This window comes from Pteronotus mesoamericanus, unplaced genomic scaffold (assembly GCF_021234165.1).
Source record: "Pteronotus mesoamericanus isolate MK-2021 breed Mesoamerican mustached bat unplaced genomic scaffold, CSHL_Meso_final contig_246, whole genome shotgun sequence".
Classification (NCBI taxonomy): Eukaryota; Metazoa; Chordata; class Mammalia; order Chiroptera; family Mormoopidae; genus Pteronotus; species Pteronotus mesoamericanus.
The window spans coordinates 8709073-8853251 of NW_026555104.1; the positions used below are offsets into that span (position 1 = coordinate 8709073).

Here is a 144179-nt window from a genome sequence, read left to right on the forward strand (position 1 = left end):
TCAAGGGCAGTTACATTTGCAAAACAATGTTTTAGGAGGAAAACGTTAAAGATATAGGACTTCGGTCTATCTTAAGATAAAGTACGGGTTGTTATACAGTTCATTCTCAAATATTCATTCAGTGAAATGAATATACATAGGCTAGATGGAAGGAGTAAATAAGGAAAAAGCATATGGCATTAGTCTAGGCATAATATAATGCAGGGGTGTTCAACCCGTGGCCCGTGGACCACATGAGGCCCAGGATGGCTATGAATATAGCCCAACACAAGATCATAAATTTACTTAAAACTTTTTTTTTGCTCATCAGTTTTTGTTAGTGTTTGTGTGTTTGATGTGAGGCCCAAGACAACTTTTCTTCTTCCAGTGTGGCCCAGAGATGCCAAAAGGTTGGACACCTCTGTTAGAGGCTTGAATTAGGGTGTTGGTCTTTACGGAGGTTTGACAGTGAAAGCAGGGGAGACAATAAGCAAATAGTTCAAGGGAATAGGAGAATTTAGGCACAGATTGAGTCAGTAAAAAACCACTATTTATTCAATATTCTTGAACCTAGTATGTTCTCTGTGCTCTCTAAAGCTAATTAAATAGAATTGATCCTACTCTAGAGGGCTTTACTATATGAAATTAAAAAAAAAAAACATTAAAAGGAAAACTTCCATGATGCCAAGACACTGATTTTACTCTTATTAAACTTTATTTTCTCTAGCTACTAATGATGGGAGGCAAAAAAAGAAAAAAAATGCATGTAATATAGCCATACTATACAAAAACAACAACACACACACACAAAGTGAAGGAAATCTTGTGGAATCACTCCCCCAGTCTTGAAATTTTGAAAACATTCTTTTTAAATTTAGACCACAAATTCCTAAAGAGTAAATACTATGGCTGATAACAGAGAGGAAGACAGCACAAAGGAAGGTTGATCTGGAGGTGGCAGTGACAGAAACCAGCAGGCCATCAGGCAGGATTTTACAGAGCTGGGTTTGTTTCTTTTGTTTTGTTGTTTAATCTTTGCGGCATCACATAGGTTTAGAATTGGTTTTTTAAGTGTAACTAGAGATGAGATGATTCAGGGGCACAGACTCCTAATAAGATAAGAAACAAACAAAGCAACTTGCTAATTTGTTTATTCCTGATCACATATAATTGCTGAGAAAATTGTAGCAGCTTGAATATCAATTGTAATCAGAGACTTATTTGGTAAACATGGATTTTAGTCCAGAATAATTTGGTCATCTGGTCAGCAACAGCTTTCTCTCTCTTCTCTCCGACTTCTTTTCAGAAAGCTCCTAACTGTATTGGGCATATACTGATAATTTTTTTACTCTCTGACTCCCCTTTTTGCACACTTTAACTATTACCACATCACACACACTTGAAAATCAACCAGCTGCAATTAAATAAGTCTTAGGATCTAGTTTTTGAATAATAATTAATACAAAGAAATACTGTCCTGCAATCAAAAATAATTAAGAGATTATCCTAATCTTGATATGTGTCTCTTAAAAATTTTATATTAAAGCTATATTTTTTTAATTTTGAAAACTAAAATTTATGGAAATCTCAAACTTCTATATTGCAAATACAGTGCAACTGTTATCCCCCCAAAATAAACCATTTGAGAGTAAATTGACAACATTCTACAAGTACATTCCATGAATCTACAATGTAACAATCAAAAACAGGATTTAACATTGATACTTTATCATCAAATCCTCAGAACCCATTCAAGTTTAATCAATTGTTCAATGATGCCCTTTATAGCAAATGGATCCAGTCCAGAATTGCACTGTGTTGTCATATGTCCTGATAGTCTCCAATTCAAAAATCATAGAAACTTTTTAATATTATCTTCTCCACTCCCCTTTTTAAAAATTCCCCATTAGTGATCTAATGTTTCTCCCTTATAATTTCTCATCCAATAGAAGTCTCCAGATACCCAGCTTCCTCTTTCCCATCTATCACTTCAGTCATTTCTCTCAATTCTGTACCACAGAAGCTTGGGAGCCAGGGTGAAGACAACCTGTAGGTGAGGAATATAAGGGCCAAAGCAGAAAATATATAAATGTTAATATATTTTGTCTTTGTCAGTCTTCCTTGATTCTACCTCAATGGCCTTTTTATTCATTCAGTATATTCCTAAATATCTTTAGTATGCATTTATATCTTTTACATAGGTCAATTACATCGTGAGTTTCTCTTTGTGCCCTCTTTTATTTTGTATCTTTTAGGATACCTTCAGGTTTCAAGTTACAGAAAACTCAACTCAAGCCTCCTTAAACCATAAAGAGGATTCATTGGCTAATACAGTAGATATTTACAAAGTGCCTGGCTACCGCATCTTCAGGATAAAGCCAATTTTCCATTTTCTCCAGAAGAGCTTCTCTTTTCTAAACTTTCCTAGTTCTAAGTGTCACTTACTTAGCACAAAACAATGTGGTAGAAAGACCTTTAGTTTGGTCTAGGGAAACTGGGATTTAGCCTCTAGTACAGATTCTTTGCATAATCTTGATTAAATCATGTTTTGTCTCTGTTCCATGGCTGAGGCAACTTTCAGCTCTAACATCTTTGGCCAGAGGTCAGCAAACTATGGCCCAGAGCCAAATCTGACATACCTCCTTTTTTTTTTTAAATTTAAATATTTTATTTATTTATTTTTAGAGAGCAGGGAAGGGAAGGAGAAAGGAGAGAAACATGATGTGAGAAAGAAATATCAATCCATTGCTTCTCCTATGCTCCCTGACCAACCAAGGACTGGACAGGCAGCCGAGATATGTGCCCTGACCAGGAATCAAACTGGAGACCCTAGGCCTTCTGGGAGGACGCCCACCCTAGTGAGCGTTGGTCAGGGCTCCTGCTTTTGTATGTCCCCTGAATTTAGAATTGTTTTTACTTTTTCTAAATAGTCGATAAAACTTGCAAGGAATATTTTGTGACACGTGAAAATTATGTGAAATTCAATTTGTGTCCATAAAGTTTTTTTAAACCATGAACTTTTATTTACACACGGTCACGCCCATTTATACAGGATGTTGCAAGAGACCTTACATCCCTACCTGACCCTTGCAGGAAAAGTTTCCTAACATCTGCCTTGGACTTGTGCCTGGACTGCTGTACCTGCCCTGCCGCTGGTCAACGTTTAAGGCCCATCTTGGCTCCTTCATTAGACTACGAGCTTCTGGGTAACCTGGACGTGGTACCTGGTTCAGAGTAACCTCCTATAATACCAGCCGCTGCTGAGATTCTTATTGAGTAGGGAGGTCGGACAATGACGATTTAAGAGCTTTCTGGGTTGAAATCCCCACGGCTTGACAACGTTGATTGCTCACTCAGTCCCACAGTGTCCTCCTCTGAGAAACAGAGATACGAGGAGGCCAGAATGACATAAGACGTGGGAAGCACTTCGTAAGGTGTTATTGGTTACTATTAACCTTTCCCTGCCCTACTGCAAGCGAACCGGGAGGAGCTGCAGTGGGCCGGAGCGCCCGGCGGTGCTAGGATCCAGATGCCGAATTAGCGAAGCGCGCGGCTGTCAATCAAGGCCGCCCGGGGCGGGGCAGGGCGGCGCTTCCGCCTGAGCTGGGCCACGCCGGGCCGCCCTGCGGCGCCCGGGACAGTCCGGAACCGCGCCCGGAGCCGGCGGCCGAGCTGCCATGGAGCTGAATCCAGAGCTGCTGCTGCAGGAGGCCCGCGAGAACGTGGAGGCAGCGCAGAGCTACCGGCGGGAGCTGGGCCAGAGGCTGCAGGGGCTGCGGGAGGCGCGGAGGCAGGTCGGACGGCCGCGCCCGGAGGGGCGCTGTGGGCCCCGGGGAACCCGCGCGGTGCCCGGCGGGTGGTCGAGGGCCAGGAGGGCTCCAAGGGCTGGTGGTGTCCGGAAACAAGGGAGAAGGGAAGAGGCTCTGAAGGTGCAGGGAGCCCTAGCAGGCTGTAATGGGTGCGTGGGGTGCGGGGGGCTCTGAAGGGGAAGAGAGAATTGGGGGAATCCAGGGAGAGTGTGAGTGGGCGTTCCCTAAATTCTGAGCGGCGGTGGTGGGGAGAGGGGTGGGGTCCGAGCTTGGGGAGAATGAAGGGCCAGAGCAAAATCCGAGGACGTCCCAGAGGGTAGAGAAGATGAAGGAGAGCTGGGGGAGGTGTTCTTAAGAGGGAAACCCTGCTCTGGGGATGGAGACTGATTTTAGAGAGCCTGAGGAAAACGTAGAGTGGTGACTTTGGACAGGTAAAGGTGGGGACAAAATGGATACTGGAAGGGGAGGATTAGAGAGAGACTGAGAGAGATTGAGTAGCAGCAGTAGAGTCAACACTAAAATGAATGGTATTAATGCTTGAGCATAGTACTTAATATCTCATGTAATCTTGAATGCATTAAAAAAAACATTTATCGTAACCCTATTTTAGGTGGTTTAGAATTTAAGGTCAAGTCATGTTGGAAGGTCAGAAAAAGGAAAATGAAATCCTTGAGGGGTGGAATACAAAGGTGTAGGGAAATGGAAAAACAGATTTAAAAAGAGGAGTACTGAAAGGAGAAGCTAAATATACTTTCCGGGGATAACAGCTATCTGTTCGTGTGGACACGGTTATCAAAGAGGTAGGAAAGCCACATGGTTTCCCTACACCCTGGAACTTACACAGAAAAAGATAAAACCCACTCCCAGTGTGTGATAGGGCAGATAATTCTCAAACTACTGTCAACATAGGTGCTTAATAAATGCTTTTTGAGTGAGTGGAATCATTTGAGTGAGTGGGGTTTCATCACATTAACATTAATCTATGTTGTCATCCTAGTACCTCCCATGCTGAATAGAATCTGAAAATGCACAAGTCGCAGAATAGTGCTGTGATAACAGTGCCTTTGAAGGGTCTCATCATTAAGGATATTCAGCACGCTTTAGGTTTTACATATTGTAAAATCCTTTTTGTAGGCTAGGCATCATTCATAGTTTAGGAGCAAAACCTAGATATGGTTTTCTTGATTTAGTGAATGCTTTTCAAGGCCTTCCAGTGTATTTACCTTGATTTCACTTGAAAACATCTGCATTATTCCTTCTGCTATTTTGAAATAGAGGTTCTAAATCTAGGAACATAAAAAGAGATTAAAACATCTCATTATATGAGTACTGTTTCAACCAATTAAGATGCTTTATATATGAACAGAACTATTTAACTGCATCAGCAGTTAAGCAAGAGAGTTGATACTAAATAGGTGAGTTTAGCATCTGGGAATGAATAATACTAATTTCTGGTGTGATGGTGAATGCATTAAATTTTTTTTTTTTTTGTATTATCCTGCCCTGAATGGTTTAGTATTCAATTTCCAAACTTATCTTCTTTTAACTTTATATCCAATAATTTAAATACTGGACATACTTTCTGATAATTTAGTGCAGTTGAGTGTGGGTTTTTGTTTTGTGTTGTTTTTTGAGGCCCATTCTCTTGGAATTGAGACAGAAAACACTTAAGAACGTCCATCACAGTTTGCTTGCTGATAATACTGCCTTCTGACTAGACTATAATTCTTTTGTAAACTGGAATCTGTTTTGTGCCAGTGCCAGTTACCACGGCGCTTCTCCTCAAAGCTAATTCTAGAGGATTGTATGTTTGGGTTTGTAGAATAAGCTCTCTGTCAATTTGCACTTTAAGAAAGGTCTGTGTTACAAAAATGTTATCAAAATAAGCAGCTGCTTTTGTTTGGTGGTTAGGATATTTTTAGGGTTCCAGTCATTTTCAGAATAATTACATAAAATAAACGGTTCTTTAGTCAAAGATTTTTCATGGGGGAAGGATGGGAAGAGCAGAGAGGAAGGGATGCTCCCTTTCTGTATTATTTTTTTTTTTACTTGCTCATTGGATTTTGGAAGGATGATTTTTTTTAAATTGAGATAATTTGCATACCATAAAATTTATGCCTTAGCCGTAGTGGGTGGCACAGTTGGTTGGAGCGTCATCCCATGCACCAAACAGTGGCAGTTTGATCCCCAGTCAAGTCACATACCTAGGCTGTAGATTCAATCCCTGGTCAGGTGGGGTGCATACTGGAGGCAATCGATTGATGTTTCTCTCTCACATTAATGTTTTTTTCCTCTCCCTTCCTTGCTCTCTAAAATCAATGAGCACGTCCTCTGGTGAGAATTGGAAAAAAAAATTTTTGCCTTCAAATGTACATGTCAGCAGTTTTTAGAACAGTCACAAAATATGCAATCATTACCACCATCTAATTATAGAACATTTTTATCACCCGAAAAAGAAATCCCTTACCCATTAGCTGTCACTCCTCTAGCCCCTAGCAGGCACTAAACTACTTTCATTCTCTATTTGGATTTGCTTATTCTGGACATTTCATATAAATGGCATCATACACTATGTGGCCCCTTGGGACTTACTGATTTTACTTAGCATAATGTTTTCAAGGTTCATACATGTGGTAGTATGTATCAGTACTTCTTTCCTTTTTATGGCTGAATAATAATCATTGTGTGGTTAACCACGTTTTATTTATCCCTTCATTAATTGACAGACACTTGGGTTATTTTTACTTTTTGGCTCTAATGAATAATGTTGCTAAGAATATTCATGTACAAGTTTTTATGTGGATGTGTTTTCAGTTCTTTTAGTAAGTATATATTTAGGAATGCTGGATGGTACGGTAACTGTTTAACTTTCTCAAGACTGCTTGGCAAACTTTTTACCTTTGCTTTTTGTTTCTTACCCTTTAAAACTCATGAAATTTGTCTCATGTTAAGAAATCATGTCTTATTTCTTTTAAGTTATTAAAAATCTTTTTATAGTTTTTCTGTAAGAGTAAAAATCTTTTAAGTTATTCTGTCAAAACAACTGCTAGCACGTAGCAGTTTCTCCTCTTGTGGTTAAGTTTGTGCCCTACCATCTGTCTTAGAAAAGGAAGTGCTGTGTAGGAATGCAAGGGTAGTCTGTAACTCTTACTGTTTGAATAAAAGACTAGTGAGATGTTCGTTGTCTTCAGGAAATCAGATAATGTTTACAGCTAGTCTGGCCTAACTGATGCTGAAATTATTAAGAATAGTTCTCTATGGCTCCCTGGAATCCTTGGTGTTAAGATGTAAATACCACAGAAAGTAACTCCCACTCTCCATAAATACTCATTTGTTCATTCACTAAGTAAATATTTGTTGGGTGCTTACTGTAGATCAGAGATTCTTCTAGGTCCTAGAAATTCTGTGGTCAGGGAAATAGACCACTGCCTTCATGGATTTACTTGATGGCTGATCAGTAGACTATTACCCCTGAAAACAAAACAGATAAGAAAAAATCCTAAATTCTTGTGCATTCATTTTTAGATTTTACTCCCATTGTGTTTTTCATCACTTGTTTATCTAGACAGAGTTGGCTTTCCTGCTTGTTGTAATTAGAGATAGCTGATCAAGATGCCACAAGGAAATGCCAGCTGGCTGTCAGACATGCCTTACAGAGGGGCGCTCCCTTGATGACTGCCACTATCCAGGGTCTAGTCTTCAGCTTTGCAGGTTTAGGAACTTCATCTTTGTACGTTATCAAAGGGGAATTAGTTTGAGGTACTGGAAGTGCTTACAGTGAGAAATAACAATATTCTAGTCTGTGTACAGCTATATTTCACTTTGTAAAATGACTGTGTTGGCCTTCATGGGCCTTTTAGTTGATATTACTCAGTGCCTCTCAGGGCATTGACAAAAACAAGTCTCTGCTCTTTCAGAGTAAAGGGCCAGATCCTGGTACCTAATTAAGATACTATTTGGTGAGGACCCTGCCCAACTCTAGCCAGGGATGTCCCTTTGATCCTTGCTACTACGAGAGTGGTTCATTATGACACCAGTGGCATCGCCTGAAAGCTTGTGAAGAGTGCAGGAGTTGGGCCCCACCCAGACCGACTGAATTATAACCTATATTTTAATGACAGCCAGGTATGATATGTATGCACATTAAAACTTGAGGCGCACTGCCTTACAGTATGTCATTACCACTTCATCAGTGCTCTGCTGATTTCTGTAGTTTAATCTAAACCCCAGGTGTGTTGTCATAAATTACTTTGGTTTATCCACAAGTTTAAAATATTGTTTGGAATATTGTAGGCTTGTTACATAATTACACAATGATATTCAAGTGAACAATTGATGGTCTCAAGCCAGTGCTTTCCTAGAGTGTCTTAACATCTGTAATGTGACCATTTATCTTTCATAGTATTTTGTTTGTTTCCAATTTTTAATAGTTGATTTCAGATCATTTCTTTAAGATTTAATTCCTTGTCTTGGTATTCCTAATGTGCAAGACCAGGTTTTCTATAGATTATTTTTCCCACAGGATTCAAAAACACATAGCATACCAGTTAAGAGCTAGGGCAGATATAGAACTTAGCAGAAAAAAAAAAAGTTATTTCAGAGAACTGGGGCAGGAAGTCTTAGTAGCTAAGCAAAGAAAAGAAAGCTATCATTGCTTATTTTATCTCTTACTTCCCCTTCTGTTACCTATTTTCAAAACAGTACAGAAATATTTTTGAAATAATCTGTTACTGCTGTAGTACTTAAAACGTCCCTAGTAAAGTGTCCTAAGGAAAGGTTAAATTTAGAGCTGGGGAAAACCAAGAATGAAAGAAATAATTTTAAAGTAACTTATAATTCTGCTGCTTAGAGAAAACTATTATTAACATTTTGATTACCCTTCTAGACATTATTTTGCAAAATTGAGAGACTGCTGTATATGCAACTTCATATCAGTTTTTTCTTTTGGTTGATATATCATAAGCATTTATTATGAAAAATTTCCCATGTGCAATCTAATTTTTAACATAGAGGTATATAGAGTCTGTTTCATAGGATCCTATGGAGCATTGGTTGGTAGTAGACTGAAATGTATTGACTGAAGTACACCAAAATACAAGAAATAAAGCTCCAGAAGCAATACTAAATAATCAACAATCAAGAAAAAATCTGCACACATATTTGTATGCAAAAGACACATATTTACATTGGCTTTTCAGTCATGTTTTCTCAAATAAGTCCTTTTATAAACTGTCTTTAAACATGACAGCTCTGAAACTGCTTGTTGAATCCAAAACTCACTTGAAATATAGAATGAGGTATATAGGAATTTAAAAAAGCACTCTGAGTCAATAATGTTAAGGTCAGTGATGTTAATTAAAAAGTGTGTGAATGTCAGTTTTTCTGTGTAGTTTTTTAAAATAGAAATTGTATGTATAATTTTGATAAAGAACTATTCTTGTTACTATAAACCTGGTAAATAACATAGCTAATTTATGACCTAAAAAGCCAAACAGTGATAAGACAGGCTTTTATTATTGAGAAGTATCAATGGATCACATATATTTGCAGTTATTTTACTTCATTATACTTGCCTATATTAGCCATGAGACTTTGAGAAACTTAACTTTCCTGATCCTCACGTTCCTTATCTGTATAATGAGGATAAGAATTATACCTACTTTTCTTGGCCAATGTGGAAATTAAAATGAGAAATGTATTTAAAATGATTAGCACAATGTCTGGGACATAGGAAGTGCTTAATAAATACTCATTTTAACTGTAATAATAATACCACTAAATATCATTGTTATTCAGAGTGACATGCCTTAGTTCTCTCCTACTCTCTCCCAACAGAACGCTCTTTTTGAGTTCTTATGGCAGTTTGTGGCTATCCCACTTACATAAGAACATTATACTACATTTTATTATGGTTATGTGTGCATTCAAGTATTTCCTTTGCCAGAATGACAGTTTTTTGAGGTCAGGACCATGCCTTATTTATCTTTATAAGCCCAGTTCCTGGAACATAGTAGATCTCATTAAATACTGAATGAATGCCTTTATGAATGTTATGAGTGTAATTTTGCAGACATTTTAAAAACATTGCGGTCTTGATTATATGTACCCTATTCATTATTGCAGATAATCAAGAATTAAACATTTGTTTTATCATATGATTTGGTTATTTGTTGCTACATAAACTGTGTCAAAGTGTAATGACTTAAAAAGCAATAACTTTATTTGCTTGCTATTCAGGGGATTGATTGAGGCTCAATTGGCCATTTCTCCTAAGTTTGCTGGTAACACTCAGGTAATTGCGATCAGGTGGCAGCTAAGGCTGGAATGTTCAAGATAGAGTGCTCAGTTAACCTGCAGGAGTCAGTTGGAATTCTGGTATGGCTGGACCTCAGTGCCATCTCTCTCTTTCCCTCCTTCCTGCCCTTCCCACTCCTTCTCCTTCCACTTGTTCTCTCAGACATACTTCTTATATGGTGACTCAGGACACCCCAAAGGGCAAAGCAAAAGTTGCCAGGTTTTCTTAAGGCTGAGGCCTGGAACTGGCAGAGTATCAATTCCACTCTGTAGCTGTGCACGTTGACTGAATGGCTAGTCACAGGCCCAGCCTCTATCCTAGGGGAGGCGACTGTACAAGGATGTGAGTACCAGGAGTCGTGGTTCACTGGGGGCCACTGATGTTAGCGGACTACCAAATCATATAATAAAGATTTTCTTTTTGAAACTTGTCAAATAAGCATTTAAAAATAGCCTAATTGTAAGAGAGATAAGAAGGAAATATAGCAGCTCTTATGAGTCCATACATGAATCAGACAGTTCAAATTATCTGCCATTTTGTTTGGTTACATGATGTGGGCAAGTTCATCTCCCTGACTCATATGTTACTCATCTGCAGATGCTTTCTTCATAGGGGTGTGGTAGAATTTATATAAGACCATGGATGTAAATACCTAGCACACAGTAGGTATTCAGTAGACGATAGCTGTTACTATATTGTTATTATTACTATCATTATTTTTAATGACTAATGTCTTGGTGTCAGTGCCAAGACAAATAGCTAATGCAGTACATTTCATATGAACTCAGAAGAAACATTTCGATTAACTTCTTCAATTTCAGTTGACTAATTTTGTATCTTTGTCTTTTATTTTTGATTACTATGTTCTAACGTTAGCTAATGGTGTTTAAAGCCAGTCTCTAATTTTAAAACAGTTTTAGTTTCCTATTTGCAAAACAATTGGGAAAATAAATTCTTAGATTATACTTGAAAGATAAAAATTACTTCTATAAAGTCATGAAGATACATGTTTTAGAGGAGATAGAGGAGATTTCAATTACTTAATTTCTGAAATACACAATCTATTCTCTTCTGTCCTATCCTATCCTTTCTCTTGATATAGCAACTGTATAAAAATAGTTTTTTTTGGATTAAGCAACTGCAGGGGAAACTTTGTAAGTACATTTTTTTATTATAATTTTTTTGGTTAGAGTTGATGGTATAGTAGAGTCTGGTATAGTAGAGGTTTTAAGAGGAAAATTGGTTCAGAATATTATTAATCAAGATAAACAATGTATATTAGTTTCCTTTCTGAGACCTTGAGTTGTGTATCATTTATATTCTTAAATCTACTTTGTTACAAACCATCCTGGGTTTTTGCCCTAGAATGGCTAGATAGCATTTGGGGCTGACTGTTGACTACCACAGGATTCTTCCTGCAGGTACAAGAAATACATGTTATATCAGGAAGTGACTCAGTCAGTACATAATTTACATGTTTACCTGGGAACTCTTTCAAATAGCATCTTTAAGAACTAAACAGATTGGCTCACGGGAAGACTACGGTCCTTGGAGTCCGACTGTTTCTGGCATTGGGAAGCCTTGGAGAAGTTATTTGACGTATTTTAGGTTCATTTTCTTCAACAGAAACAATACGTACTCACCTCTCAGGGCTGTTGTGAAGATTAGTGAGCCCACCCTGAGTACATTGGACCACAGTGCCACATCAAATAGGAACAAATTCACTCAGCAGTAAAGCCCACATTTTTTTAAAGCTTTATAAAGATAAGCAAATGCACTTGATTACATGATTGGCCTAAAGGTGACCGGGGCTTTACATTTTGAACTGGGTTTCAGGGAGAAGAAAATGATGCCAAGGTAATATTAAGTTTGAAACAGTAGTTGTTGGGGTTCTATGAACAAAAGGGAACACATTTACAATGAAAGTACAGGAGGTGAATTTAGAAATGGATTCTCCCTCCCCTGGCCTCATTGCTTTGTGTTCACATACTTCCTTCTTTTTCTGAGGTTCTGAAACAAAAACAAAACATACTCAGGCCCTGCAACAGCTGAAGTAGCTTTTGAATTCTTTCTAAAGAGGAAATTGACTTTACCTAACCAATGCACTTCCTGTGTGTGCTGTATCCGTTAAAGAGTGAGACAGGACCTAGTTGGTACAGTGTTCAACTGCAGAATTTCCTCCTGGTGATGGGGGTGCAAACTATATTACAGTGTTCCCGCTTGTTGTCTTCATCTATTTCTGGTATGTGTAAGATATGAGTCACCTAGGGATCTTGTTAAAAATTCAGGTTCTGATTCAGTACCTCTGGGTGGAGCCTGAGAGTTTTTGCATTTCTGACAGTATTCCAGGTGATACATCAAAATCATAAGATACTCTGTTTCTGGTTCTTTTAATAAGGTCTTAAAAGCACACATGATTAACTTCATTTTTATTCAACAACATCTGTTTGCTTAGTGCTAGAATGTTAGGGCCTTATTTTCAAGGATCCCACAACTGAGTGATAAACCAAATCAAGCACAGTTTGAGCATGGTGCTCTCTCTCTATTTATTTTGAGAGAGAGAGAGACCAGTTGTGTTTTGTTTTTTTTTCTTATTTATGCATTCACTGGTTGATTTTTGTACGTGACCTTACTGGAAGTCAAGCCCACAACCTTGGTGTTTTGGGGTGACGCTCTAACCAACTGAGCTGCCTGGCCAGGTCGAGTATGGGCCCTTTTTAAAAAAACAAACAAAAAAACTTTGACTTGGGTTTGTTTTGTAGAAGTTCTTTAGTATCTTTACAGAGATTGGTTAATAATTAAACTTAAATTAGGATTTCTCCCTCACTTTATGATTTAAGGAATTCTATTACTGCACACATACCATTCATTCTAACTTCCATTAATGTCAAAAGGAGAAAAAATTGTTTCCATAATCTGCCCATGTCAGCCAATCAAAAATAGTTCCTTTTTTTTGGTATTTGTTGCTCTTGGGCAGGGGTATCTTTTGTTTTTATGTGGTCGTGAACATTTCTGTAAGATAATTGTGTATTTTGCCTTTTAAATTTAGTATTACAGAATAAATAGAAAGTTCTCTAAATTTCTCTATTAATTGTTGAAATATTGTGTTTTATCCATATTTTGATATATTCTTTCTTGGTGGATTTTTCTTGGACTTCAAAAGCTCTTTCTAAGGTAAAGTTAGCCCAGGGGTCAGGGTAGTAAACATGTCATATGAAACTTATATGATAATTTTGCAAAATAAAGTGTGTTTGCTTTAATTTAACTGAATGTTTGGCTTATAGTTAGAATGTCCTTTTTAAGTGAGGGAGTGAGTTGTGTGTTACCTGTATTCTTAAAAATAAAAAATCTTGTGTCTGTATAGTCAACTGATTTTTCAAAATATGGGTGAGATGTAAAGATTTTCCTGTCGTATCTTGGAGAACAGCAGTTCTTAATCTGACCCTGTGGACCTAGGGCATTGTTTCTCCAAGTAGGAGCTGCAGAAGCACAGGTGTGCTTGTGAGCCCGGCAGGTCCGGGGTGAGCCCTGCAGTCTGAATGAGAACAGGCAGCCTGTGCGATTCTTCTGCAGACCAACTCTCAGAACTGCTGCTCGCAGCGAGCCATGTCAGGGTATAAGGGAATTTGTAACTTCGGAAATATGAATACATTTCTTCAGGGTATGGATAATTCATTTTTCTGGGAAGTGGGTCAATAAACCTGTCATTGAGATTCGCAAAGAGGACCATGACTCAAAAAAAGATTAAGTCATTGTCCTAGATGTGTTTTTCATCAACATTTTCTGCCTCTTATGAGATTCTTTGGATTTTAAATAAAGTCTTAGTTTTCTTGTGGTATAATGAGGGCATTTTATCCACGAGTGGATTTTTTTTGTATTGTAGCTTTCTGATCTGCCACTGCTTTACTTATTTTCAGCAAGATGAATTTTAATCCCCTTCTAAGTTCAAAGTATTTTTTACTGAAATGTACTATTGCCAAGAACTACTTTGTGCAGGTAATACTTTCTAACACTTATTTATTGAGAACGACAGTATGCCAATTGTTTTACTAAGTGCAACATATATTACTTTTATTTAATCCTAACAGCAACCTCCATGAGGTAAACATTAGTATATTCATTTGAGAATATTGGAAGGAAATTGAGGCATGGAATGCTTAATTAACTGGACCACATTGACACAGTTTGTGAATGACGGAACCAGGGTTTGGGCCCATTTTTTCTCACCTGAAGGCCAGTTCTATGGAAGTCTGCAAGTTTGTGCCAGTGAATCACATTTGGTTTTTCAGTGAATAGAAGATGATGGCTGGGTAGTACCTTGTATTATAGATGTTGCTTGTGGATTAGCGTTTTGTAGTGATTCTGATAAGTTTTTATATTATTTCTTTTCAGATCAAAGAGAGTGCATCGCAGACAAGAGATGTCCTCAAACAGCATTTTAATGATTTAAAGGGAACCCTTGGGAAGCTCCTGGATGAGCGATTGGTGACCCTTTTGCAAGAGGTGGATACCATTGAACAAGAGGCCATTAAACCACTAGATGACTGCCAGAAGCTCATAGAACATGGAGTTACCACTGCAGAGGACTTGGTCCAAGAAGGTGGGAGTCCAGGGAGCCTATTAAATGTGGCAAATTCACACTGACACTATGCTGATTTCTCAGGATACCGGCAGGCTTATTGCCATCTGTGGGGTGCTTAGGATGTTCCTACCTTGGGACAGATTGTAATATAGGATGACAGATATACAGTGAGGTATATCCCAGGGTAAGTGCAATTAAAGTGTTAATTATAATCGTTTACAAAACAAGGAGGAAATGATTTTTCTCAAATGGTTCCATGATAGTATCACATTCACTGTTAAACAGTAATTTTAAGGTCATTTTGAGCCTTCAGATATTTTTCAGAGCCCTGGCTGGGTGCTCAGTCGGTTAGAGTGTTGTCCCCATTTGCCAGGGTTGCAGGTTTGATCCCAGGTCAAGGCACATACAAGAGTCAACCAATGAATGCATAAATAAGTGGAACAACAAATCAACCTCTCTCTCTCTCAAGAAAATAAAAAAATATTTTTCAGATTGTTCATGGTTTATAGAATTTAATTCCATTGTTGTCTTTAAAAGGTTAAGAAATATGATTAGTGTTTACTTCTAAAATCGTAGTTGTTATATTTTTGTCTTTAGCCAATTACTTTGGTTGAAACATGCCCAGATCTTGCCTTTCTGCCTGCCTGCCTTCCTTCCTTCCTTCCTTCCTTCCTTCCTTCCTTCCTTCCTTCCCATGAGCCTTTGTCAGGTACATTAAATAAAAATTCTGCCCCTTGTGGTTCACATGTGAGAGAGGCATACATGCCGAAAGACCTTATGGGAGCACAGAAGGGGAAGTGCTTAACTCTGGAAGAGTGTGCCATAGCTTTTGTAGGAGGAATTCTACAGAGGCTTGAAGAAATTCATCAAGCAGACAAAGGAAGAAAAGGAGGTAACAGCATGATTGGAAGCAGAAGTAACATCACGAGTGAAGTGAGTGGTGTATTAAGGATCTTTCTGAAGTATTTTAGGCAGCAGAGTTACACAGTCAGATTTCAATTTAAGAAAATGACACTGCCTACAGTTTGGAGACCGGATTCAAGGTTGTAAGACTGGAGGTAAAAGAGACTAATTAGAAAGTTGCAGCAGTAATCCAGAGAGTAAATAATGAGGACAGTGATAGGTGAAGATGAGGTACAGCTGGTTTTAAGATTTTTCAGCGATAGAATTATTGATGATTTTACTGATCAATAAGTGTTGATTATTGGTGATTATCTGGGTATATTAAATAGGTTGGCAGAGAAAGAAAGGGATTTAGGATGACCAAAACCAGCCTGATGTTGTGTGTCAGTAAATTGTGCTGTTTACTGACATAGGAAATGAAGGAGGCCGGGGTGGGGGTGGGGGGGCTTTGGTGGGTCCCTAGGCATTTGGTTTGGGGCATCGTGACATTGAAGTGTTTAAGACGCCAAGAGGTAGTTGGGAATGGTGAGTGTGATGCTTAGGGGAAGAGATAATACCTGGAGATACCAGTGTGGCAGTTAGTGACATAGACATCAAATTTGAATCTAGGGAAATAAGTAAAACCATTAAGAGACAGCCTGCAGCCCGAGAAGAGAAGGCAGCAGACGGTAGGATTGTAAGGGATGCCAACATTTAAAGGGCATTTGGGGGAAAAAAGACCCAGGAAGATGAATGAACACCATCCCTTCTACAGATTGAACGCTATTGGTATCATAGGATAAAAAGTGTGTGTGGCTTACAAGCCTGTCACTTCAACTGGAAATCAGTCCTCTTTTTGGTCCCACTTAGAATATGGTACTAGTGTTACATTGACATGCTCATTATATTTTAGTCTTCTTGTCAGTGAGAAGTTCATATATGCTGTTGACCATCACAGTGCCTTTGAGAAAATTTTTTTTAGCAGAACCACAGAATGTCTTTCCTCTGGAGGCTTTGCTTTTGGAAACAAACCCAGAAGCAGTTCAACACAGGTCATAGATGTGCACCCGTCACCCTGAGAACTGAGAAATGTTTTTAGTTTAGAAAATCCTTCGAGTCACATACATGTTTTTACAGCATCTGATGCTTCAATTTTTTTTATACTTCAGAAATATTTTAAATTTCAGACTCTCTCCTCACTTTTCCTCCCAAGGGATAAAGACTTATTGATGGAATTTTGAGGATTTTAATGCAGTGTTCAGTGTGTCTCTGTTTTCCTTTGGACATAACACTGCTCCTCTTATGTGGCCTCAGAAAACTTGAGTCACTCCGAGGGGCATTCAGATGGAAAAGAAGTGGTCTTCAGGGCTGTGAAAGGACATAGAAGTTGGCCTTTTTTTTTTTTTTTTTTTAACCACCTTTATATAACATTTTATTCTCTTGAGTAACTTTTTCCAATTTTTAAGATTTTATTTATTTTTAGACAGAAAGGAAGGGAGAGAGAGAGAGGAAGAGAAACATCGGTATGTGGTTGCCTCTTGCAGGCCTCCAACTGGGACCTGGCCCACAACCCAGGCATGTGCCCTGACTGGGATTGAACCGGTGACCCTCTGCTTCTCAGGCCAGCACTCAATACACTGAGCCACAACAGCCAGGGAATATTTTCTAATCTAATATATAATACCCTTTTAGGAAAACATTACTGTATCATTTGGTTTTATAAGATCCCATGCCCTATTACTCGTGCTCCTATTGGAGTTGATAGGAGAAAGAGGGCAAAAGTCCCTGGGTCTTCTACTTTGCATAAAATTGATTGACAAACCAGATTTCCTTGCATAGGACTGAATATACGTTTTTTGGCGAGATGTCACCATTATGCACCCCTTTTCCTCTTGAGCTTAACGTTAGTGTCACTTCTAAAATAGTGTCCACTTCTAGTTTTGGGGGATTTTTTTTTTTAAAGAACTTTACATTTTATTTTTCAATTACAGTTTACATGCAGCATGATTTTGTATTCGTTTCAGGTGTACAGCATGGTGATTACACAATCATATGCTTTACAAAGTTTTCCCCTGATAAGTCTAGTATCCACCTTGCACTGTACATAGTTATTACAATATTATTGACTGTATTCTGTATGCTGTACATTACATCCCCAGGATTATTATGTTAACTACCAATCTGTACTTCTTAATTCCTTCTTCAGCTCTTTACTTTTTGGGAATTTGATTGTGATATCACTTAAGAATTGTTAGCAACAAAACCAGAGACTTACCCAGGCACGGACTGTGTTGATTACTTACAACGTGACCATTTTCTACTGTACTAGTTCTCTTACTTCTCATTGTAGGTCAAGTTGCCATTCACGGTGGTGCAGGAGAACAGAATGAAAAGCTGTGGAGTTTTACCAAAAAGGCCTCACACATTCAGTTGGACAGGTAAGAGGGTTAGTGCCTTCGGGGCTTAACTTTTAAGCATTTAAACTATCTGCCTTTTTTCCACACCCTGTTAAAAGATTCTGATTAAGGGAGATACAGAATATATTTTTCAAGGTCTCACTGCTCATTACCAATTATACTAATATGAAATAGTTGTGATTGTAATCTTTGGTATAGTATTATTACAGATTTTCTCCAATTCTGATGTGTAAGATAATTGTTAAGTTTTAAAAAATTTGAACATAACATTGAAATGGGGTCATATCTCAGTAAAACAGATCATTTGGTCTAAACCCGACAACTGTGATGCTACCAGCTTTTTATCTTTTGCTTATATTTATTTGGGAAGAGAATCTTTGCATAATGTCTTGCAAAGCCCCCACTGCCATGAGCATTATTTACTGGGAACTTCCACGCTCTAGTGTGTGACTGATCTAAAGTATTCCTTCTATTTTTAACGCAGTTAAAAGCCTCATAAACACTTGAGCTTTGTTTCCTCAGCTTACCAGAAGTGCCTTTACTGGTTGATGTGCCTTGTTTATCTGCTCAATTGGATGACTCAATTCTTAACATAGTGAAAGACCACATTTTTAAGCATGGAACAGTAGCATCTCGCCCACCAGTACAGATAGAAGAACTGATAGAGAAACCGGGAGGCATCCTCGTGCGGTGGTGTAAGGTAGGTAATTGAGAATTGTAAAGTGGCTTCAACATTATGGATTTGAGATTTGGGGGCCTTAAGTTTTTTTAAAGTAACTACCTTTGAATATTTTCTTCTCTTCGTGAACAAAAATCCCTTTTGCTATATAATTAAAATAAAGTCACAGGAAACTTGAACTGAGGTAGCTCCTCCAGATTGAGATAAACAGTTTTGAAGGTACTTTTTTTTTTTTTTAAACTTTATTTATTTATTTTTAGACAAGGGGGAAGGGAGGGAGAAGGAGAGGGAGAGAAACATCAATGTGTGGTTGCTTCTTCCATGCCCCTTATTGGGGACCTGGCCTGCAACACAGGCATGTGCCCTCACTGGGAACTGAACCAGTGACCCTTTGGTTTGCAGGCTGGCACTCAATCCACTGAGTCACACCAGCCAGGGCTGAAGATGCTTTTTAAAATCACTCTATCATTGTTTCCCAAACTTAAATTCTTAATGAGTTGAGGCTTGCTCTCACTCCTGTTTATTAGAAAAGTCAAATGATGATAGTGAATATTGGTGTCTGATATTTTTCTGCTCAACACTCAAACTAATATCTATGGAATAAAACATCTAAAGAATGGTTTCTTCGCACACTCACTGTGGCTGAAATTTTTTTGTGTTAAATTAGTTATGTAGGTGAGCCATCATATTTTAGATAGAAATTATATCCACATGATTCATAGTGTTTTGGCTCTTTACATCATTCAGAGGTTAGTGCTCAGCTATGAGAAACTGTTCTTAAATGCAATTGTAAAAAAAATGAAGGCTTGATATAGAGAAATAGAGATCCTTTTGTTGGTTTAAAACAAGGACTCTTATTCCAATTTTACTTTTGCCTGTCATTGGGCTTACAGTTTCCATTTTTTTTGTTTGCTTTTTGCTATAAGTGTTATTGTTTCCTTGTGGACACATGTAACTTTTTTTTTTTTTCCTGAAATACCTACCTGTAAATTATGAGGTCTTAGAGTATTAGATGAACACTAGGTAATACCAAACTCTTTCCAAAGTGATTATACCAATAGCAGTTCTGAGTTCCTCTAACTCTGCATACTGACCAATATTTGGCATTATCACACTTTATATTCTTGCCAATATGGTATCTGATTGTGGTTTTGCATTTTCTGTGTTATAAATTTGATTGACTATTTTAATGTATTTTTTGGCATCTTATATTTTTTCTATTGAATGCTTATTCATGTCTTTTGCCCATTTTTCTATTAGGTGGTTGGTGATCTATTAATTTTTAGGAGTCCTTTATATATTCTAGATATTAATTCTCTTTATTATATGAGTGATATAGTTGTGGGATTCTTATCCTTGAACTTTTAAGTGTTTAATCTTCAGGATTCTTGTGTAGACAACCTGCCATTTCATCAGAGAAAGCAGATTTTTTTCATATCAGACTGAAAAGTTTCAAACACATGGTTCAGTAAAGAAAAGAAGGGAAATAATAGCAGAATATTTCCTATGACCTTCCTGAGAATGGCCTATACTGAGTGTATTCAGCCCACAGGCTTGTATACTGGGCCCAAAATGCCCCCATTCAAAGTTCTTAAACAATAATGCCAAGAGAAGTTATTCTCTGATTTTTACCTAACATAAAGCCTTTCTCCTTAGGTGGATGACGACTTTACAGCCCAAGATTACAGACTCCAGTTCCGTAAATGTACTTCAAATCATTTTGAGGATGTATATGTAGGCTCTGAAACTGAATTCATAGTATTACACATAGACCCCAATGTTGATTATCAGTTCAGAGTCTGCGCCCGAGGAGATGGCCGACAGGAGTGGAGTCCTTGGAGCGTCCCCCAGATAGGTCATTCCACATTGGTGCCTCATGGTATGCTGTTGCTTCTCACTCCTGAAGCTTAACTGTGTATAAGAACACTTGTATTTTGTGCTACAGGCAGCACACTGACAAACCTCTTATTCCAAGGAGAAACCCTGAATTGATGAGACCAACATGGAACATGTCTTTTACCTCCTGCTTAAATTATGTCATGTGAATTTTGCAAAATTTTCAACAGCTCTTATTTCCAGAGTCCAAGATAGTGCCACACAGGATTCATCGCATCCCCTAAAACCACAGATTTTAAATATTGCAGCTGCAATATTTGATCCAAACTTTCAATACATATCTAGGTCGAGGCTTTTTCTCAAAGTTGTATGATTTGAAATTGATCTCTTCTGTTTAACAGATTTTGACTCATTTGTTAATTAATTCTTAATCAGGTTGGAATAAGCTCAAACAAGATTTTGTTAGATAGGCAATAACACTTATTTGCTCTTCCATGTCAAAATTGTATAATAATAGACTAAAAGGTGTTTTTGGGTTTTTTTGGTAGGATTAACCATAATGCCCTGTCATGGAAGAATCTTACCTTTTATTGAACTTGCTCACGATCCCTAAGAGTAGTCTCTTCCACTTCCAAGCTTTATTTAATGTGTCTGTACTGAAGGTAGTCCTGAAAAGATACTAATAATTTTCAATGTCTTTGCTTTTTAAAAAGAGTGGACAGCTGGCTTTGAGGGGTACAGCCTGAGCAGTCGAAGAAATATAGCACTCCGGAATGATTCGGAATCCTCAGGTGTTCTCTACTCCAGCGCTCCAACCTATTTCTGTGGGCAGACGTTAACATTCAGGCAAGTAGATATTAAAATATCTGTCTTAGGCAGTATAATGAAGTGTAGAGCATACCTAAGCTTTGGATTCAGAATCACCCTGATGTTATTCTATCATTTATAGGCAGTGGTACTCTTTAATTCTCTTTGCTTCAGTTTTCTTTTCTTTTTTTTTAAAGATTTTATTTATTTATTTTTAGAGAGAGGGAGAGGTGGGAGAAAGAGGGAGAGAAACATCAGTGTGTGGTTGCTTCTCATATGCCCCCAACTGGGGACCTAGCCCACAACCCAGGCATGTGCCCTGACTGGGAATTGAACTGGTGACCTGTTGGTTTGCAGGCTGGCGCTCAGTCCACTAAGCCACACTAGCCAGGGCTGCTTTAGCTTTCTTATACTCGTAAGTATTCTTAGGCTTATTATGAAGATTAACTGAGATAATGTGTATAAAATGCCTTGCGTATGTTAAATACATAGTACGTACTCATGTTTAAATCTCTTTTCTTCTTGGTACATAGAGGTAAATAGAATACCTCTCAAAAGTCAACCTTAAAAATTCAGAGGCCCAGAACTTTTTTTTCCTTTGTGAATCAGTAAGAGCAGTCTCTATGAGAGACAGCTTATTGGTGTAAACATACTGTGTATGTAATTCTCTATAAATAAAACTGAAAACAATCTCTATAACCATTAATTCTATTTCTTTGTCCATTTATTCCTGTATTAGAAAAATTTTATCTTTGTGGTTTCAGCTTGTCTGAGATGTACTCTCTATGGTCATATTTCTAATTAGCTCTTCCTAGAAACCGAAGCCCAGTTTTTTGTTTTTTTTTGTTTTTGTTTTTGTTTTTTTCGAAGCCCAGTTTTGATTTAGAAAAGTAAAGCTTGCCTGATGTTCACCATACTCATAGTGTAGCAAACTCTCTTCTAAGTTTTAACTCTTGAGATCATGAGAATTTATTGTGAAGGCTTGTTTCAAGTTCCTCTTCCTCTCAGTCCCTGGTCATATAAGGCATGAATAACATCTGAATGTGTTATCTAAGCAAATGTTGCTGTGTTCTTTGCCAGCCAAGGCATTTAAACTGTCAGCCGTTATCAGAATGTACTGGTTATATTTTCTCTCATTTTTGAGACTTCCTCTCATCCCTTAAATTATAAATAATGACTTAATAACCAGAAAAATACCAACCGAGAGAGAGAGAGAGAGAAATAAGGAGTCTAGTGCCCTAAAGTATATTAAATTATTCCCCAAAGAATCATGAGTTTTCTATACCAACATACTCCTTCTTTGTTTATGTCTCTTCTTTACAAAAATACTTCCATTAGTGAATCTCCTGAGAACAAGTGACTTCGTTATAATGGTAGGACTTCCTGAGTTGATAGATTTAGGTCAGATATCTCAGACCATAAGAAGAATAATCATAGTAATAATAGTTGCAATTAATATTTAAATAGTACTTACTATGTGCCAGGTACTGTTCTAAACATTTTGCTTGTATTAACTCATTTGATTCTCACTATAACCTAATGAAATAGGTGCAGTTACTCATTTTAGGGATGAGGACGCCAAGGCACAGAGAAATCACTTACCCACTGTCACATAACTCATAAAGACAAAATTAGGGTTTAAGTGCTGGCAGTCTGGCTCCAGGATCTGTGATGTTAATGACTCATCTATATTGCTTCTTGTTCGTCTTCCTGGGACAGTAAACATGATTCTAATTAGTGCTGAAATCTATAGTTTTTCTGCTTCTGTAACCTTAGTTCTTTTCCTTTTTTGTTTTCTATGACCTTTTTCTCTGGTTGATGGTGACCTGATGCTCTCCTGTTTTTAAACTCTCTCTCTGTGGCCCTGACTATTTGGTTCAGTTAGTTGGGCATTGTCCTGCAGAGCAAAACGTTGCTGGTTCAATTCCCGGTCAGGGCACATGCCTGGATTGAGAGTTTGGTTCCTTCCCTGGTCTGGACGCATACTAGAGATAACTGATCGATCTTTCTCTCTCATATTAATGTTTCTCTCCCCCTCTTTCTCTCTTCATCCCCCTCTCTCTAAAAAAATAAATAAATAAAATCTTTAAATTCTTCCTCTGTGAACACAGGGAAGGTGTCTGATAGATGGCATACTTATGTTTGTTTCTTATCTCATTCAGTAAATATTGATTAAATTTAAATCCATTTACTATCTGTGGTCTGTAGGCTTCAATAAATCATTAGTTAATTCCTCCCTCCTCTTCCAGAGACACTGGACTGTGCCCTACTTGGGAGGGTAGTTAACTGAAGCTTAGTTAAGCTCAGTATTGTCTTTGCCATACCTTTGCATTTTTGTCATTTTTTTCCTCTAAATGTGGAATGAAAATGTTTTCTCTCCTTGTTTAAAAGAATTTCAGGCATCAGCAGTTAAGTTAGAAGATGTGAGTTGAGGGGGCACTTCTATGTATGAGGGAGGGACCGATGGGCCTACTTGAATAAAGGTAAACTTCATTCAGTTTTCTGAGGGTGTTTGAGGGCCTTGGAGTTAGAAGGGAGATTGTACTCCTGTAGGCACTGCCCTGTTGCTTAGCCCAATTTCCTGCTGAAGTTTCTGGAATGTTTAGAGCTGCTGACGCCAAAGAAGCCAGTTTCTGGCTGGCTCTTCATGATCTGTAGAACCCAGTCTCATTTGGTGTCCGATCTGCTAGCAGCCCCCTCCTTCCAGGCCTCTCCCTGGTTTCCTGTGTCAACATTCCTGTTTTCCCTCTCCTTGCTTCTAAGATCCCCTGCTCTTACTGTTTTTAAACTATATTTTTACTTTCTCTTCTTTACTACCTCTTTGCTTTAAGATAGCTTCCTTTCAGACAGCCTTCCTTAATCCTAATAGCATAGGAGGCTATTGTCTTCCTTTTACAGATAAAGAAACAAAAGCACAGAGAGATTAGTGATGTGTCAGTATTCGAACCCTGGTCATCTAATCCCAAAGTCTGTGTTCTTAACCATTGTGCTACCCTACCTCTCACAAGTAACATCAGGTGGTAAATCAAGGGGCAATTGGCTAGCTATTTTTTACTAATAAGTTTTTCCTTTAAAGAACATAAAAAAATTAATGTTCCATTTATCTATTGTATAACAAACCATCCCAAAACTTAGAGGCTTAAAACAATAACAGCCATTTTCTTTGCTTAGGAAACCACAGTTTGCGGAGCTCGGCAAGTTCAGTCATTTCTGCTTATGTGGTGTTAGCTAGTGTTTAGTTTATTCCTCATATGTGGGGTATTTTGACTGGGGATGGTGGATCTATTTCCAAGATGGCTCAATCCCACGCCTGGCAGATTGGTTCTGGTTCTTGGTGTCTCTACACGTAGCCCTCCAGCAGCTGCTTGGGCTTCCCCTCGGCATGGCGGCTGGGTTCCAGCAATGAGCATCCCAAAAGATAGGAAATGGAAACTGTCAGTTCTTAAGGTCTGGGTCTAGATATTGACAGTGTCACTTCTACATTCTGTTGTTCAACCAGTCACAGATTCGTGATCCCAGGGAAGGGACCCGCACCTCTGACGGGAGAAGCGTCAGAGAATTCTGGGGCTTTGTCTTAGAAATGCCGTGATCGATGACTATTAGGTAGGGGTCACTGGGAATATGTGAATTTGATTTAATGTTTGCCTTTGCTTAAGCATAGCATTAGCTTTTCTGAATGAATTTAAGCTTACCTAGATCTTTTTTTTTTCTGAATGAGACTGGTCTCTGTCATTACTAGATATATCTTTAATACTAATTGTTAGCTCCTCATGTTTAAAAAAAAAAACCCCCACAAAAAAACTCCAGCCTAATTTAATCTTTCCTGGGAAATCCCAACAGGGCATAGTCTCTACTAGGATTAAGATGTTAATTTGCTGTTAACTAGGGTCTTTGAAGTCTTTTCATTTCCTTCTTGTTGAGACAGAATGCATTGTCCCAGGGAGAGTATAACTTTGCTGGGGTTTTATATTTTGCCAAAGTGATACACTAGAGATATGGTAGATAGTTCTTTCAGGTGGAAGCTTGGCTCTTACTGCAGATGTAGAGAATGTCAAAAGACTTTTCCCCACAGACTCTTTATTACAGATGTGATGAGAAACAACAGCTGGTTTCCTGCATAGATTTCCTTTAGGATTCTGTACCCTAGCTTTTAGTTTGTTTGTAGAGGGAGGATTACATGAAATCATGAAGGCATATCTGCTTTGGGGTGTTCACGTATAATAGTTATTCCTCCAGATAATCTAAGGACTATTTTTTAAAATCACAGTTTACATTCAATATTATTTTTGTATTAGTTTCAAGTGTACAGCATAGTGGTTAGACAGTTATATACTTTACGAAGTGATCCCCCTGATGTTTCCAGTACCCACCTGGCCCCACACATAGTTGTTACAGTGTTGTTGACTATATTCCCTATGCTGTACTTTACAGCCCTATGACTATATTGTAACTCTAAGGTGTATTTCTTAGTCTTTTTCCTGTCCATATTCTTTCTGTCTTAAACTACTTTTCTAAAATGTAAGGACAGTTCTGACCAACTCCAGTCTTTTTGAATGAGGCTGATTGTTTTGTTCAAACCTTGTTCTACTCAGATGGTATTTACAATACTTGGGGTTGGCAGGAATACAAAGTTTAAGAAACAGAAAAAACCCTGGAAACTGTGGCTCAATGTAGAGTAGGCAGTTTATGCATTAGTATAAGAAACATTCAGCTTGCTGAGGGATGCAGAAGGAAAAGTAACTTCTAGGTGAGGGGTTGGTAAAGGCTTCTCTGGAAGAGCTGGAAAGGACAGTTCAAGTGGCGAACAAAGCAAGAATCAAAATCGTAGAAGAAAATACAACGAACAGCAAATAAGGGGTATGGGTGGGGTTAATAGAGATGAGGAGTATAGTCAGAGAGAAACTCAGAAAGGTAGCATATTCTTTGGGACAGGCTCTGTCCCTCAAAGAAATGCTTCTTTTGGATGTCATCTGTACCTGTTTACAAGGAGACATTTGATACTGCATACAGAGTCCCCTCTCCACCCTGCAACAAAAGGCTTTATCAAGTAAAACCAAGTCAAATTTACATTCTGTAATCTTAGGGATCATGCTCTGCATGTGACTTTTCATGAATTTACAACTTGAGCTAAACTATATAAAATAATAATAGCCAGTTAACATTTGTTCTTAATGAATTGATGTCTATAAATCCTCATTATGTCCTCACAAGGTAGTTGAATTTTATGGATGTGGAAACTGAAATGTTGAAAGGTTAAGCAACCTGCCTGAGGTTGTGCAGATTGTTAATAGTGATGCTGAGAATCAATACCTGACAGTCTAGCCGGGTAGGACTCTGCTTGGACTTGGAATAAGGTGGGAGGCCATTGAAGAATATTAAGCAAATGAATGATGCGACCTGACACATGTTTTACAGGTCATTTTGGCTGCTATGTGGAAAGTTGTCTGTAAAGTGGTATGGGTAGGGAGGGAGACCAGTTAGAAGGATGTAAAAATAATCTTGGTAAGAGCTAATGGTGACTTGGACCAGGAAGAAGCAGTGGAGGTAAAGGTAAGAGATCAGAATGTGGATATATTTTGAAGGAAGAACTTGCAAGATTGACCGAAGGATTGATTGTGGGATGGGAGAAAGAAAGGAGTCAAGTATGATCCCCAGAGTTTTTGGACTAAGTAACTGTTAGGATAGAATTGTCATTTACTGAGGTAGGAGGAACATATTTCTGGGCAAATGTCATTTATTCTTTCACAAACTAAATGTGAGTTTCTTCTTAGACGTACAAGTGAAGATGTGGAGTAGACAGTCAGATACACAAGTCTGGAGTTCAGTGAAGCGGGCCAGGTGGAGATATACCTTTGAGAGTATTTAGCACATAAAGAAGCATTTAAAGCTGTGGAATGGGATGAGATCAGCCAGGGAGTAAATGTAGATAGAAGACATGGTCGGGGAGAAAAGGAAGAACCAGCAAAGGATTCTGAAGACGTAGCAAGTGAGGAGGTAGACAGGGAAAGTGGGAGAATGGGTGTCCTTGAGGCCAAGCAGAGGGAGTTTCAAAGAGTGACAAATTGTGTCAAATGATGGAGATCCATCAGTTAAGAAAAGGACTGAGAGTTGACCTCTGGGTTTGCAAGATGGTGACTGACACGAGCAGTTTCAGTGGAGCTGCGGAGGGGAAACCTTTTTTAGAGTGGGTTCAAGACAGAGGATGGGAACTTCTGGGACCAGTAGGCTCATGGCAGCACCTTAGCTCTGAATTTTTTCACTTTTTGAATCTTTGGAGTAATAAGGAGAATAACAGTGAGAGGACCCACAAGTGATTTTTCAACAAAACTACGAGATACAGAAAACTTATATTCCAAATTAGAGGCCAGTACTTCCTAAGCCACAGCTAGGCAGGAAATCCATTCAGGAAATCATGAGTTTGCTGAGGAAAAACAATGCTGAATGTGGAGGGGCCAATGTCAGAAATCTCCAAATACTCAGTCCCAGAATGAGAAGGCTTCCCACCCCCAAGCCTACAATCAGGGCCTATAATCTAGGACAACACAGTGCTCGAGTGTTCTGCTTGAGGAAACAGAAGAGTGGGAAAATGCCCTGAGGAGTCTAGAGTGCATCATCTTAGAAAGGAAGAACTATGTCTGTTGGTGACAGTGGTCTGTGAAGCAGCCTTTTGAGAAATCAGGGGGGCTCGGTTGTGGCAACAGAAACTCTTGAACCAGATGAGGTTTTGAGTGTTAAAGGAGACATGGCTTCACAGGGGAGCCATGTTATAAGGCAGCACCTTCTTACAGCCATGGGGGGCAGGCATCGAGCTGTAAATCTGAAAGTTACCCTGGTCTCCCACCGACCTCCTTACATCCCTCCCACTACGACAAGGAAACCCAATTAATTAATACAAATAATGCAAAATGGAGGCTTGTAGTTCTAGACAATGATAGCATAAGAGGAAAACATTAAAAAGAGAAGTGAATCTTTCCTACAGTTGATGAAAACACAACGGTAAAAATATTACCACAAATGAGGAATAAACTGTATTCAGCATTCTCATATTAATTTAAAAAAGGTTAATGAGTTGGCCAACCCAAAAGTTAAGAGCACAGTCTTCCAAAAGATTGCCCTCCCTTCAGATGCCACCTGCAAGGTCAGGGTCTCCAGGGCCCACCCTCACTTCTAACACTACATGGATGGCTTCAAATCTCTGGGAGTCCCACAACCACCCTCGGGTTCTGTAATTCACTGAAATAACTCACAGAACTTAGGAAAGCACTCCATTTCTCATGACAGTTTTATTACAGTAGCAAGAGGCTACAAATCAGAGCCCACCAAAGGGAGAGATGCAGAGGGGAAGGTCTCAAACATGAAGCGTTCCTTGTACCCAGGGATGCATAGCCCTCTAGCATGACAGTACATAAAGAGCATTGGAACCAAGGCTACTCACTCAACTTTGGTGTCCAGAATTTTTAGTGGGGATCTTTTTATGGAGGCATGGTTGCTTAAATCATTCCCTGTTTGACTCACTGTTCACCTTGCGTGCCTTCCCGGGGGATTGGGCTGATATTGTGTAGCTCGAAGTCTCAAACCTCTAATCACATTACAGGTCTTTCTGGGGTTACCTGCTTCCATTCTGAATCAGATTGTTCGCATCCACTATCTAGGGGCCCACTGGAGCGCCTCATTAGCATAAAGCATCAGTCTGGTCTGGGGGCCCACTGTGAATAACAAAGATACTCCTATCACTTGGGAAATTCTGGTGGTTTAGAGGTTACTTCCCAGGATCCAGACAGGCCAAATTCTTCATTGCACAATAATGTAACAAATACCTGCTATTCTCTATTCAGAATTAATAATTTTGTAGAGAAACAAAATATTAGAAATGTTAGGGATAAAATTCAAGTATCTTGTGTTCCTCATATCTTCCCAACATACATATTTATCCATATAGTATTTTGTGTTTTTAAAATCTTATAAAACATAATTTCAGACTTAGAAAAATTGCAAGAATAGTACAAAGATTTCTCAAAACCCTTCACCGAGATTCCCCAATACTATATTTGCTTCATTTTCTCTTTACTTTTTTCCCCCAAATCATTTTCAGTATTTCATAAAAACAGATTATCAAAATCAGAAAATTAACATTGATATGATACTATTTTCTATCCTGTAGACCTTTTCAGATTTAATTGTTCCAATTAATGTTTTTTATAGAAAAAATAATCTTTGATTATTTGATATAATCAGTTGTCATGTCTCTTTTTAAAAAAAAATATTAATTTTTAGAGAGAAGGATATGGAGGGAGAAATAGAGGGAGAGAAACATCAATGGTATGCAAGAGAGACATCGGTTGCCTCTTGTCACCCCCAACCAGGGACCTGGCCTGCAACCCACGCATGTCCCCTGACTGGGAATCGAACTACTGACCTTTCAGTTTACAAGCTGGCACTCAATCCACTCAGCCACACTAGCCATGGCTTTTTAGTCTGGAACTAAACCTGGAACAGTTTCTCCATTTCTCTTACCTTTTATGATATTGACAACTTTGAAGAGTACAGGCCAATTTTTTTATAGAATATCCCTCAATTTGAGTTTGTTTAATGTTTCCTAATAATTGGATTCAGGTTATGCATTTTTGGCAGAAATATCATAGAAGTACTATTGTGTTTTTTTCAGTGCACTTAATTCTTTAGGATAGATACCCAGAAGTGAAATTGCCAAATCATGTGGTAGTTCTATTTTTAATTTTATGAGGAACCCTCATACCGTTTTACATAGCAGCTGCACCATTTTAAATTCCCATCAACTGTGCAGTACTTTGTTTAGGATTTTTGCATCTTTAGTCATCAAAGTTATTGACCTCTAGTTTTCTTTTCTTGTGTCTTTTTCTGATTTTGATTTCAGGATACTATGAAGCCACTTGGACCTGGCCTTTGTGTGTGTGTGTGTGTTTTTTGGAGGTTCCTGATTATTGATTTAATGTACTATTTAGTTATAAGTCTATTCAGGTTTTCTCTTTCTTTTTTTAAAAAATATTTTTATTTATTGATTGGTGTTAGAGAGGGAGAGAGATAGAAACATTGATTTGTTGTTTCATTTATTTATGCATCCATTGGCTGTTTCTTATATGTGCTCTGACCAGCGATTGAACCTGTGTCCTTGGTGCATTGGGTTGATGCTCTAACCCACTGAGCTACTTGTCCAGGCAGGTTTCTCTTTTTTTACTGTTAGTATTGGTAGGTTATATTCATAGGAATTTATCCTTGATTTTCTAGATTATTCAATTTTGGTGTATATCGTTCATAGGAGTCTCATAATCCTTTTAATTTCTGTGCAATCAGTTGCAATGACTCCTCTTTGATTTCTGACTTTATTTGCATTTTTTTCTTTTTCTTACTTAATCCACTAAAAGTTTGTCAATTTTCTTGACAAAAACCAACTCTTACTTTTGTTGATTATTTTCTATTCTTTATTCCTTTCTGCTGCTAACTTTGGGCTTAGTTTGTTCTTTTTCATTCCTTGAGATGTATAGTCAAGGGTTTTGGTTTTTCTTATTTTGGCAGGGGAAGGGGGTTTAGATCACTTTTTTTAATGGATAAAATTTTATTTTTTCAGTCATTTTTTTATATTTCAATTACAGTTGACATACAATATTATATTAGCTTCAGGTGTACACCCCAGTGAATAGACATTATAAAATCAAGTTATCGTCCTGATAAATTTCATTTCTCTTGACATCATACATAGTTATTCTCTATGCTGTACTTTACATCCCCATGACTATTCTGTAACTACCAGTTTGTACTTAATACTGTCACCTTTTTCACGTATCTTCCCAACACCTCTCACATCTGGCAGCCATTAGCATGTTCTCTGTATCTAAGAGTCTGTTTCTGTTCTGCTTGTTCAATTATTTTGATTTTTAGATTCAATTGTTGATAGATATGTATTTATTGCCATTTTATTGTTCACATTTGATCTTCATCTCCTCTTCCTCTTCCCTCTCCTCCTTCCTCTCCTCCTTGATCCTTTAGCATTTCATGTAATATTGGTTTGGTAGTAATGAATTCCTTTAGCTTCTTCTTGTCTGGGAAACTTTATCTGTTCTTCAATTCTAAATGATAGGTTTGCTGGGTAGAGTAATCTTGGTTGAAGGTTCTTGCTTTTCATCATTTTGAGTATTTCTTGCCAGTCCGTCTGGATTGCAAAGTTTATATTGAGAAATCAGCTGACAGTCTTATGGGAGCTCCCTTGTAGGTAACTGACTGCATTTAAGATTCTCTCTTTGTCTTTAACCTTTTATATTTTAATTATGTTGTGTTTTGGTGTGGGTTTATCTTGTTTGGGACTCTGCACTTCATGGTCTTGTATGTCTATTTCTTTCACCACGTAAGGGAAGTTTTCTGTCATTATTTTTTTTAATAGTTTTTCAATTTCTTGCTCTCTCTCTTCTCTTTCCGGCACCCTCATGAGGTGAATGTTGGTATGCTTGAAGTTGTCCTAGAGGCTCCTTACACTGTCTTCATATTTTTCGATTCTTTTTGCTGTTCTGATTGGGTGTTTTTTGCTTCCTCATATTCCAAATCACTGATTTGATTCTTAGTGTGACCTGCTCTGCTGTTGATTTGCTGTAAATAATTCTTTATTTCAGTTAGTGTATTCTTCGTTTTCTTCATTTCTGACTGTTCTTTGTTTTTTGTCTTTTTTTTAAATACTGCTGCGGTCCTCACTAAGTTCCTTGAGCATCCTTATAATCATTGTTTTGAACTCTATATCTGGTAGTTTGCTTGCCTCTATTCATTAAGTTCTTTTTTTTGGAGATTTCTCCTGTTCTTTCATTTGAGACCTGTGTATTCATCTCTGCATTTTGGCTGCTTCCCTATGTTTGTTTCTGTGTACTAGATGGAGCTGGTACATCTCCTGGCCTTGGTAGAGCGGCCTTGTATAGTAGGTGTCCTTTTGGGCCTAGGGTGCTGCTTCCCCAGTCACCTGAGCCAGGTGCTCCAGATGTGCCCCTGTGTAAGCTGTATGCACTATTCTGTTGTAGTTGAGCCTTGACTGCTGTTGGCATTACTGGGAGAGATTGGCCCCCGGGTCAGTCAGCTGTGAGGACCAGGTGTGACTATAGTGGAGGAGCTGCTGTGCAGGAGTCAACCCTATATGTACCAGGACTTGCTTCAGTGGGGCTTTGGCGCTCACCAAGTCCGTCGCTTGGGTGTGCCACTGGTGGAGGTGATAGGGTTGTAATCAGGCGTGGTCTGAAGCTGTCCACCAGGCGTACTGACTCTGGGACCTCCTGCTAGGTATGAAGTCAGGCACTGTTTGTGCCCTGTCTGGGGCCACCTGGCACAAGCTACAGAGCAGTCCGCAGATAGCTGCTACTTGTGTTGGCCTTGGAGGTGCTTGGGAGAGGCCAAGCTGTGAACCAAGGCTGGCGCCACTAGTGCTGGGCCTGGGGACATTTAACAAGACATTTAACAAGAGGTACTACGGGATACAAAGAGGCCAGATGTTGCTTGCTTGAGAGATTTTAGAAAAGTCCGGAGTATGAGGCAAGACAGGCCCAGACATGTCGAAAATGTTGCATATCTTCTTCCACCTTCAATATTAAGATGGCTACACAGCCCTGTCTGTTGTGGCTCAGTGGACTGAGCTCTGGTCCATGAACTGAAAGGTCACTGGTTTGATTCCCAGTCAGGGCACATGCCAGGCCAGTTCCCCAGTTGGAGGCATGTGAGAAGCAACCGGTTGATGTTTCTCTCACACATCAATGCTTCTCCCCCTTTCTTTCTCCTCTCCTCTCTATCTAAAAAATAAATAAAATATTTTCAAAATGTATAAATAAAAATAAAATGGCGGCACAAAAATTCACCAATTTTGATAAGTTTTCTTTTTAATGCACCCTGATATGACAGCTGTCACAATACAGTTTTAACAAAATTGTTTCAAATGAAGCTAAAGACAACTAAGCACTACCAGAGCCATCATACGGAAGAAACCAAACTGACTTTTTGGCCAACCCAATAGATAAATACAAAAGTTTTAGGACAGTGCCTGGAATTTAGGAAATGCAGGATTATTGTTAGCTATTATTAAGAACAGTTATGATGAAATTCCTATTATTTTTATGCTGAATAACTTATATATCATGTTAAAAAAAAAAAAGATTGAACGCTCTTCCTACCTCATTTGCAGAGTTGAAACTGTGGGACAACCAGACAGAAGAGATAGTATAGGCGTGTGTGCAGAAAAGCAGAATGGATATGACTCTCTACAGCGGGACCAAGCAGTATGCATTAGTACAAATGGTAAGAAATAACTGCATTCCCTTTGAAATATAGGAATCACTATAGTAAGAAATAAATTTGTCCCAATATCACACATTTATAGCAGGAGGTGAGAAGCTAGGGGTCTTAATGATATATCTGTATGGCTGTTGTGTACCAGCATTGTTCTATACCCTTTATAAATAATAAAGTACTTAACCTTTTAACAACTTTTTGAAGTGGAGAGTAGTAGTATTTCCATTTTATGGGTGATGAAAACTGAGCCACAGAAAGGTTAAGTAACCAGAGGTGGGTGGGCTGGGATTTGCTTCAGGGAGCCACCTCTGCATTCTGTGTGCAGAGGTCATTTAAATTCAATGTAGATTTGGGAACTAGGGAGAGTTTACTTAATTTGTTATATTTCTCTAGGTTGTTTGGTTCCTTCATGGAAATTACACTTTCAAAAGTCATGTTAAGACATGTTAATATTTTGTGTGGGTCAAACAGTATAGGTAGAACAAGATCCTTGTTTGTTCCACGTGAAACAATCTTGCTATTCCACAGGTTATAAATTTACTGTGGAGTCAAATTCCCTTTGATGCCATCCATATGGGAAATTCATAGCCTCTGTTCATTTTTTTTTTTTTTTTTTTTTTAGCAACCAATGAATGCATCAATAAGTGGAACAACAAATCAATGTCCCCAATCAATAAATAAGAATTTTTTAAAAAGGAAAGTCTAATTTTCAAGTTCTGGTGAAAATGTGGCACAACCAGTCTTCGCTATGTACCCGGCCACAGTCCATAGGCTCTGTGCTAAGGGAGCAGAACCCTTGACCAGAGCTCTAAAATGTTATTACAGCTTTAACTTTTTCTTTCTGTCATGAGGATGAGGGTTAATTAAATGCATTATCTTTGACCAGTTGGCACTCCAAAATGTTTTATTTATCTGAATTAGGAAATTAGCTGCATTACCAATAATATAGAGTCTATTTCAGTTAGTTATAGCTCACATGTAAATGACTTTTTACCTTAACATTCTAGGTGCAGTTTTTGTAAATGGAAAAGAAATGACTAATCAGCTGCCTGCCGTTACCACTGGGTCTACTGTCACATTTGACATTGAAGCTGTGACTCTAGGAACCACCAATAATAATGAAGGCGGAAACTTCAAGCTTCGAGTAACTATTAGCTCAAATAACAGAGAAGTGGTTTTTGATTGGTTACTTGATCAATCTTGTGGCTCTCTTTACTTTGGATGCTCATTTTTCTATCCTGGATGGAAAGTATTAGTTTTCTAAATTTTTGGATAATTGGCTTTGGTTTACAGGATTTTAAGGTAGCTGCTCTCAGCCTAATTTAGTTGTAATTGATAAAAAATGAAAACAACTGTTAGATTCACCTCTCAATTAAGCCATTGGAAATGGAAATGGTTTATTGGATTATTTTGGAATATTTTAGCAATAAGGGACTTGCATATTGTGGACAAAATCATAATGCAGTCATTTTTATTTTTAGCATAGTGTTCATTAAAATATCACATCACAATAAAAATCAAATTGGCTTTTAAAATATGAGGAGATAAAGTCCTATACCCTCCACTTTACTTTGTAAAGTTGGCTTTAGAACAGAAAAACTAATGTAACATTATTTTCTTAAATCTCCATCTTTTAAGGACCCAAGGCCATGTAAGACTTTAGTATAAAACAACAGGAATAGGCCAGGTAGAAGCCCAAGTTCTGTAATATATGTTCATTTGTTTGCTCTCCACATGAGTGGTGAGTATGTTCTTTATATTCAGGTATTTGTAAGTGGTATTGAATTTTATCTTATGTTCAGTATTAAAGCCCCAAAAGCATGGTAATTTCTGCCTTTTTTTTTTGGTAATTATAGCAAATGTCTACAATAGGCAAAATGTTTTCTTTTGTTCTTTTCTTTCAGTTTGATTCATGATAGGCTAGTGGATTTCTACAGGGTAAAGCTACTTGTGGAAGTAGTATGCACAGCAGTGTTAGCCATTTCACATGTATGTAATATGTACAGGTGCAGATCCAGCTGCAATGATATACAAATAACTATTTTTAGGGCATGAGCTGCAGTATTGTCAGTTTTATAAATGGTCTTTTAGTGGACCAAACGAACATAGGGTAAATACTTGACCTATTTTTGAAAACAAATTTGTGTAAAATATTTATTTGAAGGACTTACTTAGTATGTAAAAATGATTATCCTAACTTGCTATATACCAACCTACAGGTTTTTTTAATGTGAATTCTTTTTTATTTTTAACAGAAAAGTAGAAAAGCAAGTTCGATATTTTTGTAAAATAATTTATTTGGGGATTCAAATCCCCTGTTAGACAATCATGACCTGTTTCACTTGCCTTTTTATGTATAAGTCATCTTTCATTGAAGAAGATGTGCTAGAATGTAGATGCCTGGTAAAGCTGTCTGAAACAAAATTAAAAATGAAAAGCTAAATGTGTGTATTTTTTTCTTCCATGGTACTTGATGAATCTCATTTTATTCTTTACTTTTAAATAGAAGAAAAAAAGAGTTTCCTGCAGCTCCAGTCATTTAAATTCAGATAGCATTGTAACTTGTGAAAAGTTACTTATGTTCTGTGTATAAGCTTACTTATATTGATATTCTTTGATATTTACTAAGTTCCTGACACATAACATGGGCATAATAAATGTTTGATTGAAAGAATGTAGATGAGCTTTCTCCAGAATGTCATCTCATTGCTTTCACTCAGCAAATATTTACTAAACATGTTTATTTCTTCTCCTCCATTGAAGAATGACATCTTAAATTTATACCTATAGAATCTGCTTATTTCATAGAAGTGACTTAAGCCTAACTTACTGTTAGACAGGTGTGGACTTTAATATTTTGAATTCTGAAAAAATTTTAATATTGATAGTTTTTCTTGTACTTGGAACAGAAGATTTTGTTAAACATCAACTCATTCTGTTTAAATAGATAAAGGAACCTAGATTCCAAATCAGTGTGCTTGGAGGGACAAGAGAGTTTGGGTGATGATAATGATGATAAGAACTGACATTTATTGAACCCCTGCCATGTGCCAAGCACGATGCTAAATATTCAAAGTGCATTCATTATCCCATTTAATCCACATATCATACTTGTTATACTGTCATTACTATTATTTCTACCTTACAGATGAGAAAATTTAGGCTCAAAAGATATTTGTCTAATGTCATGACTACTAACTAGTCTAGTTAGTACTGTAGCCCCAACCTATTCATTCCGGAGCCATTAAGGAGCTCTTAACCATTATGCTCCTGGGAGTAGTGGGCACTAAGGGGAAAAGCCAGATGTAGGTAACAACCAACTTTGGGATAAATGGTGAAAAACTGCAAGAGTAGCACTGGGGAAGGACAGGTCAAATTTACCTGAAGATCTCAGGGAGTAAAAGAGATCTTAAAAAATGAGTAGAAGTTTAATAAACTCAGAACTGGCATTTGAAACAGAAGGGAGAGAATTTGCAGCCATGGTGGGGGTGAGAACCGTGTGCGTTAGGGCACCCCCGCCCCCCAGTATTGTGGAGGAGGTGGCGTGGGAGGATCCAGCGAGGGCCTGAGTGGTGCAGAGACATGGCGTGTTTTCTAGTTTTGAAACTGCAAGCTGGTTTCCGGTAAGGGGCTGTACCATTCGTACATTCCTCCTAGCAATGTGTTCTTCGAATCTTCCCCAGTATTGGTTGTCAATTTTTTATTTAGCTTTTCTGATAAATATGTGGTCATATCTCATTGTGGTTTTAATTTGCATTTCTCTAATGGCTAATGACGTGGAACATCTTTTCATATGTTTAATTTGCCATCAGTAAGTCCACTTCAGTAAACTCTTACCCATTTTGTAATTGGATTGTTTATTTACTATTTTTAATAGTTCTTTATGTATTCGAGATACCAGTGCCTTGTTGGGTATGTGGTTTGCACTTATCTGTAGCTTGTCTTTTCATCCATTACCAGGGTCTTTCCCAGAGCAAGAGTTTCTAATTTTGATGAAGTTCAACTTACTAATTTTTTCTTTTAAAGATTGGGTTTTTGTCAAGTGTAAAGATTAGGTTTCTGTCTAGCTCTAGGTCCCAAGGATTTTCTGTTTTTTCCTAAAAGTTTTATGGTTTAACATATTACATTTAAGTCTGATACATTTTGATTTAATTTTTGTATAAGGTATAAGACTCCTTCTGAAGACTCTTACGGTTCATTTGGGAAAATGTCTGTTCGTGTGGATGTCCATTTACTCCAGTACCATTTGTCGCAAAGACTAGCTTTCCTCCATTGAATCGCTTTTGCACCTTTGTCAAAATGAGTTGCACATACTTGTGTGAGTCTGTTTCTGGGTTTTCTGTTATGTTCCATTAATCTGTGGGTCTGTCTCTCCGCCAGTACCACACAGTCTAATTACTGAGCTATTTAATATTTTAAAATCAGGTAGACCTGCCTCCTCTCTTGCTCATCTTTTTCAAAATTGTTTTAGCTATTCCAGTTCCATTGTCTTTTCATGAAGATTTTGGAGTAATTTTTTATCTACAAAAAAATTTGCTGGAGTTTTGATAGAATATTGTGTTAAACCTGTATATCAGTAAAAAGTTTGTCTCTTTACTATGTTGAGTTTTCCAATTCATGAACACAGTATGTTCCTCCTGTTTAGATCTTTAATTTTTTAAAAAAGAGTTTATTGCCCTGGCTGGTCTGGCTCAGTGAATTGAGTGCTGGCCTGCGAACCAAAGTGTCACTGGTGGGATTCCCAGCCAGGGCACATGCCTGCGCTGTGTGCCAGGTCCCCAGTAGGGAGTGCACCAGAAGCAACCACACATTGGTGTTTCTCTCCCTTTCTTTCTCCCTCCTTTCCCCTCTTTCTAAAAATAATAAATAATAAAATAAATAACATTTTATGTCTCTCTAAAATTATTTTTAGAGAGAGGGAAGGGAGGGAGAAGGAGAGGGAGAGAAACATTGATTGGTTGCCTCTCCCACGCCCCCTACTGAGGACTGAGCCTGCAACTCAGGCTTGTGCCCCGACTGACAATGGAACTGGTGACCTTTTGGATTACAGCCCAGTGCTCAGTCCACTGAGCCACACCAGCCAGGGCTAGAGGTTTGATTTCTTTCATCAGCATTTTATAGTTTCCAACAAACAAGTTTTGCACATATTTTGTTATGTTGACACCTAAGTTTCTTTTTTAATGATTGTAAAGGGCATTGTATTTTTAATTTTGGTTTCCACATGCTCACTCCTAATATAGTGAATTAATCTTTGTATGCTTATTTTGTATCCTGCCAATTTGATTAACTCAGCCTCTTGAGATTTCCTCTCTGATCCAAGGATTTTCTAGAAATGTTTTTAGTTTCTGAGTGTATTTGGAAGTTTTCCTGTTATCATTCTGTTTATTTCTACTTTGATTATATTGTGGTTGGAGAACACACTCTGTTTGATTTCCGTTTTTTTAAATGTGTGAGGTTTATTGTCATGCCCTCGGAAATGGTCAGACTTGATGTATGTTCTTTGGGTACTTGAAAGGATGTATTCTGCTGTTAACTTTCTTTCTTTTTTAATTTTATTTATTGATTTTGAGAGGGAGGGAGAGAGAGACATCAATTTTTTTTTCTTGAGAGAGCTATATCAAAGTCTACAGTTAACAGTTGTGAATTTGTCTCTTTTTCCTTTAATCAGTTTTGAGTCAGCTTTTGTAGCTCTTTTGTTTTATGACTACACACTTGGGATTTCTGTACATTCTTAGTGGATTGACCATATCATGATGTTCCTCTGTGTGTCTCTGGTAATTTTCTTGGCTTCACAGTATAGTTTATCTAATATTTATATAGTCCCTCCTGCTTTCCTGTTTGCATGATATACATTTTTATATCCTTTTATTTTTAACTTATCTGTATCATATTTGGAGTTTTTTGTAGACATCATATAGTTTGGTCATGGTTTTATTGTTTTTTGATTTATTCACTCAATCTCTGTGTTTTATTTGGTTCTATTTAGACCATTTACATATAATGTTTTTGAGGTATTAGGACTTAACTCGGCCATTTTTATTATTTTGTTTTCTGTTCTCCCTGGTTTTCATTTCTCTGTTTTCCTTTTTATGCATTCTTGTAGTTACTTGAACATATTTTAGAATTCCCTTTTGATTTATCTATAGTGTTTTTAAGAATTTCTCTTTGTGTAACTTCTTTAGTAGTTCTAGGTATTAATATGTATGTATGTGTAATGTACACAGTTTCCATGTACATGTATACATTGTGTATATACATTAATACATTTGTATTATATATTACATATTTAAGTTGTGTGTGTGTACTGTGTGGCTCTCGCATTCAAAATGACTGAGCAAGTAGAGCAACAACTCTGCATAAATTTTGCATTAAGCTTGAACATTCCTCCGTGGAAACTGTTCAGGTGATTCAGAAGGCCACAGCGATGGGCAGCTGGTGATTGGCCGCTTCATCACGATAATGTGCATGCTTTTGCATCACGTCTCATGCAGAGTTGCTTTTTTGAAAAATGTAATCTTTATTGTATTCCCTCCTCCCCCCATTATCATGTAGTCCCCTTATACCCCTTTCCCCTCTTGTGCAGTGTTTTGGCCAAACATCAAATCACCCAGGTGACTCATCCCCTCTACAGCCCAGATTTGCTGTCCTGTGACTTCTGGCTTTTCCCAAAACTAAAATTACCTTTGAAATGGAAGAGATTTCAGACCCTCGAGGGGGCAGCTGATGGCAGTTGGAAGAACTGTGTGAGGTCCCAAGGTGGAAGGGGACTGAGGTGCCATTGTCCTATGTATGTTGTTTCTTGTATCTTCTTCAATAAATGCCTCTATTTTTCCAATACATGGCTGGACAGACCTCGTATATCTATCTGTATATATATCTTTTCAGCGTACTGGTATCGTGATTTTACCAGTTCAAGTGAAATACAGAACCCTTACGTTGCTTTCTTCTTCTCCCATTTACAACATAATTTTCATTATTAAGTATTTTCTCCACATAGATTTAGAACCACATCAGACAGTGTTATAACTTTTGCTTTAACCATAAAATATAGAAAACTGAAGAGATGGAAAGCCTATTTACCTGTTTTCTGCTTACCATGTTATTTCTTTGTTTATCATGTCCCAGTAGTTCTTTTTGTATCATTTCCTTTCTGTTTAGATAACTTCCTTTCGCTCTTCTTTTAGGATAAGTTTGCTAGTGTAAAGTTTTCTCAGTTTTCTTTCATCTGATAATGTCTTGATTTCCTCTTCTTTCCTGGAGGATATTTTCACTGAATATGGTATTCTGGGTTGACAATTCTTTTCTTTCAATACTTGAAAAATATTCTACTTCTCATGGTTTCTGGTAAGAAAAAAATCTTCTGTCATTCTAATTGATAGAGTCATTTTTCTTTGGTTGCTTTCACTGTATATGTTTTTTGTCTTCGGTTTTTAGATGGTTAATGTTGTATCTTTACATAGATTTCTTTGGGGCTATGTGTTTGTTTTCCTAAGCTTCTTCAATCCTTAATTTTATGTCTCTGGCCAAATTTGGGGAGGTTACAGCCATTATTTTAAGTCCTACCCTTTTCTTTTTTCCTCTCTCTGGGACTCCAGTAACAAAATTGACATCTTTTGTTTAGTCCCACTGATTCCTTAGGTTTTTGGGGTTTTTTCTGTTTTCTCTGTGTTGTTCAGATTAGGTTATTTCTGTTGTTTTTACAGTTCACTGGTTCATTTCTCTGTAACCTCCATTGTACTTATTGGTCCTATGAACTTTTTTTAAACTTACTTTTGTTGTATTTTTCAATTCTAAAATGTCCATGTGGCTTTTCTTTAAATGTTCTATTTCTCTGCTAAGATTTTCTGTATTCTAATTTGCTTGAGGCATTTTCCCATGTTTTAAGTGTGTATTCATAATTACTTATTGAAACATTGTTATCATGGTTGCTGTGATGGTTAGTCTTATGTTTCTGCTTGACTGGGCTAAGTGATGTTCAGGTAGGTAAACATTTTAATGGGTATGTCTGTGAGGATGTTTCTGGAAGAGACTAGCATTTGAATCGATAGACTGAGTAAAGCAGATGCCCTCCTCAACATGGGTGAGCACCATCCAATTTCCTGAGGGCCTGAATAGGACAAAAAGGCAAAGGTTGAATTCACTCTCTGCCTCACTAGCGAGCTGGGACACGGATCTTCTACCTTTGGCACTCCTGGTTTTAGGGCCTTCAGATCTGGACTGGAATCTACACCATTGGCTTTCCTCGGTTCCCACCTTGAAGGAAGATCATGAGGTTTCTCAGCCTCCGCAATTCTGTATTGTTTTTCTGCAGAAAACTAGTAACAGCTGCTTTAAAATCTTTGTCAGCCTAGTGTTGGTATCTGTTGTCTTCTTTCAGTTGCAGATCTTAATGGCTCTTGCTGTGACAAGTGTTTTTCTATTGAAATGTGGACATTTTTGTGTTGAGACTCTGGATCTTATTTACATCTTCTGTTTCAGCTGGCTTTTTGGCACTACTCTAGTGGAAGACGGAGGGGAGGAGCACTGCCTCATTACTTCCAAATGGAGGTAATAGAAGTGTGGTTTCCACTCAGCCTCCACTGACAGCCAAGAGGAGACTTAATACTGCTGCACTGGTATGGGAATTCTGGTTCCCTGTATTCTCTCCACTGACACTGCACTGGGGTCGCCCCAGCACTTTGGGCCATGGTCTGACTCTCCACCGGAGAGAGGGAGAGGAACCTCATTACTGCTAGTGGGGATGAAGTCCAGGGTCCTGTCACCACAGTGGGTAGGGGTCCTCACCATTGCCTGGTGGGGTAAAAGTTCTGTCTCCCTACTTAGCCTCTAAGATAAATTCCTAAAGATGGAGTTGTTTGGGCAAAGATGAAATTCATTATCATTTTAATAGAAAGTACTGGATTGCCCTCTGTAGAGGTTGTACCAATTTATTGTCCCATCAAAAACATTTAAAGGATTCATCAGTTTATTACATTCATATATTTAAAAGTGTTTTTACTTTTGTTTCATTCCCTTTAGTACTTTTAAAAATTTTTAAAAATTTTTCAGTTACCACCAGAAACATCTTGAGTGCCTATTTCCCCATTCCTTGCCAGATGTTACTAGCAAACTTTCTGTAGCAAGCTGAATCCATCCCTGTTCTTGATCTTACTCCTTTTGTTGGGTAACTTTTATCTTGGGTCTTGTTTCTTCCTGTCAGTATGCAATTATACTCAACCTTCTGACTCTCCTCCAAATCTTCCCCTGTCTTCCTCTTGGTGTGGCCCCATTTTTCATACTTTGTAATAAATTTCTCCAGCTCAATTTTCACTTAATAAGCTCATTAATCCTGTTTTCTATGACTTAACTCCCTTGAAATTGCCATTTTAATTTTGTTACGGGATTCCTTTTTGAAACTCCTCTTGGCCTCATTCCTCTATTTAGTGCATGTTCATCCCTCTGTATTGCAACTACCATTCAACAATTACTTCTTGAGCACCTTAAGACAGGCAGTGTTTTACAACATTCTAGTGATTCTACCTATGCAGATTCTCTTCCTCCCAAATTCTTTTACCTGTCGCTCACCTAAAATACAAATTGATTTGTGGTATCTGTGCAGTCAATCTCTAAATACTTCTGCCTGAAATCCAGACCTTTACTGGCACATAAAGCCTCATCATGTCGCCAAATATCTGAGCACCAGTTAAGACCACTGGTACTAAAGTCAGTGAGATGGACTTAGCAGTCTAATGAGGAGTAAAGTACCTAAACGCACATAGTGAGCTCTGGAAAAAGAGGGGCAATCAGCTCAATACACAAAAACCTGTACAGACAAAATGCTGTTGCTAGTAAATAAAGCAAGACCAGCTGAATTGTGAACTCTTCTGTCAAGTTTTCCCCAACTCTTAACTTCTACAACTACTGACCCTCATGGCATGTAGTGTAGCATTTTATTACACAGCATCGCCTTATAGCTATTTTGTATTCCTCTCTATCTGAGCTTTTGGAAAGCCAAGATACTCTTTTCCATTAAAAAAGACATGAAAAAAAATGATTCACAACCAAAAATGGGTAGCTGTCAATACTGACATAAGTACTACTATAAAGAATGTAATATACTTAATTTGAAATTGATGTTACTAAAACTGAAAGCAGGTTTCATATTATGCTTTTTCCTTAATTTCTTCTCCCCTTTAGCATAAACAAAAGACATTTATTTCTTACAGTTTTGGAAGCTGGGAAGTCCTTTCTTAATTTATTACTCTGACTGATGGGTGTACTTCTGGATCCTTACTATCCTAAACAAGCCAAAGTTTTAGTGCACACATTAACAATGCATAAAATAAACACAAAATAGAACACAACTTTTTATATTATTGAACTTTATGTACAAAATCATTTGATTGCAAATAAACATTTAATGTAAAAACAAACGTTCTTTTAAACTGATTTTTTTTACATCTACTGTACCATTCAAATGCTTTATCATCTTACATGATTTCTTCAAAATCTCTTATCAAGGGTACATATAGAAAAGCATTTTTTTTTTATAAATAGAAACAAAGGGATTTTCCAGCTTTTATTATAAGATGGCATAAAAAGTTTACTCAACAGAAGTAATTTCATTACTATTTGGGGGAGGGAATCACCAACTTTTTGTGCAAACAATGCTAGCCTTCTTTTAAGCATTAAGAGCATAACTGCTTAAGAAATGACATAAGCAATAATCCTACACCTACATCTCCCCTAAAATAATCTATTTTTTTTTTTTTACATATGTGCACAGCTTTAGCAAATTAAAGCCCGAGAGAAATGCTCAACATCCACTATCCAGAGGCATGATCAGAGTTTACTGTAACATTATTTGGAGAGCTTACCAATCAAGGAGTCTGTAATGAAAGCTGCAGTTTCCCTCTTTCCTATATTTTTAACACAAAATCAGTAACTAAGAATTTAATACTGGATGACAAATCACATCCACACTATTAAATAGCCTCACAGTTAAACACATCTTAAAGATCAATCAAATCAGTATTTACACTTTATAAATTTCTGAAGACACCATTAGAAAGCTTATATATCCCTTCATTAAACAAAATAGGGAACTGCATCTGATGGTGATGGAATGAAATAAAAAAATTAAAAATACCTGTATTTACAGCAGCATTGTTCCTTTATAAATAAAGAATATGAAAATGCAATTATCTTTAAGGATAATAAAATATTGAGGTGATGTTACTCAACCACAGTGCTTGTTGGATAAAAATCTATTGGTGTTTGTTAATGTGCCAGTAGTGAAACCACTTTCTGTTGGAGAAAATCCAACTGCAAATATGTGCATAAAACACATATAACACAGGGAAAATTATTCAAAACAATTCAAGTCAGCTCATCTGTATTGAATATTCTAATTGTGAAAACATGTTACAAAGACATCCTTGCAAAGAAAAAAATGTTACAACATTTTCTGGTTTGTTTTTATAGAACATTTCTTCCTTCGAATGTGGCATCTTAAAAATCTCAAATTTGTTCTTCCCTTGGTTTACAATCCTGATGTGGACAATTTAATTTTCCATATGATTACCTAACTCAGGGGGTTGGGGGGGGCAGCAAAACATTCAAGTTTAAAAAACATACTGGGTGAGCAATGCACTAAAATTATCCACATAAAAACAAATGGTAAGTAATCTTATAAACCAACATGACATTTCACTGTTGAATGTGAAAAGTTAACATCTCAAACAGGCATAAGATGAAGAAGTGCTATTTTAAAATTGTAAAATAAACATATGCAATGCAAAATATCTTGTGTGTTGTAATTTTTCATTTTAAATTGATTAATGATTTCAAAATCAAGGATCAAGTTTTGATTGCAAGTGGTAATGCAACATGTCACAAAATTCTTCAATTTTTAAAAAAGGATATCACATTTCAATTTTCCCTTCCCATGGAAATGTCTCACAATTACAAAATAGGAAAACAGCCAATCACAAATGCAAAAAACATTAAAATTTAAATATATGAAATTTCTATATTCTCAGTTTATTTCATAAGACAATTACTGAAGTTAAAAATACTTTCTTGGAAGTATTGCTTTTCATGCTCAAACAAAAGAATGTTTTAATGACTTCAATAAAACTGATACACATGTAACGATGCATAATGAAGTGAAGTAGAACCCTGATACAAATATCCTTGTTGAAATCATTTACTTCATCTAACAATGCCTGTTTGGAATCTATGATTAAAAAACAAAAACCAAACTATCCTAGAGGCTGAACTCCCTAGAATGCAGTTTCAGTGTTTGTCCATAACACAGGGTTAGGCCTTTTCAGAGTTTCTGTTTTTTGCTCTGTTTTGAAACCCCTGAGACACCATCTGTTTCCAAAGCTTTCTCTTTTGAGTTAATTTCACTAAATCCATTTGCTGTCCCATTTTGTTCTTCAGTGATTTCTTCATTTGCAGGGGAAGCAGATTCTCCTTTTTCTAATTTTTGCTGCATTTCACGGAGCTTGGTAACAGCTTTATCTATTGACATTATGCTAATAAGATTAAAGTCATGCATGCTGACTAGATGAAGCATGAAGTTTCGACATAAATTCTTCTTAATTATTTTCTGTCCATAGTTTTCTACAAACAGCATACAGGCGTGATTCATTTGATTGTCAGCAATAAACCTATTTAATAAAAACAACACAAAATATCAATAGTGATACAAAGCATTTTTGTCAAATGGAACAGTGATAACCATTATAGAACAGTAAGACTATCCATATCTAGTGATGATTTAGCAAAAAGTAAAACTATAGTGAAAGTGAGATTCAATAACCTGAATGAGCTTACCATTTTAAAAATTTAGATACAATATAACCAGCACTTAATTAAATAGATGTCATTTCTGTTTTCCCTAATTACATGGCAGTATTAAAAGTATAAAATATTTCTCCTGCCAGCACCACTTTTATTAACTCTATACACACACTATCCCCTTTATTCTCTCCCTTGATTTTGACATACTTTCCTATTTCAGAAGCACTGTTTCTACATTTTCAGTTCATGGTAAACCTCCGAAAAAATGAAGATGTCACAACAAATAACAAATGAGATAACAGCGTGGTTGTGTTGATGGAAGGTGAATTGGGGACATGTACAATGAATAAAATTTAAGAGAACCAAATAGAAGAATGGCTGCTCAGTTACCCACTGGAACAGAGTACAACAGAGTCCATAAAGCCTGCCTATAGATATTTTAAATATCTGAATAGCTTACCCAACTATTCACCACTTTATTATGCTGGTATATAAGGAACCCCAAGAGTTGCACTAAAACATTTAGATCAAAGAATTACAACAAAACTCAATAAAATAATGTGACTAAAATTTATCTTGAAACTAGCATATCAGGAGAAAAGGAAAAACATTCAACCGAAGCTTCTGCATACATACTTGACTTCTAACTTATTTCCCCTAATTGGGGACCAGCCAAGTATTTCTGTAAAAAGCTACATAGTAAATATTTAATGCTATGCAAGCCATATGTGTGATCTGCCATCCTCCTCCTCTTTCTTTTTGAGGACCCACTAAACATGTGAAAACTATACTTAGGGGAAGGCAGTACGTGTATACAAAAAAAGGCTATGGGCCATGCACCCAAACATCTTATGTACCCAAGAGTTAAGAAACAGAAGTGTCCCCTCCCGTTTATTTCACTTATCTATAAATGAAAAAACTTTGGCTGCTGGTGCTATAGAAGAAACCCTTAAATGAGGATCTAATAATAATGAAGGTAGAGAAGAAAATGTGTATTAACAGGAAAATAGTTCACACAAGGAAGGAGGCAGATCTGCAGGAAAAACAATGCTTTGGAACATACTGTAGCCACAAAGGCATGAGAAATAAGGATTGTTTTACCTTGCCTCCTATGAAATGGCAATAAATCAGAAAAGCTAGTTACATTTTATTCTGAATAATTAAGCAATTTTTAAAAACTATGGTAATAACTGTGATAAGTAATTTGCAGGATTTCCAGGAATAAAGCACTTGGCATTTTATTTTTGTATTCCCTGGCAATAAAATCAATGAAAATTAAAAAATTGAGACATATTGAAAATAAAAATCTGCTGTTAGAGCTTGCACCTTCTTTATACATTCTCTGAGCATCACCATTTTTCTCTATGCAATTATAATACTTTGGATTAGGATAAGATTTAGGACATTGTATCTAAATAAATGGAATTGTATGTAAGATTCTAACAGATGTAGATTTATAGAATGTGAGGAAGCAAATAGGATATAAAGGAAATGGAACATTTAAATTTAGAAATACCCTACCCATGCTTCATGACATGGAGATTCCATAGTTTCATCACTTCTTTCTCTCCTTCATTAACATCAGAAAATTCCTCAATTTGCTAAAAATAAAAAAATGTTTAAAAAGGAAGAAAAAGAAAAACACCTATTAAATGCAGAATAAATAATTGGTATTTCTAAGAAAAAATTGTGAGAATGTAAAAAACAGATTTTTTTGTAACTAAAAATACAACTTTATATAGCAAAGTGGCAACATTTCTTAAAAACAACTTCTATTTAAGCAGTAATTTTAAAAAGGAATTCCTAAGTTATCAACTAGTTACCTATAAATAATATGAACACATTATTAAATCACAAGAAGAAAATATGTATTTCCTTTACTTGATAACTCTTTAAATGACATAATTATAAATTGTGGATTCCTGAATGCCTTCATTTAGAAAAGGTTCCTTTATACTAAGTCAAAAGTTTAATTCATATTATTAAACAATAGTTTTCAAACAAAGTAACTTAATCATAAAATTAAAAATCATTGTCAAAATAAAAAAAAAATAATTACTGTAATGGTTTTTTCTCTTAGCCATTCAGGATCCTTTTCGTCTTCACTATCTACTTCCATTTCTTGTGGACGGAGAGGTAAACAAGTATCACTATGGAAATACAGACGATTGTGTCCGCTACTGTATGTTCGTTGCTGTTCTACTTCTCCATCTTCGGATTCAAGAAATTCAGACATGCTTGCTTTTGTTCGTTTTGGCCTAATGAAAAGAAATGTTGATGTAATATTAAGTGATAGGGATAGGGCTCCTTATATTTCACACCAAACAGATTACATTCCTTTCTTACAGGTTTGTACCTAGATCTACTAGGAGACTTCTTTAATACTCCCACCCACTGCAGCAGTAGTGATATTAACATTTCAAACAAGAAAAAGCTGTGAGGAGGAAGGAAACTGTAGAAGCAGGAGCTAGGGCTATAAAGCAGTATAGTACCCAGAGACTTAGCTAATGCTTCCCTCTGTTCCTCTACCATCATCAATAAAAGCCAGAGAATAAACTTTTGTTCTATGACCTTTTTACCTACCTGCACACAAGAATGTGTGTGATAGGTGTTCTCTTTACTGGTCCATTGCGACTAAAAGCAAATCCAGGTTGCCGATGAATATCCTGAGGATTTCCTGCATAGGAGCCATCGTAACACTCATTGATAGAAACATCTATCCTAGCACCTTTTGGATGATACTGTAATAAAAATGGCAAGGAGTTTAGGAAAAGAAAATTATTAATTATCCTATCCTAAATACCCATCACTCCAATTTATTTAATTGAAAAAGTGCATGTGGTTCTTTTTTTCACCCTTTCTCATAATTATTAGTATTTGATTTTGTTTACAGGCTCGTGCTCAATTCCTGGAGCCACATCCAGGACTTTTTATTAGTATTTGAAAAAAGGCATAAAGTACATGTGCAAGGTGAAACTTATAATTTTTAATGTTCTGTAAACTAAAATTAACCAGACGTATACCAGCATGGTAAACAGAAGTCAGGGAACCTTGAGTCAAAAAGATCTATGTTAAAATCCTGGCTATGTCATTTATTGGCTTGATAATATTTTATAAATTCTCTTGTCTGAACAAGAAGAGAGAAATTACCACTTAATTACAAAAGTTTGTGTGAGAATTATCTGAGTCAATAAGGTGCACTATATGTAAACTGAATCACTCATTGTAATTCACACAAAATAGCAAACCATCAAATGCAGAAATTTAGGTATTCTGTACAAAATACAATTTTTCAAAGACAGATTGTCTTATAATATATGAAATATTAATAAAAAATAAGTTACTTACAACATAATTGAAGATAAATCTGCTATGACAGAGTTTAAGATGCTTGAGTAAACTATAAAGTTTGCGGCAGTTCAGAGTGCACCAAGGGCAATGCAGGTCATCTCGTGCTTCAGTTTGTTGTCTTGTATTGTTGTTATAAAGGAACTTTAAAATAGAACAAACAAACAAAATCAAAGCTCCAACTTACACATCTCAAAATATTTTTTTCAACATCACCTTTAAAAACAGTTAAAAGAAAAATCAGAGACTTTCTTTTTATTTAAATATTGAAAACATTTTAGATGTAACATGCAAACCAAAAGCATTTCATGACTTATAAAAGGGTCAGCTATGTTTACCTGATAAAATATTCTTAATTTTTGTCGGTTTTCATTTGAAGTATCTTTTTCTTTTCTCGTTTGTAGATCTGTAGTCAATGATTCTTTAACAGCTGAAAATACATACTTTTATATTTAATTCAAATAATTGCTTCTAAATGAAGTAATATATTTTGTGAAAATAATTAGACATTAAAGGTATCACGGAATTCTACTTGTGGCATTTAATACAGTTTTTGTTCTCACCCTCAAGGGAACAATCCCCCTTAATCAACATTCCTAATCATACACACTTCAGTCTTTATTGGCAGGAGCCATACTTTCCTTTAAAAACCACCTCATGTCCTGAATCATTATAAAAATAACCCCAAGTAAATATATGCAGTCACCATAATATTTTAAGCACTGTGAGGTAAGGTGAGTGGACATTCACTAAGTAGTGGCTTAATAGAAATTAAGTAAAAAACGATTGTATTATCATTCCAAATACAAGAGATAATCACAATGAAGTATTTTGGTATATTTATTTACAGACTTAAAATGTTTTTATTTTCCCCAACATAACTATTTTATATGTACAATCTTGTATACAACTTTTTTTCTCAGTTTCTTTGAAATTCTCTTCACCTATTTGGCTGGCCAGAGAGTATTCTGAGAAGTATCCAGACAACAATTTACTTGAGAAATCCTTTTCTCTGACACAGGCCATTTTTAATATCTTTTTAACCTGACTCTTATAATGACTTGCACACAATTAATGTACATAAGTGGTCAATGTCAAAAGACAGCTCTCTTAAGTCATCTGTCTTCTTTACACAGACCTGGATATTCTGAGGTCAAGGAGAGTGTTTCTATTAGGCAGATACAAAATGACAGATCAGTGCAACCTGGGCCTTAACTCAGCAGAGCTAACTCCATTTGTAAACATTTTCTCTCTTAAAAAACTACTCAAAATTTAACTTCACAAAAATCCAGGTTGTGATGATCCTCTTCCAGCTCTATTATAAAAGCACTCTGTAATACTGAATTTAGTTCTACGATATATACAAAGTTTTACATGAATTATAAAAAGCATATAATCCCGAAGCTCTATCAAGGTGCAATTTCAAAATCTAAAAAGCTCTGAAAACCAACAGTTAACTCATGAATTTGAGGCAAATTTATTAAGTGGGAAAATTTGTTCTAAGTTGGCATAGGCTATCTACAAGACCTCATCTGGATGTGTCATATATATATGACATATATACTATATAGTGTATCATGCTTCTAAAATTAAAAAAAAAAAATCCCAGACACATCTGACATAAAGGTTTTAGCTAAAGGTCTGTTGATCTGTGCTATTACACAAAACTTTGTGTTATAAAGAACCCTAATTAACCATGGCTCATAATTTGTCTAATGTCAAATATTTCCCAAAAAAAAATTTTTGGAGCAAGAGACAAACGAATTAATCTAAAGCCTAAGCCTGAACTCTGCAAAGCATTATTCTTACAGCAATGTTTTCTTACCAATTGTTTGAGTAGGTTTAACTGAACCAGGCTTGTTTTCTTGATGGAGACTCTCTGAATTTCTAGTGGCAAGAGGCTTGGCAATAGGAGCTGTAGATTTATCATTGGTCTCTCCTGTCCAACGAAGAGTGAACTGTAACGTAGGTCCCTGAGAAAATGTTTCAAATGGAGGCAGCCTCTAAAAAAGAAAAAAAAACATGAAAAGAGTGAAGAAGATTCTGTATAATGAACTCAGAAACACTGTACAAACATAAAACATATTTAAAGTTAATGTGAACTTGATTGAAATCAACAGTTTTTCCTTGAAAATTCAAAATGCCTATAACGATGGCCAGGCAAGCCAAGTAAATGTACAGCACAGTAGAGACCATAGTACTGGAGAGCTCAGGTTGTTTTAAAAAGGCAGCCACTGCGCAGTAGCTAAACTGTTGCCATGTGCAAACACTGGCCCAGCACAGCCAGAGTTTCACTTTTTGAAAGAAGTCAGAAGTCCAAGTTCTAATGGGAAATCTTACTCTTTTTATGTTGTTAACCAATTAAAAATGTCTCTAAAAACAAGAAAACTGCAGTACCCAAAGCCTGTCAGTTTGCAGACACTGTTAGATGACTAATTACTTTCTAAGTTGAACAGTTCCAATAGCAGTTTCCCTTGACTTCTCTTAGCTTCACTGATGGCTGCCCTTGTTTCTCTTCCTTAGGTTTTGGCACAATGAACTATCTTAGCTTCCCTCCTTCACCTCTAATCACTTACTCTTTTCTTGGTCTTCTTAGTTCCTAGCTAACATTTCGCCATGTGTCCCTATCTCTCATCCATCCTCCAGGATTTACCTATTATTTGGCTGATGATCCCAAATTAGTTCTCCATTCTTTATACTTGAGTTCTAAACCCATGTATCTCCAACTGCCTCTTGGACATACAAGCTCCTATTTATTTTACTGCCATATAAGCCTAAATTTCTCCTGCATCTTTATTACAAATAATCCTCTTAAAACTGTAATTTTAGACTGGAATAAGATTAAAATGTGGTCATATAAACTAGTTTTGACATAGTGAGTCCCTATCTATGAATTTATCTTAAAAAAAAAAAATTTAACCAGCAACATTGAAAGAAAAAGGAGGCCGACAGTGACAGGAGGGAAGGTACGGGGGTGGGTGATGGGGAGAGGAAGGGAAACGGGTCAAATCGGGGAGCATGTATGGAGGACCCATGGACAAAGCAAAAGTGGGGAAGGACTGAAGGTGGGAGGTGAGGGTAGGTGGGGCAGGGGAGAGAGAGAGGTGGAGGTAAGGTGGAGACAAACGTATTTGAACAATAAAAAATTTAAAAAAATAAAAATTAAAGAAGAAAATAATATATATTTATTTATTTTTAGAGAAAGAGGAGAGGAGGGAGAAAGAGTAGAGAACCTGGCCCACAACCCTGGCATGTACCTTGACTGGAAATCGAACTGGTGATCCTATGGTCCTCAGGCTGGTGCTTAAGCCACTGAGCCTCACCAGCCAGGGCCTTATCTAGGAATTTATTTTATAAAAATACTTGCAATGCAAAGAGATACATGTATAAACATATTCATTACATTCTTGGAAATGTAAAAAAATTTAACAAATTATCCATTAAAATAGCACTGGTTAATGGGACATTTATTTAAATGAATATCACAGTTTTTAAAAAGAAGCAAATCTACATGATTTGACTTAAAAGGGTGCCATTTCACATTGCCTCAAACAATTTCTTGGGAAAAACCAACAACCCATATAGATACAATCTTTATTGTCTCATGGATAAAGCCTAGCAAACTTTACATAAGAAATCAAAACATAAAGATAATAAATACCTGTAGAAAATTCTAATACCATATATAAGTATAAAGAAATAAAAATTACTTGAAATCCTACCACCTATAACTAATCACTGTTACCATTTATTTTAGAAGTAGTGAGAGCACCTATACAATTACATAAAAATCAAATACCACGGAAATTGTGTCAAAGTATTGTTCTTTTTAATGGCTTTTTACAATAAAGTGTTTCTAATTTTTCACTATTTAAAAATTTTGACAAAACCTGTTACTTGTATCTTTTCATTTACCAGTTGCTATCTTGTTACAAAATGGTGGAAATAAAATTGTTAATGACTACATATCTAACTGTACAATTTAAAATTTTACCCATATTGTCCGTCTGCCCTCCAGTAAGGATGTACAAACTTATTCTTACACTAAAGCACTGTTTGAGAGTATATGTCCTTACATATCCAACTAAAAACTGTCAACCTTTTAAACTGTATTCAAAAGAGGTACCCGATTTTGTTTTCATGTCTTGGAATACTTTTGAATTTGCTGGCCGTCTTACATTTGTTAAGAACTGCCTGATTGTCCTTTAGCCATTTTTATAATTAGATTGCTTACCTTTCTGTTATTGATTTATAAAACTATGTATTCAATATATTAGCCTTTGGTATGCTATATTTTCCCAGTCCATCATTTGTTTTTAAATTCAGGTTTTTGTATCTAGAAATAATTCACTGTAGTCATTTTCTTTATATGCATCTTAGCTACTGCATTACACTTTGAAGAGCTCTCCTCATAGTAAGATTATATGAATATTCACCTACTTTTTTTGTTATATATTAATTTTTACACTTACATTTATGAGCCTTCTGGAATTTATTAGGTCTAAGTTTATTTCCAGTTGGCTAGAGACCAGCTGTCACAATTAATGAACAGCCTTTCTTTCCCACACAGATCTAACACCTCTTTTATCATGACTAAATCCCAAATGTATATGAAACTATTTCAGAACTATGCTTTAGCGATCTGTCTGTCTATTCCTATGCTTTCACCACACCATTTAAGTTCTTTTAACTTTTAGTATGTTCTACCCTTTGGTAAGGAAAGGTTCTCAGAAAACTTTTCCATAATTTCCCTTAATATTATTACATATTGTTCTAGGTTTACTTGAGACTATTTTTAATGCTTAAGAAAATCCTTTTAGGATTTTGATTATGATGGTACACTGACCTAATACAGTTAGAAATAAATGACATTCCACTGAGCCTGCCTATTCAATAAATGTATGTATGCCTATTTAAATCTCTTAGAAGAGTTAAAGTGTGCTTCATTTTCTTGATAAATTTATTTCTAGTCATCATGTTACCTACTGTTGCTATGAATGGAATTGAAAATAGCAATTAACATTTATTGAGCACTTATTTTATGCCAGGCACGGTGCTAAACACACTTCATTATTTCATTTAATCCATCAATTCTATGCCTTGTTTTACAGATGAGAAAATTGAGACACAAAGCTTAAGTAACTTGCCAGATGCCACATAGCTAAGAGTAAAAATCTGAACTTGGTCTGGCTCCAAGGAGGATGCCCTCCATTAAATACGCTCACTAGATAATTTTGTCTGTTTTCCAAATACAAACACAAAGGACTCTACTTCCGACATGAATATGCATTTGGGGGAGAAACCATCAATAAAAAATGGGAGTTCGTATCTATAACGTGCTCAACCTTCTAAGCAGTCCATACCTTCCCATCAAGAATAGTCTCCCATGTTGCTCTTTTCTTGCTTATTGGACATTCTTCCATTTCCTGCATCGCTACTTCATACTCCCCATCTAAAAGCTGTAAGCGCCTGTTAGACAAACACATACACTTTAAAGTAACCTGTGTTATTATTGTAAGTACACAAATTCTACATCTTTAGATTTATACTAAAAAGCATTTACTAAATTTATGAACTAGCTTATATACCCAACAAAATTTTAAAATACACCTATACTCCATTCTTGACAAAAGCAATTCTAATGATTTCCACTATTACTAGAGAATTATTTTATTAATGTAGCTACTCAAACTTTAAACATTTAAAGTGTAATATACCTAAGGTTTCAAAACTTAGTTACTAAGTTTTAAACATTAAGTATAAAGTATATGTGCAGGCTTTGTATTTGTAAAAATGGGAGTGTTACAATACTTGTCTTAGGGGGACCACTAAGAATTATGCCTGATATTTTTAACTATTGTAATATTTGAACTAGAGTTCTTGACTTTTATACTTGACAAGTAATCCAATTTATGATTAGAATGACAACTCTAATAACTAAGATCCTGGGGGCACCTGGCACATATAGGTGCTCAATAAACATTTCATTAGTAAATGAATAAATGAAATACCAGCTGAAGCAAAGAATTAACTAAATTATACCCATACCTACAGTATAGTTTTAATGTGTATGTACATATATATGTGTGTATATACAGTTTATATTATTTTTCCATACTTTTAAACACTGGTAACACTACTACCCTAAACACCATTCTTCAATCATGCTCAATAATTTTTTTTGTATATAGCAAGAAGAATCTGGCATCTCCTCATCAGTCTTAGAGAACTCTGTTAGGTGGTAATAGCTAACATTTATTGAGTGCTTACGATGTGCCAGGCACTATTTTAAAGACTTTTACACAATTCATTTAATCTTCCCAAAAGCTCTATGAAGATGCTACTACTCCAATTTTTCAGAAGAGAAAAATGAAGAATAGAGAGGTTAAGTAACTTGCCTTAAGATGACAGAGTAGCCAGAGCTAGCAATTAAATCCAGGTAGTCCGTCTCCAAAGACCGACTCTTTAACACAATGATTTTGAGACTTAGGAATTTCTGTCTTTATGCTGTACTTGAATTTATTCTATTTCAACAGTCTATTTGCAAAACTATTTTAACTTACTATTTTAAAAAGTTAATTTTATTTACATAGGTAATACATTCATATACTTCTAAATTGTAAAGGAGCTTCCTTCATGCATCTACATAATACTCTATTTTATGACTGTACATTTGATAGGTTCAATCGAATTTACCCTCCTACCTGTAATGTATGAGGAGGCCCTTTTTCCCCAAAGCCTGATCAATAGTGCTTTATCAAGTTTTTTTGATCTCTGCCAAACTGGTAAGTGAAAAAAAATGACATCTCAGTGTACTTTTATATACAGATGTCTTATCTTTTATTGTTTAAGAACCATAAATATTTTCTTTTTTTTGTGAACATTTTTATCATATCTCTCACTCATTTTTCTAAGGGGCTGTGGTGTTTTTTTCACTTAGTATGATCCTTTTTATATTAAAGGAATAAGACATCCAACTACAGTATTAGTTAAAATTAATTTTCCATACTTGTTATTCTTGACTTGTTTTCAGAAGTTTTTAAAATTTTGTTTAGTATTTCATACTTTTTCTACATAGTTTTTGAGTTCTGGTTATTCTTTAAGGAGACTTTAATTTCTCTGAGATTATAAAAAAGAATTTTTACACACCTAACCCCTCAGATCTTGGCTTGCAAATACCACATTTTGCTGTGTGTAATGCACGTTTTTGCCCAAATTTTTGAGGGAAAAATAAAGGTGTGGATTATACACGGGTAGTTCTAATTCCATATCTATATAAATATTTTTAATTCTTTTATTTATGCTTATGTTAAATGTGTAACTCTAGTAAGCATTAACAATGCCTGTATGCAACATAATATCCTGAAATGCAATAACTGGTTTTGTTTCTAAATATAAATAATAACTGAATTTAAAAACTGAAAGATTTCCCCCCCAAAAGTGTAGGCCAAAAATGTGGGTGCATATTATACACAGTAGTGCATTATACACAGCAAAATATGGTACTTTCCTCTACTAAAAGGAACTAAGATTCTTTGAAAAAATGACCAATTTCAGAGCAGAAGCAGAAAAAGGAGAATGTAAACCTGTGATATCTGACTACTCCAGAAAATAAGGAAAAACAAAAAATAAACAACGTAAGTCAAAAGGACACAGGAGCCTGCTTGGGCTTCTGATCAATTCTAGGGCAATTTGAGCATTAAAATGAATAACCACAGGAATAGGTTAAAACGGATTGAATAAAAATGGAATTTGTTAATCCCTACTGAATTTTTTTTTAAAGTTGAGGGAAGGAATGCTCTTCTTTACAAGAAATGGCCAAGAAATGTGGAAGAAATGATAGAAGTTACCAACTGACAGCTGCCATGGGACTAATTTATTCAATCAAGAATTCTCAATGGATGCCAGCTGCTGGGTAAAAGGCAGCACCTTGGGGTTGGGGTGAAAAAGGACATTTACCCAGTTTCATATATTGGCATAGAGATTACATATTAACTAACTAAAGGGGAAAGGTACTGATACAATGGAGAAATATGGTGATACCACCTTAACCAAGTGATCAAATATTATATGTCTGTGATGTGCAAAGAACACACCACTATTTAGTTTCTGCCCAAAATGTTTATCTATGCTGAGTCTATTTATTAAGGGACCAAATACAAAAGCCCAAATTGAGACATTCTGCCAAACTACACACATGTACTTTAAAAAACTGTCACAAAAGTAAATAACAAAAAACTGGACAACTATTCCATTTTCAAGCAGACTGACTGGATGGCAACTAAGTGGCTATAGATCACAGTTCTCAATTTGGGGAAAACAAGGCTAGAGCTATAAAGGACATTATTGGAGTCAACTGGGAAGATAGTATTATATTACATTAAATTTCCTTTATACTATAAGTGTCTTGTGATTATGGAGGGAAATATTCTTGTTCTTAGGAGACATATCCTAAAGTATTTAGGAGAAATGAAGTAGAGTGTCATAATCAAACTTTCAAGTGGTTCATCATAAAAACAAAATATACACTCACAAATAAACTAAATGTGGTAAAATGTTAACTGATGAATCTAGATAAAGGGTATATGGGCATTAGTTACCTGTATTGTCCTTTTAACTTTTTTATAGGTTTGGGAATTTTCAAAATAAGTTGGGGGAAAACTCTCCCATGGTTTTTTCTTGGTACATTTTATCATTAAAAAAAAAAAAAAAAAAAAAAAGGAGTATTTCACATGTAGAAGGACTATGTTAATATATGTAAGGTGTAATATGGGTAACAGTATGCTAATATTATGTGTAAGGTAATATATAGAAGAATTTAAAAAAGAATACAACACGCCTCCCCATGCTAAGAAAGCACATTTACCAACATCAGTGAAGCCCAGCATGCCACACCCTACGTTGCTTCTCACAGACATAATAGCTATCTCCTGCTACATTTGTTTGTTGTTTTCCACTTAAATATTTGATCCACATTCGAATGTTAAAAAGACACTACATTTTCTGTGAGCAGTAATATTAAGTGACATATTCTAAGACAATCTGATAGCCAAATCTGTGGTATTATTACTACTAATCATCTTTGCCTTCCTGTTCAAAGCCTATATACCTTTCTTTACATGGTGGCTAGTAGGTGATATTAAAGAAACAATCTTGTACTTTTTAAAGAGTTCAAGGAATGTACTGGTTGCTACACTTGGCTCTTTCTCCTATACATACCAGCGAGCAGCCTGTGACAAGACTTAAGTCATGTATAGGTTTCACCTGTCAGAGAATGCTGCATTTGCTTCCTATTTCTTCTTTTACTGGCACTAGATGCTTCATTCCCAAATGAAAACTGCCGAGATGATTATAAAACCAAGTGTTCTTTGCTGCCCTGTGCCAAGTGCACATGGAGAACTATACAATGATTACACACAATATTCTTTCTAATTTTAGTAAAAACATCATCTCAAAACAACGCCCACTTCATTCAGGTCTCTGCTCAAATATTACCTTCTCTCAGAGATTTTTCTCTATATAATAACCATTTATTCTTTTTATTTTTCTTCACAGCACTCACCACTAAGGGACATCAGTTAACATAATTTCTTTTGGAGGGGTTGTGTATGTTTCTTCCACTAAAGTTAAGCTCCATGAATGCAAAGATTTTGTTGCCTTCTCACTGCCTAGAACAGTGTCTGACAAGGAGCAGAAACGCAAAAAACACTTGCCAAATAAACAATCTTAACTGAGCCATTCAAACTGTTCCTCATCTGTGTTTATTGCTTTCTATGTAATAAAGAAAAAAGTATTAGCATTTTTTGTTTTTTAAGTCAATAAGAACAAAGGGAAACAAAGGCAAAGAAATATCGTCACCACTACCTTCTGCTTCAGAATAAAAAGATACCCAGAACATTATGGTAGCCTCACTTGTCCATCAGCATTACCTGTTTTTATCAAACACTGTCATTTGTGCAACAAATGTCTTTTCCCCATCTTCACGATTTCGTTTCCTTCTAGCTGGAAGTTCTTCATTGACATCTGAATTTGACAAACATTTCTCATGAATCAAATATTTAAGCAAAACGTCCTATTTCTGATATATGATCCCTTAACATATTACATTTATCCCAAATGAGGTCTAAATTACACTTAAGTTCCAACTTAGTATCCATTTATATGTATGTCCTTACTTTTTAACATTCATTGACAATAAGCTCCACATTTATGCAAATGTTATTTTCTGTTCAGAATGATTTAGCTAGGCAAGGAGAAACAAAATCCTCCTTATTCATGGTTACTTTTCAAGAACATCAAAGGATACTTCAAGACTCAAAGATTATTTCTCCCAAGGTGCTTCTCCACTGAACTTCACCTACACCTCTATTAGACCACTCATCATTTTGCTGCAAATACAGTTGACCCCTGAACAACACAGGTATAACTGCAGATACACTGATATGCCCTATGCAGTTCACACCCATCAAGTGTATTTTCAGTCTGCACTTGGGAATCCACAGATGTGGAGGGCCAACTTAAGTTACATACAAATTTTCAATTGCAGGGGTGGGTGAGGTTAGGATGGGTTGGTTCAAGGGTCAACTGTACTTATTTGTATTTGCCTATCTCCATAATCTAGGTTGTGAGCCTTTGGAAGATAAAACTGAATGTTTTCATCATCTTTGTATCCCCAGTGCCTGTATGCTGGTTGAATGATTACCTCAAAGGTGGATTCAGAACTACTAGGATATACATGATAACCAAATATATAAAATATTAATTGTACAATCTATGTGTAGAATGTTGAGGATATATTGGTATTCACAAATTCTTCTGACTGGTCTGTATGTAATTTTCCACAATAAAATGTTGGCAGGGGGAAGTAAATTTACTGTTTGCTGAGAGATTGATTTGAAATACCAGTCTTTCCCATCAGTGTTCAACTTTTTTACTGTATGAAATGTTTCATCATGTTAATAAGAACTTTATAAATTAAATATCTAGTACAGCATGACTGCCAAGAGTCCAACAGCCCAAGCAATCTACCATAAAATTATCTCATTAGACTATCACAGATTTGCAAATAAAATCATGCATTTAGAACAAATGCAATTTATTTTTCCCTTGGAATGGTAGTCTTAAATAAATTATTAAATTAACTAAAAAAGATAGTACAAAATTATGAATACTATAAAGATATACTGGCTCAAAAATTTTCATTAACCACTTTAAGCTCCAATGACAAAATTTAGTAAAATTATTAAAATAAAAATTACCGATATTTTCATTGGTTTCTCCATTAATCATTCCATTAAACTCTCTTCTTCCTGGACGAGTCACTCTAAATAGCAATGAGTAAGACTTCACCATATGGCTGTTACTAGGTTCAAATTCATTACTGGAAACTGCAAGGGATGGGAAATTTCCAGGTTTTGTTTGATTGAGGTCAGGATTCAAAGGCACCTGCTTTTTACCTGTAGGAACTTGCCTTATTGGACAACTTACATCCTGCAAAAGTAAAGATTATTAAATTATATTTATTTATACATATGCAATTATAAGAATTACAATAAAACTTGTAATCCCAGCTACAGGAAACACAATATAAGCCAAGATTACCAAAGGACATGCTAAAGTTCTAACTATAGTTATGAAAATTGCGATGAAGCAAAAAGAAAATTTGGAAAAACATTGTAAATATTAAAACAAATGAGGATTTCTCCAATATATTGAAAAGGATGACCCAAATATCTAGTATTTAGCTGATGAGCATCAAAAAGAGTTTTAAATTAGAAATATGGAATTAAAATCATGCTTAACACATTACTGTAAATTAATGTGTTAATCATATATTAATCTTTTACCTAACTTTTCTATTTTAACAAAATAATTGATGAGACAATTATAAATGAAGAGAATTATAACCCCACTACCAACATTATGAAACAGTAAATTCACATATTTAAATATGTTGTTTAACAGAGGTAACATTAATCATCTTGAATAATGTTCTATAATTACATAACTAGAGTTACACAGAAAGAGCGTAGTTGAAAAATTAGAACATGCCTAAGGACTTTGTTACAAGAAAATATAGTACACATTTCATTGTAACTTCCTTTTAAAGTAAATACATGCTTATGGTAAAAACAGAACTTTATTGTGTAAGAGTATAAAATGAGGAATATTAAGTCTCCTTTACCCCCCAGATCTTATATTCCAGAGATGACTGATATTAGTATATCAATCTTTCCAAGAAAATGCTTATGCCTACTATTTTTTTTGAAACACCAAAAGGATTCTATAGGTATATTCACAACTTTTTGCCTAAACAAAATGATTTACTGAAGGATTTTCACACCACTGCATATCATATGTGCATGGTTAGGGTCACATAGAGAGTGGTATTTGTTAACTTCAAAATCTTGTATGTACTTACTCTGCCATCTCCTGTCACCTTAGTCAACTTCATAGCAATGCACAGATTTTAAGCCCTTTATCACCTTACTACGATTTTGGAAGAAAATCAGCAATAGGAACTTCATGCAGGTCATTCCAACTCTAAAGATACCCAAGAACTTGATTTCTACTAAAAATATCTGTTGGCTCAGGCGGGTTGTCAAAAAAAGATTAATTATTACACTTGTTTCTATGACAAAATGATTTTCTCTTATAATAAAAACCTAAAGAAATGTATTGAGTTAATACCTGATAATGCTGGTCAAAAGATTTCTTTGCCTGAGAGTAGTTTTACAAAAAATAATCCTTTTGGAAAAACTCTCTCTTAGCACTTATTTAATATTTCAATGGGAAAAGTAGCTAAAAAATGGCTTCTTCCCTTCAATGTCAGACTCCTATAAGAGAAAGTTTTACACATATACCTACAGCCAGAGTAGGAAAAACACAGATCTAAGAGGCTGGCAAAAGAGGTTATCAGTTTTATAACTTACACACTAACATATTTAAAAGCTTTCAAAATTTAAAAACAAAGTACATATTCATAAACATATTCAACCTAAAAAATTATTCTATTTAATCTACCAATGGCATTTTATATGTTACCTTTCTTTTTTTATGGCAAACTTTCACAAGCAGGACTTCCAGAGTAACAGAATTTTGTTCATTTTCTGAGTTTTGTGATGGCTTATCTAAATAGAAAAATGAACATTTAAAATATATAAATATAGTACTCATTTTCTAAGAAGTCTAAAAATTTCAAACAAAAAAAGGCTTCCTATAATGAAGGCTTCTCAGAAGTTTATTCATTCTTTTTCTACAAAATCAGTTTCAAATGTGCAGCAAACTCTGAAAAAGTCTTTACATATAAAGTCAATTAAATAAACCTTTCACAAGATAATAATTATCTTCTTATATATGGTGATTTCCTTTTGATTCAAATAATGGCTCAATCATTTTATTTAAAATTAAAAACTTTACCAATTACTTCTCCTATAAAGATTTAACAATTACAATAATAAAAGGCTATAATAAAACTGCATTTGTCTGTATTTGTCCCAAGAAAAGTAATTTTTTTGACAAATACAGTTAAAGTGCTTGGTGGAAAGCACCAATAAAAACAGTTCAGGAGAGACAAGAACACACAAAATGAACATTAAAATTCTTTTTTCCTTCTCCCCATATCTATCTGTCTGTCTATCTATCATTAAAAATTACTTTAAGATACATTTAAGTTAATTACCATTACACGTTTCATTTTGAATGCCGAGATATTAAACTTAAAAAAATCCTTGACCAGTACTCATGACCGAAGAGATTAAAAAAGATGGATTTAGAAAACTAAATCCATTTAGTAAGGGGCCTTCCAAGACTTGCAACTAGGGAGCAACGAGCAGTGGCATCCTGGGCTAACATTTGGAACCTGTCTCCAAGCCCCCTTTCCTCTGACTTCCCCGTGAGCCAAAGCAGCCCAACCTAGGCTCTCCTGCTGCTGCTTCTGTGCTGAGATTTTCTTCATTTCACTGTCCCCAGCTTTAATAAATGTACCCTCATATTCAAATAATAAAAAAGCATTATAAAAGTTCATTTCAAAAGAATATATATTTTTTTATCTTTTCCCCTGTTTCTCTAAAGCCTAAAAGGGATAACAAAAATTTAGACATCATTTACTACCCAGAGGAATCTCTTGGTTCACAAAGTATAAGTACTTTAATTTTAAAATATAGTCTATATTTTCTCTATCAATTAAGTAACAAATGCTTTTACAAATTAAAGTTTCATGCCCTGGTGTGACTCAGTGGACTGAGTGCCAGCCTGCAAACCAAAGGGTTGCTGGTTGAATTCTCAGTCAGGGCACATGCCTGGGTTGCGGGCCAGGTCCCCAGTTGGGGGCATGTGAGAGGCAACCACATGTTTCTCTCCCTCCTTTCCTTTCTCTCTAAAAATAAATAAAATATTTAAAAATAAATAAGTAAAGTTCCAGAGTACTTCTCTATAACTTGTTTTTAAAACCAAAGGCATTAATAGTTCAAAACTTTAAATAATTATGCATTCATCATATAGTTTCAGTAATATACAGAAGTACTATGACAGATGAATCCATGAACATATACAGAAATAAAATATATTCTGAGATTTTGGACAACAATTTTTTTCTACTAAGAAAGATCCTTCTTATGCAGGGTGTGTACAGAAAATGCGTTTGAATCAGCCTCTTTGAAAGTAATAACCAAAAACAAAGAAAATTTTACCCTTTGTGACAGTATGGATGGACCTGGAGAATATTATGCTACGTGAAATAAGCCAGACAGAGAAAAACAAATACCATGTGATTTCACTCATATGTGGAATCTAATGAATAAACTGAACAAACAATGAGAATGGAGACAGACTCACAGATGGAGAGCAGGACGACGGCTAGGGCAGGGGTGGGGATGTTAGGGGATAGGGAGATTGAGCAAAAAGGGAAAAGGATTTATGGACATGGACAACAGTGTGGCGATTACTGGGGGGAGGGGAATATAAAGGGATTAAATGGTAATGGAAAAAAAATACAATGAAGAGTAAGTTAAAAAAAAAGTTATATCCAGATAAAAATACTTTAATATAGCAAAAATAATCCAATACCTAAAATGCAGTAACAAAAATACTCTCTGAACATCATTAACCACAAAAAATAGCACCCTTATATGTATAATCAATCTAAGCAGTTTCAAATAACTGCTAAAAAAAGTCTTCATTTAAAAATGTAATCAGATTTTAGAGATTTAAAAAAATATTTTGTTTATTTTTAGAGAGAAGGGAAGGGAGGGAAAAAGAGAGAGGAACATCAATTGGTTGCCTCTCGCACATGCCCCAACCAGGGACAGGGCCCACAACCCAGGCATGTGCTGAGAGCAGGAATCGAACAGGCAACTTATAAATATAATCTGAATAGAGAAGAGAGGCAATATAGAGAGGCAATATATCTGCTTCCTCCCAAATTTCACTAATTTGATAATAATGGGCAATTATTTTATGGTAACAGAAGTATCAACAGAGTTTACTTTCTCATTTACTTTAGTAACATCAAGGAAAAAAAAGAAAGCTTCAAGTGAATTCAAGCAATTTTGAACTTTACACATTTTGTCATGGAGACATGAAAAAAAGCTTAATGAAACTACTTTCCAATTAATTTCAACTATTTAATTCAAGTAAAATTGAACTACATTAACCAAATAATATTAATCAGTAACTATTATTCAATTAATGTCCCTTACTTATTTCAGTGAGTAATTTATATGTTTTATGTAAGCCCCTGGGAACAAAGGGCTCACAAATCTACAAAATTCAAATGATAAGCCTCTAAAGTATTAGAGACCAGGTACTTTAGCAGTACCACAGAAAAACGAATAATGATGAATTATTAGAATTAAGGACTCTAGTCCTGGCCAGGCAGCTAGCTCAGTTGATTAGAGCATTGTCCCAATAAGTCAAGGTTGCTAGTTCAGTATCTAGTCAGGGCATATACAAAAAGTAACCAATGAATGCATAAATAAGTGGAACAAGTCAATCTCTCTCAAATCAGTTTTAAAAAAGGACTCTATGATTATGTCACGCTAGCTACTAATAGAGATATGACTAGAGTTCATAATTCTTACAGAAAAAAGTCTGACTAGCAATCAAACTGGTCTAAGCAACCATTTTGTTTATTAAACTGATTCTTACCAAATACCGACCTGACATGTTTCTTCTAAACGTTTGTTTATTTAAAAATTCCTAAGTATTTTTATCCTGCCCTGGCTGGTGTGGCTCAGTGCATTGAGCATTAGCCTGAGAACCAAGAGGTCACTGATTTGACTCTCGGTCAGGGCATATGCCTACATTGTGGGCTAGGTCCCCAGTTAGGGGCATGCCAGAGAAAACCGATCAATGTATGTCTCACACATTGATGTCTCTCTCTCTCTTCTCCTCCCGTTCCCCCGCTAAAATAAATAAGTAAATAAAAATACACTATTCCTGCCTATCAAAAAAAAAAGGATTAAAAAAGATATTATATAGCCTTTTTTTTTTAAATTTTTTTTTTAATTTTTTTTATATATAGCCTTTTTTAAAAACAGCAATCATTATAGGCCTACAATGTATGGTTTAGAGGTAAGACCTGTAATTTCCTCTATTTAGGTATGAGCCAGATAAAATTAACATTTATCATCAAGAATGAACAGACAGCATTGATTAACAATTTCAAAATCTATTAAAAACCTAAAATGGACAGCAGGAGAGCAGTAAGACCAAACCAGGAACAATCTTATGTATGAGGTCTTCCTATAATTTTTAAAAGCTTAAGTCAGAGTTTCTTAAAATCTGTCCTCAGGGCCCTGACCAGTGTGACTCAGTTGGTTGAGCGTTGTCCTGCAAACCAAAAGGTCACAGGTTCAGTTCCTGGTCAGGGTACATGCCTGGGCTGCGAGTCTAGTCCCTGGTTGGGGCATGTGTGAGAGGCAGCCAATCGATGTTTTTCTTCCTCTTTTTCCTTCCCTTCCCTCTAAAAATAAATAAATAAAACCTTTAAAAAAAAATGTTCTTTAGACTACTTGCATGTGAGTAATCTTGGTGCTTTACTAAAGGCTGTAGGCTCCTAAGCCACACCAAAATCGTACTAGATCTGAGCCTTTGAAGGGCCCAAGTTACATGGATTTTAAAGAAAGTGTCAAAATGTTTTTACAATCACTAAAATTTGAGAACCACTACTTTTAAAGAGTTGCAAGTTACGCCCTCCACATCCCATTATGAACCACATAAATAAGGGAAATTGTTGGAGAGGTGAACTAATAAGGAGTTTATCAGAATCACCTTTTCCATGAAATGTAATTTTATAAATTTACACACACACAATTATTTTTCCATTCACAAAGGTGTTTGGTTGTTAGAATGCCAATGGTTACCTTTAAGTACATACCATTTTTGTGGAAGAAACCAGTAAAGGTAAGCTGCAGATGGGCTGACAAGCTAAACAAAACAAACAAAACATTTTATCACTTTAATGCACTATAATAAAAATAGCCTAGACTTTAAAATGTAACATTAAAATCAAAGCTACTTAAGGTAATTTATAAATATTTGACTTCTTTATTCTTAACTCTATTCAAGCCCATGACACCATGTTTTTGCCTGTTGACATCCAAAATGGTGTCTATACACATTAAAAAACAAAACAAAAAAAAAAGCAAACACAAAACCCACAACACACAAATAAAAACACCAAAGGAATAAGGCAGATAAAAACAGACCACCAAATGAGAGGCAAGATAATTTACTGTGCTTTAGTACTGTACCTATAAATGGGAACAAGTTTCTCTTCCCACCCTTCAAAAATTTTTTTGGTAAGGTTGCTGAATCTATGCAAAATTGTCTAAATATTTTAAAGCAACCTTCTAACAAATGATGCAGAACCATCGCTTTCTACTTCAATCAAAGGAGAAATACACAATTAAAATCTGCTATAGATCTATAATTTACTGTTTCAACATGTCATTTTCACTTTTGGTTTTGGAACAGAAAAGGAAAAGGAAGCATAAATTATAATGATCTATTTGTTTTGAATATATCTGCTAACAATGAATCTATTAAGATGAGATAGAACAAACAGAAACATCAACAGGTTTTTGCAGTACCTTCAAAATGGGGGGAGAGGGGAGAACAATCTATTTGTTGGACAGGAACCATTCATAACTTCCCAGGACAGTTTCTGCAGCGTGATAAGACACCAGATAGAAGGCTATACAGAAAAGATGTTGGGGAAAGGGAAACAGTACTGATCCTTTATTTAAGAAATTTACTAGTATAATGAATCAAAGTATATAGTAGCTAAAGAGCAATAAGGATCTATAAAAAGTATGTTTTTGTTTGTTAAAAAGTGGTGGTGACAACCTAGGCACTCTTATAAGCAGGGGGAAAGAGTTTTTTAAAGACACTGAGGCAAGATAGTAGGAGCAAGTAATGATTGAAAATGACATATTATAAAGAAGTTAACTTTTTAACTTTGGGACTTCTCTTTTTCTTAGATAAATAAGAGGCCAGTGAGCTACTTCAACAGAAAATGTGAGGATACCTCTATGTTCTCAGTGACATAAACCATGAAACAATGCTAATGCCCTCGCCGGGTAGCTCAGTTCATTAGACTGTCATCAATCCCCAGATGCCAAGGTTGTGTACAATCACTGGTCAGGGCACATACAAGAAGCAACCAATGAATGCATACAGAAGTGGAATAAATGGCTGTTTCTTTCTCTCTCTAAAATCAACTAAGGAAGGAAGGGAAGGAGGAAGGAGGAAAGAAAAGAATTACTGGAGAGGGGTCTCAAAGGACATTTCTAGAATAGTACCAAGAAAAGTATGCCAGGATATCATTAAAGGACAAAGTGACAATAGAAGGGTCCACGCAGAGTTAGAAAGCATAAATAGGAGGGGAAAACTAACAGTAACAACAACTTAAGTATAACAAAATAAAAATGGCATACAACAGAATTCTTGAAAACAGGTACCTCACTTTTTGACATAAGGTACATTTTAAAAGTACACTGGGCCCTGGCTCAGTTGGTGGGAGCATCGTCCAGTAAAAGAAAGGTCATGGTTTCGATTCCCAGTCAGGGCACATGCCTAGGTTGTTGTTTTGTCCAGTCGGGGTGCACAAGAGAGGCAAACAATTGATGTTTCTCTCTCACACTGATGTTTCTTCCCTCCCCATTCCATCCCATCCTATTCTATCCCTCTAAAATCAGCGAGCGTGTCCTCAGTTGAGGGGGAGAAAATTAAAGAAAAGGAAATAAAAGTATATCAGGAGTGGGGAGAATTGGCTATAAGAGGCATGAGGGCATTTTTAGGGTTCTTTATCTCCAGTGTAGTTACTGGCTTTATACAAAGTTTGTCCTGAAAAAGCCCAGCCACTGTTAATATACAAAATGAATGAGTTCAGCAATGAAGCATCCAATTTTGCATTAAGCCTGAATATACTTCCACGGAAACTATTTGGATGATTCAGAAGGCCACAGCTATGGGCACCTGATGATTGGTGGCTTCATAACAACCACATGCCCACAGATGCTCAATATGCAGTTTTTTGGCAAAACATCAAACCACCCAGGTGACTCAGCCCCCCTACAGACCAGATTTGGCATCCCACGACTTCTGGCTTTTCCCAAAATTAAAATCACTTTTGAAAGAAAAGAGATTTCAGACCATCAGTGAGGTTTAAGAAAATACAATGGGGCAGCTGATGGTGTTTGGGAGAACTGGGTGAGGTTCCAAGGTGCCGACTCTGAAGGGGAATGAGGTGTCATTGTCCTATGTACAATGTTTCTTGTATCTTCTCCAATAATGTCTCTATTTTTCACATTACATGGCTGGATACCTTTTGGACAGGCCTTGTACATTTGTCAACTCTTTATTCACCAAATAGAATGAATCTGACTGCATATAATTCAAACTTTTTAAAAAAATACATTAAGGAGATTGACTGTAAAGAAGCCCAAAGGAATTTTTTGAAGTGATGAAACATTCTACATTTTGATTATGATTATGGATATGCAAGTGTATATATCCATCAAATTTCAAACCATATATTTAAGGTGAATGTATTTTACTGAGTATTATGCCAAAAGTTGGTTTTTTAAAAAAGATTTTTCATTTTTATGTATTTTTAGAGAGAGAGGAAGGGAAGGAGAAAGTGAGAGAAACACTGATGTGAGAAAGAAATATCGACTGGTTGCCTCTTGCATGTCCCCAAGTGCCTACAACCCAGGCAAGTGCCCTGACTGGGAATTGAACCAGTGACCTTTCAGTGCGCAGGCCAGCACTCAAACCACTGAGCAACACCAGCCAGGGCAAAAAAGGGTTTTTTTTTTTAAAAGTATACCTTCCATTTACAAAATCTACATGCAATTTTACTAAAAGATATCTATCACTTTCCTATAAAATTAGTTCCATAAATACCACCTTACAAAGCAGAATTAGCAAGTCCAAACATCATTAAAAGACAGAGAGGAATATTCTATAATTTCCACATGATGGAAAATATATTAGTCACAATGAACCTATCTCATTCTTAGTTGCTTCAATTAAATCTGTATACTAAGGCTAGGTTAGTTTTCCTGAAAACACTACTTTGTATGTATCATTCCTATCTTCAGATTTTCTCATGAGTATCCAACTGTCAATCTTCTGTCTTACTGCTGTCTATAATATGTCTCCCACTTCTTTTTATCTCCACTAAAGCCTGATATAGGAAAATAGATTACAATGATGAAAAAGAGTAGAAAAATAGATTTGAATGATTAATTAGAGACAGAAAATCCAAGTTTGAATTTTGGCTCACTATTAGCTATGACCTGCTATCTAAAAAATGAGAAAATAACCTCTCAGCACTGAGGCTTGCCTAAGACCTCTTCTACAAAGCACCCATCCCTAACCATCCCAGAACTTAATGATCAGAGCTTAATTTCCTTTATAAACACTCATATTTACCACTTTTTTGTCACTTTTTTTCACAGAGGTTCTCATTCAATAATCGTTTCATTTTATCGGTGACCCTAGAGCCTAGCAGTGTCTTACAGAGAGGCACTCAATAAATGCTCTTCATTAGAATAATGATGTCCTCCTAGAGTAGTAAGATTTTTAAGGTCAGTGTAATTACTATTATACTTAGTACTATTATTACTTACATTGTTTTTATAGGAAATGTGATTCTAAATTCCAACTTTGAAATGCCAGAAACAACTTGCATTGATCTACCCCAGAAAATATTTTAAATCAGTGTCACTCAAAATGTGGTCTGCAAACTGAGGTCTCACTGGGAAAACTTACCATTCCACAATAAGGTGAGAAATTAAAAATAAGACTTCGAAAACATTTATAGAAATTTAACATTGCCATAACATACAAGCATGTGATCATTATATTTACAAAGGTATCCATCAGCAAAAGATTGGAAATTAAAAACAAATAGAAAGGTCCTTCGCCACAGAGGGTTTCAGAAAATTTTAAATGGTACATTATGAGTTAAATGAGACAGAAGAACATTCAGCCATCATTATAATATACCACTGTTTCTTTGAGAGAATTCCAAATTTAAATTAACCAACTTAAAAAAGTAACTCTGGGAATGTAATCTGCTATGCACATTTTCTCCTCCTCCTCTCCCTCCTAATAGTAAATACTGATATGTACCTAGAATAGAATGCAACAGTGAGACCTAGTTGATATTTTCACAGCTGGTTTCATCCAAGGAAAAGGCCAGTTTTTTCCTCCTTCCTGATTTACTCTCTTCCCTGTCTAATGGCTACTACAGTCACATTTTATTTGGTTATCCTAGATCAGAAAAAGGGAAGGAAAAGAAATTCACAGGATTCGTCAGCCATTTTTATTTAGCTTTTGGCTGCACAGGATCTAGCTTAGGTCATCAGTATTAAGATATCAGATAATTTGTTAAAAAATCAGATAAGAATTTGGTTAGTCTTTGTGGTATTTCCTACCCATATCTTCTGAGGAAGCAACACTGCAACAGGAAACTAGATGAGGAATTTGAATTTTGGGATAAGATTCCAAGCACAAACATCTAATAATTCTGAAGCAGTCGGCAGAATGACGTTAAGTACAGTTAAGTTTATAAGGGATTAATATTTTGAGATGAGATTCGTGTAGGAAATTTAAATTTTAAGAACAGCCAAAAGAGAAAAATAAAAAAAAAGGAATAGCCAAATCCCATAGGACCAAAGTTTTTATACTGGAAAAATATCAAGATTAGTGACTCCAGCTTGTACTCATTAATCTGATACTGGCAGATACAAGGTTTCATTTCTAGGGTAAGACTGTATTACCTTATAACAGGACAAGCAAGCTTGATAATAAGCTATTTGGTAGCTACATTGTTAGATGTTAGTTACCCAACTTTTCTTATATATTTAGTGCTATAATGTATGAAGCTGAGAAATCAGTGAAAACTCCAAACCCATTATTTTGGACTCCAGCGTTTCTTTTCAGGTTCAGACACAAGGCTAGGAACGTTTTGTAGTGAGAAGATAAAGTTGAATGAAGGGAGGAAATCCATTACATATAAATCAATCACCTTCCAGAAGTATTACAGACAAAATATAAAGGAATTATTGTAAACCCATTATACAAGAAAGGAACATTTAAAAAATTTGTCCTTAAACAAGGCGGTGATGACACCAACATGCCACCTGAGTGCCCGTGCTAAAAAATTTGTCCTTAAACAGATTTTAAGAATAAAACATGCTCAGTGGTGATTAATAAGACCCCTACAGAAGCAGGTACATAAAACAACATTTATGGCCCAGGTTCTGAAAAATAGACAACTACAACTCAAGAGTGAAAATATGCTGATTTGAAAACAACTTCAAAACGTACAGTTAAAATAGGATTTGTCAAAAAAAAAAAAAAAAGAGAGAAAGAAAAAGAGGGAAAACATCATATTTTATTAATGGTGGAAAAGACATATAATCAACTTAAGGAGCAGCCTGAAATTTTAAAAATGCAGCTAAATCTCTAAATGAGAAGGGTAGGGAGGCACCATTAATGTGATATATCTATTTAAAATAATTTATGGCTTTCTTAGGATAAAGACCAACATCCTTAAATAGCCTACAAGGCTTCGCATTATCTGGCCAAGGCCATCTGCTCTAGCCTCATCAACTGCTACTCTCCCTGTCAGCTACTCTGGCCTTTAATGACATATGTATAATATTCCCAGATAATACGTATAATATTCCTATAATATGTATAATTTATCTAGAATCAGCTCTCTGCTCACATTCTCACCCCATTTTACTCCTATATTACCTTTCAAATCTCAGTTCATTTTTTCAGAAAAATCTTCCTTGATCATCACTACTTCCAAAACCAGTATCTCAAACAAGAGCTAGTTCTGCTTTAAACACAGAGTTTCCCTGTACTTTTATTTTGCAGCACTTATTTTATATATTCCCTATGACTTAGTAGTGTTTGGGACACTAGGTAAATGGGAATTCCAGAACAAAATAAATAGACCAACGCCTTGTTATATTAAAAAAAGATGCTTAAAAAAGGAAGATTACTAATTCTTAAGCTTAGGATGTAATAACAACTACAAAAAGGCACTTTAGCTTATTAACCTACTAAAAACAGAGGCTTGAAAATATCTCTAGTAAAAGTTGTAGTTCAGCTTTCTTTTGAAGGGACTTCTCTAGCTACTAACACTGGACCAGGAATGAAAGATGATTAAGGGAAAGAGAGAAGAGGCATTCTATTTCTCATTTGGTCCCAGGAAATATTTTTGGAAGCAACTCCAAATTAGAAATCTTTTCATGCTGACCTTTCAGTTAGTGGAGATGCACTCAGAAGTCAGGAGTTATGACTAATAATTCCAAAATTGGTAAGATTAATAGCACAATAGACCCCTGGGAAACCAGTTAGTAGAGAAAACTACAAAAATACCAGAGATTTATTCCAATAAGCCACAGTGCTTGGTCAAAACCCAAAATAAATTTTAAAACCCACAATAAATTGGAGTGTCAGAAACAAGAGCTAAAAAGGTAGTTTATAAGGCATATTAAGAAAAAAAATACATTTTAAATATAATCACACCAAAAAAGCAAGGGGAAACAGCAATAAAAAATTGGGAGACTAGGTGAGACCACTATAAATTTCTAAAATTTGCTCAATGCTGTGGAGTTTTCAGAAACCATTTTTCAAGAAAAGAAACAATCATGGATGGTAGGCTTTTTAATTGAGTCTGGAGATTACAGATGACAATTCTGGTCTATTGTCGCAAATTGACTGACACCATAAAGAAGTAAAAACCATGAAATGTCTGTGGGTTTTTTTTTTATTTCTATCAGCTCCTGCCCTTAATAAGTTTCTGACATTATCTGTCACCAGTAAAACAACTACAGAGTAGAAACTACATAAAAAATTCTGGAACAGCAACATCATTTTGAATAGGTAATGCTGGGAATTTGGTTTGGTTTGTAAATCACTACAAATGTCATAAGTTGGTCAGGCATTTGATTATAATTTTTGGTCTGTAGCACTATGGTATTTTTACAAATACTGATATTAAGATTTCATAAAATCTTTGGAGTGTTTTGGGGAGTGGAGCTATTAGAACTTTGGAAGTGCTGAAAGAACATGAGTTACAGTAAAAGACTCCCAGACTACAGCTCTTGAACAGATCCAGATCCAATTAAACTGAACAAGATTTCTACATCTAAAATGATAGAGAATAAAAATATAGGTGGAAGAGATGCCTTTTTGGATATGATTTACAATTTTAACTTCTGGTAATTAATACCATGGAACAACAGAGATTTATTTTGTTCTCTTGAAAGAGAATCTGACCAACGATTTTGTAAGCAAAGTTTTATAGTGCTAGCATTACATATTAGTGTCTAGGACACTTAACAATCCTATGTGATTTTAGTAAACCATAGGATCATGTCTAACTTGAGATGAGAAATACACTGAAGTCATTTACTAATATGTATAAGGCTCTGGAGGCGAACTTAAAACAAAGCAATTTCCCAATTCAACTTACTGTCTTTGGGAGCACCACTGAGAGATTCATAACCATCCTGGGGAAGGTTGAAGCTTCAAGCACATTAACGCAATACACCCTTGGCCTAAAATGCTTCATTGGGTATTAAGCTTGGTCAGCTCCAAAAAAGTTAGATTTTAGAAAATAAAGTATCTTGGGGGATTGAAATATCCCACTCACTGGTGCCAGCTGGATTCTAAAAACTGAAAAAGCTACTTTTCAAAATTACAAGTAGGAATTCTATGCATATCTGATATTTCAATGAGTTGGTTAACAGCATCTGTTACAGTACTAGTCTAGCTTCTGAACCCACTGGGTTAAAAGGGAACAAAATATTACTGAGTGATTATTCAGAGAAAACTAACCACACATTCTCTCTTTCTCCTAGCACACTCTTTAAGGCAAGCTCTGCAATACTTATTAAAGACAATGTCACAAAAAGACAGTGGTAGGGTTTAGCAGTGATGAAGGTAGAACACTGATAGGGAAGGTAAAGAAAAGGGTTAAAATTTTCTTCTTGGTTCATTCTTCCCTCTCACATGAACTGTGAAAGACCTGGAGGACAAACTATTAAGGTGTTCAGGAGAAAAGAGGCAGGGAAGTCAAAACATGGCTTACACTTTAAGTTAAAAAGGATCTTAGGATCCCAAGAGCTTTGTCCAGGGTAAATGACCAGACAAGGATCTGGAATAGATATTCAAGAAAGAATAAAGTATGCACTCACTGGGAATATTCTTAGTCTTGTATTGTAAGATACTCCTTGGGCAGGAATAGATTTAAAGATCTTTGATCTAAGCTTCTAGAACAGACTATCAAAGCTTATTTACAAGGCAGGATTGCCTACATATAGAAATAGAAATTACACTTCGGTCCCACAAGATTGTAGGACATAAAATAAAAAATACGATTTTACAATCAAGTAACATAATAACCTAATTCAAAAGCCAAACTTTAAATATAAGCATCTACAAAAATGACATCTTACCCCAGTCACTAAAATGAGAAACTGTAAATGAAGCATCATTAAGTCAGTGTACAGCCTATCTAAATTGGTAATACATGATTTAAAACTTCGGAAAAAAAAAAAAAGGAAAAATCTATTAGGGCGATTTTTTCAACTCTAATGAATAAATACAACGTAAGTTCCTGTTTCTCTTCAGAACAGGATTCAACTTTCTTTAAATTTTCATACCAAAGAATATATAGAAGCATACTGTCTGGCCTAGGCAGATATTAGGCTAGTTAGGACATGTAAGGAATCAGTTCTGGGTATTACATTTGAAAACATACAGATTCTGAATAAGAATAAGCAGATTCTGCCCAAAGGGTCAAATTTATGAAAACTATTACATGGTAAACCTATTTCAAATACAAAATAAAGTTAGGAATATTTTGCCTGAAAGATGTAAATAGGGGAAGATAAAATGGAAAGAAGAGGCCCTGGCCAGGTTGTTCAGTTGGTTAGAGCATCGTCCCAATCTGCCAACACTGCAGATATGATCCCCAGTCAGGGCACATACAAGAATCAACCAATGAATACATAAATAAGTGGAACATCAAATAGATGTCTCTATGTCACTCTTCCTTCCTCTCTCCCTCTAAAATCAATCAATCATCAATAATTTTTTAATGGAAAAAAACAGACCCTCTCTCAGATCTGAAGATGATTACTTAGAAGAGATATGATGTTGTGAAACACCTGGCAGAGCACCTAGCATATAGTAAGTACACCATAAATATGAGTCTCCATTCCTCCTTAGGTGAGGTAGTAAGATTAACAGCAACTGCAAGTTACAGAAACTTGGATTCAAAATATAAGAAAGTGGTAAGAGAGATAATTATGAACACAGCTGCCTTAGAAAACAGTGAGTTCCCAGCACTGGAGGTATTCAAGATGAGGCTTAAAGATTCTCTGCCAGGAATAGTATAGAGGAAATAACTCCTGATTTGTGTAAGAGTCTGGACCAAGTGACTGCTATCGTTCCTTCTAACTCCTTATAATATTAATGTGATCACTAGGGAAATGATCACTATCATTTTCCTCTTTCCTCAAATATGTCACTTAATGTACACTGATAGATCATCTTACCTATGAGATTCTTGCTCTCCTTTCATTTTCTCTACTTTTGATAACATATCATCAACTTTAAATGTTTTCCTGGAAGAAACAGATAAACAAAATAATCACTTCTCAACTGGGAAAAACAAACAGATTACACTTTATTGTCACTATAATAGGTACCTTGGAAATCTGATTTTTATTATTTTTAATAAGATAAATTATGGATGGTTAGCCATAACAATGAATACTACTAAGACAGTGTATGTTATTAATACAGCAGACAAGCCTTCAAGTCCCATCTCAAATGCTAATTTTTCCATGAAACCTTTTGTGATTATTCCCAAACCAGAGTAATTTCTCCTTACCTATGGCACTTGGTTTATATTTAACATTTCCTAAATACGAAACTTGCATAAATATTTTATTTCTCCTGCTGTATTATAAGCTCCTGATGGGCAGAGATTGCTTTTTTCCAAGGTAAGTCACATAATGCTTGGCATAGTGCCTTATAATTGGTAGGTATTGAAGCATCTGTTGGACTGAGCCAAACAAATGCAAATTATGAACATTTTGAAACATTCATCCTTTATTAAGTAACCTGACAAATAGTGTTAGCACTATCACATAAAATAGTCTATTAAAAAAACTAGAGTTAACAAAACATCCTCAAAGATTACTAGCAATGGCTAAAGTTAAAACAGTATGTCATATTAAAAAGATGGTTGTCATCATCATGAAAAAATTTTGCAAAATAGGGGACATACCCTTCAAATCATATTATTAGCTTTTAATTCTATAAGTTTCAGAGAAAAGAGTAATCTTTCCACAAACTTGAAACTTAAACTAAGAATAACACCCCATGCCCTGGCTGGTGTGGCTCAGTAGACTGAATGCCAGCCTACGAACCGGGAGGTCACCAGTTGGGTTCTCTGTCAGGGCACATGCCTGAGTTGTGGGCCAGGACCCTGGTTGGGAGTGTGCGAGAGGCAACTGCCTGATGTATCTCTCACACATACATGTTTCTCTCTCCCCTCACTTCTCTCTAAAAATAAATAAATAAATAAAATCTTAACACACACCCCCCGCCAAGTAATTTAAGAACAAATGGATGCTAACATAGGCCTCATCTTTGTTCTTAAGTTGGTCTCCTATAACTGTTCTACAGATAGAGGCTAAAAATCTAGATCCACAAATGTTAATTGGAAACAAATACTTCTCGTTATATACTCATATACTATTCAAATTTGGGACTTGAAAAGCTTAATGTAGTCCAATTACTTTGTAAAGCTTAAATTCAGATACTAGAATTACTATTATTCTCATTCCTCAAAACCAGTTATTGTACTCAACTGCTATAATAAAAATTATCAGTAGAGAAATGTTAATGTAAATGTGTTGCAGTAAAAAACTGACAGGAAGAGCAGAATTGATACAATCTATTTCAGATAAATAAATAGCCCCCATTAACAAAAGAGCTTTTTTAAAAAAGCTTCTCTCTTTACCTCTAGAGTTACTGAAAATGTCAATAATAAAGTTTCATCCAATAGAGCATAGTAAGAAGCACTTTATCAGGGAGGGATATACATTTTCAATCTCCACAGATAAGAGAGAAGAAAGAAGAAAAATGTAAGATTCCTTTAAGATAGTTACAAAGAAATTTTCAGTATAAATACTGAAATGTACTACTGAGGAGGGTTGTAAAACTACTAAAAACTTTTAAGAATAATGTTTATCTTCATGTAATGATTAAGAAGAAACCCTGTCTGTTGCAAGTAAAGGTAAGACTAAGTCACAAGGTTCATCTCTTCCAAAAATATGGAGTTCTGCAAAGGAGAACTGAATATTAACCATTTGGAATAGGTATGATCATAAAGACAACCCATCTCTCCTTAGGAAAAAAACCCACATAAGCAGCTATACAAAAGTAGCCCCATCACTCAACACCAAGTATTTCTGTTCTTTAGAATGGTACCACTACTATGGCTCAGATTTAACAAGGGAAATAGTTTTCAAAAAAAGAGAGTATTTTTAAATTCAAGAAATTTCAGGAAATTTTCTTGGGAGAATTCAAAAACAGCTTACATAAAACTATAAAATGAATTCAATAAAAGATGCCCTTCTCCTCACCAGTATTCCATTTTGTCAGTATAGTGTTAACCTACAGAGTTTGAATACATCTATGAAATGAGACTAGAGTACAAAGCTAGTTCCAAAAACATTTTGAGCAAAGGGGTAGCACTAAGAGCAATTTTATAAAAGAAGTTCCAAAAACAGTTCAAACAAAGACCACAATTCCTGAGCTAAACACAACCCTCAAAGCCATCAACTACTTTGAACAGGACAGCATTCATTTGAAGACGTAAGTTGTGGTGTATTTGTTAAAAATTAGTTTTAATATCTTATATAGGCCAGAGATATAACAAAAGAATTAAGTGATTACTAATACATTTTTTGTATGGAAATAAACTAAGTGGAATTTATGTCTCTTGGCTGGTGAACTGCTTCGAAATGTGCCAAAAGATAATTTTTTACCAAAAGGGCAATAAATTCAGAAAATCAAGTTTTTACTACCAAGCTTTTAATATTGCCTCCACCCATTAGTAGATAACAGAAACATATCTGACGATGAGACAAATAGTCTAATAAACAAACATGACAGGAAAATGATAAACTTAGGCTTAAAATGGATATATTGTTTTTATCCATTTATGGATTAACTCAAATTAAATCACTTTGAAATAAAATCTGGCAGCATCCTAGATAACTCAGCTAATCTTCCATATTAAAAATGCTATAGGAAAAAGTTAACCACTAGTTAATTCAGCGTACTATCTGTTTTACACAACCCACAATCTAAAAATGGTTTTTACAGATAAACATTTGCAACTGATTTGATGACAGAGAACACTAACTCTAAAGCCCAAAGAAGCTAAACGTTTTCTTCCCCAAACCTGCAAAAATAAAAGAATCCCACATTGCTCACCAGAGTAGGCCTGTATTTCAAAACACTGTACTCAATTCAAAACATTTTAAATTTCAACAATAAAAAAAAAAAATCTGTGGACATTTGGTGTCTTTCTTTTGTGTGAGTACTATATCCTACCAACCTGGCTGTTGTGGCTCAGTGGACTGAGTGCTGGCCTTCAAACGGAATGGTCACAGATCGATTCCCAGTCAGAGCACATGCCTGAGTTGCAGGCCAGGTCCCCAGTTGGGGGTTTGCGAGAGGTAACCAATGTATCTCTCACACACTGATATTTCTCTCCCTCTCCTTCTTTCTCCCTTCCCCTCTCTCTACACATAAGTAAATAAAATCTTTAAAAAAATAAAATCTTAAAAAAAAAAGTACTACATGCTACCTAATATCCTCAATTCTGCCTCCTAGACCTACTATTTGGTCCTTTACAGAGAAAGTATGCTGAACTCAGGCATAGATCAAATAATGGAGTCGACAGGTAAAAAGCTTTAAATTATGTTGCCTAATCCACCACCCTCTTCCTAATTATTTAGACATTTACCAAGTTTCACCTATTAAATGCAATTCTCTCTCTCTCTTCAGAAATATCACGAGAAGACAAATAGTTTTAACAATTCAATCCTTCAAAATCCACCTAGATGTATCTAACAAAGCTAAAGTATGTCTTGCTAAAGAAAACATGATGCTTACTTAGGAACCAGTAGGAGTCTTCAAAGGAGTATACTTTAAAAGTCTGTTCAGACAGCTTAATTGTTTTACCAAGATGGCAATACAAAATACTTAGTAAAAACGTTTTCTCCTTTAAAGTTGTTCCCTTGATTTGCTCAATAAATAACCCTGCTTATAAAACACAAAACTAGTATTCCTTAATTATATATAAATATTAAATATTACAAAGCAATTATAAGCTCTGACACTTCTAGACTTCACTTTAAAACTAAATGATTAAGACTTCCTGGTTTTTTTTTTAAGGACATTCATCCTACTGACTTCAAAAATGTTTCCCCTTTAATAAGACCACCACCAAAGACATAAAATGAGACTTTCCAAACCTATTACAGAAGCAAATTCTTTACTCTTAGGACACATTAAGTACTATTCAAAGATTAACTGTTAAGTTTATGTATCAAAGATAGTTCAAGCCCTGTGGTAAGTATTTAAATTCATCTTCTACCAAACTAGAAAATAAAGAGTAGCACAGAGTGAACACAGAAGTCAGTAAAATCATTTCATTCATTTCACTACTAAATCATTTCTATTAGGAAAAAAATGATAAACTGAGATTTACAAAAATAGTATTAAAATAATCACTCTGTGAACAATTCAACCTCCCATTCTTTCGCCTAAGTTTTCATATTTAATCTTTAATTAAGAAGAATACTTTAAAACAAAACTTTAACATAGTTTGATTAACTTGAAATAAGATTCATAAAATGTACCTTTTGATGTTTGTTCTGGAGTTTCGATGAGACATGTAAGTGAGAGTTCTGTGCAAAAATATTGGCTATAAAAAAAGTTAAATATATTAAAATTAAATAAATGAAATTCTAAGAAAAAAAATAACAGATTTTGCCAATGACTTACCGCTATAAGATTTCGAGTTCGAAGAAATCTATAGATCTGCGTTGGTTCTAAGTAACAGAAAACAAGATCCAAACATTACCTAAACTTATTACTCAAGTTGTCAAGAAAAATACCAGCCCAGCCCATGTGAAAATGGAATAAACTAATCACCTGTTATGAAAATATTTACTAAATACTAAATATTTACATCAAGAAAATTAGTATGTGCAGTAAGATCAAAAGACAGTGGGTCTATGGCATACATTCACAAAGTTCATCTACGTGTATATTTAAGATACTCCATAATTTTGCTCTTAAGCCTTGCATTTCCAAGGTAGGCACTTTTTAAATGTTTTATTTATTTACTGTTAGGGAGGGAGAGAGGGAAAGAGGGAAAGAGACACCAATGTGAGAGAGATACATTGATTGGTTGCCTCTCTCTGGCCCCCAACCAGAGACCTGGCCTACAACCCAGGCATGTGCCCTGACTGGAAATGAAACCCACAACCTTTCAATTTGCAGGCCAATGCTCAATCTACTGAGCCACATCAGCCAGGACTAGGATAGGTACTTTTTAAACTAGTCTGTACGCAGAACTGAAGAGAAATAGTTACATTCAATTAATTTAGCTAATTTAAACTATTTATAACCCATTTACTTCCAAAAAGTAGCTGAATTCAGCAAAAGAAGTACTTATTGATGCCAAATAAAAATGCAGTTTCCACTTTTTAATCGGTCTTTTTAAAATTTATAGTAGTGAGCCAAAGTGGAATAAAATTGTTTCCTACATGTCCTAATATGATGCAAGTCAGTAATATTGAAAGAAATCTGAGACACAAACTGTAGTTAAATTTTTTAATGAGTATTTCCAGTTATAGTTCAAGTTTTTATCTATTTTGTTCAATGTAAATATTATCGCAACATATAGATACTACCTCAACACATTTTTAAACAGATTCCCAAAATCTTTTTAATGCTGAGTTTAGTTAAAATTTAACTTGTTATAAAGGATTTAGGTTATAGACAGAAAATAGTTTACATAGAACACCATCATATCAGTTACATTGCTGACCTAATAGTACAATGTTACATTTCTTTAAAGCAGTATCAAAATGAACTAAATAACTATATTATTAAATATATCAAAGCATTTAAACTTTTCTGAAACTAAGGTTAATATTAGAAAAGAATCAAGTTGTTCTGTGGCCAAATCTAATTGTCAATGACAGTTCACTTCTCCATGGTAGACTCAACAGAAAGCAAAACAGCCACAACTTTCTTGGACGACTCATCTTCTCAAAACATTCAGCAATAATTTTTAAAATACCCACTAATCTAAGTTAGTTTAGTTGTGTTCCAAATAAACAAACATATATTTTAGAAGGGATACAAACGTGTATATCATTACTGCGCTTCAGTTCTCCACCGTATTTTCAATTAAATCCTCTCCAGATTTTTGAAAATACTGTATATTAAGCAAAACTAAAACTGAATCTCTCAAGCAGATTCAATATTCGTTTCAATAAAAACTGAAATTCCTTGTATTAAATTCCAATTAGAATTTCATGAAGCACTAATGAGAGAATGAAAGAAGGGTATTACACAATGTAATACGTCTTTCCGAGCACAGCTGATACCATGCCCTTAACATATGCCACGGAAAAACTGTAAATAAAGACATTTGTGGTAGAGCCGAGTTTATTCAAGTTTCTGTAAGGTATTTAGTGTAAAAAATCATCCAAATTATAACAGCTACACAAAGGCAAAAAGAAAAGCAATCAGAATATTTTAAAGAAGAGCTGAAATTATTTATAGTCACGATTTAAAAAAAAAAAATCCTATTGTTAGTTTCAGACACCTTGTCCCCCTTCCAAACTAAGTCGTAGTTTTGCCCTCGAGAAAGACCTAAAACATTAGAAAATCGACATTAGAAAATGTTCCGGAATTCAGACAAGTACCACGGGCAGATTTCCGACATCGTCTCAAAGTTAAGTGACATGCTTCAGCACTGCCTGTCTCAGTCTGCGTATCCATGAAATGGGTGGGTAGATTTGAAAGGTTTAAAGCATCAAAAGGTGCCATGTTAATATGCAGCACCAAGGTAGCGCGAAGACATTTCAAACTAATGACAATTTTGTCTATTTTACCGCATTCTTCTCTTCAGAGGTTAAATTTGCTCCGCAAAACCTCCCACCGAAACCCTTGTACGTCTGGAGCACGAAAGACATGAAAAAATCAAGTAACTAGTCTTGGGATCTGATTGCCGATCCGAGACCGTGCCGATCTCCAGCCCAACTGGAACCTCATCTGAAAGAAGCCTGCTCTTCACGTGAGGCCCCACTGCCTAACCTCTGGTGTAAATCGCTGGGGAGTCAAGACCCTCACCTGGACTTCCTATTCCACTTTCCCCAGAAGCTCTAGACTTCGGGGCCCCTTGAGTCATAATCCCTGATGGGAGAACAGTTCCCTCCACAATTTCTCCTTCCACTCCCAAATCAAGTCGACTCCTAGAGAGGAAGGGGGGCCCAGCACGAGTGTCCCGATCCCTGAACGCTGGAAGAGAGGGTATTTCTGCTTCCAAGCCTCAAACGTACTCACTCTCAAAGGCCTGGAGGAAAAGCTCGTGGTCAGCCTGGACGTGCTCCATTTTCGGCTTCTTCACCGGTAACACCGCAGCCCCCGCCGCTGCCGCCGCCGCGGAGGAGGAGGAGGAGGCCGAGTAACTGCCGCCGCCTCCACAGCCCCCGCCGCCGGATTTGCCGCCCGACGCCGTCGCCGCCGCCACCGCCGCAGCCGAACCCCCGAAGCCGCCTCCCCCGGACCCCGCGCTGGGCCCCGAGCCGCCCCCTCCCCCACCGCCGTGCTTCTGAGGCGCCATCGCGGTTCCTGCCTCCTCCCCCGCCAGCTACCCGCCGGCGGCCCCGGAGAGTAAGCGCCTGCAATACCAACCGCTCGCCCCAGCAGGCTCCGGAGGACCGAGGGGGGAAGGAGGAGAGAGGGGAGGAGAGGGGAAGGGAAGGGAGGAGGAGAGGAGGGAAGGAGGGAGGAAAAAAAAAAAAGTGTCTCCTCCTGAGAGCCCTGCTCCGCTCCGGAGGCCGCTCACCCTAGCCTGGCCTGGCTCCGCCCACTTCCCCCGCCGGAGTTCTGATTGGCCGGCGGGAGCGCGCGCCGCCCGGCCGCCCAGCCCGTTGGCCCGCGGATTCCCCCGTCAGTCACGCGGAGGCGCTTCTTGCGGAGGCGCGGCTTGGTTGGCCCGTGCGCGCTGCCGATCTCGGCCCGGCCGCCTCTTTGAACTGAATTCGCGGGAAAATTAGGGGTCGAAGCGGCCTTCCTGCTGGCCCCGGTGCATTGTGGGGAGAGAGGGACCCAGCGAGCTGCTTAGGGAGCCGTTTCTCGCCTTCTGCGCGTCGTCAGTCACCGCCCCCAGGGGGTACAGGACCCCTGACGAGAGGCGGGCGTCTGAGGAACTGGGGGTGAGGGCTCAGTTAAATGAACTGAGATCCATTACTGATCATCGAGTCTCTAACTTCACAGAAAGGGGCCTACCTGGGGGTTGGTCGGGTCGCTTCTCTTGAGGGGCTCCTGGGGCGGGGATCGTTTCCCATGTCTCCTTGTCACCACGTGCCTCAAGCCACTCATGGCCGAATGCCACCCAGCAATGCCTGGGGGCAGCCAAGGGTCTGTGGCTGCTGCTTTTGGGCGCGACTGGGCTCCATCAAAGGGAGCGATTTATATTTAACAGGAGTGTCCTATAAAGGGAGGAAAACGATTTTCTGTGGGTGCTGTGAGGCTTCAGGATCGTTAGAGAGGTTGTGGCTTCTCAACATGCTGGAAGCAAAAGGTAGATATTTTACTCCCACCCCCAACCACCACCCCAGTCACTAGAGGAGTGGTCAGAGGGAAAAACTGGATGATTTCTTAGAAGTTCTACACCCTTCTTGAGAACCTATTCATTTTGCGGCTCCAAAACTTGCGAAGGAATCCTACTTTTTGCGGATATTGCTTAAAAAGATAGACGCATAGGTTCCATTCATTCTTCTGGTACAGGCAGGTTTGGAGTTGAGCTGATATACTCAAAGAATTGAATTTTACGTTGAGCAAGATGCTCTCCAAGGATGTTTTTCCCTTTCAAACCCTGTGATCTAATATTACATTAAAATGAAACATTATCTTCCAAAACCCCAATCTATAAACACAGAACCATTTCATACCCTCAATATTTTTCAAATGTTTGCTTTAGTCTTTATAGTTAGCTTCAAAACACTACAAAACAAGTGTCTTTGAAATGGTTATTCAAATTGTTTACAAAACTAGTATCTTTTACATGGTTATTTAAACATCTAAAATACTGATTTTATCAATGCATTTGCTACTTAAGAAAGTGAACTCTACAAATGATGCATTTAATGTAACATTTGGCATTTGAAGAACACATCTGAAATTGGGTAAACCTATTGCTGATTTTTAAATGCAGCCCATATCTTTCATCAGACAAAAAGTTCAGAATGCTCTTTTGTTACACTATTTATACATACTATCTGTAATGTTTTTTTAGTCTCCCCCCCAAAGAGGGTTCTTTTCCCCCCTTTTTTAGATTTCTGAAAAAAAGCCTTCTCTGATTTAATGCCACCCCACAGAAGCTTGTGGGGTTTAGGTCTTGGTAAACTGCTGGTCTTTAGCTTTACTGGGTTAGAAAGTAAAGTATCATAAATTCAGTCAGGGTCTGGAGAATTAAGTCATACTAAGCAGATCACAAAATACCAAGTTATAAACCAGAACGCTAATTCATTAATTATAACTGGCAATATTACCAGTGTACGTATCATTTATGTATGGTCCTCCCTTTCGGAGGGATGTTGGGGAACAGGTACTGTCAAAGGAGACGAAGTTACAGGTTATCATAAATCTTTAATGAACAGAGAACTGGAGCGAAGGGAGTTGGGATGTTCTTAAAAGGTAATCCTTTAAGAACGCCGTGGTAGCGTCCTAGGCTTCAGCATGGGCATGGCTTTAATTTACAGTAGCTAACCAGTACTGGTCACGAGAAAGCCAGCTGTGCTATGGGAAAGGCACAGAGGCGCGGTCTCACTTTTTGTATTCTCCTTTGTCTAGGATGTAGGTAGAGCACTTGGGGGGAAAAAACCTTAGTACCCCAGACAATTAATTGAGGTGTTGTCTTGATTATATTACAGTCTTCTTATTCAGATTTTGTTCTATAGGTAAAACATTTACAGGTCATCTCAGAGTTGGTCATTTCTGTGGCCAGCTTATTTATTTTGTGTTGTTATGTCTTAAGTTTGGCATGGCAACAGTTTTTTTGAGACTCGTGACACCAATTCACAAGTCCCCTACCTCACACTGAATTTGAATTGCTTTCTAGGGTTTTGTTTGTTTTTGCCTTCATGCCATATCTGGAAATGATAAACTCCAAAAAAGCAAAGGCCATGGTTCTTTTCTTTTATATTTCCTAGCACAGAACTATATTTATGTGCTCAAGGAAAGAATAGCAATCGTTTTACATATATTATCTTACTTTGTCATAATGATCCTATGAAACTGGCATTATTTTCATTTAACAGATGAAAAAATAGCCTCATAGAGGTTAAGTGAGTTGCTCATTTAGTGGCAGAGCTGTGACTTGGATCCAGGTTTTGTAACTCCAATCCTGTGCTCTATTGCAATCAGAATAAAGTTATCCTTAATACCTCGAGTTGACTGTTTTTAAAAGTTTGTTTTAAAAATAAGGACCACCTTGCTTCTCTTTCAAAAAAAAAAAAAAGGAATTTTGTATTCCTCCCAATCATGCAATCTTTTATTAGTGCCACCAATTTGCCTTCCACAGGCTTCTGTGCTGGGAATTTTTATATTTCCTGTAGCATGGACCCTTTTAGCACTCTGATGAAGACTCTGGACCTCTTTTTCAAAAAATGCACAAATATGAAACTTATCAGATTATAAAGGAAGCCAATTACAACAATATATCATTACCATAATGGTAAAAATTAAAGTTGTGATGTAGTAATATAGGTGCTTCTTTTTTAATTTAGAATAACAAGCCAGGGCCTAGGTGCTTCTTTTTGAGTGTATCGAATAAGATCTAGCAGCAGGTCAGTCTAATAACTATCACAATTTCAAAGTAGTGATGAGTGCAAACAATATTCTGAGATACCTGCAAGAATTGTAACTTGATACGGACATATCTAATTTTTCTTGGAAATAAAGCCACAGACACAGGTAATACTACTATGATTTGCTGCCTATATTAATAGTTAAGGAAATTCTAAATTTCAGTTGGAGGTTAATGTAAGTAAGTATTTAATTTTTTTCTCATCTAATTTTGTGCACTCCTTGAATCAAGTTCAAGGTAACAACCGCTTCATTATAGCACCAAGTCTTTTCTTTCTACTTCATTGAGAACCCTTGGGGGTAGGGATAAAGGGTGATTTGTCTTAGTGACTGAGGTGTCTATCACTGTGGTTGGCATAGAATAGAGGCTCACCCAATGAATTTGGAAGACTAAGGATACCAGTGAACAAATATAAATAATGCTAATGATTATTGAGTGATTAATATGACAGGCAGTATTTTAACACTTTTAACTCATTCAATCCTCACACAAGCCCCTGATATAGGTAACTGTTATTATCTCCATTTCATAGATGAAGAAACAAAAGAAACAAAGGCAGGACTTGTTAAGCAACTTGTGCAGGGTAAGTAATGGAGCTGAATTCTAACCTGGACAATCTGTCTCTAGAGCCCGTAATTACTCTTGGCCATGATGCTAGGATAATAAGGAGTTTTGGATTCATAAGATATTGTACATGTTTCTAGGTCAAGAAAGATCAGTAAGGATTGCCTCTGATGTGCTGGAATGAATAATCATCAGTATTGAATGCAGTTGTCGAAAATAATCTAGATATCAACTTTTCTTTTTACTGGTACAGTGTCTTTCCTCCATCCACTCCCATCACTAGAAGATTGAGGTCTGATTCCATTGAAATAAGTCAGCAAATGCTGTATCAGAAAAAATATATTTAAGTCTTGCTTTCAGGAAACTAAAAAATTGTTTTTGCTCATAAGTTCTGAGAGCAGTATAATCAGATTTGATTTTACAAAAGGTATGGCCTCCAAAATAAAAATAGTAATAACCTTTCTAATAAAAGTTAGTGTAAAGGAACAATTTTAACAGTTCTATTTGCAATTTAAAATCAAAAGTTTACATATTTTTGTTTCCTTTGTTTAGGAAAAAAACATGAGACCCATGGAACATTTGCTGTGTGTTATGGGGTTTTGTATTAAACCACTGATTTGTGTGTGTGTTTATCTAGAGTTAACTAGATATAATAAGCATGGTAGTTAGAGCTCCTGGGACAATAAGAAACTTGACACTAATAATCTGAGGAAGGAAAAACCACCTGAGACAAATTGGAAATACCTAAACCTGAATGTTGGGAGGCCTATATCTGGAGACAGCTACTATGCCCATTTTTCGAAGTGTGAGACAAGTTGTTCTATGTTTAATTTTAAACAAGATCAGAAGTGAATTGAAATGTATTGAGCATCCTATCTACACAACAATCGTGAATGGTAATGTTAGATACTATTGTTAACTTCTCACACCTGTAATTGAATCTCAAAGAAATTAAGTAGCTCTCTCACCATCTGACAGCGTAAGGGGAAGAACTGAGATTTGAACCAAATTACAGGTGACTCAAATACCCATGTGTTTTTCCCATATAACAAAGATATCCAAATTGTCACCTTGGAAGCCCCAGAGTTTCAAAAAGCTAACTCAGGTAAATGTTCAAGCTGCAATATGGTGGGCTCTGCATCCTCATTCAATCAGAGCTGTTCTGCTTTATAATTTGTTTGAAGATAATGGTTCTACTTGGTAAAAAAATATTTTTTAAAGAACTATTGCATTACACTTTGCTGCCTTCCCAGATCTGTTAAAGAGAAACAAGGACCTAAATTGTCACTAATAATGTATTCTGGGCTATCCACTTTTCAAAATTTGATAGCATTAAAAATAGACCTATGCTGAGAGTAATGAAAATTAATCTGTTTCATAGTAATAAAAAATAGATGAAAAAAATCAGTCTCTGTACATCCCATGCATGCCCTGCCCAGGAAAACAAAGATTGTCTTGATGTCATTAACTTCTTATCTTTGTGTGAATTTATTGCTTATTTTTTGAGGTAAAAAGACAATTACTATGTTTCTGTCCTTCATATATCATGTCAACATACCTAGGAATTATACCACTTCCGAAGTACTGGATTTTCATTTAAAGTTTATAAATTCATCTTCATTTCACATTCATAATTGCTAATTACTACTGTTAATTGGAACAAATAAAGAGATTCAGGCCTTTAGTTTTAGCTAAATGTTTTTACGAATATTATTATTTCCATGATATGATTTTTGTTTGAAGGATATATTTAGCAATTACAGTTTAGAAATTAATTTATTATATGGAAACAAATTTTATAGCTAGAGGAAACTTAGATAGTATCTAATTTTAGCCTCTTTTTATACACCTGAGGAAATTGAACTCCAGAATTTAATTTGCCAAGATGACACAGGAGCTTAAGTATATACTAGGAGAGAATCTGTAGAGATGAACACTTATGGGAGAGCTGTCTTTTAACTTAAAATACAGTATTCTTTGGGGTGTTTCATGTACTTCATACAAAAAAATAACCTCATTCACCTTACTCTATTCAGGATTTTATGCCTGCTTGTATACTGCTCAGTGGAACAAGTTCCTGGCGAAACTTAGCTGTTATTCTGGTCAAACTATTTTTTTTCTTCATATTCATGGCTTCCCATCTCTTAACCATAACCTTTAGGAAGATTTTTCCTTGAGCCTGCAGTGATTTGAAATTTGCTGTGAATCCATTAAAAGGTATTCCCATTCCATGCTCCCTGAAATTGTTAGCATGCTAACAATTTTTGGCGTGGACGTTTCTAACAATAATTTATTCATGTGACCAGTTTGAGAAAGTTGCCACCGTTATGGCTGAACTGAATAATAGAGGTGTCCTGAAGAGTCCACAGAATGATTTAGCACTGTTTTTGATAGAACAATACAGAGTTTATATCTTGCCAGTAGGATAGTTTGTACTCAATGTGCCTGGAAGAAATTCCTTGAGATTATAAAAGCATTCGACAGTAGAATTCAGAATTCTGTAACCATTTTTTTTCTATCACAGAGGCACTGTAAAGAGAGAGAATGATTGGGGGAGTAGGACTTCTATTTTATATCAAGACAAATTAAGTTTCTGTACTTTTAGTGTATCAGGATCAAATTAACACAGAAGCCAAGGAATTTTAATTCCTTGGTGGGACTCTTTTCAGGGAGCACTCTTTGAAGAGGGCTCTCTTAATAGGAGAGAAATGCTTCTGGCTCTATTTCTACTTTTAAAATCTATTTTCCTCATGTTATACTTTACAGCGGAATATCATTCTATTAACCAAAAATTCACTTGGTCATTAACTCACAGTATGAATTTGAGAAAGTTATTTAACTTCTCTGCTCTCAGTTTACTCAAATATAAAATTAAGATTTGATTTAGACCAGTGACTTTTGACCATAACAGAATCCCTGGGAGTCGAGGGTGGGTCATGTATAATTTCAAAAATCATATTTAACATTATAATTTTATTGTTGGAAAATGAAAACAGTTATTTGTAGTTCTTTATACTGCAATAACTAAAAATAAAGTTCTTTATCAGTGTATATACGAAGAGATAAAACAGTCTTACACATATCAGTGTTTTTAAGGCACATTTACCTAGAGAGGTAGACATGGAATAGGACTTTTAAAAAAAATCAAATTAGACACTGAGTAAAAAAGACCAAGAAATACTGATCTAGGTTATTGTTAAAGTTAGCACAGTTATTTAATTCTAAGAAAATCACAGAAATCACTTCCAATGTGCTACACCAAAGTTAAATTTGTACTGATGTTTCTTTTCTGTACAATTATAAAGCTTTGGTTCCATTTTTGGTCCTGAGCAATCAATTAACAAAAGACAGCTCCAGTTTGTATGGCTCAGTGGACTGAGTAGTGGCCTGCTAACCAAGAGAGTGCAGGTTTGATTCCCAGTCAGGACACATAACTGGATTATGAGCCAGGTCCCCAGTTGGGGGCGTGCAGGAGGCAATCTATTGATGTTTCTCTCCCTCTCTTTTCCCCTTCCTTACCCTCTCTCTCTTTCTCTTAAAAAAAGGTAGGGGGGCGAATAGAATTGTTTTTTTCTCCAATAAAGCAGAAAAAGATTACAAATTCAGCTCAAAACATGCCAAATGATGTAGAAGAATGCCAGTAAGAAGGTTGAACTGCACAATATTTAGGATAGGAAAAAAAGTAAAAAGGAAATCTCAGATTCCACTTATCATCCAAGAATCCAAAAATTCTCTTTTATGAATTAAGATAAACATACCTGAAAAATACTGAAAGTATTTAGAATATCTGAGCAGTTAAATTACCCGCAGAAAGGCATATTAAAAAATTAAGTTGTTAGACCTTTTTTTGATGTTCCATGATTTATTCAACCAATATCCTATTAATTTTGGGTTGCACTATGGTAAGAGGGGGGAGAAAAGACATGTATACTTTCTAGATTTTTTCAGAATTGGTTGAGATTTTTCTTCAGCGCTCCTAAAACAGTCCATTATTTTTAATGTGCCATGGATGTTTAAATAATATGTATGGTTTCTGTTGGGCACAAAGTCATCTTGTCTGTATCTATCCTATCCATCTGTCATTCAGAATACCACATTGTTTTTTAGTCCTCCTTAGTCTCCTATGGTCTGTGACTTGTGACAGTTTCTCAGATTCCTTGTTTTTGATGACACTGACAGTTTTATTAAAGATTTTATTTATTTATTTTTAGAGAGAGGGGAAGGGAAAGAGAAAGAGAGGGAGAGAAACATCAATGTGTGGTTGCCCCTTGTGCACCCTCTCCTGGGGACCTGGCCCGAAACCCAGGCATATGCTCTGACTGGGAATCGAACCAGTGCCTCTTTGGTTCACAGGCCCACACTCAATCCACTGAGCTATACCAGCCAGGCTGGTCCTGATAGTTTTAAAGAGTACTGGTCAGGTATTTTACAGAAGGTTCCTTAATTTGGATTTGTCTGATGTTTTTCTAATAGTTGAGGGGTTATAGGTTTTGGAAGGAAGATCACAAAAAAGTAAAGTGCCATTCTCATCACATCATATCCATGTGCTATCAACATGATCGTCACTGATGATGTTAATTTTAATCACCAAATTTAAGGTTTGATAGCCTTCTCCACTGTAAAGGTACTTTTTTCATCCCTTTTCATACTATTCTTTGGAAGCAAGTCCCCAAGTGTAGCCCACACTTAGCTGTGGTGATGGGTAACTGTGGTGGTGAATTAAGCTCCACGGCCTTGATGGGGGAGTACCTCTGTAAATAATTTCCAGTTTTTCTGTACAAGAGATTTCACTCTCCTTCCTCATTTCTGTATTCATTCAATCATTTATTTGTATGGATTCATAGATATTTATTTGATACTTCGAGCTGTATTCAATACTATGTTATTCTTTTGTTGATTAAATTGTTCCTGTTTGGGCAATTGGAAGATCTTTTAGTTGGCTTCTCTGTTTCCTTAACATGGCCCCATTACTCTGTTCTTTTTTTTTTTTTTCCTTTTAAAAATTCCTTACTTTCTACTACTACAAAAAGTGCCAGCCTCATCTTGTATATTCCCTACCCCAGTCTCAGATCAACCATTTCTCCAAGAAGCCATGGTTCCTTTTATTATGAAACAGTGATAGAGATGCAGGAGCTGGCTGTGCTCACTGCTGCTGACGTGTCATTGTTTCTAGGCCTTCTCAGTAGACAGAGCTAGGCAATATGAGTGTGTATATGAACACACGCATACGCACACACTGATATTTCTGAATTTATGCATCTCTATCTATTGATATATTAAGCTAAACATGAGTTTATACTGGTGTCTCTGACTCTAATCCTTCTTGTGTGGTTTCTAATGATAGTCGTCATATTCTTTTCAATCTATCTTGCTCCTTCCTGAGCACTTACTCCAAGGAGCCCCAGTTGGTGCTGTTAATACAACTACTTTTGTGTTTAACAAGTGCCACCAACATTTTAATGAGAAAGATCTAATTTCGTTTTCTCAGGGACCTTGAAAAGTTAGTTAGGGAGGAGAGAGATGACAACCAAATCCCTGAGTAGAAGGAAGGGAGAAACTGTTTGTTGCCGTTCCCAGCAAATGCTGGTGAGAGAAAGAGACAACGGGAGTAGCAAGTGAGCTGAAGTTCTGCTTATCAATGATGCCTCCCCTTTGCTGGCAGAGCTCGCTCTCCATACTGGGGACTTCCTCTTTGCTTAAATGTGAATCTCCTTCACAAGTGGCATGCTTCAGGTTTCTCACTTCAGGAACTTCTAGAAAATTGTAATATCAGTTCTATTTTTATTATTCTAATTATGTTGCTTATATATCCAATTAAAGCAGAGTTCATTTTTTTCTCATTAGAAGACACTTAATTTCTTGGAAATCTTAAAATTTACTTAAGTGTGAGCAAAAGGGAAACAGAATATACTGTGAACAGAGAAAATGTATTCATCATTTTCCTAAGCCACTGACTCCTGTTTCAAATGATACTATGATACAAACTTTTGAAAAATAAATATCCCTAATTTCTCAGGTAAAGGCTTTGAAAAATTGGTCTTTTCTAACTTCCTTTTTTCCTTTATTTTTTTGTTTATACTATTACAATTGTCCCCATTTTTTCCCCCATTGCCCATCTCCACCCAGACCTTGCCCCTTTTCCCTCAGGCTATCACCACACCTTTGTCTGTGTCCATGAGTCATGCATATATTTCATTGACTAATCCCTTCACCTTTTTTCATGTAGTCTCCACCTTGCCCCTCCCCTCTTATAACTGTCAATCTGTTCCATGTTCTATGCCTCTGATTCTATTCTTTATTTATTTTGTTCATCAGGTTCCACATATAAGTGAAATCATATGGTATTTATCTTTCACTGACTGGCTTATTTCACTTAGCATAATAATCTCCAGGTCCATCCATGCTGTCACAAAAAGAGTTCCTTCTTTTTTACAGCAGTGTAATAATCCACTGTGTAAATGTACCACAACTTTTTTTATCCATTCATCTACTCTACTGGTGGGCACTTGAGCTGTTTCCAGATCTTGGCTATTGTAAATAATGCTGCTAAGAACATAGGGGTGCATATATTCTTTTGGATTGGTGGTTCAGGATTCTTAGGATATATTCCCAGAAGTGGAATCACTGGGTCAAAAGATGTTTACTGTGTAAGAAGACATTTTTAAAATTTTGAGAAAACTCCATACTGTTTACCACAGTGGCTGCACCAGTTTGCATCCCCACCAACAGTGCACTAGAGATTCCTTTTCTCCACATTCTTACCAGAACTTCTCATTTGTTGATTTATTGATAGTAGCCATTCTGGCAGGTATGAGGTGATATCTATCTCATTGCAGTTTTAGTCTGCATCTCTCTGATGCTTAATGATTTTGAGCATTTTTACATGTCTATTGGTCATCTGTATGCCCTTTTGGAAAAGTGTCTCTTCAGCTCTTTAGCCCATTTTTTAAATTGGATTGTTTGTCTTTCAGGTGTTGAGTTGTGCAAGTTCTTTATATTTTGGAAATTAAACCCTTATCAGCTGCATCAGTGGCAAATATGCTCTCACATACATTTGGTTCCCTTTTCATTTTGGTGATGGTTTCTTCAGCTGTGCAGAAACTTTTTAATTTGATGTAGCTCCATTTATTTATTTTTCTTTTGTTTCCCTTGCCTTAGTTGAAACCGGAAAAGCAAGCATTCTTGCTGCCTGTCACCTACCCGACTCAGTAAGCAGAGACAGTGATTGATTCTTTATGGGTGCTCTATTAAGATGGTCAGTAATCTGAGAAGACTGTGGGTTTGTACCCTAACAGATCATCTTAAATTCCATTTTAAACTGACTCTTTTTATAAGAAGAAAAAAAGTGTAGGTAAGGGTGTTGGAATTCAGGGAAATAATTAATCAGATTAAAAGCTGCAGTGTTCTTTCATCTGTGTCCTGGGCAGGGGGCACCTCACCCTGGAGTACAATGGCTCAAATACCATCTTGACTGCTTGCAACCCTCCTGAGGCACAAAGGTGGAACTGCTTATAGTCTCCTGGAGTCAAGGTGGGTCATACCTTCGGTTCCTGAAACAATAGCTTTTTACATACATTGATTACTAAGCTTATTAGCTATTACCTGAAACTAGAATTTTTCCAACATTTGAGTCCCCCATCAGTGTGAAACTGGAAAAGTAGGCATTCATGCTGCCTGTCACTACCAGAACCAGTAAGTAGAGACAAGCATTGAATATTTAGGGGCACTTTATTCAGATGCTGGCCATTTGAGGAGACAGTAGGTATGTCCCCTCAAAAGCTGTCCTAACATCTCATCTGAAACCAACCTTTTTTTAAAAACTTTTTTTAAAAAGTTTTTTTAAAAAAGATTTCATTCATTTATTTTTATCAAGGGGAAGGGAAGGAGAAAGAGAGGGAGAGAAACATCAATGTGTGGGTGCCTCTCACACACCCCATGCTTGGGACCAGGCCTACAACCCAGGCATGTCCCCTGTCTGAGAATTGAACTGACAGCCCTTTGGCTTGCAGGCTGGCACTAAATCTGCTGAACCACACCAGCCAGGGCTGAAGTCAACCTTTTTAAGGGAGAAGGAAAGGGTAGTAAGTGGTTTGGAAAAAGGTTAATCAGATAAAAGTTGCAGTCCAGCTAGATTTTCCTAGTATTCCTTTATCTGCATTACTGAGATCCTAGCCTGGAACTCAATGGTTCAGATACCATCTCCATGGCTTGCAGACCACCCACCCCTACCCCGGGTCACAAAGGCTGAATTGCTTGTCTACCTAGTAGAGTCAGGTAGGTCATGCATTCCAGTTCCTGGAATAGCAGCTTTCCACAGGCATTAATCACTTAAGCCTATCAACCAAAGATAAAATCTTTAACTCTTGAGTTGCCTGTCACTAGGAGATATATCAGCAAAAATATTGCTATCTGAAATATCTGAAATTTTACTGCCTATGTTTTCCTCTAAGATTTTTTATTTTTTTCATTTTTATTGTATTTTTTCCATTACCATGTATCCCCTTTATACCCTCTTCGACCTCCACTCTACTTCCCTCCCTGGTTCTTCTAGGATTTTGATGGTTTTGTGATTTACACTTAAGTATTTAATCCATTTTTAGTTTATTCTTATATATGGTGTAATTTTGGTCATCTGGTTTCATTTTTCCTTTCTCGCTTCTTATCTATGTCCTTTAACTCCTGGCCACCTTGCCTGCTCTTTGGTCACACTAATTTCAGCATTATTTCATGAACATTTCTTCATTTTTTAAAAATATTTTATTTATTTACTTTTAGAAAAAGAGGAAGGGAGGGAAAAGGAGAAGGAAAGAAACATTGATGTGAGAGAGAAACATCCATCAGTTGTCTCTTCCATACAACCTGACCAGGGACTGAACCTACAACCCAGGCCTATACCCTGACTGGGAAATGAACTGGCAACCTTTCACTTGCCAGGTTGACACCCAACCAACTGAGCCACCCTAGTCAGGGCTGCACTTTCTTAATATACTTGGAATGCCTTCTCATATTCCCTCATCAAAGTTTTACACATTCATTGCTCTAACTCAGATGTCATCTGTGACATGAAAATATTCCCCCATCTTCCCAGATAAAGTAAATTATCCATAGTGTATGTCCTTGTCTACCCTACTAGCTAATTCATTTAATTTATCTGTGTGACTCCAAAACCTGTTAAAGAACAGACAGACATTCAATAAATGTTAGTTGAATGAGTTAACAAAAGAATGAACATATTGACAAAAAGTTGCTTCAGTGCTGCTCGGTGAATATCAGAGCTTCCCTGCAGGTAATTAAAGTATTTAGAGGGAACTCAAGTGGGAGGCAGGTCACCTAGTTTTTCTAATCTCAGCTCAGCCAACATCCACATAGCTTTGGAAAAGTCACTTCAACTTTCTGGGCCTATTTCTTTACACAAATAGAAGATTCTATGAGATCAATTTTTTTCAGTCTGGAATGGAATTATAGCCTCAAATATTTTGGGTCAGAAAAACTGATAGATGACTGCTATGCCTATGATATGATTTCTGGGACCCATATGGCTCAATAACAACTTTCAAGTTCATTTTATCCACTGCCACATATTCTCTTATTTTCATATTTGTTTCACATTATTTTCATGACATTTCCACTATTCACACTTATAAATATACTCCAGAAGCTTAGCAGCAATACTTTAATATTCCTACCTTTCCCATACATCAATAATTTAAAGAAATGCTTTATTATTTCAGTCAAAAATTTTTGCACTTAACTGAATGAACCAGCAGTTTATTCTGAGGACAACTCTTGTATCTTAAAAAACAAAAGTAGCTAGCAGTCTTCAAAATAAATATTGTACTATAGGGCTTGTGATGAAAGAAGATATAATGCTTAAAAAAATAAAACACCCACTAGTATATCTAAAAGACCAGGAAAGACATGCTAAGTTTTTCCTTGGCAGATCCCCCAGATTGAATTAGTAATTTTCTAGGCATGTCTGTAGTACCTTGTGAATACCTTTTTTTTTTAACAGTACTTATAACAGTCAATGGTATATATGTAAGTTTTTGCTTCTCTTACTACCCTGTGAGTATCTCAAAGAAAGGAAATGTACATTATTCATCCTTGTATCTCCAGCCTCTTGTTTAAGACTTGATCAATATTTGTTTGATAAGTAAGAAAGGTGGAATCTAGATTGAGCCTTGACTGTTGGGTTGAGGGTTTCAGTAGTTAGGGAAACAATGAAGAGTTTAATTCATTGGAATGACAGGATCAGAACCGCATTTAGATTACTCTGATTTCATTTTATTATGTTAGAGACTGTGATTTATTTATTTATTTTTTATTTTGAAGCAGTAATTTGCACTCAGGAGCTGGCTCATACCAGCTTGCAAGAGCCAATTGTTGAATTTCCAGGAATTTTGCAATTAAATATATTAAAAACAAAAATAATATTAAAAAATCATCCCTTCCAAATTATTTTCCTACATTTTATTATTATATATGCTCTTGAGGTTATCTGGTTTTTGTATCTATATGGTAGAAATACTAATATAATGATATTCTACTGTGCATCTTTTCCCAACTCTGCCTTCAGTGATGTAATGTTGGTAGCTTGAAATCAGCCATGGTGGAAATATTTGCACTATAGAAATGGGCAAACACAATTAATCTAAGTATTAGATTAATACTTTGGGAGAGTATTTTGGGAGAGTTAGTTGTTAGACATTTACTAGCACACTATTGTTTAGAAGGCAAAAAATGACAAAGGGACAGTTTTGAAAAGTTTGGTAAATTGAGTTGAGGGAATTTACAGACAGTAGGAAAAAAAAGAGATGAAAAGTGGAAGAGAAAAGATGAGAGAATTGGATTTATTTGGAGATTCCAATATACAAATAACAAGTACTTGAAAAAGTAAAAACAGAGAAAATGGATGGGGATGGAGTGAGGCAGACTGTGTGTGTGTAGAGGGGAGAGATCTAAGGAGTAATGCTAGAGGTTTTCCAGAACTGAAGGGAGTTTCTAAATTGAAAGGACCCTGGCATGTCTAACACAATGAATGCAAAGAGGCACATTGATGCATAGCATGGTGTATTTCAAAACATTGAAGATAAGAGATAAATCTTCCAGAAACAATAATAAATATAAATAAACAAAGATGTATGGATCATACAACAGTAAGAATTTCATTAGACTTCTCAGCAAAAACATTGAAACCCAGAAGATAATTCACAGTTCTAAGGAAAAATGAATTCCAGACTCGACTTACAAATCCAAATGATCACATCAGTCAACTGAGGAGGTCAAATAAAGATATTTTCAGACATGCAGTATCTCACGAAAAATTAACCTCCTTTATGCCATTTCTCGGGAAGCTACTGGAAGATGCACTGTACCAAAATGAGGGAGCAAAACAAGGCATGGAATCCAGGACACAGGGGACTCACACAAAGAAGTAAAGAAAATTCCCAGGACGACGGAGGAGAAGGAAAATCCCAGAACAACAGCTGTGCAGTTGGTTTAGTGAGCGACTGTTAAAATTGGAATGGGAGGAATATTTTTGAGAGAAAACCAAATAGATGTGTTACCTGATGAGTTTGAATGAATGGGGATTTACAGTTTTGGCAGAACATTTGGGAAAAAATTATTAAGTACATAGAAATCTTAGTTGAGACAATGATTAACACAGGGAAAAGTGGGAAAAGTCTGGTAAGAAAGGAAATAATTACACAGACCCACCGTGAAAAGTATTTTAAAATTCATAACGTAAATTTGAAAATTGATTTAACCCACAGCTGTGATGACAGGGGAAGATGGGGGAGAAAAAAAAAAAAGTGAGTGTGGAGTGGAGGGGGCAGGGTTGATGAAAGGCCTATAAGAGGATACTACACTTAGTGGGAAACAGACCCCCCAACCCCCATAAACAAAGGAAATTTCCCTCCAAAACTGCTCAAATCTTGATCACTTCTTCAGCGTGATGAAGGACTTATAAAAACGTGGTCAGAATGGAAAATTGGGAGGGGTTGGTGGAGCCGTCTCTAGGCAAACAAGGTTGCAGGATTGCGCACGCCTCCCAACGCCCCCGAGGCAGGAGCAGGGGGTGGTACCCTTAACCCCCAGCCTTTGGAGCTTGTTGCGCGAGCTGGGAAACCTGAAGCCCTGGTGCTTTGGCTTGTTTCCCGCAAGAAATCGGTGCCGGGAAGGCCAGCGGCTTGCTCGCGCGCAGGAGAAGGGTGGCCAGGTGGGCTGGGGTTGCAGGCGCCGAGCCGCCCCGGGAGGAGGCTGGAGGGGAGGTCAGCGCTCTTCCTGCGGGCGCCGCGGCCGCTCGGTCGAGGGCCCGCGAACAAGCCTCCCCTGGCCTCCGCTGTCCTGGGCGGGGGCGGGGGCGCCGGCTCCCGTGCTCTTCCGGCCCCGGAGCCCCGGCCGCTGGGTAAACCAGAATCCGCCTGATGCTCGCCCTCCGCCGCCTCACTGCCTCCCTGACCCAGGCCTGCAGTCCCCAATCAGGGCGCCCGTCGCAGACCCTGGCCCTTGATTCCGTGCTCTGGATCTTGCCTAGACCTCGCCCCTCAACACCCCGCCCCCGCTCCCCGACCGCGACCCTAGCCCAGCACCGTGACTTTGCCGCCCCCGCCCCCGCCCCCGCAGGACCCTCGCTCTCAGACCCTGACTGCGGCCTGGCCCCGAACCTGCCTCCCGCGAGGGTGATTTGAGTCAAGGCCGGGGCCCGCGTGGTGCGCTCTCGCCCTGCCAGGTTGGCTGCCGCAGCAGCCGGCGGCAGACTCTCGGGGTGACCGAAGAGGGCATCCGACCGAGCGTTCCACCCAGGCAGGGAGGTGACCCCGCGAACGAAGGGGCAGAGGGAGTTTGACGGTAGAGTGGTGTTTTGGATAGTCACGGTCAAATCCGTTCTACCGGTCGAACGTGTTACTTAGAAATATGGCGGTAAACCAGGAACCACAAAAAGTGCCCGTGTCCGCAAGGTAGAATTATAATAGGGGAGAGGGGACAGGTCGGGTAGGGAAATGTGTTTTTCTTTACAAGTTTTAGAGTACTGTTTGGCTTTTAAAATTAATTTAAAAAAGGGAAAAGAGCCCTGGCTGGTGTGGTTCAGTGAATTGAGTACCCACCTGTGAACCAGAAAGTCACTGGTTCGATTCCCAGTCAGGGCATATGCTTGAGTTGCGCGCCAGGTCCCTGGTTGGAGGCATGTGAGAAGCAACGAATCGAGATGTACCTCTTGCACAACGACATTCCTCTCCCTCTCTTTCTCCCTCCCTTCCCCCTCTCTAAAAGTCAATAAATAAAATATTTAGAAAATTAAAAAGGAAAAAGAACCGTTAATAACATTTCCTAACTCTGAAGCCTCTAGCTTTCCCAGCACATTCCCCCATGTACTGGCCGTGAGATCTTGGGCAAGTCTTTTCACTCTTTGGACCAGCGGTTTCTTCTCTTGTTAAAGGAAGTTTCACCCACCCACAGAGCTGCTGTTAAGGATTAGTGACAAGGTAGGGAAAAGTGCTTTGTCAGAGCCTGCGATGAGCACAAACTAGTTGTTCAATGAAGCTTATAAATGAAGTTATTTTAGGATGAATAAAGGGTTTTGTAGCCAAAAGCGGCCTCTTGCCCACAATACCTGTGTGCTGAAGGGCTGGAGTGGATGTGATCCAATTTGAATGTGGGTTTTTGAGCAGACCAGGGCTGCAAAGGAGGGCGCCATAATAGAGCTGCTTGTGTGAACAACTTGAGGTCTTTTTAAATGGTAATTTGTACCTGGACAGCTCCCAGGTTATGGAGGCTTGGGTAAGATGCAGAGAAAAGGGAGCAGGATTTGCGAAAGAGACAGAATATGCCCTATTTATTAAGGATATCTTATTAGCAAACAGATATGATAGGAAGTGAAATTATTTACTTTACAAAAAATGTTCCTCATAGGAAAAACAGATCACAAGTCCATTAAGACAACCTTCTTTGGTGTTTAAAAATAACAATGTGTTAAATAAAAGCTGAGGTATTTCCAGCAGTTGCTGTGAAGTGTTAATCAGACGTCAAGATAAAGCAAATTTTTATTTTAATATCCCAACTAACCCCCAAAAGATACTACGGCTGGGATATGCCTTTGTTGTATTACTCAACAATATAGCAAGGTATAAAGTCCCCATTCTGCTTCTCAATGTGTGAATGGTTGAGTGAGCAATACTCCAAGTTGTTTTGTTTTGTTTTGTTTTTTTGTTCATAACACACAAACACACCCCATTTTAAATGTATTATAGAATAATTACTGTTCTGCAAGTTGCCTTTTTTAGATTTAATAACACATTGGCCTATTTCCATTTCATATAAATACACTCCTCATTCTTCTTAATAGTTGCATATTATACCATTACATGGATGTACTTTAATTTATTTAACTATTTCCTTGATACACAATTTAGGATCTTTCCAATATTTTGCTCTTACAAACATTGCTTCAGTGACCATCCTTATACATACATGTTTGTGCACTTCTGTTAGTATTTCTGTAGATTTGTATGTGTCAGAATAGCTGGGCCTTAATGCATTTATGTTTAAAATGTTGGCAGATACTGCCAAAATGTACTCAAAATAAAGCTGGTGGTCTTAATCGTTATGGCCCACTGCCCTGCCAGCAAAGGAGTGAGCGCATTTTAAAATAGCTGGCTTCCTCTGTGGCAGTGGCAGCTGTGTGGACCCATAAGGGAGGGCTACTAATGGAGAAGGAGAAAGAAAGATTGGGACCAAGGCTTTGAAGCAGAAAGCCCTTTTCCTTAGGTGCTTTGTGTTAACTCAAGCCGATGTTACTCACTGAAATGTAGCAGGGGAACTCTAGGTTTGTGGCTCTCTTGTGGTTCATAAATCTGAACTATGTAAAAGAATATGGCATTTGAATTTCTAACAGCACACTACTTTTGTAATAAAATAAATAAAAGAGTGTTCAAAGTGACCAAATAGTAATCTATTGCTGTAAATCCAGGGTTTCAAATTTGTTCAGGCAGGGTCCATCCACACCATAAGTGGATTCCAGCTTGCCTTAGGAGTGTGACTTTAAGAGAAACCAAATGGCTCCAAAGAGAACATTCCTCCCTGTGCTTCTTAATAAATGTTCAAAGCTCAAAGGGTCAATGGCCTATGGCTTTGAAGAACATCTCAAATGTTTCACTTGGTAGAAAATATGAAACCGCAATACCCTCGCTCTTCTACATGTGATAGCAACTATATGAACCAAAAATGGTATTTTAATTAGGATTGAGGGTTGTAAAGAACAGACACAATCTAGGCTAAGACACCTCGAGCACTTTAGCGTTATTGTAAGTTGACATAGAGAGCAAGAAGGGACACAGAGCTACAAAATACCTGGATTCAAGACAGTACAAAATGGGGCCTCAATTGCGGAGTTTGTGGACCCTTACTCCAGAGTACCCTTATTAATGTAATTCAGTGGCTTTCCATTTTTTCTTAAGTACTATGTTCCTCCCCAACCCCTTTACTTTGTGTACCTTTTCTATATTTCAATTTCTACTTACTCATAGTTGGTACTTACAACTATGCATTGCCAAGCTCTTCAAGCCCAGTCTCTAACATGTGGATTCTCTTTGGCTTTAACTCATACGTTGCCATCAGGTAATTCTTCTTTTTCCTTAATTCAGAGTCCAGAGAGGGAGAGTTAGGTTACTTCAGTTCATCTTTTTATGCCATGGCACTTGATAGGTTTTTGGCCAGCTAATGGATCGGTTGTCCTTGAGTCAGGATCTTACCCGTGGTCGGACTGACCGGTAGTGGCAGGGTCTGGTGGTAAGGTAAAATTAGCTGCGGGGAGAACAGTTTCCTTTGGAAAGCATTTTGAGCATATTAAACACTGTGAATGATTCTTATAATGGGTGGTATGCATACTATAGAGTTGTTTCTTTTCAGTGAATATTTATTGAGCGCCTGATGTTTTTCAATGCTAGGTTCTAGGGAACTCAAAGGTAAATAAAGTATTAGTTTTCTCTCTCATGGAAGTCACAGTATTATGAAGGTTAGCCATATAGAGTAAATAAATAAAGTCCAATACAAACTAAGGAGTATGACGACACCAACTATGCATTCATTTATTTAACAAATATGTAATGGCACTTACCACGTGCCTAATTCTGGCGCTGAGCAGCAAACAATTTCAGCTCAGTGGAGCTTACGTTTCAGTGTATGTGTGGAAAGATGAACGCTATGTTAGATGGCGATCAGTGATATGGAGGGGAAAAAAGCAAGAATATAGAGTAAGGATTGCTGAGGGGAGGGTAAGCATGAAGGACCTTCCTGAGAGAGTGACTTTTGAGAAAGATCTGATGGTGGTGAGAGAACGAGCCATGGAAGTGTCTGGGGAAGAGAATCCCGGTCAGAGAGACTAGCCAGTGCAAAGGCCCTGTGTTGCTATGTTTAGCGGGGGTACCAAGGAGGCTAAAGCACCTGGAAGGTAGGGAGGGGTGGGAAATAAGGTCAGAGAGGAAAGGGAGCGGCTGCGCACCAGGCAGTATGGGGGCTCTGGAGGCGCGTGAAAGCTTTTAGTTTTTACTCTGAGTCAAGAAGCCATTGCAGGGCTTTGAGGAGCTTGGGACGTGGTCTGACATATTATGACAATAGCTTTGGCTGTTGTTAAGGATAGACACCTGTTAGGAATAGATGCCTGTTTTGTATGTGGAATCTAAAGAACAAAAGAAATGAACAAACAAAACTGAAACAAGACTCAGACACACAGAGAACAGACTGATGGTTGCCAGAGGGGAGTGGTGTTGGGAGACTCAGCGAAAATGGTGAAAAGATTAAGAAGTCTGAACTGGTAGTTACATAGTCACAGGGATGTAAAGTACAGCATAGGGAATGTAGTCAATAATAATGTATAACTATTTATGTTGCCAGGTGGGTACTGAAAATATTGGGGGAACACTTTGTAAAGTATATGACTGTCTAACCCCTATGCTATGCACTTGAAACTAATGCAAAATAATATTGAATATAAGTGTAATTGAAAAATAAAAAAATAGGGCTTATGATTAATAAATCAATATACATAGACTAAATAGAATGGTGTCTTGCATATAGATATGTATGCTACCTTTTATTAACAATAAAATGACTTTTCTAAGGTCTTTCACATCATTAGTAGTTAAGTAAACAATAGAACACATCTCAGCTATGCAATATTAACAAAATAAGATACTACATGTAACATCAGCTCTTAATTGATATTGAAAAAATATAATAACTATTACCATGAAAAAGAAAAAGAATAGACTCAAAAGTAAGGAGACCAGGTGGAGGCCATAGCAATAGTCCACGTGAGAGGTAATGGTTGCTTTCACTAGGATAATTGCAGTAGCAATGATGGGGAGAAGACACCTTCTGGCTATATTTTGTGGAGGATTCCCACCAAATTAGATGTGGAGCCAGCTTTTGGCCTGAGAAACTGAAAAAATACAATTGCCATTAACCAAGATGGAGAAGATTATTTAGCAAGAGCAGATTCTGAGAGAGAACATCAGCAGCTTGATTTTGGACATACTAATTTTGAAATGCCTTTAAGAGCTCCAAGTACAGATGCTGAGTAGGCGGCTGGGTGTACTGGCATGAATCGTGTTCCACGGACAGTCACGGACTGGTGCTATAAATGTGGAAGTCATCTGATCTGCACTGTCCAATGTGGTAGCCACTAGCTACACGTGGCAATTTAAATTGAAATCAATTAAATGAAATTAGAAGTCCATCTTCTCGTGTGCTCTAGCCACGTTTCAAGTACTCTAATAGCCACCTAGGGCTTGTGGCTACCATATCAGAAAGTGCAGACACAACACATTGCTGTCATCACGGAAAGTTCCATTGGACAGCACCGACAGATGTCATGGCCTGATGAGATCACCTAGAAAAGTAGAAAATTAGTGAGAGGGAAAAAGAGATTTAAACACAGAGCCCTTTATAGAAATGTATAAAAGTATAAGAAAAGTAAAACAAATTGGTGGTGACGGTGAGGTGGTGTGGTGTTAACGGCAGGCTTCCTTTCTTTTCATGAGCTAAATTTGCCAAGTGAATAAGAGGACAAAAGACATTCCAGACACACAGAATAATGTGTGTAAAATAATATAGAATGGTTGGGAGGTATAAGAAAGCTGGCATTTATGGAGCAAGGCCATACTATTTTTGTATAGTTACATGCACACACGCATACACATACACATACCACAACACCAAACCTCTTCTTTGCTTAAACACTTTGGGACTGACCATGCGATGCTGAGGCTAATCAGCCCAGGTCTAATTGGAGGGCAGCATGAGAAGGGGAAAAAGAATTTTTCCTTGTCACTTGTGAATGGGACTGGATGTGGGAATTAAATTTAGAGAAATGGGTGTTACCTCACAACTGATACTACCTATTTCTTTCAGTGATGAAAATTAAACGTGATATTTATTTTCAATTTTTTGAAGTTTTGTTCAATAAAGACCTGAAAGATATTTAAGCAGGACTGGGTTTTTGTCTGGATTGGGGGCAAACTGGAAAAAAGTTGATGTAGCTAATCAGCTATGGCTTTGACGAAATGTATTCATACACAAACAATTGCCAGGCCAATCATTTCAGAACATGTTTTTTTCAAGATGTCAGTTTGTTTTAATAGTAGGTTGTTATCCCAAAACTACTATATTCTTGTTTTCTTTTCTTTCTTTCTTTCTTTTTTTTTTTTTGAGTTTGCAAAAAGCAATAACTTAAGCCACAGGAAAAAACCCACAAAAATGCTTTTTGCCAATTAAAAGAAACTCTTTCCATTTACATGTGTTTGAACTGGAATAACCTAAAAGAGTTTTTAAAGATTTCATTAGAATAAAAAAACTTAAAAGTAGAATCTATTAGAATCTCACATTGTCATTCTATGCTCCTGCAGTTAAAGACCATGCCATTATTTCCATTATACTTACCTCCTAATTTTCAGGGCTTATTAGCTCGGCTGTAAAAACTTGCTCCAGTTGAAATTTGGCAAGCTGACAAGGCTGCGTGCCAGAAGTAATTTACCATCCATTGTGGTTTGCAAAGTAAAAGAAGCTATATATAATAGAAAAAGAAATGAAAAGTTCCTGGTTCCAAATATTTTAATGTGTATAATGTGTGTCACCTCAAACTTTTCAGCTTTTGTTGTGAGCAATGTGAGATAACATGAAAGGTTTGAAAAGTACAGATGCTTTGCATTCGCATCAAACAGCGGGCTCAGATGTTCTTAGGCATCAAAGACTAGTCTGTGTCTATCACTTCTACTCTGACTTTGAAGTGTACTAGTGCTCTCTGTGTGGGAGAGGCAGGCAGGGTACTTCAGCAAGGTAGGGGGATGGGATTCCAGGTGAATTAGCATTGAAATTAGGTCCTTTTCTTTGCATCATCATCATCATCATCATCATCATCATCATCATCAATATAATGGATAAGCCTTTCTTTGCCTGCTGTTTTTAACCATGAGCTATCTGCGAACTTAATCTTCAGATATGGTAATGAATATTTAAAGGAAAGTTCAAGTTATTTAGAAGTTTACATTTCATACTTTGAAGGCCAGAACAGGCGTTTTGACTTGATTTGCAAACATCTGGCTACTGTTCATCTGTCAGACTCCCAGAAAGATAGTCCCGGGACCCTAACTGAGACCCCTCGTGGCTGTTTTCTAGACAGGTTCATGAGCACCAAATGGGGTGAGAAGGATACACCTTTCTGGGATTAATCTTACTTGATGAGCTGGAAAAATAACAATAATTTATATTAAAACAAATAGTAATACATCATGGACTAGGATGCAAAATTCACATGAACTCTTTTGGAGAGGGAGGAGGTTTTGGTCACCTGTGTTTCAATATTTTGAACCTGCCATACAGATAAAGCTCTTGAAAGAAATGATATCCTTAAAGAGAGGGTCTGGTCATTGATTTTTTTTCTTCTAAATCAAAGTATAACTTTCATAGAGTGCACAAATCTTAAGTATGTATCTCAATGGATAGCTTTCCGCATGCATGTACAACCATATAAGGACCACCCAGAACAAGTACAGAACATCTCCAGCACACAGAGTGTCCCGCGGGCCCCCTCCCAGTCAGTGCCTGCTCATTCATCGGCCATCTATGGTGAATTTTATAGGTCAAATAAAACACTAAAAGGAATGTCAAGCTTTACAAGGAGAACCTTAGAGCTCCACACTCAAGAGAACCTCTTCTCTAGCCCTAGGGTTCCTAACTAGAAGGTGAGCTCAGCCAAGTATTCTGAGACCTAGTGGGCTTTATTCAAACATTGGTTTCTTCTGCTGTATTGGACTTTATCTAGCAGGTGATTTTTATCTCCTCAAAAGTTTCTTCTTGGGTTGATATTTAAAAATATTTGTAATAGCAGCTTAGTTAATATATAAGGAACCAAAACAATGCCCATTGTAGTCGGGCATTGTAAATCCTAGATAAGTAATAGCTTATTATGAGATGCAGAAGAGACCAAAGAAACCTTTACCATTATCATTATAGTAATTCTTCGAGCAAGATAAACATACAAGCTACATTTCAAAATAAAAGAGGAGAGTATTTATAGTTGCATTGATTTAAAAATCACAGTTGTCAAGTTTGCCTTTAAATGAATGATTACAGTCTTTCTGAGCTTCTTGGCTCTCTTGTACCTAAAGAAATTTATGAAGTGCCTTTTCTTATTCTGTTATGCATTCATCAAGTGTTTGTTATATTCTGGGCATTGTTCTAAGCTCCCAGGTTATCCAGTGAACAAAATAAAAATTCCCTGCCCGTATGGAGCTTACTAGTGGTACCCCGACTCTTACTGTTAATACAAGCCACAGAGATTTTCCTATCACAAAGAAATTTCATCTTTATTTTACCTCCATGATTTCCTTCCACTTCCTTAGTGTCTTAAAGCTGAGGGAATTAAGAAATGAGGAAGCTCAAGCCAACCTTTGCCTCGATTCTGACACCAGTAGGGTAAAATGTGGAAGGGAAAAAAAGAAAGGTACAGAGGTGGAACATAGTTAATGCTAAGCCTATTCCTCTTTAATAAAGCACACAGAGGATCAAGGTGCTACTGTGAATCTTGAAATAAACAGGTCTAGCAAGAACTCCTGCTTTGGTTCTTTACCATCTTAAGAAAGAACTAAGCCATGTAGTTATTTTGAGTTTAGTAATTACACCAACAATGTCACTTCCAAGTTGGGTTGTCTGGTGGTTCTCTTAGAAATGCTAAGTTGTTTGGGCAATGGTTTATTGATTTATTTTGGTAACTCACAAACGTTTCAGTACCAGAATCTTTTCTAAAAGTTTCTGATGTCCACCCAGAGCTAAGAGTTTTGAAAGACCTTATCCTGTACAGCAAGGATAATTATTTAAATAATAAAAATATCTCCCCATTAAAAAATTAACCAGCCAATTATTGGCTCTAATTGGCACATGAAAAACCAGTGTTATCATACTGGTTTACTAAATCTAGCCAAAAGCAAAGACATAGTGCTTTGAATAGCCTGGTCAGTTTTAACGTTCCTTACGATTTTCATTACTGACTTTTTGAAATGTTTACTACAATTATACAGGGGTGGGCAGAAGTAGGTCTACAGATGTGAGTATGTGAAACAGGATTTATTCTTATATTATTATTAATTATTGTATTATTTTCCATGCGAACTGTAAACTCACTTTTGCCCACCCTGTACTATAATACCCTCTATCCTTTGTTTTATATGGGGGGAGATTCTTGGTGTTGGAAAGCAAGGATGCGGGAAGCGAGCAGAATAAAAGGTGACACTTTTTTTTTGTAGAAAATGCCTTTTCACATCTCTTACCAGGTAACTCTTACAAACCTAGAGCCGCTTTTGCCCAACTCCGCCCACGTCTAGCCTCCCGCGGATTTACCGGCCCGCCCCTCTACTCCAGTTCCCTGGAGCCCTCAGGTGAGAGAGGGCCCCTCGCTGCAATACCACAGTCAACCACATGGAGGAGACAGCGGCCGCAGGTGCCCCAGTGCCTTCTCAAAGACGGAAACGGAAAAGGCGGGACCTAGAGTCCACGTTACGCCAGCACGTGCGAGCGTTAGGCCTGCGTCTCCGAAATAGAAAGTGGGCGCTTCTAGCGCCTGCTGGAGGTTGAGAAGCTCTCGTTTGGGTTCTAGAGTTTGGATCTCATGGCGGAGATAATTCAGGAACGCATAGAAGATCGACTCCCTGAATTGGAACAGCTGAAGCGCATTGGACTGTTCAGTCATGCGGAGATTAAGTGAGCTGAGAAAGAGGAAGGGTTGGGAAGGGCTGGGGAGGGCAGGGAGGAGGTTTCCGGCAAGTGTGTGTGTGTGTGTGTGTGGCGGGGGCAGGGATGGGGAGCGCTTGAGTTGTGTTTATTTTTCTTCACGCAGCGGAAGCTCATTTCTAATTTTTGATAATGCTTAGAATTAATTCCTTTTTATTGCAAGGTGATCCGTCCCACCAAACACACTGACAGCTCTTCATGGAGCCAGGTCTTGGGGCTGTAGAGGTGGTAGAACCAGGGACCCTGCCCATCAGGGGCTAACTTCTTTGTGTATGGTGGGGGAAACAGGCAAATTAAACGTTTTGATGTTCTCAAAGAGACCCGAGGGAGCCTCGGAGGAGCAGATAAATCTAACAAGACTTGAAGATGGGGACCATTTACTTCAATTCCGTATTCTACTCCGGGGCTTAGCCAACAATGTCTGGCACAATGCTGGCATTCAGTAATTTGTTAAAATTAAGCTTAATAGTTTTAAATGGTTTTCTGCGACTATTTCTTAATTTTACAATGACTGAATTTAGTAATGTGACTGTGGGATCCCTAAACATTTTTAATGAAACGCAACATAAGGGCTCAGTAAATGTTGTTGTTACAATTAACTAGAGACAATTATTGGTCTTGCATATCTTGTATTAAATTCCCCTAATGTACACGTTGTGTGTTCATTCCTTAGCTAAATATAGTGAATCGTCTCTCATATGCCCTTTGTAGAGATAATAAACCTTTCTAGGTAGAGACAGTGTAAGGTTTTTGTTTTTTGTTTTTGAAGTCTGCGTGTTGGGAACTCTGAAGCAAGAGGAATTTAGAAATTTATTAAAATTTAAGTGACCTGAATTTGGAGGAAGAGAAATCTTCATTAATACTACATGTATATAATGTAAAGTACTTTTTGCGTTTCTGGTGTGATTGGCAATCAATTAAGATGATTTTCATGAAAGCTTTAAAGTATATCCTGATGTCCTTAAGAACACTGAAGTAATCCTATAAGAGAATACTTGGTTATGAAGAATAATTATTTGGGAATTACATGTTTTGGTAAATGTCTTAAATATATTAAAAATTAAGAAACTTAACAAAACCCCCAAAGTTATTTAAGTTTTGTTCTTTTCAAGAGTTATATTTTAAGTGGCTCTCTCCTCAGGGCTATCATTAAGAAAGCTTCGGATCTAGAATACAGAATACAACGAAGAGCTCTTTGTAAGGAAGACTTTATCAATTATGTTCAAGTAAGTGAATAATTTCATTACCTTTTAATCTCACAGATTTTAAATTAATAATAGAATGGCCAGCTTGATGTCAATTTTCAACAGATTTCTAGAACTGATGATTAGACAGGTAACTTCTGAACAAAAGCTGGTGGTTTGGCAATAGCATTGCTCCAATAAGGCTTTTAAGGCTTTACAGTTCTTGGCAAACTGAACATGTTTTTTTTTCTCTTCTTTTATGGGGTTAGGGGATCAGAGATGTGCCAAAGACACATCGTGTCAGGATTTCAGGAAGAGATTTGACAAACCATCTTGTGTGGGGAAAAATAAAGGAGAGTGAATTTGGTGATAGTAGCTGGTTGGAAAGTTAATACTTGTGTATTTGTATGTCTGTCAGCTTAGAAAGAGGTATACTGCAAGACTCTTCAGTCCTGTAAATGAATGGAAGATTTAAGTGAAGGTAAAATATACATGCTAGACCTATTTTCAGATGGGAGAGAATAGCTTGTATGTTGGATGACAAAATCAGGATTCAGAAAGAACCCAGCAACAAGATGAAATGTTATAAGACAAAAGGTTCTAAGCTTAAATGAAAAACAAACGATATGTGAGACCTGGCTAAGTCTTGTATTTGGAAGAGGTCCTAGGGCTCATAGTAGATTGCTTATTAAAAATGAGCATATTATGTCAAAAAATATAATCTAATTGATTAAATTAACAAAAGTAGAGTATTGGGTAAGTTAGCAGAGGACATTGTAAACGGTAAGCATTCAGAAGATGCTGGTTTGAAGAAAAGAATTTTGCACCCTTACCAGACCATGTCTGGCACATGTACTGTTAGGCTCAAGGCTATGTTTTAAGAAGGACTTTGAGAGGTTGGTTGGAAGGCAGCCAGGATGGAAACCGCATTCTAGGAGGAATTATTGAAGAAAATAGAGATGTTTAACCTTAAAGAGACTTAAGAAGTGGCAGATCATTTCACTCTTCAAATATTTCAGAGCTATATGTGAATTAGGTTGATTTGCTTAGTTGTAAAAGAGCACAACTGAAATGAGATTAAAACCACAAATAAACACTAATATATATTACGCCCCCAACCTGAACACAACCATATAAACTTGCTATGAGGTGTAAGTGGCATTTTAAAACGAGTTTTTAGTTACCCACATTAAAAAAAAGTTAGGTCCCTTCCTCACATAATACACAAAAATAAATTCTTGCTGAATTGGCAAGCTAAAAGTAGGGGGGAAACTTCTAAATCTGCAAAAACTATGAAAGAATGACTTCAGGTAAGGAAAAATTTCTTAAATGAGACTGAAAGCACATACCATGAAGAGAAAAATTATTTAGCTGTGTTAAAAGTAAAAATTTCAGTGTAGAAAAGACACCATAAATAATGTAAAAAGACACGCCACAAAATGGGAGAAAATATTTGGAACATGTTTAATTAAGATCTAGATTATATAAAGAACTACAAATGAAGAAGAAAATGACAAAAAACTAGAGAGAAAATGAAAAGAACTGGAAAAATGTGAACATACACTTTCCAAAGGGGAAAGATCATTTGTTGATAAATTTATGAAAAGATGTTAGCCTGTTTAGTAATCAGGTAAATATAGATTAAAACCAGGGTGAGGTACTACTTTATGTCCATCATATTAGCAAATGTTTTTAAAGACTGATATTGTAAGTATATAATTGCTATGACCACTTTGGAGAGCAATTTGGTAATATTTCATAAAGTTGAAAATAGGTCTACTCTACGACCCAGCAATTTCATTCTCTCAGCCATAGAGTACATACTGAACACCAACTCAGTTCATGGCACTGATTCAATCCAGTAGGAGTATAAGAATAAATAAGGCAGACAAAAGTCATTACCTTGAACAGCTTACATATTAGTGGTGGATATGGGTGTATAGCCTGGAAAAGTTCCTGGATATGTCCACAATAAGATATGTATAAGAAATTGCAACTTTTTGTAATAGAAAAATCGGAAACAAATATGCATCACCAGAAAGGATAGGTAAATTGCACATTCATACATTGAAATACTATATAGCAGTTAAAATGAATGGACTTCAATTTCATGTGTCAATAGGAGTATATCTAGAGTCAATGCTGAGTAAAAATATGCTGTGATGGGTACAGTATGATACCATTTATGTAAAGTTTGAAAGCATTCAAAACAGCATTGTAATAAGTCCAAAGTCATGCTTGGGAGTGATAAAGAATCAAATCAAGATCGTCATTTCCTTTGTGAAGGGAGAAGAGTGGAATCAAATGTGGTACATAGTGGGGCTTCACTCTTATTTGAATCTTTTCTTTCTAAATAGGATTTGAAGCAAATATGGTAAGTGTAGACTTTGGTGTAGCAGTGTGGTATAGCTAGCTACATGGGTGTCCCATGTTCTTGAAGAATTTCATAAAAATTTTAAAATGAAGTGTGCACTCTTGTGAGGTTCTGAGCTTTCAGTCTCTAATAATATTTAAGCCAAGGAGCAGAGAAGAATTGTATAGTAGTGGGTTTTAGAGAGCCTTAGGGGTTCTAAGTGGATCTTTACAGGGGAGTAGAGAGAGCCAATTAGGCATCTTGTTTTACTTGTGCATCAGCTAACCTTTTTGAAAGGTCAATTACTAAAAGTTTAAATACACTGATACAGACTAGAAAGTTAGATTGATGTTATAAAACTAATATATTTTAGTAAAATGCTTTCTTTGTAGGTAAGTTGTTTATATGCTTGCTAATATATATATTTTTGAATTTTGCAGTTGTAAGGTGAATTTTCAGTGAATGCTAGACATTTACTGTAGATTATGCTTCTTAATAGCAAATTATCTTCTGTTTTATATTAATCTTTTTATTTTATGATTTTAACTAAGTATATTTCCTATACATGTAAAAGGATATGATTTTCCTTGTTTTTCTGTTTTTTTTATGTTTTTCTTCCACAGTATGAAATTAATCTTTTGGAGCTGATCCAGAGAAGGAGAACTGTAAGTAGATGATTTTCTGGAGGTTGGAAAAATACGTAGAATCAAATAGGGTGGCTCTATAGCTAGCATTGGGTTTGGGAAGCCGTTCGCGTTGATAAATTGCATGCTGGTGTATTCATAATGGATATTTGTAATTATTTGCTTTCTCTGTCAGTACTGTTTAATAATCAAGTAGAAATGCTGCTTTGGATAAATGTGTTTAAACTGAGGCTTTGTTTTTTATGTTCCCTCTTAGCGCATTGGATATTCATTTAAGAAGGATGAGATTGAGAGTTCTATTGTACACCGAGTGCAAGGTGTCTTCCGGCGCGCTTCAGCCAAGTGGAAAGTAAGTGATCAGAGTTTCCTTAACTGTAAGAAATGTGAAGAAATATATTTTACATATTATGAGTTGGATATTCAAATGTATTGTTGTCTATTCTTATCTTGGGTGTCTCGATACTTATTCTAATGATGGTATCATTACTTGAAACCACTTATCAAACCATTAAGAAAATTAATCTTGTTACCTTATAGTTATTCTGTGAGGATTTGATACATAATTAAGGATCAGAAAATTGTCTGGGATTTATTTGTATATATTTCTAAAGTATACCAAAGACTTGGCTGTGGAAGATAAATGGTTAGATAAGGGCAGTATCTCAGTAACTTGATTTTCTTCACATTTGGCTCTGGGACTGGGACATGTTATATGGGAAGTACTTTGGATTCTTGGGAATGACAAATTTTGGGTTGCTATTCTTGATTGACGCCTTGTAAAAACTACATTGAATGGATTGGATATACCACAGATTTTGTCTTGGAGCATGATAGGTGGGAGTAGGTAACAGACTGAGTTACTGTGGTTAAGAGATCTAAGGCCTAATAGTTTGAGGGGTGTTGTATAACAGTAGACTTTCTGAAATCTGCTTCTGTTTCAAAGGTGTATTATATATACAGTTCAAACTCAGAGAGCTTCAATGCTTTTCTTGCAGGATGATGTTCAACTTTGGCTATCCTATGTAGTCTTTTGTAAGAAATGGGTGAGTATTTGGCGGACTGTGTCTTACTCCCTCTTTCCTTCTTTTGGTTAGTTGGCCTTTTAAGCCCCATGCTTCAGTGCTGAATTCCATGTTTTCTCCAAAGGTGAAGGGATAACAAGTGGAAAAAGAACCCAAGAAGGCTGACCATCAGAGTAACAACTCTGCATATCTAAATAACTCAGTGGCTTTCACTTCAGTTGAAAAGAAAATAACCTTTATGTGTATTTGGTTCATTATGATATTTGGGATGTTTATGTCATGAGGTGTAGGTAGGAGAAAACTATGAGTTATAAACAAGTATGAGTCTATATTTGTTTATAAGTCCCGGGCCGTACCAGACCTTGCCCTATTGGATTTTACAGTTGGTGATGGTACGGGACAGATCACTCAGAGAGTAGTAACAGTGATTTTGCTGTGTTAGAAGTATAATTTTTCTTTGTCTTTTCAGGCTACTAAAGCTCAACTTAGCAAGGTATTCTCTGCCATGTTGGCTATTCATTCAAACAAACCAGGTATGGTGAGGTTCTTGTCAGTTCTTTTTTTACCTTTTATGTAGACTCACACTATTTTGGAATTTATAATGCCTGATAAACCTAAAAGAACTTATTTTGTGAACCTGAGGTTAGGCACTTAGCCTCAGCAGATTTGGTTCCTGAATAGCTGCTGCTTATTCGTCTCTGCCTACTGTGTACTAGTTACTGTGTCAGGTGTCATATCTGGGGGCAAGTAAGACTGATTTTCAGTTAATGGTACAAGAAACTCTGGTCCTTTGAGGGACATTCTATTTGAAGGCAGTCATATTTAAGGGATTTCAGAAACTTATGGGGGAAAAGATTAATAAAGATTTTACAGGAGTGCCTGGCACAGAGTGGGTGCTCATATTTTGTAAGAGAGACTTCTGTTGTGTATGCTGTGTGAGTGGTACATGAGTTTACAGCGGAGGTAACTCCAGTGCCTTTTCTCAAGTATTAGGCTCAACCAGACGTTTTACAATACACAAGGCTCATAGGCTACATTTAGCACCAGTTTATTTAGAAGAATACAGCAGGGCAGCTTGAGGTCCATTTCTTCAATAGAAGACTCTTAGCAATTGGGAGGCTAGTAACAGTTCAGGTGTGGGGGAAAGAGTGAATAGAGGAACCACTCAGCCCGAGAAGACCCTGATGGGCATAGCTTCCAAGGATCCTACGAAGGGCTGGCTCAATTTCAGGGATCACATGCTCAAGAAAACCCAAAGCAGTCACTCTCTACCATTTACAGCCCTCCTAGTCCAGATGTGGTTACCAATCATGGGTCATTTTTACCAAAAACAATCTTGCCTGGTAACATAGGTCACCTTTATTAAATTTCTAGGGAAATGGTTAGGATGCTAACTCAAGGTTACTTTCCCGTGTAGAAGGACAAAAGTTTATTTTTTTTTAAGTTTTTATTTCCAGTAGGTATGGTAAAAATATTTTTAAAATTATGAGCCATTAAAAAAAATTATGAACTACTTTAAATACAGAGAAGAGAACAAAGTAATTTTATTTCATTGATTCTAAGGTGCATAATTTTTTTCAGCATTTCAACACTTAAAATTTGTATGTAACTTAAAATGATGCTGACCTTAGATCTAATGAAACAGTAATAGCACATAATAAGTACTCTCAAATATTAACATTTACCTATTTCCTTTAGGATACTCTTTGTAATTTTAGATAAAGCAACAGTTCTTTACAGACAACTATTATGAACTCCTCCCCATTTCCTTCCTCTTTTGATAGGATTAAAAAATTCTTTTGAGTATTAAAATTAGAGCATTGGTTTTTTTTTTTTTTTTTTTTTTTGCCTGAGTTGATTAATTTATTAAAATGCAGTCTGATGTTTTTCATTTATAGCTTTGTGGATTATGGCGGCCAAATGGGAAATGGAAGATCGCTTGTCCTCAGAAAGTGCAAGACAACTCTTTCTTCGAGCTCTGCGCTTTCATCCTCAGTGCCCAAAACTTTATCAAGAAGTGAGTGTGTTTGTGCATAACATGACAGAGTGGTTTCTTGATTTTGTCCTCTGGAGACATACATTCTTTAAGTGAAAAGGACTTCGAATTACGGAGGCTAGGAATTGGCAGGGAGCTGCTGTAGAAAGGGGGCCAGGAAGGTGTTTTTTGGTCAGTAGTAGGTTTTGACCATGTGCATCTTCCAGGTTCTTAGAGATTAAAACTCCTACCTGCCTGTTATGGTTGGGAGGCATATGGACCTGGGCCTTTTTTTAAGTTGGAGAGCCAGGGTTCAGCCATCTTTATGCTGTTGTCCTTATTTTTTTCCCCTCCCTCTTTCCCCCCTTCCCTCCCTCCTCTTTTTTTCCCCAACCCCCTCCACCCCTCTTTTGGTTTCTCTTCCTCTTTTTTCCCTCGTTTTCTTCTCAGTCTCTTTGTGTCTCTCTTTTTTTTAAAAAAAATTTTATTTATTTATTTATTTGAGAGGGTAAGGGAAAGAGAAAGAGAGGGTAAGGGAGGGAGAAAGAGAAGGAGAGAAACATCAATGTGTGGTTGCATTTCCCACACCCCCTGCTGGGGACCTGGCCTGCTACCCCAGCATGTGCCCTATACTGGGAATCGAACCGGTGACCCTTTGGTTCGCAGGCCAGTGCTCAATTCACTGAGCCACACCACCTAGGGCTCTTTGTCTCTCTTGAGATAGATAGATACTTCCTTCCTCCCCTCTTAGTAGACGTATTCACCCTGGGAGGTGTACACTAGAATATCGATGGCCTTACTTTTGCTGAAAGAAAACCACACAAATGCTGGAAATGGTGTGTTGCTGGAAACTGCACTCTTTTCTAAGTTATTTGTCAGGATAAGGGAGAAATTGCTCTTTAGTCTTTAAATGAAAATTAAGCCTGTGTGCTGAGGGAAAAAAGATACTGCTTTCATTCTAATTAGTTTTATAGCTGTCCCAATCATATTTTTGGTCTTGTAGTAATTTAATGATGTTTTATAATGTTGTCTTTCATCCCTTTATTTATTTTTTTCACATTCTGTTAGACATTGCTTTGCTGCCTTTAATATTCTTACTGAGAAACTATTGTAAGACTCCCTCCTCCTGCTGTTAGAGGGTTATTGTATGCTGTTACTATTTTGCATGTTTTTTGGAGGCTTTCATAAATGCTCGTACCTGTGTTTTCCAAAATGAAAAGAGATTTATTGCTTATTCTTATCAAAAGTAATTAGAATTTGTTTATTATAAATAGTTCAGAAAAAAACATTTCAGTGAAAAAGTAGCAGAAACAGTATCTTATCACCCATACTTTATGCCTATCACAGATATTTAAAATAGGTTTTATTTCTGAAAAGGGGGATTATACTACATATCACTGTGTTCTGTATTTTTACCTAATATATCATGAATGTAGTTCCATGTTTGTGTGCCTCGATCTGTGTTGGTGGTGTTCAAACTTTGGTCCTCTTTCAATCTTAAATTACTGAGGACCTCAAAGGTCTTTTGTTTATATGGGTTATATCTGTCAGTTTTTATTTTATAGAAAATTAAAACCAAGAAATCTAAAATTATTTATTTAAAAACAAACTCATGGTATGTTAATATAGATTGGTTATTTTTAAATGAAAATAGCTCCTCTAAAACAAAGTTTTAAAAGAAGAATGGCATTATTACACATTTTTGTTAATCCCTTGCATATCTGACCTAGTAGAGGACAGCTGGATTCTCAGATCTCCTTTTGTTAAAATCATTATTGATTTGAGAGAGAGAGACATTGCTTTGTTATTCCACTTACTCATGTGTTCATTGGTTGCTTTTTGTATGTGCTCTGACCAGAGATTGAACCTGCAACCTTGGCATATTGGGATGATGTTCTAATCAACTGAGCTCCTTGGCCAGGGCCTCACATCTCCTTTTGCATTCAGTATGGGTGATAGGATCCATCATATAGCCCCTGAAAAACTTTAAACTCTTAACAGAATAAGAGCAAAGGCAAGTAACATGTTAGTATTATTACGAAAATAATTTTGACCTTGCAGACCCACTGAAGGGGCGTCGAGAACCCCTGGGTAGTCCCAAGTCACATTTTGAGAAACTCTTTTGAACATTATCTGTTCTAATAATCACATTAAAAAAGAAAACTAAATATTTTTATTTTATGCCAGCAAAGTAACATGTTTATAGAGAATCTTGGAGAAAAAGCAAAAGCACTGAGAGGGAATAAGTTTGACTGATTGAGGACAAATATTATTAACATTTGGTGCATTTTTTTCTGTGCAAAATTTTTCACATAGTGGTAATTGTATTACATGTAAAATTTTGCAGCCATTTTTTTTTTTTTTTAAATCTTCACCTGAGGATATGCTTATTGATTTTTAGAGAAGAGGGAGGAAAAGGGGGAGAGAAACATGGATGAGAGACAGGTACACTGATTAGTTGCCTCTCGTACATGCCCAACTGGGGACCAAACCCACAACCTAGGTGTGTGCCTCCACTGGGAATCGAACCTGTGACGCTTTGGTTCATGGGCCGATGCTCCAACCGAGCCATACCAGCCAGGGCTAAATATTTTAAAAAACCTTGTCATTTTAATATGTTTTGTAACGTAGAATTAAAATATTAAAAATTCTGGACAAGTCAACTTTACAGCACATGGTAATCATACATTAGTTTCTCTTTATATACATGATATTACATATTTGCCATTGATTTTTATGTCAAAATAATTACAGATTCCCAGTAAGTTACAAAATAACAGTGAGGTCCTTTGTACTATTTACTCAGTTTTCCCTGATGGATACATTTTATAAAATTATAGTATCAAAGCCAGGAAATTAACATTGGTATAATGTGCCTATAGTTCTGTTTTTTTCCACATGTGTAGGTTTGTGTAGCCTTTGCAATCAAAATACAGAACTTTCCATGATCGCAGGGATCTCCGCTCTTGTCAGTGCTGACTAGTTTCATACCAAATATACCACTGCCCCCAAACTGTTTCCAGATCCAATAATCATGGGTAAAAAAGTAGCATCTTGTGGGTTTCTAATTAAAAAAAGTATCTCCCAAGCTTTTCAGTTCATCATTTCCCTTCTGTAGTACTTTAGGATGGAGCTGATGCATGTTGAGAAATTGAGGAAGGAAAAGCAAGAATTCGAAAAAGCCAAAATGGATGTGGTAAGATCCTAATGTATTGTCGCTTGTTAATGAATAGTGTTTTGAGCCTGCTGAGGAGTAAGAGAAAATCTTTGGAACATGTTTTTCTTTCCAATGTAATGCCATATTTTGAGACTTAAGGATGAGCCTAGAATTGACTTAACAAAATGGGCTTAGCAATAAAAATGGAATATTGTGCTTTAAAAATAGACATTTGGACTAATTAGAGTGGTCATCAAATTTTTTACTAATAGAATGGCTCAATGCTATTCTAATACTTTCTAATACTCTAATGATTTCATGAAATGACGTATTAATTGGTTGAAGGAGCTCAACTGATTAATGTATGTCATTTCTAGCCTCCTTTTTTATATAATTTTTTATGTGACAGAATAATTTTAAAAAAAGTTTTAGAATGTTAGAACTGAATAAGGAACTTTGCTATTATCTGTTACCGTGGTTTCCAGCTCTGAAATTTTTTATACAAATAAAGTTCACAAAAGGGTCAACAGGGCATGTAAAAGCTGATCTATTCTGGCCTAAATGGAGAGAGACATCTTAAGCCGAGCGACCCTGCTACCATGCCAGGAGCCTGAGAGAACAGTGTTCCAAGATCAGTGGTCTTGTTCAACTACATACTTCGCAAGGGAGGGAACTGCCCCAGAGAGAGATGTGATTGCCAGAGGTCATATGGCAGGGTGGCCTAGGGCTGTTCATTTTCCTCCCAGTGCTTTTCCTACTTACTGGCACTATTGCTAAGTTATGTTCAATACAACACTCTTTTTAGGAAAATCTTGATTATCCTGAAGAAATCCTTACGGGCGAGTTGGCACGAATCATCTACAAAAATTCTGTAAGCATAATTAAAGGTAGGTATCTTTTGAAAATTTATTTATGGTGGGAAAGTCAAACAGTCTCTATTTATGATGAGGAAGACCTTAGGCTAATTATGAAAATTTCTGTTAGAAATCCTGTTAGAATCTGCATCAAACTTTGATTGCAGGAATAATGTCCTGTTTCTTTCAGAAGGCTTATTGCCCCTTAGGGATGTACTTGAACATTTCAGTAAGTTTTTACTTAGTACTTAATTCCTGTGGGGAGTTGAAAAGAAATAAGATGATTTACTACATTCTTTTATGCCCTTAAGTTTAGAATAAAAGCTACAAGTACTTATGAATACTCGAAAATATTAACAATGACTTTGTGTAATGGGACTATGGGTAATTTTTTTGTCCTTTTTCCTATTTCTCAATCAAAACAAATTACAGCACATCAAGAAGGTGGTGATCAGCGAAAAGGGATACTTTAGAGTCTTATCCCCTCCCCTATTTTAAAAATTTTAGGTGCAGAGTTTCACGTGTCACTACTTTCAATTGCACAGCTATTTGACTTTGCCAAAGACCTGCAAAGAGAAATTTATGAAGAGTAAGTAAAATGGTAGAAAGGTGAATATGGCTCTTATTTTGTGGTAAGGGTTTGAGGTTGGATATTTAGAAAGTGGGAAAGATACCACACTATATCCTTGGAGGAAAGCTAAGTTTTAGGACCATTGTATTGTAATAAATCTTACTAAAAACATACATTCCTGTAAGAGTCGACTCACTTACTGGCTTTCCTTGGAAAATAGTTTGCCTTTATTCAATACCTGGTATATCCTACAGCTTTTATAAAAATCTATATTTCTGCTTTGCTGGCGTGTCTTATGTCCATTAAATAAGAGTTGTACTCATGAATGTTTGAGTGCTGCAGGTGATTTTATACTTTAATGTCTGATTACATGGTTTGAAAATTAGTTGCAGCCTGCCTGTGGGTACTTCACTCTTAGGTGGTACCCCTTACTTTCACAGGGGATAAAATAGAACTTGAATCAGTTTTCTCTTTTGACATCTCCATGGTTTTGGTAGAGGATTAGGTTGTTCCTTTTTCTCTGCCTTTATTATAGAAGAGCAAGAGGCTGGATATAATAAGGTTGTCCAGGGCTCAAGGAGGATTGTCTCATCACACCTCCCTGCTGATTTGACTTGAAAGTTAACATTTGTGAATGATTTTTTGAAACATTCTGAAACCTAATAAATGTGTGACAGCTCTGATCCATAGACAAAATTTATACAGTGTGTGAAGACATCTGAAGAGCCTATTTATGGTAATGGAATTGCTAAAGGGTGTCTTTTTACAAATGGGTACATTTTTAGAGCATAGGGTACATTTTAGAGCTGTCTCTCTGATATTCTGATTTAGTCTCATGTCATAGGGCTCATGCCAGGAAACTATTTTTCAGCCTTCAAGCCATGCACACAGATGACCCTCTCACTTGGGATTATGTGGCACGGCGAGAGTTAGAGATCCAGTCACAGCCCGGGGATGAGCCGCCTGCGACCAAACAAGCCAGAGCAGAGGAGGTGGGCCGGAGGGAGGAGCGGTGCTGTGCTGTGTACGAAGAGGCAGTAAAGACTCTCCCCACAGGTAAACTGCGCCAGACCATGATGCAGTTTAATGTGGTCATGAATGTGAGACTGAAGCTCCCATTCCCATGACAGAAATCGATTGTAGGAACCTCTCTGGTAGTTTATAGTGCGCCTGGCTTTCCAACTTGCTCTTTCTCTGGTGGTGAAAGATGGACCTTTTATGACCTTGCTTGACAGTAGTGGTATATATGTGTCCATTAGATTTGCGGGAGATGATACCATATTTTGCCATGTATAATGTGTACTTTTTGAGGGAAAATTAAGGATGCACATTATACATGGGTAGTACTAGTTCCGTATCTATATAAATACTTTTAATTCTTTTATTTATGTTTATGCATTAAAACTCTAGAAAGTAATAACGATACCCATATGTTCAAAAATAAAGGCTAAAATCCTTTATAACACAAAAAACAAGTATCTAAATGTAAATAAATACTCAAATTAAAAATTAGAACAAAAGATTTCTTAAGTATGTTATTGAACATGCTATTACAGGTGTCCCATTTTTTTCCCCCACTTTATTCTCCTCTGCCCTGTACCCCCCTCCCACCAGCACTCCCCCCGCGCCGCGCCCCCCCCCCCCATCTTAGTTCATGTCCATGGATCCTACATATCAGTTCTTTGGCTTCCCCATTTCCTATACTGTTTTTAACCTCTCCCTGTCTATTTTGCACCTACCATTTATGTTCATTCCCTGTACCTTTCCTCCCCCACTGATAACCCTTCATATGATCTCCATTTCTGTGATTCTGTTCCTGTTCTTGTTTACTTAGTTTGTCTTGCTTTTGTTTTTTTAGGTTCAGTTGTTGATACTTGTGAGTTTGTTGTTATTTTACAGTTTATAGTTTTGATCTCCTTTTTCTTAGATAAGTCCCTTTAACATTTCATATAATAAGGGCTTGGTGATGATGAGCTCCTTTAACTTTATCTGGGAAGCACTTCATCTGCCCTTCTATTCTAAATGATACCTTTGCTGGCTAGAGTAATCTTGGGTGTAGGTCCTTGTCTTTGATGACTTTTAAATACTTCTTTCCAGCCCCTTCTTGCCTGTAAGGTTCCTTTTGAGAAATCAGCTGATAGTCTTACGGGAATTCCTTTGTATGTAACATCTCCTTTTCTCTTTGCTGCTTTTAAGATTCTCTCCTCATAATGGATAATGTAATTATGTTATATCTTGGTATGTGCTTCCTTGCATCCAACTTGTTTGGGACTTTCTGAGATTCCTGGACTCCCTAGATGTCTGTTTCCTTTGGCAGATTGGGGAAGTTCTCCTTCATTATTTTTTTCAAATAAGTTCTTGCTCTTCCTCTTCTCCTTCTGGCACCCCTATGATTTGGATGTGGGAACATTGAAAGTTGTTCTGGAGGTTCTTAAGCCTCTCCTCATTTTTTTGAATTCTTGTTTCTTCATTCTGTTCTGGTTGAATGTTGAATGTTTATTTCTTCCTTCTGCTCCAAATCATTGATTTGAGTCCTGGTTTCTTTCCCTTCTCTGTTGGTTCCCTGTATATTTTTCATTATTGCACTTGGCTTAACCTTCGCTTTTTCCTCTATTTTGTGACCATACTCAACCATTTCAGTGAACATTCTGATTATTAGTGTTTTGAATACTGCATCTGATAGGTTGGCTATTTCTTTATCACTTAGTTCTGTTTTTGAAGCTTTGATCTGTTCCTTCATTTGGGCCATATTTCTTTGTCTCAGCCCATCTATTAAGTTAGAAGGGGTGAAGCCTTAGGCATTAGCCAGGGAAGGGTAACCCAGGGCTCTGTGTTGTGACACTGTATGGGGGAGAGGGACCAGAGGGAACAATGCTGCTTTCTGGGCTCTCAGCTGGCCTTCAGTCACCTCCCCCACTACCCACAAGCAAATTGGGCCCTTCTAGTGCTGATTCTTGGGTGGGTGGGTGTATGTACGTGCTAAGACCCTGTGAGTCTCTCCAGCGAACTCTCCTGTGAGGCTGGAAGTTTCTCCCACTACCACAACCCCAACAGGTTTTTATAGCTAGAGGTTTTGAGGCTTTCTTTTCCTTCACTAGAACCCTGGGTTAGGCGGTCTTTCTTGTTCCTCTGTTTTTCCTCCTGGTTTATCCACATGCAAATGTGGGACCTCCAGCCACAACCTGGCCTGCCCATTCGTTCAGCTGCTGCCTTGCCTCGTGTCCTCTCCACGCTGGCTGCCCGTCTCTGCCCCTCCTACTGGTCTGGATGAATGTTTCTTCTTTAACTTCTTGTTGTTGGACTTCTATACAGTTCAATTTTCTTGCGGTTCTAGTTGTTTTTTGTTTTTAAATTTGTTGTTGTTCTTCTTTTGGTTGTATGAGGCAGCAAAGTGTATCTACCTACGGCTCCATCTTGGCTGTAAGTCTAAAATAAAAGATTTTTTTCCTGAAAGTATGGGCCAAAAACGTGGGTGCGCATTTTACACGGGAGTGCATTATACATGGCAAAATATGGTACTTGGGAAGGTTGTTTAATTATAATTTCTTAATTATCTTCTGACATAGATTTACTTCCTAATTTTGTAATGTTGGGAGTATTAAGGTAGAGGGGATATATAACACCGCTGGCTCCGAATTTTTATATTTATGTCAGTACTCCGTTGTTTTCCCCCCAGTATTTGAGATGGTTTATTGGCTATAATCAGAATAACTTCTGTTTTTTTTTTTTTTTTTACCAGATTAAACTCTTTTTTGGAAGAGTTTTCCCTTCAAAGAAAGGATGTATGATGATTGTTAAACTAAGAATTGGTGATATGATTGGTGTAATCTTTCTTTTTCAGAGGCCATGTGGAAGTGTTACATCAACTTTTGCTTGGAAAGGTTTGCAAAGAAGACAAATAGCCAGTCCCTCAGAGGGAAGGTAAGGACATGGCTATAGTGGCTGACTAGAATATGACTGTCCTTGGAAAGAAGGACAGATTCTTCTGGGACCTGGGACAGCTTCCAAGAACTTCATGCTTAATTGCTCTTTCTCCTTGAGTCACCGGTCACCCTGAAGGTCTGAGTCTGCTTTGCCCTCACCCTGGCCACCGGGCTGGGAGGTGCCCTCTTCCTGGGCTGTGCTTGGTGCTGCTGTCCAATTCATCTAATCATAAATGAAACCACCTTGGCCCCTTCTCTCAGTTCTCAGAAATGTGCAAAACTGCATTTGTTCCTGGAAGAGGCCAAAAACCTTTCCTGGGATCCTAGTAATGAACTGAGGCATTTTTCTGATTTTAGAGGCTGGAAAGAACCATGACTGCATTCAGGAAGGCACATGAACTCAAACTTCTACCAGAATTCCTATACAAGCAGTGGGTAAGGACATGAACACATTCATGGTCATTCGCATGTACTGCGATAATTGCATAATTTTAGTTCATGCTGGTGGCATGTATTTTTATATATATAGTTATGTGACTAAGGCCATTTGGAAGTTTGATGTGATAGCTGTTAGAGACTATTGACATTTGGCTCTCAGTATTTGGTATATGTAAACAATGAAATCTGTACCAGTATAGGGAAGAATATTACATAGTAAAAACACTCAGAACAAGGAGTCACAATTTAGCTTTATTTTTTTTGTCTACTGTTCCATATATTTTTTAAAAGATTTATTTATTTATTTATTTACTTTTAGAGAGAGGGTAAGGGAAGGAGAAAGAGTGGGAGAGAAACTGCCCCACCAGTTACATCAACATGAGGTTGCCTCTCATGCATCCCCCACCTGGTGACCTGGCCTGAAACTCAGGCATGTGCCCTGACTAGTAATTGAACTGGTGGCTCTCTGGTTCACAGGCTGGCACTCAATCCACTGAACCACGCTGGCCAAGGCTCCACCCTTCCATCTTTTACTGAACATCCTTTTCCTGAGCCTTTGATCTAAATGTCTGACCCAGATTAACCATTGGTATAATAAAAATAAATTAGATGCATTCCCTGTGTTTCAGAATCTAGTAAGAGGCATATTAACCCATTCCTACCCCTGGTATGGCTAAGGATTGTTACAGAGACCAGAGTAATGTCCTCTGGGATACATAGTTCTAGATTGGGTTTTGCCACTTAATAGCTAGGTGACTTGGGCAAATCACTTACCTTTCTGAGTTTGTTTACCTGATTTTAAAGTAGTGATAGCCTTGTTTTTGCCACATCACAGAGTTGTTGAGAGCATAATATGAGATAACGAATGTGTTAGTGTATTTAAATACCTTTGTTGGACATAAAAGGAGAAAAATCTTAAGAAAAATAAAGACCTTATTTATTTATTTTTAAAAAGAGGGGAAGGGAAGGAAAGAAATACTGATGTGTGAGAGATACATCAATCAGTTGCCTGTTGCACACCCGACACTGGGGACCTGGCCTGAAACCCAGGCATGTGCCCTGACTGGGAATCGAACTGACAACCATTCGGATTGCAAGCCAGCACTCAGTCCATTGAGCCACACTAGTCAGGACAAAGACAAAAATCTTTATATTTGTCTAGTTCCTTTAACTTTTTTAACTCCCGATTTATATCTTCATATCATCATGCAATTTTTATAGAATTACAATTAACATTTGCCATTCTGTATTCTATTTTACATTAACATTTAAAAAAAGTTTTTATCCCTGACCAGTGTGGTTCAGTTGGCTGGATATCATCCTGCAAAGTGAAAGGTGCTGGTTTGATTCCTGATCAGGGTACATACCTGGGTTGCAGGTTCGGTTCCCAGGCGGGGCACGTATGAGAGGCAGCTGATTGATGTTTCTCTTTCACATTGATGTTTCTCTCCTTTTCTTTATCCTTGTCTTCCCTTCTCTCTAAAAATAAGTAAACAAAATCTTTTTAAAAAATTAAAATATACTTCTTACATATACTTACATAAATGCACATACTGTATACTAGCTTATTATATTATTACTACTACTGAGGTACCCTTCTCCCTCGCACTGTGGTATCTGTCTGGCAAAAATCCCAGAGCTGGGTGAGTTCAGCTGCCCCCGTTTGAGTTACTGAATACTGGCAAGATGGTCACACCCTGTATATCCAGATGTACTTTGAGTATTGTCCTGGCAGTTCTGCTCTCTGTCCATTATTGCTTATTTTGCCATTCACCACTCTGGCTATTTCAGACATCCTCTGCTCTCCAAATCTCTCATGTTGCCCTTCTGAACCCTACCACCTAATCACGCATTTTGTTACCTTGCCTTTAATGAGAGTCCCCTCAACATGCTGCCGCTGAACTTAATAAGCTTTGCTGATTTCTCCATCCATCTTTCTCCAGATTAATTGCCACAGATTGATCTTTTAAAATTGATTATCAGATTATTCTGTGGCTTTTCACTGTTTGGATAAAGCTGCTCTGTCTCATTAATTTGGCCCTTGCCTATATTTCTAACCTCATTTACCAGTTCACCAGTTTATATTGTACCCATCCAGCCATTCTGAATTTGGATTTCCTTTTGCACCCCAAGCTTCTCTCATCTTCAGCCTCTTGCAAATGCTGGTGGGGATCTCTGCTTTCACCTGACTAATGCCTGCTCTTCCTTAAGTCTAAATCTTCCTTCCTTTTTTGGAGTCTTTTCTCATCACTGCCATAGACCTTGATGGGTGTTCTTGCTTTGTACTCCGGCAGCACATGATGCCTTTTCTGTCAGGGCATATATGAGGTTGCTAGACTGGGGGCTTTGTGGGTGGTAGAGAATGTGCTTGATATTCCCCATGACTAAATTTAACATAGTGTGCCGTAAAGATGCTTGTTGAATGAGTGGGTTATACACTGTCATTTATTTGCTGTTTCACAATTTTATAATTGTGTTTTGGTTTTTCCCACTCCTGTTAAAATAGTGTGGATACAAGCATTTTGAACAGATAAGAATTTCTTCTGGTCATGTACTTGTTGGGTCATATTTGTTAAAATATAATTCCCAAGTTTAAGATATGAGCACTTTCATGACTCTTGTTATATAAAGTCAAATTATATTTCAGGGAAATTGCACCAGTTTATAGTATGCCACCTCTGAATGAATAAACTTGTTTCTTTACCAACCCACAAATACTGGTTTTTAATATTTACTGATTTTTATATTCCATTTAGTGGGTATGGGTTTTATTATACAGTAGTAAGCTATTTTATTAAAACTTAACTTTCAATCTAAATTATTTAGGCCCTCTACTGTTTACCTGTCCCCTATTTTTTGATTCCCCTTGGAAGAAGGAGCAGGGAGTGGAGGAGGAATTCCAAATTGGGCACTTTGTGCCTGCTTGACAGTCACGGGAGGCTGTGGAAATTATTGCCCCATTTATTCCCCATCACATAGATAATTTAGCTTTCAGTCGTTAATTTTCCTTGTCTTATCTAGATTGAGTTGTTGCTGCATCAAGACTTCCTTGAGGAAGCCCTGCAGGTGGCAGTGGCCGGGATTGAACTGTTTAGAGACTCTGTGATGATGTGGCAGATGAAGCTGCAGGTGCTGATTAAGGCAAAGAGCCCTGACGTAGCCATGCTTTTTGAAGAAGCCTTTGTGCACCTGAAGCCCCAGGTCTGTGAGTTGGGTCTTTTATGTTTCATTCTATTTGGGACACCTTTTAAGATTTCAGCCAAAGCTTATTGGGAGTGTACTTGTCTGATGAGAGTTGGCCCTAGAGTACGTCTGTGCTGATGATTTAAGGGTCAAAAGTAGAAGAACTTAGTTCCATTTAATGTCCTATTTCTAATTCTTTATTTGAAAGTTGACTAAATTATAAAAAATCTTATATTCCATCTAGATGCCTTACAAGTGAGAAATATTAATAGAATATTCTCACTTGCTTCCAAAGCTGAACTTCAGCCTGATTTTTAAATACGCATGTGTTTCTGAACCTTAAAGTTGAAAACACTAAACCTTAAAGCTTTGCAGTGAATCTTTTATATTAGTATGAAAAAAGTATTCTGGAAGTTAAAGTGGGAAAAAAAATCTTAATTATTTTACTGCTAATTTGTGTGTGCGTCTGCGACAGATATGAGTGAAGATCAGATAGTTCAGCCTAGATAGTTAGTGCTTGTGGTGTGGGTCTTAAAGAGCAGAGATGTTAGCGGGGTGGCTATGGGTCTGATCAGCTGTGGGTTGTTAATTGCTTAATTAACTAACAGGTAATTGATGGTAATAACTATAGTCAGCATCCCCCAACATAAGGGAATTAGAATTAACAGGACTTGGTCAGAAGACTGTGTTCTGGCATGTCATTTACTCTTGGGCACCAAGGATTCTGTCACAGGACAGACCGGGAATTAATCCTTATTTTACGTGTTGATTATCTTAGGAGGAGCTTGTCTTTATAGTGACTAGTTTTCAGAGTGTAGTGCTAAGCTGTCATTTTCTAACTATTCTTATTGTGAGCAGGTTTGCCTGCCATTGTGGATTTCTTGGGCAGAGTGGAGTGAAGATGCCAAAAGCCAAGAAGACACTGAAGCCATCTATAAGGTATAGGCCCTATGTTCTAAGTCTTGTGTGTGCAGAATGAGCAGTCAGGTTTACTAGTTGGCTAGCTTTAGGCTTATTTCTACAGCAGCTATTCCTAAAACACTATTAATTGAGTAGCCTGGGATGATTCTGGGAAAATTTGTTGTGATATTTATAAATTTCCTCACACAGCTTGTGTCTTTTTTTGTTTAAATTGTAGAAAGCTGTCTTAGCTGTCAAGGGTGCTGACTCCATCACTCTGAAGGATAAGTACCTGGACTGGGCTTATCGAAGTGGTGGCTACAAAAAGGCCAGGGCTGTGTTTAAAAGGTACTCACAATGTTCTTAACTGTTACTAGTCTCTCCACTCTACTCAGCTCCTCATACCCAGATTATATATATCATAAATAGTGTCTGAGGGAGTAATCCAAGAGAATTTTTCAAGAAGTTTTATTTTCTTTTTTTGGAAGAGTAAAAGCAGTTCATACCTATTTTGGAAATTTTTTAAAAAAGAGATAACTAATAATCATTGTAATCCCATCATCAAAAGGAAGAAACCATGTTGATATATTATTTTAAAATTTGTCTTCCACATAAATGAGATTATACTATAATCACATTTTGTTTATCACTTCTGTTGGTGAACATTAAGACTGGCCTTTTCCCTATCAGTAATAATTTTTCATAAGCAGCCCTTATTAAAATAGTATGATACACTGCTAGGTAGGTGTGGCTTATGTGGCACAGTAATAATGCTTTGATGACCATTTCTGCACAAATATTTATGCGTGTTGGAAATTATTTCCCTAGAATATCTTCTTAGAAGTGGAATTATCGGTCTCCTTCAAAAGACCTTGAGATGTAGTAGAAGAGGGAACTTCAGACTCTGAAAGTGAGAAAGAACAGGAAGAAAACTGGATAGGAAAGATGGGGGGGTGGTGAAGATGGTCATCGGAAGCTGAAGGCATTGAGAGTGACTGGTGGTCAAGGCCAGTCCTTGCATTGAATTGTAGGCAGGTCTTTATTAAACCATGTTTTATGGAGGCACTGGCATAGGTATTTATGTGCATGGGATGTACGAGGCTTTCTGCCATTGTGGAAGATAACAGTTGCCCCCTTCTTTTTAGTTTACAGGAAAGCCGTCCATTTTCAGTTGATTTTTTCAGGAAAATGATCCAATTTGAAAAGGAGCAAGTAAGTGTCCTGTCTGCCTTTATTGTCTGGGAAAAAGAATTGGTGGTTACTAATTTATGGCAGCATTTTGATGTTTAAAAAGCTCTCATTATAATACAGTATAAATTTCTGGTCCCTTTGTCGAGTTCCTTTTTTCATGGAGATGGTTTAGGAATGGTAATCAAGGAAAGAAGAGAGCGTACCTGTCTGGAAAATACAAAACTTAGATGTCACCTGTTATAGGAAGCCCTCCCTGCTAGGCTGGGTGAGGCATCGCCTCCTGCCTCCACAGCATCCTGCCTTCTCTTGTGTTGGGCTGTGAGGTAAAGAGCAGGCACTCAGTAACTGTTTCTGTGTCTGTAACGGAACATGCGAGGGAGGAAAAATACATGAAATCCAAATGTATCTGTACTTTCATCATAGGAACACAACCCGCCATATTTGTTTGTATTTTTATTGTTTTCTTTCCTTTTTTGTTTACTTACATACAGTTATATACTGTTTTATTTCTGATTGCTGTATATGGAGGTTCTCTTTCTCTTTTAACATTTTTTTATAAACAAATTTCTGTGTTTTCAGTTACCATTTTTAATGGTTGTAGCGTTATTCTTAAACCAATAATTTTCCTATTTCATTACATATAGATTGTTTCCAGATTTTTGATAATGAAAACAGTGTTGTTAGCATTTTGTTTACATAGCATTTTTTTTCCTTCCGATTATCTCCTTGAGATAAATTTCTAGGACTGGATAAATTAGTTTTTTATGGTTGTTTATATATTGCCAGCTAGTTCTACAAAAAGAGTTACACTTATTTATAGTGATAATCACAGATTCTCCAAGTATTCAGTTTTGCTCTTCTTTATTTTGGTATTTTGATTGGTGCTGATTATTTTTATTTGAATTTTGAAAAGTTAGAGGTGGAACTCTTTATTTTCATAGTTTTGATCATTGTGTCGGTCAATTATCGATTCTTGTCCTACGGCATTAGAAATAGTATAAAATAATAATTAATAGCCAGACTTTGGATTGATAACATAATAGTTATGTGCCTTGGTCAAGACACTTAATTCTAAGCCTCAGCATCCTCATCTTCAAAGGAGTCATAATGCTTTTCAGGGGTGCGAGGGTTATAAGGCAGAGGGGATATTGGATAGAAAGGAGTTTGCCCAATGCCGAGCACGATAGCCCATAACAAAGTGTGATTCTGATTTTCATGCATGTGTAAGATAGTAAGTTAAATTGACTTTCAATAAAATAATAGTCTCAATGAAGAGAAATTTGAGTGAGGAACTAGTTATTTGACTACACAAAAGGATTTTTAAACTGAAGATGTTAATCTGGTTTGAAAATGAAAAAGAATACATTTAAGAGGAAGCAGAGATAAAGAATTAAGATTTATTGTGAAGTTAGTACCAGCTATTTGGCTAGGTATATAGTTAATGAGCATTTTAATTTAATCCTTTCAGGTACTCTGAGATGCCATTATCCTTATTTTATAGGTGAGGAAACTTTTAAGGTCAGAGGTTTAAAAAATTTGCTGAAGGTCTTATAACTGGTATTTATATATACTTTGCCATGATTTAAAAAGTTTTAAGGTAGAAATAGCTAATAATGCGCTGGAGCCCAGATATTCAAGAGAAAGAAACCCCTAGCCATAGGGAATAGAACTGTTTCCGTTTATTTCAGTCCTACTCCCTTAGGGCTTTCAAATACACTTTTCCGTGAAGCTGCCCATGTTTGTCCAACCAAGAATTAATCAGGCTTTTTATAAGCTACCATAGGAAAGTGCTTTTTATCACTGTTTAGCATTTACTTCACTCTGGATGTAAATGCATATGACTTTACTCTGGGTTAGTTGAAAGCCAGGCTGTGGTCATCTCAAGCCAAACCTGCCTCTCCTTCAAATGCCTAATAGATAGATGGTATCTGCTTAACAGTGTGGTTGAAATGAATTTGTGACATTATAAATTAAGGTTTCTGAGGCAAGATTGTCTGATTATTTTTGTTAGGAATCCTGCAAGATGGTGAACCTAAGAGAATATTATGAGAGGGCTTTGAGAGAGTTTGGATCTGTAGATTCTGGTAAGTAAACTTAAGTTATAGATACACAGGTCTGTTTGCATATGTGCTCTGTATCCTATCAGTATGGTTAGAAGAGTTTCTTACATGGTCGTCTTTGAGAATAAAACTCGAATTTTTTCCCCTGCCTCTTCCCTCACTTTGGGCATAAATACTTGCAGATATAATTTTATTTATAATTTCAAGTTCAGAAGCTCAAGAGTCCATGAGTCTTTTATTAACTGTGGATTAGAGAAAGATTTGCTTGATTTGGTTCTCTTTAAAAAATGTGGTATTTGTAAGGGAAAGATTAATAATGTTGGTCAGAACAAAAAGGAGTGGGAGTTACAGCAAAGGGGTAGTGTCATGCTAATTGGCATTAGTTGTCATTGGCTGTTGTCACATTGTCCTCCTTTATAGGACTTGCAAAACATACTCCTGGGTGTAGGTACGTTATGTAACATCTGACATGTATAGTTGTTAAACTCCCATTTAAAAAAATACATTAGTACTTAAGAGGTTTCCACAGGCCTTGTGAAGGAATGCATGAAAACGGCATTTTTACTGGCCTAAACAAGTTTTGGTAGCAAGGTTATAGTGAACTCATTGAGGTCAGTTTCACTTTGAAAGAGACTCAACAAAATCCTGCCTCTAAAATGTTTAGTATATTTGACTTTGTCAAATATATAGAATATCATGATAAAGTGAAGTTTTATACTTAAAAAAATAGTTTTGGTATACCTTAGTGCAAAGATGATGAGACAGGTATTTCACATATGGTTCTATGGAAATAACAAGAAGTTCAGTTTCTTAGAAATCTTGCGTTGAATTGAAATCAAATAATTAAGTTTACCTAATAAAGCCTCACAGTTATCTAATTGTATGTTTATAGTAATTTTTTGGTTTCCTTTAAAGATCTTTGGATGGATTACATAAAAGAAGAATTGAACCACCCCCTTGGTAGACCTGAGAACTGCGGACAGATATATTGGCGAGCTATGAAAATGTTGCAGGGAGAGTCAGCAGATGAGTTTGTAGCAAAACATGCTATGCATCAAGCTGGCCATTTGTGAAGAGGAAGACCACAGCTAACTTTGTGAAATGGTGTTGTGAGCCCTCTGGGCAGGTTTGTGTTACGAATTCATCTGCAGTTTGTGGACAAGATTTTGGGACATGTTTTAATTTTGTTACTGTGTTAATCTTTAATTCCAGAAAAAAGAACTGCTGTTTAGTGGCCAGAGGCTACTTGTTAAGGCTGGATCTATTGTAGGTCCTAAATGTTTTCCAAAATATGTGGAAATTGTACAACTGAATTTCTTTTATTACTCCTGGTCAGGGGTGAATTTCTCTAATCTAAACCTATGGGCTAGATGAAATGGAGAAAGTAGAGTTCTGTTTGTTTATTCTCTCCTTATAAAAGTATACATGGTATGCATTTGCTGTAGAAAATGTGATAATAGAATAATGAAAAGAAAATAAAAGCATCCTGTAATACCATCTGGAGTTAAACTTAGTAATTTGGTTTCCTTGATCAGAATCGGATTTATCCTCTTAGATCATGTATTCATTCATTCATTGATGCCCATCATAAGGAGGAGAGAAGGGAAGTTTTTTGGGATGGAGGTAGGGGTTAGAGGAACAGAGCCGAAGTCCTGCAAGCTGGCTGAAGCAGCAGAGAAGAATGCTGGGTATTGGAGAAAAAGTTGTCCTTTAAGAAGAATAAGACATTGTAAAAGTTTCTCTCTCTGGGACTGATCTATAGAGAAATGTTTACAGTGGGAATGAAACTGGAAAAATCAGTGTTTGCACTGCTTCTCATTACGAGAACCAGTAAGAAGAAACAAGGATTGACTGTTCATGGGTGCTTCATTTAGATGTCGGTGATCTGAAAAGATGGTGGGTTATGTACCCTAAAAACTGTCTTCACGTCTTATCTCAACCTGACCTTTTTAATAAGGAGAAAAAAAGGGTAGGGAAAAAAAGAGTAGGTAAGGAGTTTGGGATAAGGTTAATCAGATGAGAGTTGTAGTCCAGGGGTGATTTTCCTATTATTTCTTTGTCTACTGATCAAAATTTTTTACCTGCATCACAGACGTTCACTCTCTGGAGCAAAGGGCTCAGATACCTCATCTCTTGCAGACCCCATGGGGCACAAAGGTTGAAATGCTTGTCAACCTTGTAGAGCCATGTAGGTAGGTCATGCATTCCAGTTCCTGGAATAACAGCTTTGTGTGGTGCACCTGACCGCTTAAGCCTATCAGCTATAACTAAAGCTAAAATCTTTTAAGTCTTTAGTTCCCCTATCAGGAAGTTCTGGCAACCGAAGAAGGGCAGGGATCGCGAGTAGTTTAGAAGTGTAGAGAAGGGCTTCACAGGTAGTAGTGGAGGATGGCTTGGAGCAGAAAAAGGCATTGTGGGACCAGAGGAGGCTGTTTGAATTTTGTACCCTTTAACTTAATGTTATGATGTTACCAGGAGAAGCCTTCAGTACAGTTTACTTACTATGTTTCACTTAATGTTATTTTTTCATATCATTACAATAGCCTTAAAAACATTTCATTCATAGCATTCCATTGTATAGATGAACCATGACTTACTTTACTAATCTCCTATGATTGGACCTTGTCATATCTAGTTTTTTTCTTACTATAAGTGCTGTTAATGAAGATTCTTGTAAATCTGTGTTTATATCCCTGGTTATTTTTTTAGATTGACATCTGACAGAATTACTGGATTAAAGGATGCAACTTACCAAAAGAATGTTGATATACAGTGCCAATTTGCAATGTATGAAAATACTTTCAAGCAGTGTATGCAGATGTCATCACCTTTCGCTTCAGTGGATATTTATTTTGCCATTTCAATAGGTGAAAAGTGATATATCATTGTTTTCATGTGCATTTCTTTGACATTAATGAAGTTAGTGTAGTTTTCTTAGTTCTCTTTTTGCATGTTTTTTGACAGTTTTTAAAACTTTTTTACTACTAATTTATGTTTTTAATATATTAAGAATATTGCTCTTTAGGTTGTATCTTCTTTATTGCAAATAATTTGCCCTAGCTGCTTTTTTTTTTTTTTTTTTTTGTGGTCCATGTGATTTCTACTGTTGAAAACCTCCTTTTCTTGCTGAGGACAGCTCAGGTTTTTTCCTCCAAAACCCTTGTGGCCATTTTTCTCTCTGCTAACTTGTGATAATACCTTTATATTAAATTCCTCTGAATATTAGAGCTTGTTTTAGGTCATTTTTGAGCTTTTGTACTCTAAATATTTGTCACTTGATTTAAAATAAGAAAAATCTCCTCTCTCATTAATTCTGGGGATGTCTATCATTCTAAATCTGCACATGGCATTTTTACTTCAGTAAAGAGATACATACTGCGGGAAAGAGATGAGAGCACAGAGGGCGGTGGTTGGGTCTGGGTCCCCCAGGGCTGTCACCGTCCTGTGTCTGGGTCTCGCCATTGCAGGTGGTTCACCTGGAGCTGCACTGTTAGATACGATAGTTTCTAGCTGGATATGGCAATTTAAATTTATTAAAATTAATTCAGTTTCTCATTTATACTGGCAACATTTCAAGTATTTAATAGCCGTATGTTTACCATATTGGACCTCACAGATAATAGAACTTTTATTCCTACCATCGCAGGAGGTTCTATAAGACAGAGTTGACATAGATAAATACAATTGGATTTGGGGAAACTGACTCGTGTCAGAGCAGGACACACATTCATCAGTCACATTCTCTGTAGGAAAGTTTACATAGAGAAAAAATATTACGTACGAAGTCTTACAATTTTTTCAAATGTTTCATGTAATTTACAAGCAACACATAACTGAGAAGGAGATGAAGGACTAGGTTCTATAACCTTCCGAAAATTGTATTAACCGTGGTCTAGTAACCCCGTTTACAGCTTTTCTGCTGCTTAAATGGTAACTTGATGATCACACGTTGAGGCGGTTCGTTAGAGTTTAGGCAGTGTGGGTAGGGAGAGGCAGTGAAGCCTGTCCTCGCCTATCTCCTGCCAGCTTCAGGTTGTGGAGGGCCAGACCTGAGCAATTAAAAAACGATCTTTTCACCGGTCTGTCTACGGTCAGCACAGATTCTTTAGGGTTACTATGCCTAAGTGTCATAATGTGTTGAGTACATTATCGGAGTTTGTCCTGGTTTCTAAAGGACCAACTCGAAGAACTATCAGTAACTCAGGTTGGAGAATCGCGGGGCTGCTGTGTTGTCTCATCCATCCGTGAGTGAGCGCTTGTTCAATTCCAGAATGCGTTCTAGAGAAATCTAAGGTCAAAAGTGAAATGTGGTTGGAGCTACAATTGCACTAAAAGTTTTTACAGCTGACCTTTACACATTTTTAAGTGGACTCGCGTAACAGGGATTGGAGGTTTTGAAGCTGGGTAGGGGTGACATTTGGCATTCTAGACTCAGTCGTCCGGCCTTCGGACCTGGACAGGTAGGAGCTACAAAAATGAGATTCGGGACTGGTAGGTGGGCCTTGGCGGTTGGGCGCGTGCTGCCCGCCTGTGCCCCGCCCCCGCTCCCTCGTGACCGCGTGTCCCGCCCCCTCCGCCGGGAGCACCCCTGGCTGATTGGCCCCCTCTGCGGCGTATCCTCGGGCTTGCTGCCAGGCTGACGCGTCACGTGGCTGCGCAGCGTCCAGGGTGCGGAGCCGCGGGCCGCCGGGCATGGACCCGCAGACCGCCCGGGCTGTGGCGCTGGGGGCTGCGGGGCCGGCTCGGGGCCTGCCGCTGCCGAGCGCGCGGGAGGCGCCCCCTAGCCCAGAGGTGAGCGCCGCGCGGGGGCCGGGCACGGCCATCACCTGTGGTCGGGGTGGGAAGTTGTGGGGGCCGCCGAGCTAGCGGAGCGCCTGGGGCCGCCCTGAGACCGTTGAGCGCCGTTTGCTCACACGCTGGGGCTGGAACGGCCAGGCCAAAGGGCCGCGGGGTGTGGAGCTTCGGGGCAGGGCACCTCGAAGGCGAGGGTGAGCGCGCGGGGCGAGGAAGGCAGGCAGGCTCCGGACCCCCGGTGCCTCTGCGTACCGGCTAAATGGGAGGCGATGCCGATGACCGAGGGCAGGGGGCCGCCGCGGGGGTCCTGGACCCGGGCCAGGTGAGGGTGGCGAGCAGAGAGACTTTTCCGGAAGGACGTGTGTCCACTGGTGGGGGTGCTCAGCCAGCCCTGAGCACCAGACGATGCCTCAGGCGTCGTCGTCTTCTCTATGCAATGAAACCCAAAGGCCCGGTTTGACGCAGCGTTTCCAGAAACTTGTTTTCATTGGCGCGCCAGGCCGCTCCTGGTTTTTCAAAGACCGTTATTACAGTCATACATAATCTGCCCGTGTTTGCAGTCAGTAGCTTCTGCTAGATGGTGACTCCTTGAGGGTAGAAAGCCTCTCTTTACTGCCGTTAACCTGGTGCCTCGCTTAGTGCCTGGGATGGTAGACACAATTACTAATTGGCCGGAGGAATGGCATGCTTGTTTCAACATCAAAGAAAGAAGAAAAATGTAGTGACAGACTTACAAAGAAACTTACTTTGGAGTGCAGATGTGACGAGACTGATTTTGTCAGGGCATAGTGGGAAGGAATGTGCGCTTCCTCTCCAAGGTGGTGCCTGCGGACGCGTGGAGATGCCGGAGTGCAGGGCAAATGCCTGGGAACTTGGGCTGCAGAGCTCGGAGAGACCATGCTCAACAGGTCCATGGGGCGTGAGGGGGAGGTGCCACTGCCATGGGTACCTTTGTGCTCCCGCAGTAAAGTTGAAGATTTTTGAGGAGCATAGTAATTAACACTGCGGGTCTAGGCAGGACAGATGAGTAGGGAGGCAGTTCTGGGGTTATGGCTGTGGTGGAAGTGAGAGGTCCCACCAGCTGGCCACAGAAATGACCAAGAGTTGTCATTGACTAAGAGGAGGAGTTGATGCTTTAAATCCAGGTGTGACAAGATCATGAGCTGATTGTGGCAGGTGCCAAATGTGGTGTAGATGAAGGGACGAACAAGGTGGGTTTAGAGTCAACAAACATTACATTCGTGCTATGTGCTAGGTGTTTTCATAAATGTAATGTCATCATAAGCCCGCTGCAAAGGTCAGAACCTCAATTTCCAGAGAAGGAAACCCAGGCAGAGTGGTTGACACGATGTGCGCAGGGTCACACGCTGAATGAGTGGCGGAGCTGGGATTGAAGTCAGGTCTTCTCATGCAGGCTGTGAACATCTCATGTTCCATTTAGCAGGAGGGATTTTCCCCTCTTAGGGGAGAGTGTGAACGCAGCCCCCCACTGCCACAAATTACGCAGCCGAGTTTCCCACCTTTGGGGAAATCACGGGGGTCGGCACCTCTGGAGTGCAATGGATGAGGAGGTCTCGGAGGTGACAGAACTTTGGGAACTTTGGAGTGGTGAGAACAGAGACCTACTGTTGGGTGTGGGGGAAAAAAGATTTCCTTCAGCGTCGTAGAGAAAGTAAAGCTCCTTGCCTCCATGTATCAGTCAGGAGACTGAGAATTTGATAGAAAGAGTTGTTAATTAGATAAGTAGTTGTTAAGCAACTGAAAAGTTAAAAAAGAACCTGGAGGTAGCAACTGCAGGAAACAGCTACCAACCCTCTGGCTGAGGGAACAAAGAAAGGAGGTTGGAATGGTTAAAATTTACAAGCTCAGAGGAGAGGCTTTGCAGAGCTGAAGCTCCAGCCTCTGAGGAGGGGACACCACCCCAGGTAGTGCTGGGGCCTCTGAGCTTGCAGGAGGGATCCTGAGGGCCTGGGAGTCAGAGCTCTGATCACAGGGCCAGGTGATGAGGCTGGCTTTGCAAGTGTTGGCAAATTATAGGTTGGATTCGCGGCCGCTGTAGGAAGGTGCTCCTGCTGCCAGGGGTGACGTGTCGGTGGGGTAAGGCCTCCAGGGTTGCAGAGTCTCAGCTCCATGCGCAAAGGTGGGGGGAATATGGGTGAATGGGTTGGTGGCTGAGACAAGAGCTTAATACTGGGGAGAGCCCAGATGTCCAAGTCCTGGGTAATTGTTTCTTCTCCCGGCAGGCTGGCTTTGGCCCAGATGACCACTCCGGTCAGGAGAGAGAGACAAAGAAGGCCATGGATCGCCTAGGCAAGTAGATGGCAGAGACTGGGTGAATGCTGGGAGAGACCCCGGAAGCAACAAGGGACAGTCCCTTTGTCTTGCTTACCTTCCTTCTAGCGGGTCCTCCTCCTAGCTGCCAAATTGCCTTTTCTGCCTCTTGTTTCAGTAGTGCCCTTGTTTGGAAGCCCCACTGGAGCTTCCTTAAGGGATGTCCTGAACTTGTGTCCGAACTTATCCTTTCTGCTGAGGAAGGCACCTTAGGGAAGCAGAAGGGATATAGGCTTTGTAGTCAGGCAGAGTTGTTCCCACTTTCAGCTCCGAGTCAGAGCCCCGGCCTCAGAGTTTTGTGGCCTTAGATAAGTCACTTATCTTTTCTTTATTATTATTATTATTATTACCATTATTTATTTATTTATTTATTTATTTTAGAGAGAGAGAGAGGGGAAGAGAGAAACATCAATCTGCGAGAGAGGCAGTTGCCTCTCACATGCCCCCACCAGGGCAACTGCCCCAAAACCCAGGCACGTGCTCTGGCCAGGAATCGAACTGCTGGCCTTTTGGTTTGCCATCCAGTGTTCAATCCACTGAGCCGTACCACCCAGGGATATCTTTTCTTTATCTTTAAAATGGGAATAATAATACCACATAGGGTTGTTCTGAGAATTGGATGAGAAGATCTAGAACTATAATTGATTCTGGTGCCATTTTAATTGAAGCTAATTATAATACAAGAAAATGAAATATTTAATTAGTTGCACTAACCACATTTTAAGTGCTCATAGTCATACGTGGCTCATGCTAGCCTGTTGGATAGCACAGATTATAGAACATCACCCTCATCACAGGAAGTGCTGTTGGATAGTGCTGGTACAGATAAAGCACCAAGCGCATAGGTATTGTCATAACAGCTAACACTTACTGAGTTCTCAGTATGCGCCAGACATAATTCTAAGTGTTTCTTTTCTCGTTTTGTGTTTTTAAAAACTCTTACAACAATCATATCTCCATTTAACAGAGAAGGAAACTGAGGCACAGAGTAAAAATTTAAAAAAATTTACGGTAAAAGTCACATAACGTAAAATTTACCATTTAACAATTTTAAAGCATACAGTTCAGTGGCATTCAGTAGTTAGAATTGTTATGGAACCACCACCACTACTTAGTTCCAGAACATTTTCATCACCCCCAAAGGAAACCTCATGCCCAGTAGGTAGTCACACCTCCTTGCCCGCTTCCTTGTGCCCCTGGCGACCACTAATCTGCCTTCTGTCTCTGGATTTGCTTATGCTGGACAGGTAAATGTAAAATGCATGTAAATGGAATCATACACTGTGTGGTCTTTTATGCTGGCTTCTTTCAGCATAACATTTTCAAGATTAATTCAGGGAGCATGTATCAGTACAGGCATACCTCAAAGATAGTATGGGTTTGGTTCCAGACCACTGCAATAAAGCTACTATTACAATAAAGCTAGCTGTAATCTTTTTCCTGGTAGAGGGTTTTGCCTCTAAAAATCTGTGAAGTGCAATAAAGCAAAATGCCATAAAACGAAGTATGCCTATACTTCATTCCTTTTTATGGCTGAAATCCCATCCTATGTATAAACCAAATTTTCCTTGCCCATTCATCAGTTGGTAGATATTTGGGTTGTTTCCACCTTTTGGTGATTGTGAGTAGTCCTCCAATGAACATTTCTATGCAAGTTTTGTTTGAACACCTGTTTTTAATTCTTTCGGGTATACATTTAGGAGTGGGCTGTATGTTAATTCTGTATTTAAGCTGTTGTGGGAATCAGTTGAGTATATTTAAGCTCCGTAACACTTTTAGTAATTGGCAGAACTGGGATTTGGATCCAGGCAGTTTGGCTCCAAAGCACATACCCTGAAGTATTACTTTATTCCTTGTAGCTGTCACTGTTATGTAGTGTTAATAGGCTGATTCCTTTCCCAGCTCTGACCTGGCAGCACCGTAGCACTGTGTGCTGGGGGTTCTTTATCCTCTCCTAGGTTTCTCCCACTATTTTGAGACCTTTTAAAAATGTGCCTTCCAGCCTTCTCATGTTGAGGGGAGGAGCCGTGGTGGCTGTCCTTTGTGGTCAGAGGGCTTCTGCCTGCTGTTCTCCTAATCTCACTTGTCCTGTGCTCACCTCCTACATGCTCTTTGGATGAAGGGAAGAGGAATAGAAGAGCAAAAATTCAATTCACACCTGTATTGTGAAAGTTTATCACTTGCTTTAATGACACGTAAGCTCCCTACAAATGTAAGCTGTACCTGACCCCCTGTGTGAATTACAAGACTGGGCAATTAATGGCTTTGTTTAAGACAACGTATCCTATTGAATATAATTGATCAACTCTATTTCTAAAAATGTCAATAGAACCTTTTTTCTTTTTTTAAAGTACTCAGGTGGCTAAAGATCTCTGTATGGTTGTTTTACTGCTGCCCTCTTAGTAAGTCTGCCACAAATTTCCAAAGCAGAGTTGTGGGCCCCCTAGTTTGCCAGTTATTTTGAGACCTTTTTCCTTTTGTGGATTTCTTAGCCAGTGGAGCACAGAGCATCCCTAATGATAGTCCTGCCGGTGGCGGGGGCCCGCATCCTGAAGAGGAAGGCTTTGCTGTGGGTGATGAAGACTCTGATGGGGAGCTGAATCCCTGGGAGCCGTCAGAAAGGGTGTCCGGCTGTCTGCCCAGGGAACAGGCTGCTGATCTTCTCAATGAGGACTGGGACTTGGAGTTGAAAGCAGATCAAGGGAATCCATATGGTAGGTGTGGAGTGTCTGGGGTCCTAGGCCAGGGTGTTAGACCCTGCTATCAGGTTACCCCTAAAAGCAGACAGTTTAGAAGAGGGGCCACATTTGCTAGCCTGATGTCTATGACAGATCTGCAATTCCTGTGACAGCTTCTTTTTCACATTGAAAAAAACAAACAAACATGCGAATTTTACATTTGACTCCATAATGTATCAGTTAGTTTTACCCTTGAAACAATGTTACTCTCTCCAAATATCTTTGTGTGAACTGAGCAGCTGCAGACAGAAGGGCCTTCTTATCCGGTCGCTTCCCCTGCACTGCCAAGAGCCGTTGGCTGAGAAGCACAGCTATGGGTTGCCTCAGAAAGAACATGCTTGCAATTCTTTGGGAAACGACTGTGTGTGTTTGTGTTTAAACAGAGTGCAAGTATTTTTCTCCTGGATGTTTTTTGGCTTTTTGTTTTCACCTCACTCCTTCCTTTAATCTTGTCTTTTAAAATGACCTGCAGATGCTGACGACATCCAGGGTTGCATTTCTCAAGAGGTCAAACCTTGGGTGTGCTGTGCCCCGCAAGGAGAAATGCTCTATGACCCCAGTTGG

At 37.4% G+C, this 144179-nt stretch overlaps 4 protein-coding genes across 5 annotated transcripts in view; 3 read left to right on the top strand and 1 right to left on the bottom strand.

Annotated features, from left to right (window-relative positions):
* The first annotated feature begins 3595 nt into the window (after positions 1–3595).
* On the top strand, positions 3596–35390 carry CRLF3 (cytokine receptor like factor 3). The gene is made up of 8 exons (XM_054573155.1): positions 3596–3773; positions 14476–14683; positions 17898–17985; positions 18487–18664; positions 20300–20522; positions 21193–21325; positions 33471–33583; positions 34585–35390. Exons 1-8 carry the CDS (start codon positions 3657–3659, stop codon positions 34839–34841), a joined length of 1317 nt encoding a protein of 438 aa, XP_054429130.1. The 5' UTR covers positions 3596–3656; the 3' UTR covers positions 34842–35390.
* An 8606-nt stretch (positions 35391–43996) lies between these two features.
* On the bottom strand, positions 43997–84200 carry SUZ12 (SUZ12 polycomb repressive complex 2 subunit). 2 transcript variants are annotated; one of them, XM_054573156.1, is made up of 16 exons: positions 83921–84200; positions 81344–81390; positions 81199–81263; positions 76810–76878; positions 67092–67141; positions 62759–62844; positions 60973–61204; positions 59644–59737; positions 55078–55183; positions 51540–51717; positions 50053–50144; positions 49715–49858; positions 48950–49107; positions 48426–48624; positions 47888–47967; positions 43997–46233 (listed from the first exon to the last, which is right to left on the bottom strand). In XM_054573156.1, exons 1-16 carry the CDS (start codon positions 84198–84200, stop codon positions 45888–45890), a joined length of 2226 nt encoding a protein of 741 aa, XP_054429131.1. In that variant the 3' UTR covers positions 43997–45887. The 2 variants fall into 2 exon arrangements, with proteins under 2 accessions (XP_054429131.1, XP_054429132.1); XM_054573157.1 differs by lacking the exon at positions 76810–76878.
* Positions 84201–110071: 25871 nt separating this feature from the next.
* Positions 110072–135251, top strand: UTP6 (UTP6 small subunit processome component). The gene is made up of 19 exons (XM_054573159.1): positions 110072–110267; positions 111439–111523; positions 114458–114499; positions 114735–114827; positions 115474–115521; positions 115970–116033; positions 117399–117517; positions 120594–120671; positions 121438–121519; positions 121994–122075; positions 122929–123113; positions 125899–125978; positions 126338–126415; positions 129440–129619; positions 130460–130540; positions 130740–130849; positions 131647–131713; positions 133704–133776; positions 134668–135251. Exons 1-19 carry the CDS (start codon positions 110176–110178, stop codon positions 134823–134825), a joined length of 1797 nt encoding a protein of 598 aa, XP_054429134.1. The 5' UTR covers positions 110072–110175; the 3' UTR covers positions 134826–135251.
* A 3141-nt stretch (positions 135252–138392) lies between these two features.
* The window catches only part of COPRS (coordinator of PRMT5 and differentiation stimulator), a 6121-nt gene continuing 334 nt past the window's right edge, over positions 138393–144179 (top strand). Inside the window, 5 exon segments of the mRNA XM_054572937.1 lie at positions 138393–138543; positions 140790–140860; positions 143125–143144; positions 143343–143591; positions 144088–144179. The exon segment at positions 144088–144179 is cut by the window's right edge and continues 334 nt beyond it. Of these exon segments, the coding sequence (XP_054428912.1) occupies positions 138445–138543; positions 140790–140860; positions 143125–143144; positions 143343–143591; positions 144088–144179 (531 nt within the window). The 5' untranslated portion in view covers positions 138393–138444.

Coding starts and splice junctions, on each gene's coding strand:
- UTP6 (XM_054573159.1), top strand. CDS start 110,176: ATGGCGGAGATAATTCAGGAACGCATAGAAGATCGACTCCCTGAATTG. Junction 114,828..115,473: donor GCGCTTCAGCCAAGTGGAAA/GTAAGTGATCAG, acceptor CTTTTCTTGCAG/GATGATGTTCAACTTTGGCT. Junction 120,672..121,437: donor AAAAAGCCAAAATGGATGTG/GTAAGATCCTAA, acceptor CACTCTTTTTAG/GAAAATCTTGATTATCCTGA.
- SUZ12 (XM_054573156.1), bottom strand. CDS start 84,200: ATGGCGCCTCAGAAGCACGGCGGTGGGGGAGGGGGCGGCTCGGGGCCC. Junction 81,391..83,920: donor TTTCCTCCAGGCCTTTGAGA/GTGAGTACGTTT, acceptor TCTGTTACTTAG/AACCAACGCAGATCTATAGA. Junction 50,145..51,539: donor TAAACCTACTCAAACAATTG/GTAAGAAAACAT, acceptor ATGTATTTTCAG/CTGTTAAAGAATCATTGACT.
- CRLF3 (XM_054573155.1), top strand. CDS start 3,657: ATGGAGCTGAATCCAGAGCTGCTGCTGCAGGAGGCCCGCGAGAACGTG. Junction 14,684..17,897: donor AGAGGACTTGGTCCAAGAAG/GTGGGAGTCCAG, acceptor TTCTCATTGTAG/GTCAAGTTGCCATTCACGGT. Junction 20,523..21,192: donor TTCCACATTGGTGCCTCATG/GTATGCTGTTGC, acceptor CTTTTTAAAAAG/AGTGGACAGCTGGCTTTGAG.